At 41.1% G+C, this 144,179-nt stretch overlaps 4 protein-coding genes across 16 annotated transcripts in view; 2 read left to right on the top strand and 2 right to left on the bottom strand.

Annotated features, from left to right (window-relative positions):
• The window catches only part of CFAP99 (cilia and flagella associated protein 99), a 33,411-nt gene extending 25,300 nt beyond the window's left edge, over window positions 1-8,111 (top strand). The window contains exon 17 of the mRNA XM_070751270.1: window positions 8,034-8,111. The gene's annotated coding sequence lies outside the window, so the exon portion shown is untranslated. The remainder of the gene's footprint in view (window positions 1-8,033) is intronic.
• Window positions 1-33,376, bottom strand: part of ZFAND4 (zinc finger AN1-type containing 4) — a 33,989-nt gene extending 613 nt beyond the window's left edge. The window contains exons 1-11 of one of the 12 annotated variants that reach the window (XR_011559063.1): window positions 33,087-33,376; window positions 29,115-29,308; window positions 27,982-28,057; window positions 27,404-27,471; window positions 24,536-24,722; window positions 21,132-21,279; window positions 19,312-20,448; window positions 8,847-9,957; window positions 8,083-8,134; window positions 2,772-2,886; window positions 1-138 (exon numbers count right to left, since the gene is read on the bottom strand). The exon at window positions 1-138 is cut by the window's left edge and continues 613 nt beyond it. Coding sequence is in view for 11 of the 12 variants with exons in the window: in XM_070751259.1 (XP_070607360.1) it covers window positions 3-138; window positions 2,772-2,889; window positions 8,083-8,134; window positions 19,312-20,448; window positions 21,132-21,279; window positions 24,536-24,722; window positions 27,404-27,471; window positions 27,982-28,057; window positions 29,115-29,298 (2,106 nt within the window). In the remaining variant the exon portion in view is untranslated. Of the gene's footprint in view, window positions 139-2,771; window positions 2,890-8,082; window positions 8,135-8,846; window positions 9,958-14,745; window positions 15,906-19,256; window positions 20,449-21,131; window positions 21,280-24,535; window positions 24,723-27,403; window positions 27,472-27,981; window positions 28,058-29,114; window positions 29,309-33,086 lie in introns of those variants that run through there. The other 11 variants (XM_070751260.1, XM_070751258.1, XM_070751262.1 and 8 more) reach the window with 11 other exon arrangements.
• Window positions 33,377-35,708: 2,332 nt separating this feature from the next.
• LOC139166958 (WASH complex subunit 2-like) lies at window positions 35,709-85,131 on the bottom strand. 2 transcript variants are annotated; one of them, XM_070751255.1, is made up of 29 exons: window positions 84,821-85,131; window positions 82,970-83,134; window positions 79,999-80,064; window positions 79,428-79,598; window positions 78,723-78,816; window positions 77,309-77,385; window positions 77,036-77,080; window positions 74,790-74,885; window positions 74,189-74,270; window positions 72,962-73,018; window positions 71,611-71,717; window positions 69,436-69,502; window positions 67,235-67,291; window positions 65,229-65,387; window positions 64,779-64,858; window positions 63,063-63,155; window positions 60,231-60,338; window positions 58,602-58,682; window positions 54,818-54,972; window positions 51,814-51,946; window positions 49,367-49,498; window positions 49,098-49,214; window positions 48,017-48,124; window positions 46,457-46,558; window positions 44,764-44,886; window positions 41,971-42,162; window positions 40,436-41,014; window positions 38,759-38,927; window positions 35,709-37,248 (listed from the first exon to the last, which is right to left on the bottom strand). In XM_070751255.1, the coding sequence occupies exons 1-29, from the start codon at window positions 84,992-84,994 to the stop codon at window positions 37,112-37,114; spliced, it is 3,726 nt and encodes a 1,241-aa protein (XP_070607356.1). In that variant the 5' UTR covers window positions 84,995-85,131; the 3' UTR covers window positions 35,709-37,111. The 2 variants fall into 2 exon arrangements, with proteins under 2 accessions (XP_070607356.1, XP_070607357.1); XM_070751256.1 differs by having other exon boundaries at window positions 69,436-69,499; window positions 84,821-85,081.
• A 67-nt stretch (window positions 85,132-85,198) lies between these two features.
• On the top strand, window positions 85,199-99,259 carry MSMB (microseminoprotein beta). The gene is made up of 4 exons (XM_070751253.1): window positions 85,199-85,238; window positions 95,179-95,266; window positions 96,818-96,920; window positions 99,130-99,259. The coding sequence occupies exons 1-4, from the start codon at window positions 85,233-85,235 to the stop codon at window positions 99,257-99,259; spliced, it is 327 nt and encodes a 108-aa protein (XP_070607354.1). The 5' UTR covers window positions 85,199-85,232.
• The last annotated feature ends 44,920 nt before the right edge of the window (window positions 99,260-144,179 follow it).

The raw sequence follows: 144,179 nt of genomic DNA, 5'->3' as shown, positions 1-144,179 counted from the left end.
GCTTAGATTTTGGGAAGCTTTGGTGCACTGACAACAGGATTGGAGTCCTGCAAGAATCTCCTTCCTGCATTCTTGTAGTCATAAGTACAGGTATGAGTCTCTGCATAGCGATGAGTTGCACAGAAGTTGTTTCCACATCTGAAGAAAAGAACAAAGTGTTAGGAAATATCAAGACAAAAACTAAAACAAGACTCTTCAAAAAGACTTCAAAAACAAGACAATAAAAAGGAGCAATTCAAACTATGAGTATGGATGTAAGAAAGTACGTAAGGATACAATTATAAACTGGTGTGGGCTGCAAATTTTTAAACAGCTGGTTCTCTGCCCTAACAACTGGCTGAATGGGCGTGGCCAACTCAATGTCACTTATATTGGGAGGCACTTTGCTTCACCTGCCCTCTCATGACCGTGGGGATGCTGCAATGGTTGTAAGTGTGAAAAACAGTCATAAGTCACCCATTTCAGTGCTCTTGTAACTTTGAATGGTCACTAAATGAACTTAAGCTCATCTTCATTTAAGAGGACTTTGTTATCCTGGAAATACTTCCATCAACTGGAGCAAGAAGCACCAGGTTAAGGGAGGTATTTTATGAATAAAGATCATGAATATTTATTCACAATTTTTAACTTCCCCACTGAAGATCAAAAATGATCTCTAGCTGAATTTTTGTTTGTGAAATATAGTATAGTCTGGGGGACAGAAGGAAAAGGGGGGACATGATCGAAACATTTAAATATGTTAAAGGGTTAAATAAGGTCCAGGAGGGAAGTGTTTTTAATAGGAAAGTGAACACAAGAAGAAGGGGGACACTTGTTTAAAAATTGGAATCTATTGAAATTTTCATTAAGAGAGGTTTAAATCTGGATTCATTCTGTAATAAATTAGAATGAGTGAAATTGAATTTTTAATTGTCTAGAAGAGTAGTTAACATGAAAGAATGAATATCTATCCATCCATCTAGTTATTTATTATTTCTCAATCATCCATCTCCCTACTCACAAAATGGGGCAAAACTGATATTTTACTGTACGTAGGGATCCTAAAGGCAAAATTCGATATCAGGAACACAAATCTAATACAGTGATACCTCATCTTACAAACGCCTCGTCATACAAACTTTTCAAGATACAAACCCGGGGTTTAAGATTTTTTTGCCTCTTCTTACAAACTATTTTCACCTTACAAACCCACCGCCGCCGCTGGGATGCCCTGCCTCCAGACTTCCGTTGCCAGCGAAGCGCCCGTTTTTGAGCTGCTGGTATTACCCTGAGGCTCCCCTCCATGAGAAACCCATCTCCGGACTTCTGTGTTTTTGTGATGCTGCAGGGGAATCCCAGCAGGGGAATCGCAATAGTGCAAAAAACGGGTGCTTTGCTGGCAACGGAAGTCCGGAGGTGGGGTTTCCCAGCGAGAGGAGCCTCAGTGAAATCGCAGCATCGCAAAAACACAGATGTCCGGAGGTGGGGTTTCCTATGGAGGGGAGCCTCATGGGAATCCCAGCAGCGGGAAAACGGGCGCTTCGGCTGGCAAAAGGGGTGAATTTTGGGCTTGCACGCATTAATCGCTTTTCCATTGATTCCTATGGGAAACATTGTTTCATCTTACAAATTTTTCACCTTAAGAACCTTGTCCCGGAACCAATTAAGTTTGTAAGACAAGGTATCACTGTAATGTTAGTGTGGTGTTCCAATTAAGGATTAGGAGCAGAAAACCCCAGATTCTTCTCCTTCTGTAGGCATAGAACAGCGGTGGGCTACTAGCTGGAGCGCTAAATTGGGATCGCTGCGGCAGCTCATGAGTGCTTGTGGGGCCAGCACAATTTTGCTTCTGCACCTGTGGAGGTAACAAAATCATGCATGGATTTTGTGTTTCTGTGAGGTTTTTTTGCTTCTGCACATGCCGAAACATGGACACACCTGCGGCTCCATGAGTGATTTTGCTACCTCCACAGTGAATACAATAACCCCTCAATTATAATCCAAATACTGCTAAATTTAAGGTCACCATATTTACAAAAAGACAATGAAAGAGAATGATGGAGAAGAAACCTGCTTCTGTTAATTTTTAATTAGGCAAGCAAATTTTACAGATTGTGTTTCTCTTATTTTAGAATCTACTGGCTGAAAAGTGAAAGATTGGTCTTGGCAGTATTATTGGTCTTGGCATTGGTTGCCGATCAGTTTCCGGTCACAATTCAAAGTGTTGGTTATGACCTATAAAGCCCTTCATGGCACCGGACCAGAATATCTCCGGGACCGCCTTCTGCCGCACGAATCCCAGCGACCAGTTAGGTCCCACAGAGTTGGCCTTCTCCGGGTCCCGTCAACTAAACAATGTCGTTTGGCGGGACCCAGGGGAAGAGCCTTCTCTGTGGCGGCCCCGACCCTTTGGAACCAACTCCCCCCAGATATCAGAGTTGCCCCCACCCTCCTAGCCTTTCGTAAGCTCCTTAAAACCCACCTCTGTCGTCAGGCATAGGGGAATTGACATTTTCCCTCCCCCTAGGCTTATAAAATGTATGTATGGTATGCTAGTATGTATGGTTGGTTTCTAAACTGGGGTATTTTTAAATTAACTTAAATATTAGATTTGTTTATATTGTATTATTGCTGTGAGCCGCCCCGAGTCTGCGGAGAGGGGCGGCATACAAATCTGATTAAATAAATAAATAAATAAATTTATTTCAATACTTTTTCAGCATTTATCCCAACTAATTTCTTTGCTTCACTTGAATAATGGTAAATAGTTTTAGGATGCAAATTCAACCTACCTACATTCATAGCTAGTTGCTAATCCAGTTTTCTTTCCACATAGGAAGCAATGTTTTGCAATTTTCTTTTTATGCTGAATAGAACAATTCACAGGTGGAAGATGAGTTGTATCACCTGCTTTCAAAAAAGTAAAATATTCACAATTATTTTGTATATTTGGTATGAAATAAATGGTACAAGGGAAAAACAGCTGCCAAGAAACATTTGTTTTTTAAAAAAAACAAAACAAAACATGGCATGTTACTGATTTTTTTCAATCAGTAGTAAATGCTTAATTTACGTTTTTTAAAACAAGTTAATGTAGTATATCAGGGATGTCAAACTCGATTTCATTGAGGGCCGCATCAGGATTGTGTCTGACCTTGGGGGGCCGGAGTGGGCGTGGCTAGCTTGACATCACTCATGTCAAGAGCACCTATGGTGGTCCAAGTGCTTTGCCAGTGAAAATGGGCTCCTGAGCTCTGTTTTCAGATGCCAATGCCTCCTGCCATCCTCTATCAGTGAAAATGGAGACACCGTGGGCTGTTCCTTCAGTTTCTAGGGCAGCCCTGTAGGCCAGATCTAAGCAACCCACGGGCCAGGTCTGCCCCCCAGGTCTTGAGTTTGACACCCCTAGAGTATATTAAACAACTGTAAAGTTATATTGCACATCTGTTGGAACCATACCTGTTAATTTAAACCTGTTCATTTAAAAAGCTGGCTAAATTATTGTACTGATAATTCTTCTACGTCAATATGGATAATAGTACTGTACAGTGCGAATTTGCTTATTTAAAACCATCAACATTCAGACTGGCTAGTAAATCGATTGAATAATGTTTGATTTTTTTATGAGAGTGAAACAATGGCATTATCTGGCAGTGTTATCTATTTTTGTGTGCTGCTTGTGATTTTTGAGAAAATTATACTTGAGTTTACAAAGGCTATAAAGCATCAAAAGGTTACTTGTTCAGCTTCATTCAGTTTCTTCTGAATTAAGTAATAAAAAAGAATTAGATGGAAATGGAATGTTTCCATTCATAAAGACAAGATACAGATAGAGATGGTGATAAAAACTGCTTCTTGCTTAGGATTTGTTAAATATGTAATCTTGACCTGGCATATAGTGTAATATTATAAAAGTAAAATTTATGCTTTAAGCATTCTAAGAACAAAAAATAGGACAGGGGTTGTTGGAACCTACTATGTGAAACAAAGTTTACTGAATGTCTTATTTTGAGGAGACACAGAGTGAACAAAGCTTGTTTAAAGGCCCCACATGGAACTTTTCTGTTTTACTCAATGGAAAGGTGAAAGAATAAAAGTTGGCATGTTAAATAAGTTCATAGAAATATTTGATAGACAATGAACCGCAATGATACTCTATGGTATAGAAACTCCTCTTCATTTTTTTTATTTTTTATTTATTTATTCTTTGTCCAATATACAATACATATGAAAGAGAATAGACATTAAGTAATATATATAAAGATAGAAAGTAAGAAAGAAGAGAAGTAGAAGGGAAGGAGAGAGTATATATGATATATAAGATAAGGAAAGACAATAGGACAGGGGACGATAGGCACATCAGTGCACTTATGTACGCCCCTTACTGGCCTCTTAGGAACCTGGAGAGGTCAATCGTGGAGAGTTTAAGGGAGAAATGTTGGGGGCTGGGGGCTGACACCACTGAATCCGGCAATGAGTTCCACGCTTCGACAACTCGATTGTTAAAGTCATATTTTTTACAGTCAAGTTTGAATCTGTTGCGTGCTCTTGTGTTGTTGCTGTTGAAGCTGAAGTAGTCGTTGACCGGAAGGACGTTGCAGCGTATGATCTTGTGGGCAATACTTAAATCGTGTTTTAGGCGCCGCAGTTCTAAGCTTTCAAGACCCAGGATAGTTAGTCTATTTTCGTAGGGTATTCTGTTTCGAGTGGAGGAGTGAAGGGCTCTTCTGGTGAAATATCTTTGGACGTTTTCGAGAGTGTTGATGTCTGAGATGAGGTGTGGGTTCCAGACAGATGAGCTGTATTTGAGAATGGGTCTGGTATAGGTTTTGTAGGCTCTGGTGAGTAGTGTGAGATTGGCAGAGCAGAAGCTACGTAGGATCAGGTTAACAACTCTGGAAGCCTTTTTGGCGATATTGTACTTACAGCTTCTTTGTAGAGGCAACTTTTACTGTCTGTTGCTCTCTTCTCGATTCTGGCTTTGTATCAGTGGTGAAATCTAAAAAAATTCCCTCCTGGTTTTGTGGCCGTGGCTTGGTGGTCATGTGACCTGGTGGTCATGGCCAACTCAATGGCACTCACGTCGAGGGGTGCCTCCCCTGGCCCCTCCCCTCCCCGCTATTCCTTGTCATACTCAATCTCAACATATCTATAATTCTGTAAAATGTTGTTCACCATTGTTCGACTTTATTATATACATATTATACATGTAATTTCATGGACCACTGACACCTTTCCCAGGCCTTCCACTCAGATCCAAAATCTGGCTTAACGTTTAATGTTACCAGCTTGAAGGATGCCCAGATTTGTAGCAATCTTCATCCAGCATCTTGATGTGAAGTCCACAAAGAATCTCAATTTTTCAGTTTTTACTGATATTTTCAATGTTTGATAACCATGACTGACTTGTTCAGTATTTTTGACTGATGAATCCAATTTAATGTCAAGCAGTACTTATGATGCTAAGTCTTCGTGAAAAATGCATCTCTCCCTATTAAGCTTTCCCAGTCAGCTATTATGTCTTCCATTGTGCCACTAATCTTTAAACTTTTTAAAATATTTCTACTGACCCGTTATTTCTAGCTACTTGATTATTCAATCATGTGGCAAGGATGTCAAACGCTTTCTTGTAATCAACCTAAATTACATTAAAGTTGGTCTTCCTGCTCTTGAGGTTTTCCAAAACCATTCAGTCAATTAAGAGCTAATCTGGAAAGGGTTTATTTTCAGAATAATAGAGTTAGAAAGTACTTTGGAGGTCTTCTAGCCCAACCTCCTGAATAAGCAAAAGACCCTATATCAGTGATGGCGAACCTATTGCACGGGTGCCACAGTTGGCACGTGGAGTCATATCTGTTGGCATGTGAGATGTTGCCCTAGCTCAGTTCCAACAGGCATGTGTATGCCATCCTTCATTCATTTTTTCATTTTATTGAATTTGTATGCCGCCCCTCTCCGTAGACTCGGGGCGGCTAACAACAGTGGTAAAAACAACATGTGACAATCCAATACTAAAGAAGCTAAAAACCCTTATTTTAAAACCAATTATACATACAAACGTACCATACATAAATTGTGGAAGCCTAGGGGGAAAGAATATCTTAATTCCCCCATGCCTGACGACAGAGGTGGGTTTTAAGAAGCTTGCGAAAGGCAAGAAGGGTGGGGGCTATTCTAATCTCTGGGGGGAGTTGGTTCCAGAGGGCCGGGGCCGCCACAGAGAAGGCTCTTCCCCTGGGTCCCGCCAAACGACATTGTTTAGTTGACGGGACATTTTCCAGGTGACTTTTGGCTTGCACAGAGCTTTGGGAGGGTGTTTTTGGCTTCCAGAGTTCTCTTGGGGGATGGGAGAGGGCATTTTTACCCTCCCCTGGCTCCAGGGAAGTCTTTGGAGCCTGGGGAGGGTGAAACACAAGCCTACTGGGCCCACCAAAAGTTGGGAAACAGGCCATTTCTGGCCTCCAGAAGGCAGGGGAAGATTTTTTTGGCCTCCCCAAACATTGAATTATGGGTGTGGACACTCGTGCAGGTGCGATAGTGCGTGCACATGCTCTTTTGGCACTCGAGGAAAAAAAGGTTCACCATCACTACCCTATATCATTCCTACCAGTGGCTATCCAGTATCTTTTTGTGTGAAGACAGATGCAAATAATGGATTAAGCAGCTCTGCTTTCTTTCTACTGCCCGTTACTTCCTTGCCATTTCTCTCATTAGTACACTAACATTATTCTGTTATTTTTGTATTATTTTAGATGCTCAAATATTCTTTGTTTCAATTCCTTCTCTTTTCTAAGAGGGCTTTATTCTTTCTGAGTAGGCAGAGGAAAGGATGCCTTGTTTGGGAATGAAAACAATTCAACAGTTGTGCTGGCTTTTTCCATTGCTGTCTTCCCTAGATTTGCCTCTATATACTCAGCTACTTTTGGCAAGAATTTCATTTCTTTGTCCTGTGTAGACTTTGCAGTTCTTCCAATTCTGGTTCTATGAATATTTCATATTATAAATCAACCTGGTCTGATAGTTTCTGTTCTGTAATTTTTGGGTGGGTTTCACCCGGAACTGGTGCTTCTTTGCAGATATTTTTGTTGTATTTGATTTATAGTAATAGATCATTATTGCCTTGCTTTTAGGCTTTGTATATTTGTGACAGGCAAGCCACTTTTCTAACAGCTGCTGGCCCTGATTCCTCAATCAATAGTTTTGAGTCTTATAGCCTCATTTATCACCAAATGTCCAAACACCTAATGTGGTGTTTGTTGGCCTGGGTGACGAGTGATCTGGAATGAGTATCGGTACACTTATATTATATTGTACACTGCTCAAAAAATAAAGGGAACACTTAAACAACACAATACACTTAAACGACACAATATAACTCCAATTAAAACAAACTTCTGTGAAATCAAACTGTCCACTTAGAAAGCAACACTGATTGATAATCAATTTCATATGCTGTTGTACACATTTAGCTTTATACAGAACAAAGTATTCAAAGAATATTTCATTCAGATCTAGGATGTGTTCTTTGAGTGTTCCCTTTAGTTTTTTTGAGCTGTATATATTACATTGTATATTGTTTATGGAGAGAGACACTTCATCTCGCTCCTCTGATGAGATCTACTCAATATGGTTGAACCTCTGATATATGTCTCATCTTTTTCCTCAAAGCGTCTCACCTCTCTCACACACACCTTCTCTTCTCCTGGCCTCCCTGCACTTGCATGCACTTTGTGCCTCTATGAAGATAACGGGACTGCCTGGATTGTCTTGTTAAGTGATGCGATCACATGACACCGAACACATTGCTTAATAATGGCAATACTGAGCTTAATTGCAATTGTAACTCAGGGATATCTATAGTCTGTCTTACACTGGCAAGTTATGAAGGCTGTTTTTCACACTGAATAATAGGTATTGAAAGCCATGCATCTGCACTTGATGCATAGCAGCAGTAACTGAAGGAGCCTCTACACTTGCACATATCTGACATTTGATAAATCTATGATTTACAGAAAAGTCTTATACAATTCTCTTTTCTGTGTTTATTTAAATAGGAAAGCACTATAAATGGCAATTTCTGAAGATTCCAGATTCGTTACTCACCCATTCTTTTTCCTGACGCCATAATATTTCCATTCAATCCAACTCCAGGAGACTAAAATATAAAGGGTGGAAAGAATGATGAATATGAACACAAGCAATGGATAAATGAATCAAAATCTCTTAAATAAGTTTCTTCTACAAATCTGAGTCTTAAATTATGCGTTGGAAACAACTGAATTGTAATAGTAGAGAAAGAAAAAGAAATGCAAATGTATTATGTGCACAACTTAATAAAGTTCATTATATAACATGTACTGTATAATTGTATAATACTAAAATGGAGCATACAATTGGCTAGGAGATCACACACTTTTAGCATAGCATGAAGGATTTTTAAAAATCCAATTAAACATCAGCATTAAATGAATTTGACTAACACTTATATCTCACTTGTTCTTTTCACAAGTCAAGCTGCCTTCTACCATGGTAGCTCAGCACTTATCATTAATTGGTTCTAGGAGGTGCATGAATACCAAAAGCGATTTGTAAAATTATTTTTGTATAATCATGATAATTTCTGCTAAGCAATTCATTATTTTCAGTCAATCTGTTCCAGAGTTTTGTCCATTATTAGCTGCAGTTATCCAGATCCTTTTTTCCCCTTTCTTGGATATTTGCCTTTCTTTGGTTCTCCAGCACCTTTACCCAACTGCTATGATTTGCCAAAGATGTGAAAGGTTGTCAGAAAGGAATCTTCAGAAATTCTTAGATGTAATTTATCTGGTATTGATGTCTCAAGTTCCTTTGATAATCTCCTTACTTACCTTGGATTGCCACTTCCTCCTTAATTGGTCTTCTTAGGTTCATTTGAACAGTTTTCCCTTTAGAAAGAAGATCGAAGCAAAGTAGTCGTTGAGAAGCTCTGCCATCTCATCACTTGTTACCATCTTATTCTTATGCTTATTCTTCCATTTTCTTAAGCACTTTCCATTGTTTCCTAGTTTATGCCTATTTTTTCTTCAGAGGATTCATATGAGACTGTACAATTCTACACCCAAAATCATAGAATCATAAGAATGGAAAAAACCTTGGAGGCCTCCTATTCCAACCCCTTGCCCAAGACAGAAGTCCTTATTCCATGCTGGAAAACTGATTATTCAAACATTTTTCTTGTGAAAAATGTTTGAATAAGCATTTTTTCATTTCATTTCCCAGATTTTCATGTATGTGTACCTTCATTCAGATCTTTTACAGTTTTCTCTTGTTCTTCCAACAATTCTTGCTATTTTATTCATTCCATCTTTCATAATCATGACCAGACAGGCCCACAGATATTACTTTGACATTAGTCAATCAAGGTTTTCATTTGAATCTACTCTAAGCCAAAAGAACTTTTATTACTATGAGTTCTTTAATCAATATTTACCATATTAAAAATTAATACTTTTGTATTTACTCTCACAGTTGTTTGATGGGATTTTATTATTGTATTATTTTTTTAACATAGGCTGGCAAATAATTTCAATTTTGTGGATCACCAGGGAACCTCAGACCACATTTTGCTATAGTGAATGGAGTTGTCTCTTATTATTACTCTCTGGTATAGAATGGAATTGACAAACAATGCAAAGAGAAATCAGCTTGATTAAAACATTTTTAAAGCCAAATAAGAGGAAAGCTTGACTATCATCCATAGTTCTCCAACTTCCTTGTAATAGAATGTGAAACTGTTCAGCATGATCACAATCTGGTAAGTATGCCACAGCTTAAATCCAGAAACCATGTTCATTGCATTCTTTGCAAGCTAAGATCACCGACTGCGGCCCTCCAGAACTCCGTTTTCACTAGCAGAGGCACCGTGGGCCGGTCCTTCACTGTTTCCAGGGTGGCCCCGCAGGCCAGATATAAGTACCCTGTGGCTTGAGTTTGTCACCCCTGACATATACAAAAAAATATGAGCATCTTCAGGCAGTGGCATTATACCAAGAGGTTTTTATGTGAACTAAAAAGAGTAATAATACATAGTTACAGTTCTGCATGTAAAATTTTGTATGTACTTCTTCATAGACAGCTAAGAGATGATGCATATATTGTCAGTATCATATATTTTTCATGGAACTATATTGGAAGTCAATTTATGATTGCTTGTTCAGTAATCATTCCAAATTATGATGCTGAAGGGAGTTATACCTTCCTGAAATTATGGCTGTTGCAGCACCCCCACAGTTTCATGATCAAAATTACAACCACCTTACTCTCTGGTAAACCCACCTTTGCCGTCAGGCATGGGGGAACTGAAACATCTCCCCCTGGGCATGTTTAATGTATATATGGTATACTTGTGTGTATGTCTGTTAGTATATGGGGTCTTTCTTAAATCTTTAAATATTTTAAATTGTCAGATTATTTATGATTTGTTTCCACGTGTTGTGAGCCACCCCGAGTCTTCGGAGAGGGGCGGCATACAAATCTAAGTAATAAATAAATAATAAATAATAAAATAATAATAAATAATGGAATTGACAAACAATGCAAAGGGAAATCAGCTTGATTAAAACATTTTTAAAGCCAAATAAGAGGAAAGCTTGACTATCATCCATAGTTCTCCAACTTCCTTCAGAGGTGCTGCAACTCCTCACACCTGCATATCTCTCACCCAATCTAGGCATTTAAAAGAAGCTTCAGTGGCACAAGGCAAAACATACAAACATACACACACACACACACACAAAAGAGCCAAGCTCCAGAACTCTCCATAATGCGACACAAAGCAGCTACTCTGCAGGAAGTTACCCTACAGACTTTCACATATAAACACACAAGAACCCTCAAACATCTGGGAAACTCCACCCCAGCACAGATGCATGCAATCTACCATGTCAATTGACCTTCACCACTTTCTTCATCTCACTGTTTCCTGAGACATGTCCAGCCTGGCCCTTTCCGGAAAAGAAGAAAAATAATTGAGGAAGGCAGCTACTCATTTGCAATGTCTTAAAATGTCTCTTTCTTCTGCTCCCAAGTGGGGTGGAATACCAGGGATAGTTTCAAGCATTTTAGCTTGGCCCTCAGAAAATGGAGGAAAGGGCTCTTAAAGAAACATTTATTTTATTAAATATACTGCTCAAAAAAAAAAATAAAGGGAACACTCAAATAGCACATCCTAGATCTCAATGAATATTCTTGTTGAATACTTTGTTCTGAACAAAGTTGAATGTGCACAATAGCATGTGAAATTGTCAATCAGTGCAGCTTCCTAAGTGGACAGTTAGATTTCACAGAAGTTTGATTTCCTTGGAGTTATATTGTTTAAGTGTTCCCTTAATTTTTTTGAGCAGTGTATATAGCACATATTATTTTAGCATTTATTTTTCTTGTTCACAAAGAGCTACCCTGGGTGCACCTTCTGAATAGTGAGACAAAGGACGTGGTAAGGTCAACTGGCATGGTATTGTGTGCATGGCAGCTAGGGAGGCTTGGCTGGGTCTTTACACTACTGTGTGTTTTTGGAGCATGGGTGGACAATTCACTTTCCCAAAGGGCCATGTGAGAAAGTGGGACAGTTGTAGAGGGCCACCACAGTCCTGTGCGGCTTTGCCCCTGGCACTGTGCTTTGCTGACACCGGCCCATTCCCCTCCCCTGCCCCTGCTGATACCCATCCGCCGCCACCACATTACAATCTGATCCTCACGGGGCTTCCCTTGAGAATAAAGAAAAACATCAGCTGCAGAATGTCACAGTACCGTACTGTGCGATATGCAATTCTCTTAGTTGAGATACATTTGGCACCCTCTGAATTTCAATCTTATCAATTGCGACAGTTCATTCTCATCTATCATTTATATCACTGTTCCCCAACCTTGGCAACTTCTAGGTTTGTGGGCTTCAATTCCTAGAATTTTCATTAGTGCCCATGCAGTTGGTGGAATTCTGGGATTTGAAGTCCACACACCTATAAACTGACAGGATTAGAAAACAGTGGCTTATACAGTTCGGGTTTTGTAGAGATTTCCTGTACTTTCTTATTCCTCACCATTTTTTTTTGAGATGATACAATGAACATACACAGGAAAGACTTGATTTCCAACAGAGATGTTTTTATTATTTAAATACTATTTTTTAAATAAATGTGTAATTGATTGTATGAATCTATGATGTTGACATTGTCTCTACCCACCATTAACCTATCAATAATTTTTATGGTAGTCCTATAATTCAGGTCTCCAACTTTTCTGGTGGAGGCAAGTGAGAGGGGAGAGTCTGGATGAGTGGTGAGTGTATATATTCTGGTTTCAGGCTGATTCAGATAATAATTGGAATAAATGATTGCCAAATGCTTGTATTTGTAAAAACACAGCAGCTTCTTTATTTTTCCTTCATCTTCCAGTAATACATATGCTCTGACGCAATGCTTTTCTTTCTCAACTCCCTCCTTAGCAGATAAGCAAATTATCTCAGTAGTAACATCAAAACATTCCACAGGTCATTCTAAAATTTATGAGCTAATCAGCGTTAGCAAGGAGCCATAAAAACAGGTTATAAATCACACGATTCTTTGCTTACTTTCTGGAGCGTGTCAGGGACACCTCCATCTTGATATGACAAGATTGAACGGAATCAGCTTCTTCTTCCGTTCACACCTGGATGTGAGGTAATTGATTAACTAGTTTCTCACCTCCTAATATCTCCTTCCTGTCACTTTTTTCTAATCGCTTACCCACCTCCAGTCCTCCCCATTTAATCCTGAATCCATCTCTATGTCATTAGCCTCCTTCTCTCCTTCATTAACATTCCTTTCTGTCTGTAAATCAGGCAAATCTGCCAATTCTAAATCGCTCCCCCTTTCGGAATCCGAGCATTCCTCAGGCTGAAAGGGAGTATACACAACAGTACACATCTCCATTTGCGCAAGCGCTGTATATGCACACTCGTCACTCACACAAATGGAACTTTGTGTTTGTGCACTTGCTTGCTGTTCATGCAACAGAGCTGCGCACGCATGTGCCATCTGCCTGTCACTTCCGTGGCCCAGTTCTGAATGGGCCACAGCGTGGGGGTTGTGGACTCCTAGTCTATTCCTATAAACCAGTGTTTCTCAATTATTTTCTGGTATGCCCCCACTAGGAAGAAGTAAACATTTCGTGTACCCCCCAACTCTCCGCCAGAATGATTGTTTGCAATAGTCAGCACATTTTCATGGAAAAAACTCAAATGGCTTATCAGTGTGATTGGGATGTAATGTGTTTAAGTGACACCTTAATCTATTTGGCTTCCTGTTGTCCACTGCCAACATTTTTAGACACAATAAACATACCGGTCTTTCCCCGTCTCTCACTGTAGTCACAGTGAAGCCCAAGCCCTACATATACTTTGTCATATTTCCTCATCTTAGTTTTCGGAAGACTTACGTTTGTCTCATTATCATTGTCTCTCTCCTCCTTTCATGGTGTCTCTTAGGGGTTTGTTATATGCACTTCATATCTCCTACTCTCTGCTGTGTGTTATTGTTCGGTGCAAAAAAACCTTACTACCTGCTGTAAAAAAAAAAAGCATGTTCCCTGGGGTCATGGGCCCCCTCTGGCACTGCTCTGTGCCCCCCACAGGGGGCCCGCCCCACCATTTGAGAAACACTGCTATAAACACTTCTATCCACTATTATTATTTATTCTAAGATTCATTTGAGTACCTTCTCCTTCTGCTTCCCTTTCTTTTCCCAGCATCCTTCACAATCTCTAGCTGATTCAGCCCAAACGTTTGGGAATGAGAGAGCAGAATCTTTTCAGGTCCAATTCAAATAACTTTTGGTCAACCTTCTTTTGGACAGGCACTATTGGATAGTCTTTTATTGCCTGTTGGTACCACTGCGCCCCGTCACTTTCCAGGGCTTTCTGGAATTGTCAAGAGGTTTACTGCTTCAGACAGTGTCTGACTGCTGCTGCAGAAGCCAATCTTGTTGATTTGTGACTGGCTGTTGCTGATTTGGTACTTCCATTGCTGTCAAGGTGCAGCTGCTCCTTGTATTGCTGGCTTGAATAGACTGGCTTAACTGCCATGGCTGCTACTGGTTGAAGGGGGCTGTGGATACTCTCCCTGGCTTTTCTGCCCCTTCCCTCTCCAACTGTCACTCTTTCCTGGACTTTCATGTCTCATCTGCAGTCATGCCACTGCTTATCTTTTCTCCAATTCACATATCCTCCGTTTCATCACACAACATAACTACAAGAATGATACTGTCGTTTTATCAGTGGCGGTGCTGCAAGCCATAATAAAAGAAAAAGGTAGGAAATGATGCAGGAATGCATTTTCTGCATGGTGTTTCTTCCTGCCTTGTGGCTTTTCATTGTAATTTTAAAAAATTGCCCTGCAAAATCAGTAATGTAAACTTAATTGACCTCTTGCACTTACCTTACTGACAATCAGGATTATTTTATTGTGGAATTATCCTTAATGTTGTTGGATTTGAATTATGAGTAATCTGAATTCTCGATTTTTAATGAGGAAGCCATTATTAACTCCCATTGAAATTCTATTTGTACAATTTGTATGTTGGCACATGAAAACAACCTTTCTACTTTATTGTATCTTAGAAATTGTTCTATCTGTGCTCTTTTTGTCTAATGCATTTTTGGGAGAAAATAGGGCAGAAGACGATCCCCTTTCTCACAACATACTAGTTCCTTCTTTTCACATGAGGGGAAGTCACATGAATCTTGCAGGTTTGGTTTTTTTTACAGATTTTGTGCCCATGGATGAATAGCGAAGGCAAATGCTAAGACTGGTAGTCCTCGACTTGCTGAGTTCACTGAGTGACCGTCTGAAGTTACAACGGAACTGAAAAAGTGACTTATGACTATGACTGTTGCAGTGATTTACATTCAGATGCTTGACTCACATTTATGACAGTTGCAGTGTCCCAGGGTCATGGGCTCTCCTTTTGCAAACCTTCTGACAAGCAAAGTCAATGGGGAAGCCAGATTCATTTAACAACCGTATTACTAATTTAACAACCGCAAAGATTGACTTAACAAATGTGGCAAGAAAAGTCGTAAAATGGGATAAAATTCATTTAACAAATTTCTTACTTAACAACATAACTTTTGGGCTCAGTTCTGGTCCTAAATTGAGGACTAACTAGTTATTCTGGCTTGAGGACCTCTCTGCTCTCTTGCATGTGATCACTAATTACATAAATAGAAAATATATGAATAGGTTCTGTAAAAGGATTCTTCCATTCAAGTCTAAGGTCAGATTGTTTATCTTCTCCCTCAAGCTGTAAAAGAGCATTATCTGGAAATTGTTACTGCATGACATCTGAAAAATGTCTATTTATCTTATAACTGAGAAGTAAATGACTTCAACCTCAGTGAAACATGTTTGTGAAACATGAGTGTGACTAATGTTCAGAACATATACATTGGCTAAATATAGGATAAATATACAAAACATATTATCAACATGTTGAAATATAAAACTCAGTTAATGTGAATATGGGCAAAACCTTTGAATATAAAGCACTTTGAAATAGAGTGTTCCCATACAAAAAGTCTAAAATTGGCTGTCTCAAATAAGTTTGAAAATGTACTACGATTCTTCTAAGGGAAGGAATATTTATATAGTAACTTCACAGTAAACTACAATCTTTACTACAAAGCCAGACATAATTTACAAATCTGTCTGTAAAACTAAAACGTGACTAAAGGTGGCTAAGAAAAATGGCCTTTGTTTTTTAAAAAATAACACATCCAACAATGGAACATTTATTGAATGGTAAATTTTAAATTTTGAAAGCCAACTCAAGCTTATTTAAATAATATTGATATGTACTGAGATTTACCAATTTGCCAGTTTTGATTCTTGACCAATAAATAGGGAATAAACCCTGCTACAGTGATCCCTCGAGTTTCGCGATCTCGATCTTCGCGAAAACGCTATATCGCGATTTTTCAGCAATTGTTACCATCTCGATCTTCGCGAACACTATATCGCGATTTTCCCCAACCGATCAGGTCACTCTCTTCCTTCCTTTCTCATCTTTCTTTCTCTTTCTCTATGTTGCTTCTTCCTATCTCACACTCTCTTCCTCCCTCTCTCATCTCTTTCTTTCCTTCTCTCTCTTTCTCTCCCCCTCTTGCTCTCGAGCGGCCGCCTAGCAGCTGATCTGCTCGGCAGCGCAGCAGCAGCGAGGAGCCGAAGATCTTCGGCTCCTCGCTGGTGCTGCGCTGCCGAGCAGATCAGCTGCTAGGCGGCCGAAGGAACGTTCCCTGGGTCTTCCCCGCCGCCTCGGATCCTCGCTGATGCCCGCCCGCCGTTTGCCGCTCGCCCCGTTCGGCGGCCGCACGTCCCGTTCGCCCGCCGCTCGCCTCATTCGCCCGCCGCTCCCCTCGTTCGCCCCCCACTCCCCTCGTTCGCCCCGCCGCTCCCCTCGTTCGCCCCCCCACTCCCCTCGTTCGCCCGCCGCTCGCCTCGTTCGCCCGCCGCTATCGAACTTGCTATCGAGCCTGCTAATGAAATCCAACCCGCAGCAGCCCTTTCCCTCTCCAGGCTGCGGGAGGGGTCCGGAGAACAATGCCTGGCGCCGCGCTCCCGGCTGGGCTTTTTTCCCCCATTTCCCCTCGGGTGGAATTTCAGACCCTCCGCCGGTTGGATTTCATTAGCAGGCTCGATAGCAAGTTCTTCCTCCCTTTAGAAAGCCCCGCAGCCTCCTCCGACCGGCGAGGCCGCCAGCGAGGACCCGCAAAGCCGCCGCCGCCGCAGCGAGGCCAAGCCGCCCGCTCCCACGGCACGGGCTCCCAACACAGCGCCGCTCAGCCCGCCCTCGGCGATGCCTCCGCGGATCTGCAAGCCCAGCCGAGCGACGCCTCTGGTCTGGGCGAAGGCAGTGGGCAGGCCCCGCCGCAGCAGTCCCCGCGGGCACCGCGCGCCAAGGGCCGGCCAGGCCGCCGGCCAACAAAGGGGCTCCCTCGCCTCCCTCGGGCAGGTTTACAAAGGCAGCGCGGCAACTTGGAGCACGGCACGCCCCGCAGCCCTCGCCTCGCCCGCCCCCGCCTGGCGCTCCGGCTACCCCCGGCTGAGGAAGAACCGAGTAGCCCCCGCCCTCCCCCGCCCGGCTCCCTTCAGCCCCCCGGGGCCAAGCGGGCGGGGGGCGGGCGGGACTTTGCCTGTCTCCGCCGCCCGCATCGCCCCTCCGGCGGGCCGGCCTCCCCCGCCCGCCTCTGCTGCAGCCGCCGCCGCCTCCCCGACTGGCACAAAAGGGCCCCGCCCGCCCCGCCCCGAAGCTTACCTTGCGAGTTTTTGGCTGCGGGGGGAGAAGTAGGACTTTCCTAACTCCCTCCCCCCGGTCGCCGTTTGCTGCTCGCCCGTTCACCTGCCCGCCATCAGGACCGCCGCGCACTAACTTGATGACGGCCAAGCCGTCCCAGATCGTGGGGAGGGGAGCTCTTCTCCAGCCAGGGGACGGCGAGGCCCTCCCAATGCCCCGCGCTTGGAGCCGGAGTGAGGCCACTTCCGCCTCCAGATGAAGGAATCTCCTCAAACTCAAAGCCTGTATCCTGCCGCCCGGTTTACCCAGGACACGAGCGGCGAAGTGACTTGGAGAAATGGAAAGTCCAAACCGCCCGGTTTCAGTGGGGTTTCCCCGTTGCCCAGGGTTTCCTTCGCCCGAACGGAGGTGGCTGTGGCTCACTTCGCCGCTCGTGTCCTGGGTAAACCGGGCGGCAGGATACAGGCTTTGAGTTTGAGGAGATTCCTTCATCCGGAGGCGGAAGTGGCCTCACTCCGGCTCCAAGCGTGGGGCATTGGGAGGGCCTCGCCGTCCCCTGGCTGGAGAAGAGCTCCCCTCCCCACGATCTGGGACGGCTTGGCCGTCATCAAGTTAGTGCGCGGCGGTCCTGATGGCGGGCAGGTGAACGGGCGAGCAGCAAACGGCGACCGGGGGGAGGGAGTTAGGAAAGTCCTACTTCTCCCCCCGCAGCCAAAAACTCGCAAGGTAAGCTTCGGGGCGGGGCGGGCGGGGCCCTTTTGTGCCAGTCGGGGAGGCGGCGGCGGCTGCAGCAGAGGCGGGCGGGGGGGGGGCCGGCCCGCCGGAGGGGCGATGCGGGCGGCGGAGACAGGCGAAGTCCCGCCCGCCCCCCGCCCGCTTGGCCCCGGGGGGCTGAAGGGAGCCGGGCGGGGGAGGGCGGGGGCTACTCGATTCTTCCTCAGCCGGGGGTAGCCGGAGCGCCGGCCAGGCGGGGGGCGGGCGAGGCGAGGGCTGCGGGGCGTGCTGGGCTCCAAGTTGCCGCGCTGCCTTTGTAAACCTGCCCGAGGGAGGCGAGGGAGCCCCTTTGTTGGCCGGCGGCCTGGCCGGCCCTTGGCGCGCGGTGCCCGCGGGGACTGCTGCGGCGGGGCCTGCCCACTGCCTTCGCCCAGACCAGAGGCGTCGCTCGGCTGGGCTTGCAGATCCGCGGAGGCATCGCCGAGGGCGGGCTGTGCGGCGCTGTGTTGGGAGCCCGTGCCGTGGGAGCGGGCGGCTTGGCCTCGCTGCGGCGGCGGCGGCTTTGCGGGTCCTCGCTGGCGGCCTCGCCGGGCGGAGGAGGCTGCGGGGCTTTCTAAAGGGAGGAAGAACTTGCTATCGAGCCTGCTAATGAAATCCAACCGGCGGAGGGTCTGAAATTCCACCCGAGGGGAAATGGGGGAAAAAAGCCCAGCCGGGAGCGCGGCGCCAGGCATTGTTCTCCGGACCCCTCCCGCAGCCTGGAGAGGGAAAGGGCCGCTGCGGGTTGGATTTCATTAGCAGGCTCGATAGCAAGTTCGATAGCGGCGGGCGAACGGGGCGAGCGGTGGGCGAACGGGACGAGCGGCAAACGGCGGGCGGGCATCAGCGAGGATCCGAGGCGGCGGGGAAGACCCAGGGAACGTTCCTTCAGCCGCCCAACAGCTGATCTGCTCGGTAGCGCGGCAGCAGCGAGGAGCCGAAGATGAGGTTTCCCCGTTGCCCAGGCAAAGGGGAAACCCCATCTTCGGCTCCTCGCTGCTGCCGCGCTACCGAGCAGATCAGCTGTTGGGCGGCTGAAGGAACCTTCCCTTGGTCTTCCCCACCGCCCACACGCAAACTTCACCATCTGCGCATGTGCGGCCATGAAAAAATGGCCGCACATGCGCAGATGGTGTTTTTACTTCCGCACCGCTATATCGCGACAAATCGAGTTTCGCGAGGGGTCTTGGAACGGAACCCTCGCGAAACTCGAGGGATCACTGTACAAGTATAAATGTCACCTTTGTAAAAAAATAAATAAAGTATGAGTACTTACTAAAAAATATCCAGGTATGTCATTGGGAGGAGAAGCCGTTCTAAAACTTTCTTCTTGAAAATGTTGAAAGTTGGTAGCTAATGAAATACCAGAAGTCCGAAACCTGCTTGTGCCACAGGAATTTGGTAAGCCATCTCTATTTGTGCTTCGGGTAAATGAGCTCAGCAAACTTATGTTATTTACAGAAACAACAGGGTCTTTGGAAGCCTTAACTGCTACTTCTGTATTATCTCTTGCCTCCACTTTAGAATGGGGATCAGGCCTTTTGCTAGGTAAATCTAAACCAATGCCATGAAACCTAGACGTTCTTGAATAAGAGGAATCTGCTAAGCTGTGCACCTCCAACGACTGTAGAATATTTGGAGAAATAGTGGGCCTCAAGCCTGATTCTTCAAAATATTTGGAGTGAGTTTGAGATTTCTGAGGACTGTATTGTGCCATCTGTGATGGACAATGAAGAGGCGACAGGCGTGTTTTCTTCAGACTAAACTCATGAGAGTTAAAAATACTATTATCTGCTGTTGCAAATGTCAAAGTTTTTGCAAGGGGTTTGTTTTGATGCTCCTGCGGTAACTGAAGCGTGGTATTCCCTTCTTCTGATCCAGATATTTTGCTGTAGGAGTCATTGCAAGTTGCTTCAGGTATCAAGGCAAGAGTCTCTTTGTTTGGTAGAACATTTTTTTCTGCAGTATACAGATTTACATTGGTGAGATCTGGATACAAGAAAGGACATCTTTCATTGGGTGATTTACCATTTGCAGCATTTTTTTCCAGATTTGCAAGTGCAGTTGTCACTTGAGGAACTGCATTGTTTTCAGAAAGTTTTGTCTCTCCCTTTTCCACAGTTGATGCTTTGGAAGACAGCGCCATGCTGTTAATTAAATGGGATGGTGGAATACTCTCCCATTTGTCATTTTCTTTAAGAAAGTTTCTAGTAACGGACGACACTTTTTTATCAGTATGTGCTAGGGATGAAAAGGCATTTGGAGATATTCCTGAGCTATGTAAATTTTCAGGAGGCAGACAGGATTGCCCAATATGAGGAAGTGCTCGTAGAAAATTGTGATGAACAGCTGCAAGCGAGCCACTAGATGGATGAAGGACCACCGGAGAATGGGGGTTCACTTTGATCTTAGGCTGTGGGGGAAAAAATGGAAAAGTGGTTAGTTTTAACTATAACGCAACTACAGGAGAACCCCAATGTATTTTTCTTCACCATTTTTGCACTGTAGCATTAATTCTCTTTTGCATTTCGATTTGAAGAATTTCACATTACTTAAATATTATTCAATATCCAGACTCAAAAAACAATTTGCTTTCCTTTCAATAGTAATTCTAGTCAGTATTCTCTAATAAGAACAGGGTTTTTCAAATTTTCTCAGCCTGTTAAAATCTATTTTGTAAAAAAATGGATCAAAAGGCAGACTTCTATTGATAGAAAATAGACTGATTTCAAGTGAACTATTTTTTGTCCTTGGCTTCTTGTGCAAATGGTTCTATAGATCAGTTGGAAAAACTTTGGATTGAAATGATGAAAATATCACAATATTTAGTATTCCTTGGGCTAAAAACGACAGCTGATGATAGGTTAAAAATGATAGCCTCTTGACACATTGTAATTTCATGACACATTCATGTTTTTTTAACTTAAAAGTACATTATTGGTAACATATGGCACATGGATTGTGTACAGCTTACATAAATTAATTTTGGATATTATACTGTATATTGAGTAATACGTTAAGGAACAAGTTATTTAAAGAGGTTTTTAATATATCTTTACTGATATCTAGAGATGATCTTATATTTTATGACTTTACCTTTTTATTAAGATTCATGTTTTCCATCTTTGCCTTTAGCAGCTTCATTTTATTCATTGTAATGGAATTCTCAATAATCTGTTGCCCAGAAGGAGATATTTCTGTATCTTCATCATCATCAGCATACAAATTATAAACAGAACCACCACTGGGGCAAGAAGAAAATTCAGATGTGGTCTAGTACCATACATATTAACACTGTAAGTCAGAATTATAAAAATATAGCAAAAGAGTTTCTAAAACAAAACAGTGATATTTTTATATTTCAAAAACTTTTGTTTTATATCAAACATCTTTTGGATCTAATTTCTACTTAAGAACTGTCCTTGTATAAAAATTAAAAGAAACATTGTAATAGTTTAAGGAAAATAAAATGACCAGAAATTAAAGAGTGGCCGTTCTAGAATGTGGATACAAGAGATTAACAAGGATAAATGGATATACAACTAAAGCCCAATTATTAAAGATTTTGAACTGTGTCTTAAAAAATCAGAGAAGGCATAAGAAATTTGGATGGGAAATTTTTTTGGAACTTGAAAATTGAATTTGACTTAATATAACAACAATAATTATAACACAGAGAAATTAACCAGGAAAGGCAGAGCTGGAGGGCGGAGATGCCATCTGGTGGTCAGTTGAAGATTTTTATGAATACCTGCCCAGCTGCTGTCCTTGAAAGATTTGAAAGCTAGAAAGCGGAGGATTTTCAAAAATAGATTCAAATTTGTTACTCTTTGGAAGAAAATATCTGTACTGTACTAGATAAGAATGAACCTGAACAGATATTAAAAACAAGGACAGAAGGATTCGGACTTTTAACTATCAACAAGAAAATTAATAAACTATAAAAGGCTGTGGAACACATTTTGTTGGCAGCTGAATAGATTGTGAAAACCTAGTGACTGGTGACTTGAGGCTTGGAGACAAGTGATTAGTAAGGACTGGTGTGACACCTCTGAATGATTTGAAATTTGACTGACTGCCAAAATAAAAGATTTTTCTATCTTTGATATGGGATTTGTGATTCTAAAGTTATGGAGGGAATTGACCAGGAAGAGATTATTGAACTTCTTAATGATCTCAGAATATCTTTTGGAATTGAAGTACAGTCATACCTCGTCTTACGAACCTAATTGGTTCCAGGGGGAGGTTCGTAAGACGAAAGGTTCGTAAGACGAAACATTGTTTCCCATAGGAAACAATGTAAAGTCAATTAATCCGTGCAACAACAAAAAAAACCCGCAAAAAAACCGCTGCCGCCTGGCTGTGACCTTTTAAAACAGCCGCGCGGCTTCCCAGCCGTCTCCCGAAGCCGAACGCCAAACCCAAACTTCCGCGTTTGGCGCTCGGAGGCTGCTGGAAAGCCCCGCCGCCCGGCTGTCACCTTTTAAAACAGCCGCGCGGCTTCCCAGCAGTCTCCAAACGGTTCAGAAAAAATTTGCCTCTTCTTACGAACTTTTTTCGTGTTACGAACGCCAAACCCGAACTTCCAGGTTTGGCGTTCGGAGGCTGCTGGGAAGCCGCGTGGCTGTTTTAAAAGGTGACAGCCGGCGGCGGGGCTTCCCAGCAGCCTCCGAACGCCAAACCCGGAAGTTCGGGTTTGGCGTTCGTAACACGAAAAAAGTTCGTAAGAAGAGGCAAATTTTTTCTGAACCCCGGGTTCGAATCTTGAGTTGTTCGTAAGACGAGGGGTTCGTATCTTGAGGTACCACTGTACGTGAGGAAGGAAAAAAAAGAAAAAATGGAGATGATAACCAAAAAAAAGAAGACTAATGAAAATGATGATGAAGAGGGAAAGAATATTGATAATGAAATATTGATTAATAATTATGTTGATGAATTTATTGATACTTATAATGATTCCACTGGGGTTTACAGGGATAAGAGAAAATGGTATTAAAAAGGATCATGTTCAGATGAATGATGATGAGTTTGAGAAGCATAAAGTTATAAAAGGATTGGAAAAAACTAGATTTATACAGAAAATGGATTTAAGAAAAAGTGTGTGGGGAAAGAGAAGTTTTTGCTATAAAGGTAAAAGAAAGAATGGGAAGAAAATAGGGGAAATGGGGATGGAGGCGATATGAATATAAAAAGGAAGTTTTTGAGAAATTAAAAGGAAATGGATGAGGGATGTTGGAATGTTATAGAAAGATCTTTTCCTTTTTAAATTCTTTCTTCTTCTCTGTATTATATTATACTTGAGTTAATTAATTGTGATAAGAATGCTAATTGTTTAGAATTTGATATATAATCAATTTAGTTATTTTTATTAAGAATGAAGAGTTTTTGTCTTGTTTATATAGGTTGATATTATACATCAGAAGGATAAATTGATAATGGTGATAGGCTAATTTTCTGAATGAATAGCTAATTACCAGTTTTAAAGGTGAAATCTAAAAGTAGACAAAATGGAAATAGTTTAAATGAAAAAACCTATGATTGTTTACTATACTATATAAGAGATCGGTTTGGATGTATTTGGAAAATTTATTATGTTGAGACTTGAGGAATTAAATGACTTGCAATAATGTCGATAAAATAATGAAGATTAATACAAGAAGCATTATGATAGTTTAAGAAAATTATACAAATGAATATTGCTTTCTATGGGGCATTTGGTTATGATAAAATGGGAGGGGCATTTATTTATTTATTTATTGGATTTATATGCTGTCCCTCTCTGATACATAAGAGTATTAAAAATACTCTTATTAAATAAGTATTTAGTATTTAGTCAATACAAATATATTAAAAATCAACCAGAACCAGATATTGTTATCACACAATTGGAATTAAACAATTTTTGAGAATACATGTTCACCGGCAAATAAAAAACATTTTTATTCCTACGGGCTTTCAGACTTTAAGATAAGATTAAGCAAGAGATTGTTCTCATTCTAACAATGCTAATTGGAACCAGCTGAATTGCCAGTTCAAACATTTGCAGAACAGGTGGTTATTAAACAAGGGCCACAAATATTCTTTTTATATTTATATGCTTTATTGTTTGAATTATTATTTTATTTTATAATTCCACATTGTACTTTTCTTCTATTTCAACTATATTTCTTAATGTCAGCCAATCTGAGCATTATTTAATAAATACCATGCCCTCTTCTAAATTTAATACACCAGCAAATGTCTTAAATTTCACACTGTCCAATAGATTTTCTGCCCTCATGTACTTAATCGCTCATTTATCATAGCAACATTTTTATTCTTTATTATGTACCTTGTTTTTTCAGTTCATATTATGTTTTTATGACTATTTTTAATAGGTAAACATATAATGGCTCTGGAAGCTCTTCCAGGAGCAGAATGCATTGGAACCTGACTTAAATGCAAGTGTGCTTATATTTTTCAATAACATTTGAATATCCTTAACCTTAAAAATAACATACCTTAAAGATTCAGATAACGGTGTTAAAGTTCCATCTCCCCTGTCCACAACTCGAAAAAAATTCAGCTGGTCTCCTTCCTGGTAGACCAAGAACGTAACATGTTTACTGGATGGAACCTTATCCCAGACATCATCTCGACAGGGCCCAATGTATTCTGCTATTTCTTTAATTGGGTCTTCCAAAGGAACTACCAAGAAAAGAAACATGAAGAAAAAAGATTTTCATCTGAATGCTGGCATGAAGGACATGTTTACAGAAACTCTTGTTTCTAATGAACCAAATAAAGCATTATGCAACCTTATTAAATAAATCAGATTTAGTCACAAAACCCTATTTTAAAATAGAAATAAAACTGGCTTTAGGTTGTTGAATATCAACAACCATTTCTACTGCTTTACAAAACTTAAAGTTTTATTTTTATATTCGGAAGATCATTAACATCAAAAGCATCATGGGGCAGATAAAATCTTAGGTACAGACCAACCACATTAATACCCTTTAATTTATAATTTAATTTTATTAGATTTGTATGCCGCCCCTCTCCGAGGACTCGGAGCGGCTAACAACAGAATGCAATATCACAAATCCAATATGTTAAAAAAGCCCATAAAAAGCCCATTATTAAAACCATACAACTCAGTCATACCATACATAAATCTACAATAGCCTAGGAGTAACTCAGTTACCCCATGCCTAACGACATAGGTGGGTTTTGAATAGCTTACGAAAGGGGTCTAATGCCACAGAGGTCGCAACGGCGCAATCCGATCAAGAGCCTCCAACGCAGCCTTGTTCCAGGCCACGGCAAGAGATTCTGCCGAACAGTGAGCAAGTGAATCTGGTAGAACCCCAAGCGCCCCCTGAAAACCCTCTGGATCCATTAGAAGTCTGGGTCGGAACCACCTAGTCGGTTCCGCCTCCCTGCGGGGAAGGATTGGAGCCAAGAATTCAAGCCGCAGCAGAAAATGGTCTGACCATGACAAGGCACGACATCTAAGCCCCTTAGTCTCAGACCATTACTCATGTCAGGTGTATGCCCCCCCCCTCATGAGTTGGACCCTGAACTACTTTAGTCAGGTCCATGGCTGTCATGGTGGCCATGAACTCCTGCGCTAACCCAGAGGAGCCGCCGAGTGATGGCAGATTGAAGTCCCCCAAGACAATAAGTCCAGGAAACTCCACCGCCAACCCGGCCACCTCCTCGAGCAGCACAGGAAGGGCTGTTGACACGCAGTTGGGAGGCAGGTACGTGAGCAACAAGCCCACCTGAACCCCTAAGTCCAACTTCACCAAGAGGGACTCACAACCTGCAATCGTGGGAGCAACGAGTCTGCGCAGGCAAAAAGTCTCCTTGCCTATAATAGCCACTCCACCCCCCTTCCCTGGGGTCGCGGCTGATGCCATACCTGAAACGCGGCTGGGCAAATTTCAGAGAGGAACTCCTCGTTCCAGGCACAGCCAGGTTTCAGTCACACATACCAGGTCGGCCTCCTCCTCCAGGATCAAATCCTGGATGAGGAGAGCTTTATTTACCACCAACCTGGCATTGAGTAGCAGCAGCTTGAGCCCAGAGTCCAGATTACACTCGTTACCAGTACCCTGGGTTGAACTCATGGGGCCGGAACAAGGAATCGCTTTCAGGGAGCGATCTCTTCTTCCCCTAGAACGGCCTGCCCCACGACTCCCGCCATATCTGCCTCTCGCCAGCAAGACTGAAATATTCCGGCCCTCGGCCTCCCCAGTGATAGACCCCCCCCAGTCCCTCCTGCCTCTCCATCGTCAGGTGTGCTAAATTTATCATTCATACTATGTTCATTTATCTCATGCATACCCTCCCACCCACTCCACTCCTGCATACCCTCCCACCCACTCCACTCATTCATTTCATACATACCATCCCACCCGTCCCAATTATCCATAATTAAAAAACTCCAATAACTTAGCTAAAATTAATTGCTAAAATATTAAATATTAAAATAAAAATAAAAACCCATTAATAATTAATACTGATAAAAACCAATTACTCTAAAATTAGTACTAAAAATATAAGCATTAATTATTAAAAATATTAAGAATATAGGAGATAGATTAAAAATTCATTAATCAAACAAGTCAGGAACAAGTAGCACCAAGTTCTCAAAGATGAGCTCTAGGAATAGGCATATAAATTCTGTCCTCCAGACTCTTTGAGGCTGGCTTCCATGTCTCTCTCTTTGCCTCAGCCACCGATCTCGGCTCCTCCATCTCCACGGTACCACCCGGCTCTCGATGTTCGCCCCGGCCTCCTTCTGATATTTCTGTTGTTGTCGGGCGACAACTTCAATTCTCCAGTCCTTCAACAGCACTACATACACAGCCACCACATGACCTCTGCAAGCCTCGTCACAAAGCCAACGGCCTCCATGATATTTTTCTCGGCCTCCTCCTCCACGACAACGGCTTCTTCCTTCTCCCTCCATAAGCCTCGTCATAGCTCGCCGGCCCCCACGACGTTTTTCTCGGCTTCCTCCTTTGCTACAGTGGCTGGCCTAGTTTCTTTACGTAGGTCCTCCACCCGACAAACCCCCGATGCAAAGCGCTCCCACCATACTGTGTTCGGCGTCCTGGGTCTATCCGAGGGGTGGGGGGCAGCTGTCCTGGGCATTGGTCTTCTCTCGCCCTCTTTCATCTCTAAATTTCTAGGTTCCAGTTCTTCAGTTCTCCTCTATGTGATTCACTGCTGAGTGGTGAACAAGTAGAGCAAATCTACTGGCTTGGATTAAAACTCACTATAGTCTTGATGTTTCACCATCGTCTGGTAGAGCTACAGCTTCCACCTGCCTTCTCGCTGCCCCACTGGAACAAAGATTAAATATAAAAAAAGCCTACCTCTTTTTGTATTAATAGGACCACCACGCATTGCTAAGATCAGCTTCAAAGTACATCCTTCTGAAATGCTGAAAACAATCAGACATATTTTGTAAGTTTTTCTTCTAGAAAGAGTGCAGAGAAAAGATTATTAGGAGTCTGGAGGCTAAAACATATAATGAATGGTTGCAGGAACTTGGTATGTCTAATCTAACAAAGAGAAGGACTAGCAGTCCAGTATTTGATATTTGACATGGTACTCCTTCCAATATTTGAGAAGCTGTCACAAAGAAGTACCTGAAGGCAAGAGAAGATGTTAACTGATGGAAACTTATTAAAGGGAGATCCAACCTAGATCTAAGGAGAAATTTCCCATTAGTAGAACAATTAATAATTGGAATGGTTTGCCTCCAGAAATTGTGGCTGCTCCATCACTGGATGTTTTTAAGAAGAGAGTGGACAACCACTTGTTCAGAGTGGTATAGGGTCTCCTGCTTGGGCAGGGGATTGGATTAGAACACCTCCAAGGTCGCTTCAACTCTCTTACTATAGTCAAGAAATATTCAAAAACACTTGAATAATCACATTTGAATACTCACTGGTAATCATTCAAAGAATAGTCATCCTCCAACTCCACATTATTCCAGATTAAATGCTGCTGAGATACAGGGATACCTTGAAATATTAGTAAAATTGAATGGATAGATTTACTTTACAAAGCTATGACTAAAATTACTAAAAGTTGTTCATTTGCATATCTGAAATTAACATTCTAAATGAAAAATATGATTTTAATTTATATCATGCAAAACATTCCTGAAAGTGATCCACTGCAAGTACATTTCTGAGGCAGCTATTTGAAGAAGAAAAGTACAGATGGACTTCGCTTATCAACTGCGATCAGTTATAATGATGCTTAAAATATAACTTTGCAACAAGGTGCTCACTCAGGACCTTTCCAGCATATTTAAATCACCTATTTGCCATTAGTTAGTACATATACTAAGCTTGATCTGTTTTTTTTCCCTCCACCCTTCACAGAACAGAGAGAAACAGATCATAAGATAGTAAGCAAATATATAATCAAGTACATACTGAAATGAATGTGCTAGTCTGGCTGTTTGCCTAGTATGCTCAGGACTGGGAGTTGTGAACATGCTGGTGCTAGAACATTCCTTTGGATCTGTATTTACTACCATGTGCCTGCTTATACTATTATAATCCCTTTGTTTCCAATGAATCTAAATGCAAACATTAATTTCCTTTTTGCTAATTATCCCAATGAGCATCTAAAAAGGTGGGAGAAAAGGAAAAATGGAGATAAAATCTTAAGGACATTTGTGGTTGCACAATTTCCTTTAGCGACTGCATCACTTAGCGACCAAGTTGCTGGTCTCAATTGTAATCATTAAATGAGGACTGCCCCTGTTTGCTAAAGATATTCTACACAGAACAGTCATTCATCATGCTTACCTCATATTGTTGATTGACAAATGTTATTATAATTTGAGCTTTTATAAAAATACAAATATTTTTGCATTTGTACTGATATTTTGATCCAAGCAATTATATATCTGTTACACCACCATAGAAATTTATGTTCAGATCAATATAAATAAAACATTTTATGTTCAAATTTTTGACCAGACATTTAATTATGTTGGTATTCCCTCTAAAATATCTGAACTTTCAAATTTTAAAACTTAATCCTGATGTAAAAAGGAACATGTACCTTCCAGTCTCTGGATTTTAGCTTTCACAGAAATAACTGTTTCGAAAGGAGACACTCGCAATTCAAAGCATGTTCCTGTTAAAGTTTCAATGAAGAGCTCCATGGTCTCATAGAAAGTAAGTTTGCAATGACATGATCCAACATTATCCTCATTGAAGAAAGGAGGTTCCTTCTTGCTGGCCATTCTAGTGTTCCTTGTGAAAAAAATCAGTTGGACATTATATCTCAATTTTAACTCAAGTCAGCTCTAAACAGGGAAAAATGCTTTTGTTCATGTTTCTAGATTCAGACTGATACAAGATCTGTTATCATAACATTTAAGAAATAAAATTAACATCTATTAAAGTATCCTTTAGTAACTGTACTAAAGCAAGAAAACAAATTTCATTCTATTTTTTTTCACCCAGAAGTACATATTTAAAGGCAAAAATATAAATACCTGTAAATAAATGACTTATTTCTCTGTATTATTAATTTATTATAACAGAAAGAGTACACTAAATTTTAAAATTCAGAGCATTTGTCTATGGAGATTCAATAATCCAGGTCATGGTTGTATGAAAGGTGCTTTCCAAAAGGCTATTGGACTTCTTAGGTTTTTTTTCCTTGAAAACATTTTACTTCTCATCTGAGAAGCTTCTTCAGTTTTGGCTGAATGATGGGGAAAGGAAGGATTTATATTTCTTATATTTATATTCTGATTCAGAGCAATTCTTTGAATGAAAATAAGTCTCACTGAAGATAGTTAAGATTTTTCTTACAAAAAAAGACCACTTTGATGCAAATAAGTAGATGGAAATCTACATTATACTAATGATTGAGGAAACAGAGAATCAACTGAGATCAATTTTGTAAAAGATATCTTAAAAAACATTTTCTATCCCCAAATTTCTACATGTGTGAAGAACTGAGAAATTTGTAAGATTAGAATATTGCTCCTGGGAAAAGCATTTCCATTAATGTCAACAACCAATTCCCGAGAACAAAAATAATAAATATCAAGTGTGCTATAATCCTTTACAACTGATAATTCTACAACCACAGAAGATATAAAACTATTATTGTGAATCCTCTAATACAGGGGTCCCCAACCACCGGGCCGCGGACCAGTACCGGGCCGCGGGGCATGTTGCACCGGTCCGTGGAGTCAGCAGCTGCCGGCCCTCATGCCGCCACCCCCTCCCTCCAGCGCTTCGCCTCCCGCTGGGCAAGAGGCCTCGGGAGGCAGGTTCTGCCGGCCACAGGACGATGGATGAGACAGAAGGGTGGGAAGGACCGAGAGGCTCAAGCCTCTTTTGGCTTCTGCCGTGGGGCGCTTTTGCGTTTTTGGCTGGGGGGAGGCAGGAGGGCCAGCCTGACCCCCTCTCTCCAGCGCTTAGCTCCCGCTGGGCAAGAGGGCTTGGGAGGCAGGTTCTGCCGGCCACAGGACGATGGATGGGACAGAGGGGCGGGAAGGACCGAGAGGCTCAAGCCTCTTTTGGCTTCTGCCGCGGGGTGCTTTTGCGTTTTTGGCTGGGGGGAGGCAGGAGGGCCAGCCTGACCCCCTCTCTCCAGCGCTTAGCTCCCGCTGGGCAAGAGGGCTTGGGAGGCAGGTTCTGCCGGCCACAGGACGATGGCGGGAAAGAGGGGCGGGGAGGACCAGCACCCCCATGCTTAATCCCGCCCCCAACCACGCCCCTTTCCGCCCCCACTGGGCCATAGAAAAATTGTCTTGCTGAAACTGGTCCCTGGTGGAAAAAACGTTGGGGACCACTGCTCTAATATTACAAATGGAAGATGTTTGTGCTCCTGCCAGCTATGTACTCAGAATATTCTACCTATCCTGAATGGCCCACGTTGTTTCCTGTCTGTTTTTGCAAAAGCTCTTATTGCAAAATAAGATTCAGAACCGCATTAAAATATTTGAAAGACAGCCAGAATTCAATTACTGAGCTACAATTTTGCCTATTTTGGTCTTGTTGATCCATCCCATGCTATGCACTCTGGAAAGTGACTTCACAAACTATCTAGTAGTAGAAAACTGTTATTGTTTTCATAAAATCAAAGAAATTGATAAGTTCTTGTGATATTTCTGTCTTAAGTTTAATAATATGTTTCCAGCTTTTTGGGGTGGATTATGACAATCTATTGTGTCAAAATGATTCTTGCCCTCCACTATGCATAGTCATGCAGATGTATAACTCTGTGCATTACCCAAAGTTACTTATGTCCTTTATTTCCAATAATCACTACAGGTTGTCCCGACTTATGACCACAATAGAGCCCAGGTATTTCTATTGTTAAGTGATTTTTGCCCCATTGTACTACCTTTTTTGCCACAGTTGTTAAGTGAAACACTGCAGTTGATATGTTAGTAACCTGGTTGTTAAGTGAAGTTTCCCCCCTTTGACTTCGCTGGCCAGGCGGTCAACAAAGATGATTAGATTATGTGATTACGGGAATGCTGCAAAAGTCGTAAGTGGGACAAATGGTCATAAGTCACTTTTTTTCAAACTCAGTTGTAACTTTGAATGGTCGCTAAATGAACTGTTGTTAAGTCAAGGACTTCCTGTATATTAACCTTGTGTACTACCAAAAGTTACTTATCTTCTTTATCTCTAATCATCACTACTGTATATGTCCCATACTGTATATCATCTTATTCCTAAGAGGTTTGTAAGGGGCATGCATAAGTGCACCAACATCGAGATCGGGCCATAAAGGATATGTATGGTTTTATTGTGGGTTTAAAATTGTTTTAAAATTGTTCCCCAAGTCTACAGAGAGACAAATCCAATAAATTATTATTATTATTATTTAGATACAACTTTTCGACTGCAGGAAATACGACTTTAGTAATCACGTAATTGATGCATGGAACTCGCTACCAGACTCTGTAGTATCATCAGCTAACTCCCAAAACTTTACCCTTAGACTATCCACTGTTGCCCTCTCCCGATTCCTAAGAGGCCATTAAGGTCCCTTCCGTCCCATCCTAATGTTTCTCTTTTACTAGTATCATGTACTGTATATAAATATTATATCTTTGTTTACCACCAATACGTACATGACAAAACAAACAAACAAATAAAATAAATATTTTAATATTAATATTGTATGCATTATTTTTATTAGTTGTGAGCCGCTCAGAGTCCTTAGGGAGTTGGGCGGCATACAAATTGAACTAATAAACAAATTGACCTAATAAACACGCCTACTGTCCCTGCCTATTTTCTCATTTATCTGTACTTTGCTTATGTTTACGTTTATATCTATACCTGATACCTTGTACATCTTTTGACAAATAAATAAATTAAAATTAAAATAAATTCCACACTGGAAAATAAAATAAGCTCCGGTGTTTGGGTGTACACACATCCTATTCAGCAAAAGAACCGGGCCTATTTCTTATTCAACTCCACTCTCTCACCTACGATTATAGATACTGTAATAGACTAATAAATAAGAGACTTTTTGGTAGAGCCCCCAATGATTATTTAACCCAGGTGCCAACTCCATTTGGAGAAAAAAGGCCAAGCCGGCAACTCGTGTTTTCTCCACAGGATCGGAGAAATCCAAAACTTGCTTAGTTGCGCCCCTTTTTGCGTCCTTATTACGGTCAGGGCGGGGGGAAAAGCCGCCGAAACCCAGGAAACTAACAAACAGGGCGATAGAAACAAAAAGCCTCAAGATGGAAGCGCCGAAGGGAACGAACTGTCCTTTCAACAGGGCTGGGCTGGTTTTGTCAGCAAGCCCTTCGTGGGGAGCCTCTGGATTCCCAGCTCGCCCCGAAGGGAAGAAAGCGGCTTTCCTAGTCCAATTCCCCAGGCTTAAGGAAGATAACAAGGCCGCATTTCGGAGCCTCCACTGAAGTTTTAATGGCTATCGGGACACCGGAGAGGGGGAAAGAGGAGAAACGGGCGGCCACGCCTGCTTCCCTCCCCCCTCCCCGCCCCAAAGAAGCGGCCAGGTGTGGAGACCCGTCCACCTCACCTGCCGTTTCCCGCCACGCAGGGCCCCCGCGGGAGGGGCCGACGCGTCTCCTTCCCGCTTTCAGGGAGCTGCCGAGGCAGCCACGGAGCGGAGAAGACGATGGCGAGCGGAAGACATTCAGCCCCACGGGAGGGCCCGTTCCCTCCGCCCGGCGGCGAAGGGGCGGCGCCTTAACCCGTCCTCCCCGCCCTTTGTGACGCGATAAACGGGCGAGTCCCGTTGCTTAGAGACCGCGGGGCTCCGAGCCTTGGCGTGGCTCGGAAAGTGGCGGGAAGGGTTGGTTCTGAGGTGGGAAGAGGAGGGTGTGTGTGTGTTAGTCGCCTCAGCTGAGGTAACGCTTCAGCGGGGAAATTGCGATATCAGAATGCTGTGCCTTCCCTCATACCTTCCTTCCTTTCTCCCCTCCCTTTCTTTCTCTTTCTTTCTTTTTCTTCTCCCCCTTCCCTTCCTTCCTTTCTCCTCCCTTTCCCTTTCTTTCTCCCTTATCCTCCCCTCCGTTTGTTTGTTTATTTATCCTCTTTCTTTCTCTCTCTCTTTCCTTCTTTCTCCATTCCCCTTCCTTCCTTTCTTTTCTTTCTTGTATGTATGTATGTTTTATTTATATTTTATTTATTTATCAAACACGTATAGGATAGTAGTACTTTGTACAAACTACTAACTAAAAAGTAACGATAAAAGGGGACAATAGGATAGTAGGAAAGGGACGGTAAGCACACTGGTGTGCTCATGCACCCCCCCCCTTACAGACCTCTTAGAAACTGATGATGGGTTGCTTGAGTGATGGATTAGCCAAGACCTGCATCATCAAGCAAGGGATGCTAGAATGGAATAAAGCACTAATTGTAGGATCAATAAATGTATGCAAAGTTAGCTGAACTTTCATCAGGGGAAATTCCTAGGTCTGCATCTTGACATGTCACAATAAGATGAGGTCTACCTATAATAGAATGCTTAAGTTGAAAATGTGTGTTGAAATTATTTTCTCCATGGGTTTCCACATTAAGCATTGCAAACAGCGTGCAAGATAATGTAAGCAGGCTGTAAAAAAAAAATCTAATATGTATCATGACATATTACCAAAGTGATGTTAAATTGGATACTTTACAAATTTTAAAATAATTGTGTATGAGTTCCAAATAGTTGGATGATACTCATGTGAATGTTACATATAAAGTATTAAATTATTAGGTAAAATTATACCTAATAGGCTAATTATCATCTAATCTCATTAATATTTAAACAAAGATCTTATTGGCAGTGCTAGCAAGCAGATTACAGCAAGTGATATTTTATTAAGAGTAACCAAATGGAACTTTTAAGAAATAACCAAATGGAAGTTTTAAGAAATAGGCAGGTACCAGAATAATATTAATTACAGATTTAATAGACCTGGATAAAAATGAAAGCCTATTTGTAATGCTATTGTTAGATGCTGAAAAAGCTTTTTGCAAAATATACCCAGTACATGTTTTCTATACAGTAAAGGTTTGGATTTTTAAATTTATAAAATGAACAGGTATGATTAGCACACATTTAAAATAAAGCTTAATGGTATGCTTTCTGCTGCTTTTTCTTATTTAGAGGAAATAAACAAGGATGCCACTTATATTCTTGCTTTTTAATATTTGCATGGAATCCTTGACTTGTACTTATAGACAACAGGGAGATTTACAGAATTGTATGTAATTTATTCAAACTAATTGATTTAATTTTGGAATTGATGGTATTCAGTGAAAATTTGGCTATAAATTCAGTTAAGGAATATAAATTCCATTATTTCTACCAGATCTATTAAATATGTAGGTGTATGCATACTGAAAAAGATAAGATTTCTCTTCATATACAGATATAATAGGAATAATTTCACCTTTGAGGAAACCAGAGTCCTCAAAATGAATAATATTCCCATATTAATTTATATTCTGAGAGGGATTCCTCTTCAAATGGGAAATATTTTCACAAAATAAATAGTTTAGAAAATCCCATAGCTTTTTAAATCCAAAAAATGCAGCTACCAATTAATTAGATATATGGGTGGGTGGATGGATGGATAGATGATAATGTATGTTTGGTTGGACAGATCTAAATATAATCAGAACATCAGAACTTTCTGTCCAGAAGAGTGTAGTGTTAAGAACAGCTAACTTACTGTTCAGAACACTCAAACTCTCAGGCTTCTTGTGGAAAACCTGAGATTGCTTGAGTGAGAACATCATATGAAGGTAAAGCAGTGTAAAACGTTTGGCTATGGAAGCAACTGCACCCTTCCCCAAGCCTTGACTCATGGGATAATAGCATGATGCAGCCTTCTTGAGTGAAAACGGTGACACCAGGGCTCAAGTGGAAAGCCAGAGCTCCACTTCATGCCAGCCTTCATGCTTTTAGTCCAGCCCTTTAAACCACTGGTAACATTTCCCAATGTCTATCACCTCAGCTATCTGTCAATGATACATCCTATGCAGGGTCTTGTCTTGCCATGGCATCTCTGCTAAATATCAGCAGTTCATTTTTGGTGCTTTCTTACATCCGTACTCCTGGATGTTCTGGGTTTCTTTTAGGACAGTAACTATGACAACCAAACCCCACCTGACCTCATTGAATCAAAGAGTGTCATACAATATCTTTCATTTATTAATTTTATTTTATACTGTTCTTCCTCCCAAGGGAAGGGTTTAAGGAATGAAAGTTAAATGCTACATTTTGGGGATTTAGGATTGCACATAGACGGACCCAGCTTGTTAGATTTCTACAACTGCAAGAACTTCAGATGTAAGCCAGTGTAACAATTCTGTCATTGCAGGCTTTTATGTGTTATTCATCCAGTCAATTCAATGAGAAATCAGCCTTTTCCTTCAAAGAGCTATTTGAATACATATACCGGTACCTTGCTTTTTGGACAAAATAGTGGAGAAAATGCATAGTGCTTGACATAAAACAGTATCCAGTAATTGGTGTAATCAATACATTCAATGCAAAATGTGCATTTTTGCCTGGTATTGCCTGATGGTGATATAACATTAAGGTAAACAGATTCAACAAGAATGGAATTCGGATATAATGCAAAATCAGTGATTACTCTTATGCAATCTCTTACATCTAAAATCAGACATAATTTTCAGGCTAAAATTACCAGAAATTGCTAAGAAGGGTATATGTGCAGGAAGGGAAAGAAAAATAGCAAACATTTAAAGTATATATGATATAAATAACTCAAGCCAGGTTAGAGACAGTTTTATATTATACATACTGATAGATAAGCCAAGAATGTTGAGTAATACAATGCACATTAAAAAATTGGGTTCAGCTCATCCACAAACTGGCTTATCTGAGAGTGTATACAGTATTATTTTTTAAAGTACATGTATTTCTCATATATACTTGCATGTAAATCCATCCAGACAGGCAGACCTTAATTTTCTTTTTACCAAAACACCATGATATACATATACATGACAGCTTATTCACTGATGGAATCTTTTTTAACTAAAATTTGGTTAAAAAAAATATAATGTTACCTTATTGAAAAAAAGACTTACCTGAAAGTATACAGTATATGATAGTGGAAAACTCCATTCCATCTAACCCCATCCTTTCCAGCAAAATGAAATAATTTTTTATCAGTAACCAAGGATATACCCAAAAGGAGAATTCAGATTCTCATAATCATGAACTATAATTACAAACTTAATTCCGGAAAGTGAATTTGCATACACTATAGATCAGAAAATATTGATTTTGTAAATGCCACTTATCGACATTAAATGTTCTGCAATTTTGATTTATATTCTCTCTATATATATATACTGTATATTACATCATTAGTAACAAGCTGATTAGGACAATTATTGTTTGCTCAAATAGCTTTTATAACATTTTAAAAAAATGCCACGTGGAATAAAATAGATAAGTGAATGAGTCCAGGAATATTCTGTTTTGTCACATTGTGCATTTGATTAGAAAATAAAGGAATTAGCATTCAGTGACAAATTGAAAAGAAATTGTTCAGCAAATAAAATGTCTCTTTATTAGTGCTCTTTAAATGCATTGAGAGGGTCATCAAAAGTGCTTGCTGTTCTAACTTCACTCTTACTTCCTGAGCCCGGCTGAAAAGTGGTCTTTTTTGTTGATGTCTTAGATTGAGTAGCAGGGGAGAAGATGTCATCTAGAGAGAGGAGAAAACCGTTAATCTGAACTTGTTCATGACCAGAACTGTTTCATAGACATTTTTTTTTAGAAAATGATGAGTTATATATAATATTTATATTATATAATATCAATATTTATATATAATATGTTACATATAAGGAGTACAGGGAAGGATGTTGATAAAAAGTCTGCTAGATCCTAGGCACATTCTTAGCAAAGACATCAATAATGCATTCCTCACAACATGTGGTAGGTCTGAAATAAGAGAAACGGGAAATCCTAGTGTTGATTGAATTGAAAGGACTCAAACAAGGGTGCAGGAGACTCAAAAGCCTTGAATGGATTGAGTGGAGTCCCTTCGAAATAGTGCCCCCAATTTTAATTTCTAATGTACAGAAAAATGCAACTATAAAATCTGTTAAGAGTATCATACTACTGTATCTATGTATGTATGTATGTTGACTTAAAATCAAATCTAGTACAGTATTTGTCCTAATGTGTTTTCTGATAAGTGTAACCTCTACCACACCAAGTTAGAAGCTAGCTATACCAAGAAAGACAATGTGCCATAGATTCTTACCATGGCTGCCTTTTGAATAAACTAAAAATGCTTTAACAAACTGCTACAATCTCAATAATTATACTCCCCATTGGATAGAATATGAATTTTCCAAAATGTGAATTTCAAAGACACTATGGAATCTAGTTTGAACCAATATTATTAACAGAGCAAGCTCCGTTAGGTTCCTGAAGCACACATGTTTTTCCACCTCTTTCTAGGCACACCATATTTTTTGGAGTTTTTTGGAGGAAAATATAGGGGAAAATCTTCCTACCAGGTATTCATCTGGCTAGCGTCCTTAGTCTGGCCAGCTTCAGCACATTATTTTACCCCCTGGTTAGGGCTTTAAAAAAAATCTTATTTGGAGAGAGTAACAATGAAAGAACTTACAAGATGGTAAGAGCTGGGAACATTGTTAGCACTTCTTGGGGCTGGAAAGAAACTTATTCTGAGCAAGTAAAGCAATGAAAAAAAGCCTGCAAAGACTTAGGGCTGGAAAAACATTCTTCGCATACAGTAACAATGAAAAAGCCTCCAAGGTAAAAGCAGGGAAGATCCTTAACCCTAGTTAGACTGGGAAAAAAAGCTTCAGAAAAAAAAGCTACATTCAGAGTATAAGACACTCAAATTTTTAGTCTCTTTTAGGGAGGAAAAGAGTGCATCTTATACTCCAAAAAATACGGTATGCCATGCTCTTCCTTCATGGATGATAATCTCTTCCTATTGAGGCTCAACATTTCTAATAAAAAATAGAATCACGATCCTTCTGTGTATCTAAAGAAATATATTAAATATTCTGAAATTCCCCAATCCTACCAACCAAGGGAGTGCCCTTAGCCTAGTGGTAGGCTTTTTTTTTTTTTAAATTAGCAAAATTATTAGCAAATTCTTTCTCAACTTATTTCTATAGATATACTGGTCAGTGAATGCAGATCTTTGTACAAATATTAGGGATTTCTTTTACCTGTGTCCTCATCAAATATAGATACAGCTTCCATTTTCTTTCTGGTACTCTTTTCCTTTGATTTTACAGCAAGATCAGCAAAGATATCAACATCATCATCAAACAAATTAACTTCCACCTCTTTTGCTTTGTCTGGCAGTTTAACAGTTTCTACTGCAAATATATCATCCTTGAAGAAAGAAAAGGATTGCGGAATATAAAAATGATATTTGAAGGCATGTACTTTTTTTCTGGTTAGTACTTGTAAAATAAAATACAAGTAGCTCTCCTTTTCTGCAACTTAAGCTTCCGAAACCAGCTCTGCTTAAGCCGCTAGTTCTATGTGGTTGTAAATCTGAATATGAATTACCGGTATTCTAATTTTAAACTTGGAAAGTATGGTTCCATAAAATGATTCCATTCATTTAATTCACTGAATTTAATTCCTCACCCAACAAACACATCATTTAAAATTAAAACTAACTAATAGTTTGGAAAGAGAAGAAATAGAACAACATCAAAGAAAAAGCAAGAAGTGTAAGGAATGAAAACAAATCAAGGGAAAATTAAAAAAAGGGAAAAGATATAATGAAGGGGCTCCCAATATTATTCACAGCAGTTATAAGTATAAATAATTTTTAACTTCCCTTTTGAAAATTACATATTACTCTTCTTTTTATAATTTATCCTATTTAATCATCAAAAACATAAATCATAATTTCATTTTTATGTATAAAGTCCATAACAGGCTCCTAGTCTTCAATAAGGCTTGATTTCTCATGAGAGAAGAGCAGGTATATCTGACTATTAGCTGGGACAGCTAACATGATTGTCCATGTCTTGCTTTGGGTAAGGTTTTAAGTCTCCAGCCTTAAGGCATACTGTAGCATGCCCCCTTAAGATACCCTCTCTGAAACCAACTCTGATCATCTCTAATCTTTCCTTTTTAGGAAACAATATTGAATATTATTTCCTAAAACATGTCCCAGTGACTGATTAGGTTGCACAGAGTCGGACTCCTCAGGGTCCCATCGGCCAAACAATGCTGGCTGGAGGGACCATGGGGGAGAGCCTTCTCTGTTGCGGCCCCGGTCCTCTGGAACCAACTCCCCCCAGAGATTCATACCAACCACACTCTTCTTGCCTTTCGAAAAATGCTTAAAACACATTTATGTTGGCAGGCCTGGGGCCGTTGAGCGATGGTTCTCCACTCCGGCCATTAGTATGCATGAGCAATGACGGTGTGCTGTTTTATTGGATTAGATTTTTTACTTGTTCTTAGTTATGTGTTGCGGTATTTAAAATTTTTATTATGTTTTTACAGTTGTAAGCTGCCCTGAGTCCACAAGGAGAAAGGGGGGCACTATAAATTCAATCAATCAATCAATCAATCAATCAATCAATCAATCAATCAATCAATCAATCAATCAATCAATATGTGATTAGAAGAAGCAGATTCAGGACAGTTCTAGGCACTGTTTGGAGGTTTTAAAAAAAAAAATGATTTAACATGACTGGAGATGTCATCAAAAATGCTAATGGAATTAAAAATTCCAAATCTATTCCATTTTTTCCTTATTTACTTATTCATTTAAGCAAATTGCATTCATGCTAAGTTGTTTCACTTGAATACCTTGTGTCGGAAAGAACAAAGTCAAAAGATTCCAGGTTTGAAGAGAAAAATTCTTTCAAAATTACCTCGAAAATGTCCTTGATTGGGAAATTTTGAGGTAACTGAGATGGGAGCTCCGGTTCTTTTCTCTTCGCAGTTTTCTTACTAGTGATGAAGATATCCTGTTCTTCTTCCGGGAAAGGGACTGGACTTAATTTCTTTAATGTCTTTTTAGAATGGAAGCGGTCATCACAACTTGTACCCCCTTGTGCAGAAGGAAACAGCTCCTCGCTTTTGGCATCCTGGCTTACAATGCCCTTAGCTTCCTGTGTTGCTTTAGAGTTGCTATCCTTGCTGAAAAGTTTGTTGGACTCAAAGAGATCATCCACCTCGGAATGGGCTGTTGATTTTAAAAGAGGACTATCTTTTGACTCGTTGGGTTGGTTGCTGCTGTGGGTTGATGGAACCAGACAAGCTTTTTCAGTATTTATCTTTCTATGCAGTTCGCTATTGTATAATAGAGTGGGCGGCCCAGAGTTTCCTTTTGTGATAGGCAGAGATGGATTCTCTGCAGTGTTTATTTCATTTTTGTCAAGTTCTTCGATAGCTAATCGCCTGGCAGTTCTGGTTGGTGGCCTCCGATTCCCACCCACTTTGATTCTTTCCTGTAATTTGAGTTGATAAGAATGCAAAGTAAGAAACAGTACAAATTGGCAAGCAGTAAGAGCAGGCAAAGCCACATCTTTAAAAGAAACGCTACTACAGTGGTACCTTTACCTAAGAATGCCTCTACTTACAAACTTTTCTAGATAAGAACCGGGTGTTCAAGATTTTTTTGCCTCTTCTCAAGAACCATTTTCCACTTACATACCCGAGCCTCTGAAACTGTAACCGGAAAAGGCAGGGAGAAGCCTCCGTGGGGCCTCTCTAGGAATCTCCTTGGAGGAAACAGTGCCGGGAAAGGCAGGGAGAAGCCTCCGTGGGGCCTCTCTAGGAATCTCCTGGGAGGAAACAGGGCCTCTACCCTCCCTGTAGTTTCCCCCAATCGCACGCATTATTTGCTTTTACATTGATTCCTATGGGAAAAATTGCTTCTTGTTACAAACTTTTCTACTTAAGAATCTGGTCACAGATTGAATTAAGTTCGTAAGTAGAGGTACCACTGTATTTTGAAATTGGCATTCATCAACCTTGAGGCCAAAAAGGAAGGAATCCATCTAAATGAGTTTATACATCAGAATGTGACAATGGAAGATGGACCTTGAGTGAAGTACTTTTTTTCACAATTTCTCCTTTTGATTTCAGGTACTTTTGAAATGAAATGTCTTTTCAAATTATATTCTTTTTAAAAAAAACATTTCTTTATTAAGGTGAGTAGGCTAACCTAATAATTCCTTCTGCTCCGCTCACTATTCAATTTAAATTAACCACACCAAGTTGAATATAATATTTCTTCCCTTTTCCTGTGAAAATGTGGAAAAGAAAATGCTTATACATTTATTTCATTCACTACCTTTTTTTTCTACATCAGTAAATACTTTGATACCATCTGGCAACTAAAATAAGTCCTATGTAGTTCATTAAAACAATCTTCTTTATAAAGACTTCATTATCAAATTACCTTGTTGACGTTGTGCAGTGTGTTGGCTTCCATAGGTTTGTCAAAACTAACTCCCATCTCTGTAGCATTTCTTGTGGAAGCTACTTTGCTATGCTTTGTGTCATCCGGTAAGTGAGATGGTCCCTTTAAAGGTGGTTTCACAGTAGTCGTTTTCTTGTATAGTTTATCTTTTGGGTTAATTTCCAATTCTCCCTTACAAAGTAAAATCAAATTTATTATTTGTGGCAGCAGGTTAAGCAAATATGCATTTGGGGGAAAAGATTCAAGAGGGATCAGTAAAAATGGAAGCGACAATGCAAAATGACCTTAAAAGTAAATAAGTACAGAAAGCATGACTTGCCGCAGTGCTTTCTACTCTTACAGGATCATTTTTGTTTTATCTAGAAATCTGTTTCTAGAGTGTATTGAGAAATCTCCGAAACACAGAGACAGAAAGAGAGAGACAGTAAAAGGTCAGGCACATGGGTCCTCAAGGTATGGCCTGAAGCCATTAATCCAACCCGTACAGGACCACGAGGCTGCCTCACCCACATCACCCCACCCATTATCCTTTGGACAAGCGAAGGACTTACCCTCATGAGCCCCGTGGGTTGCAGCTGAAAGGTAAGGCCAACAATTCCTTGCCTTTCATAAGTTGCTTAAAACCCACCTCTGCCGCCAGGCTTGGGGAAACTGAGATACACTTTCCCCCTAGGCCTTTAAAATTTTATGCATGGTATGTCTGTATGTATGATTGGTGTTTATATAATGGGTTTTAACTGTTTTTAGTATTGGATTATACTGTTTTGTTACTGTTGTTAGCCGCCCCGAGTCTGCGGAGAGAGGCGGCAATCAAATCAAATCAAATCAAATCAAATCAAATCAAATCAAATCAAATCAAATCAAATCAAATCAAATCAAATCAAATCAAATCATAAAACAAACAAACAAACAAACAAACAAACAAACAAAGAAACAATTTTGGCCTGCAGAGATATTCTGGATGTGGGGGAGGTAAAAAATGGGGCTCACAGACACCCTAAGAGGCCAAAAAACGGGTGAAAACGGCCTGTTTTTCACCTCCCTCACCTCCAGAGGATAGACAAAGAGAGGGAGGCAGAAAGAAAGGGACAGAGGGAGAGAGAGAAAGAGAGAGATTTCTCATGTTCCTTGAGGTTGAGAAGAATTGCTTCAAAACTGAGCTTTCTGAAGTGGACCACTAGACTCCTAAACAACTGAACAAAATGATCTAGCAAAAAGAAAAGTCAACCAAGAGAGCAACATACAAACAAAAGCAAATAAAACACCCCCAGGAGCAAAACCAATGAAAATTTCATTTGTGCGTGTTGTTCAATGGGCTGTTAAATTGGCCACGCTCACCCAGTCACATGACCACCTAGCCATGCCCACCCAGCTGGTCCAGCCCCCCCCCCCAACAGTCTGAGAGACCTGGAACTGGCCACCTGTTTAAAAAGTTTGAGGACCCCTGTTCAAGAAGAAAGGAAAGATAAAATGCACCTAAAAGAATGTATAAACTCAGGGCAAAAATCTCATTTGAGTGAGCATATCTCTTTGAAAAAGGAAACTTTCAGAAATGCTATATTGTAGGTTGCTGCTGTGAAATGGTATACAGTGTTCCCTCGATTTTCGCGGGTTGGAACTTCGCGAATAGCCTATACCACGGTTTTTCAAAAAATATTAATTAAAAAATACTTCCCGGGTTTTTTCTATACCATGGTTTTTCCCGCCCGATGACATCATACATGCCCAAACTAATAATTTTTGCAAATAAATAACAAAAAATAATAATTATTGTTAATAAATTATTATGTTTATAAATATCAGGATCACTAAGTGTCTTATTCAATGGTGAGTACCAGTAATAATGGTGAGTAAATTGTTGTTAAGGGAATGGGAAATGGTAATTTAGGGATTTAAAGGGTTAAGGGATGGCTTGTGATACTGTCCATAGCTAAAAATGGTGTATTTACTTCCGCATCTCTACTTCGCGGAAATTCGACTTTCGCGGGCGGTCTCGGAACGCATCTCCCGCGAAAATCGAGGGAACACTGTATATCATAGTACAGTGGTTATGGCAGTTATTTTCTGCCATAACCACTGCTATGCATATTGCATTTGGCACACTGCCTGGTATTGCATTTACAATCTTTTACTTGCAGAAATGTTTACCTTGCCAGCTTCAGTGAAATCTTACATATAGAAATGTTGTTGTGACGGGTTCATGTACAATCCGTCTGTATTCATTCTGACTGCGTGCAAATAGTGATCCCACGACTGTGGGATACTGAGATGGTCATAAATGTCAGGATTGGTTGCAAAGTTGTTGGTTTGCCCACCCAAGTATTCCAACTTTGAACAGTTGCGGTACAAGAGAGCTGGTAAGTGAGATCTATCTATTTTAGTGATAGTTAACCTTTTCGGCACCATGTGCCAAAATTGGAGTGTGCGCGGCGGAGCGCTAGAACCTAGAAGAGAGCAGCTGGCTGGCGCACATACACACGACAGAACCCAGAAGAACAGCTGGTGATGGCGGGCGTGCCCGCAGAGAAGGCTATAGATATAGGGAGGTATAATGAATGGAATTGGTATAAACTTACTATTGGTTTACATTTCTACTCCAATCTGCATTGTGAAATGGGAACAGTACAACTGGCGTGATTGTGTGTATGTGATTCCATCTGAGGACATTTACCCTTTTTACTAATGGTTATGGAACATCCAAATGCCTTTCCTTGTTAAGATATGTAAGTTTCATATATTCTAACCCGGAATTCAAAATTGTAGTTTACAAACCTCAGTGGCCTGCATTTTTGATTCTCCTTGTTTGTCGTGTTGATTATTCTGCAGAAGTTTACTATCTTTTTCCAAGAATAAAACAGGGCTGTCTTTCTTTATTATCTTTTTCTTTTCCGGGACCTTCCCAAAAATAAAATTAAAGTAAACAAATTTTAAAAAGCAAGGTTTTGCTTTATGTTAGTTATGAAAGCAGTTGCAAGTTCGTTAACATTAAAAACTGAAATATGTATCTAGCTCTAAAAACAAGATTTATAACAACAAAAACAAAATTGTGCATTCTCTTATAATAACTTAAAACCAACTTATTTGTTTCAGCATACTGAATTTATCAAGTCTAAACAATAGAAACAATTTTACCAAACAATGGTAAAATCAATACAATTTATTCCAATTATTTGTCAGCTTGCTTAAACTTTTACATGGTTAGAGGTAAAATCATGTCAAATTAAGAAAAAAGGAAACAGAGATATTGATCTACAACTTCATCCCACCACTCAGCTTTTTTGTCTTTTCAAATAATGTTGGACTGTAAAATGAAAAAAAAAAGCCAGTCAGCTTGAAGCCTTTTGATATTATATAAAACAACTATAATTTTTGTTTGCCATATTTAAAGTTGCAACTTTAGATTCTGAAGGAACGTTTTGCAGTACTATTGGATCCTGATACAATACTATTTACATTTTTTTTACACTGCTCTCAACCTCTCTGAGTATGTGTGTGTGTGTACATTTTGAAGTAGCAAAATATTTTACACAAAAAGGAAATACTATAGTGTTACATGGTAAAAGTAGCAAAAAGATCTTTATGGCCATCTCAGAAAGTTCTTCAAAGTAACATGTTGCTTCTGGCAATTATCCTTGAGTATGTATTCATTAGCTTGCTCTTAGGAAGACCTTTCATTGTAAACTGTAGAGTAGCAAATGTTGTGATAGCCAAATGGCATTGGTGCTCTTGAAAGGAGGGCAAAAATGTTTTGTTTCAAGCTTAGATAACTCAGAACTTAGAATAATTTGTATACCTTTATTATCTGGTTTAAACAATTTCAAGCAATTAAAAAAAAGCAACATCTGAGACCTTTTCAAATATTAATTACAACAAAAGAGCAATCATGGGCTTCCCTAGGTATGCCCATGTTACACCAACACTCCGCAGTCTGCATTGGTTGCCGATCAGTTTCCGGTCACAATTCAAAGTGTTGGTTATGACCTATAAAGCCCTTGATGGTATCGGACCAGAATACATCCGGATCCGCCTTCTGCCGCATGAATCCCAGCGACCGGTTAGGTCCCATAGAGTCAGTCTTCTCCGGGTCCCATCAACTAAACAATGTCGTCTGGTGGGACCCAGGGGAAAAGCCTTCTCTGTGACGGCCCCGACCCTCTGGAACCAGCTCCCCCCGGAGATCAGAATTGCCCCCACCCTCCTTGCCTTTCGTACGCTCCTCAAAACCCACCTCTGTCATCAGGCCTGGGGGAACTGAACCCTTTTCCCCCTAGGCCTATACAATTTATACATGGTATGTTTGTGTGTATGTTTGGTTTTAATAAGGGTTTTTAAATTATTTTAAACATTAGATTTGTTACATGCTGTTTATTACTGTTGTTAGCCGCCCCGAGTCTACGGAGAGGGGCGGCATACAAATCTAAGAAACAAACAAACAAACAAACAAACTAACAAACATGTTAAATACCAAGGGCTTTGTGGCAGAATTGCTAAAGAGACCATCATCAGCATTGTCATCAGTCCCAAAAAGCCATTCTCCAGATGATGATTTTGCTTTAGGGCTTGAAATCTGAAATTGAAACAGAAATATACATACGTATCATATAGGATAAATAAATAACTATTTCCTAAATATCTCTGGAGATTCTCAGTCAACCAGGTGATGGTTGTCCCAAAAGTTCTTTTTTTCAAGAGGCAACTGGACTTTCTGGTTTTTATTTTTTATTCTATTTGTTTGTTTGTCAAAAATGTACAAAATAGCAGGTTTGGGTATAAACATAAACAAAGTAAGTGCAGATAAATGAGGACAATAGGACAGGGAAGGTAGGGACACATATGCGCTTATGCACGCCCCTTACAAATGTCTTAGGAATGGCATGAAGTCAACAGCTGACAGTCTAAGATTGACGTTTTTGGGGTTTGGGGAAAAAACCAGAGAGTCGGGTAGTGAATTCCAGGCTTTGATTACTCTGTTGCTGAAGTCATATTTTCTGTAGTTGAGTTTGCAGCAGTTTACATTAAGTTTGTGTATTGTGTGCTGGTGTACTGCTGTGGTTGAAGCTGAAGCTAGTCATTGACAGGTAGGACCTTGTGGAAGATAATTTTATGAACTACATTTAGATCGGCTCGAAGGTGACATAGTTCTAAGCTGTCTAAGATCAAGATTTCAAGTCTGGTGGTGTAAGGTATTCTGTTGTAAGCAGTGGAGTGAAGGTCTCTTCTCATGAAATATTTCTGGACACTCTTGATTGTATTAATGTCCGATATGCAGTGCGGGCTCCATATATTCGAGAATTGGTCTAGCGAATGTTTTGTATGCTCTAGTTAGCAGTGTAATATTGCCATAGAAGAAGCTATGCAAGATTAGATTGACTACTCTTAATGCCTTTTTGGCAATGTTGTTACAGTGGGCTCTGGTACTTAGATAATTAAATATGATTCTTGGATGACAAGACATTTCGCTTCTTTGCTTCTTCCAAGAAGCTTCTTGGATGAGAAATAAAATGTCTTCAAACAAAACCAGAAAATCCAGTTGCCTTTGGGTGGGGGGGAAGCAGCTTTGGGATATTTCCTAAATACTTTTTACTTGTTTCTAACAAATCTCTAATGTTATAGGAAGGTAGTATCAGATGGTGGTTCACAAGCTAAGTTGCCACAATTTAACTTAAGTAAATAAGTAAAGAGATAAAAAAGGCATTTCTTATGCACTTCTTACAATCAGAAGTGAATTCTTCAATTATGAAATGACTTTCTGTGAAAAGAATTATGTCCACTTATCCGCTTTTAAAAAGTTACATGCCTATTTAAAATTTATACTCCCTCTGTTTCTCTGCTGTCTGGGTCATTTAGCAGTGTTTGGAGGTCCATACCTTCCCACACCGTCATAATGTAAAGTCCATTAGCAGATCCTTTATAACACTTTTTAAAGCTTACATTCAATCCATTGAATCAACAGAAATGCTCAACTTTTGCTTGTTATTTAACAATCTGGAAATAAAAATTGAAAACAAAAAATGAAAGCATTTACCACTTTTTTGTTATCAAAAAGGTCAACTTCAGGATCATTGTCTTCCTGCAGTTTACGGCTGAAGAGAAGTTCTTCATCTTGAAACACACCTGTGCTCTTCTCTGAAGGCTGGAAAAAAGCCCATTAAATGGTTTTCAAAACACAACGTCAAAAACTGATGATAAAATGTAACAGTTAGAGCAGATCAGCTATTTGCTGAGGAATTCATCTGTTTGCAAAAATATTCTTATTATTTATTAGATTTGTATGCCGAAGACTCGGAACGGCATACAAATAACCCAGCCCACTCATGTTGTCTGGTGGGCAACAGATTTAGTGCTTATTTAGTGACCCCAGTTAGGACCAGCCGTTCTGTTGTTAAGCGAAGCAGATGCTGAGAATGAAATGGCATGACTACAACTCGACTTTTGTTCTCCCCATTTTCCTACTCTTTGGAATATTCACTCAGGTGCTGAGATAATTAGAGAGAAGGAATTAATGTTTATACTTTCAGTCATTGGAGAGGAAGGGATTATAAGAGAGTAAGCAGGTACACAACGGAGGAGTATATACAGAAAACAATATAACCATACAAGCAGTTGTGTCTGTATTCTCTACTGTTTGCCTGTTAGTGTTTTGTAATCTCTTCCTTTCCAATCTCTCTACTGTGGAAGGAGGGGGAAAGAAGGAAAAAGGAAAGAAGGAAAAAACAAGTCAAGCACAGGAGAAACCAATTAAAGGAATTGCTTCCATTTTTTCTCCCTTGCAGAGTAGAAAATGCTAGGAGAAGAGAAAGTGAGGGAAGTGATCTCTTTAGGCAAACTTTCCTGTGCATGATCTATTTCCTCCTTTCACAGAGTGGAGATACAAGAGAGAAAGGGATTACAGAAGAGTAAGCAAGCACAATGGGAAATATACTGACAGTATGTTGTCAGTTTGGACATATTTTATAGCAAATTGGGATTCTTTGGGGAAAAATGGAGTGATGCCAGTGCTATAACTCCTAAATCTATTCCAGACTAAAAAAAAAATAAGTTGTCCTACAAATTAAGAACAGAGAAAGAAAATTAGATATTTTGAGTACCTCCCCCATGTTACTCACCTTCCCCATTCCAATCTGTTTGTTCTTACTAGAATCCGTAACTTCATTTTTCTCCTCATTCTCAAATAAACTGATTACAGTTCTCATCTTTTTCTTGGCATCTTTCTCCAAAAAGAGCTGGAAGTTCACAGACAGAAGTTATTATTTGGGCCGGTAACAAATGGATTAAGTAGCTTGATTTTATACCACAAATGACTTGGTAATCCAAAGTTAGGAAACCTCAGTCCAATAAAGCACATATATGTATTATATATAAAGTATTTTCTCACTTTTTCCTTCCTTTCTTCCTCCAGTACATTTCCTTCTTCTCCAAGATTATAACCATGATGTGTACCAGATTCTTCCGAAGGTCCTGCCTTCTTTTCTACTAATTTCTTCTGTGATGTTTTCAAGAAATTTTCCTGGTCAAGAAGTAAAAGAAAAGGATTCTACCCCTTTCCCTGGAAAACTGTATTTTTTACAAGTATAAGCACTCGTAGTTTACAATCAATATGATGGATGCCCATATATATCTTGTATTAAAATTAGCTCATGGAATTCATGGAATTCCAATTGGAGGAAACTGCTAATTGTTTAATTCATCTTAATTGTTTAATAATAATAATAATAATAATAATAATAATAATTTATTAGATTTGTATGCCGCCCCTCTCCGAAGACTTGGGGCGGCTCACAACAACGATAAAAACAATATTATAATGGCACAAATCTAAAAACCCTATCATAATTAAAAACCAAACAGCACATACATACCAAACATAAATTATAATAAGCCTGGGGGAAAGATGTCTCAAATCCCCCATGCCTGGCGGTATAGGGGGGTCTTAAGTAGTTTACGGAAGACAAGGAGGGTGGGAGCAGTTCTAATCTCCGGGGGGGGGGAGTTGATTCCAGAGGGCCGGGGCCGCCACAGAGAAGGCTCTTCCCCTAGGGGCCGCCAGATGACATTGTTTAGTCGACGGGACCCAGGGAAGGCCAACTCTGTGGGATCTTATCGGCCGCTGGGATTCGTGCGGTAGCAGGCAGTTCCGGAGGTACTCTGGTCCAATGCCATGACCAACACTTTGAATTGTGACCGGAAACTGATCGACAGCCAATGCAGGCCACGGAGTGTTGTAGATACGTGGGCGAATCTGGGAAGCCCCACGATGGCTTTCGCGGCCGCGTTCTGCACGATCTGGAGTTTCCGAATGCAGTAATCGAACCTCGAGGTGATAAGTGACTGTGAGCAAGGACTCCCTGTCCAAATAGGGCCGCAACTTTAATTTATTTCATCTTAATCCGTTTCACTAGAAAATCCAGTCTTAATTTAACTTCAAAATAGCCAATGTTTTAGATTAAAAAGTTTCTATTATTATTTGTGATTTGTTTTGTTATCCAGATGACAAATAGGAAGCTACGTTATAACTGGGATTTAAATTTAGACGACATAGTAGTGAAAATTACTGTTTCAAAAGATTCCTGTTGTGTTTGTCATCCACCAGATACATCATTTATAATATTTTTTTAAAAGAAATAATTTATTTTAGTAAGAATTTGTGGATAGAACCTGTTGTGGTTAGCTCTGGCCCAGCTCCTGCCCCAAGGACTGTGGATGTGGGGGAGACATCCACATGCTGCAGGCCAGTTTTGCCCCCTGTGGAATCTGCTGATGAAGACTCCTCTGACCAAGAAGACATGAGTGACAGGGAGGAGGAGAGTGTGGCAGACAGCTCAGAAGGAGATCAATTATCTAGCTCCTCCTTGGATTTGGAACAAGAGTTAATGATACAGCCACGCATGCGGAGAGCGATGCATAGGCAGCAACAACTGAGAGATTATTATCAAAAAACATGAGGCCACCTGAGGTTGAGTGGGGCTGTGGTAGTTAGTGAGGCTACTATAAATAGCAGCCTGTGGGTTTGGCCATTGTGGAGGATTATCTGATCGTTGTGTTTCGTGACTGCTTTACTGACTTTGACCTTTGTGTGCTGATTTTTCCCCGCTTTGAAACTAAACCAGAGCAAAGTGTGTTTCACTTTGTGAAAGGATAAGGACTGTGAATTGCCTCACAGCTGCAAACTAAGTATCACAGAACTGATAAGGGACTTGTACAAATTACCAATTTGTTTGGAGATGAGTGCTCTTTGCTATACAAAAAGAGGGCTTCGTTTATTTGCATTTTCAGTATAAAGAACATTGTTTTGAATTTTCAAACGTGTGTGTGGTCTGAAATTGTATCTGTGCATTTTCGGGAGGATTCTACCAGACAGCTCGACAGAACAGAACCAGTTTGGTCAAACGGTTAAGGCACCATATTTGAAAGTGCGCCAGCTGGGTGACTTTGGGTCAGTCACTTTCTCTCAGCCCAACCCACCTCAGGTTATTGCAGTGGGGAAAATAGAAGGAAGTTGTATGGGATAGCTTTGCTTAGTTTTTATTTGTAAAAACTAAATAAAACAGATTCCATCACTTCATTGTACATGTGATTCAAGTAGAATCCCAATCCACAAACTCTCATAATAAATTTAATAAGCTGAGAAATTTCTATAAGACTATAAGACTCTGCTATTCTTAGACTGGACATACAATCTAATATTTCCAGATAACTGACTATTATTAAGAGGAACGGTTCTTCAGAAATGCCACCTTTCCCCCCTCAAACCTTCATTAGATGCATCTAAAAGTCGGTGAATGCTAAGCCTTTAATGTTTACAAAGTCACAATTACTGCTTACTTGATCTGTATGAAGTGTTATTGTTTGGGCATCAGATGATGCTGGTTGTGGGCTGGTTAAGGTTGGTTGAGAGCTGCTGGGCAGGGTGCCATCTTCAAAAAGAACAACGTTTTTCTGAGGTGCTTTTTTACCGCTGAAAGAAAGAAAGAAATTTTGGTCCAAGATAGATCTGTTATTTCCTTGTTATCTTTTTACTACAATGGTATTTTAACAACGTATCTGAGGTTTTGTTAATAGCTGGAATTCTGCAATTATTCCTTCATAATCATTTTCACAAATATTTGATCAGTAAGGTAAAATTAAGAGCTAAAACAGTTAAGTATTATATTGTCTATACTAACTAATTTTAAAATCTCTAACTAACTATAATTTCTGGTTTTTTTAATCTTGTTGTTGACTTCTGGTGATTGCCTAGATTAGTCCCTGAAGCTTTTTTGGACAGGATTTCAGAAGCAGTTTGTCATAATATGTTGTGAGCCGCACCGAGTCCATGGAGAGGGGACGGCATACAAGTCCAATTAATAATAATAATAATAATAATAATAATAATAATAATAATAATAATAATAATAATAACCTTCTTTCTGGAGCCGAGAGTCACCTAGCTGGCTTTGTGCCTAAAGTGAAAATAGAATTTACAGCCTCATTGCTAGCCTAATGTAATAACCACTATACCAAATTTGGCGGGACCCAGGGGAAGAGCCTTCTCTGTGGCGGCCCTGACCCTCTGGAACCAACTCCCCCCAGATATCAGAGTTGCCCCCACCCTCCTTGCCTTTAGTAAGCTCCTTAAAACCCCCCTATGTCGTCAGGCATGGGGGAACTGAGATATTCTCTTCCCCCTAGGCTTATAAAATTTATGCATGGTATGTCTGTATGTATGATTGGTTTCTTAAATTGGGGTTTTTTACATTACTTTTAATATTAGATTTGTTCATATTGTCTTTTTACTGTTGTTAGCCGCCCCGAATCTATGGAGAGGGGCAGCATACAAACCTAATTAATAAAATAATAATTAATAAATAAAAATTGGCTCTCCAATTCCTGATTACAACATGGATATAACCATGGTACTTCTCACTTCATTTGGGTATGTTTTGCTGACTTCCCATGCAGCTTCCAGCCCTAATAAACCCTGGTGGCAACTCTTCTAAGGATTAATCAGATCCAATCCTACCATTATTTGACTAACATAAACTGAGAACATTTTTTTAAGTCACCAAAGATGGAAGGAAGAAGAAAATCTACAATAGCAGACCCAGGAAGGGTTGGTAGAGATGAAAGAATCCCATGTAGCACATGTGCTCAAGGCTACTCTATGGAAACACAGCTATTTGTCTTACAATATTTAAAGAGTTACTTTGTTCCACTCAGATTGCTGTCCTTGACTTACAACAGTTCATTTAGTGACCGTTCAAAGTTACAACAGCACTGAAAAAAGTCACTATGACTATTTTTCACACCAATCATTCTTTTATATATGTACATATAAATATCTATATCTATATCTATCTGTATATCTATATCTAAATAAGGCCGAAATAGATCTATCCTAGTCTCCCTTAATTTTCAAATTCAGCAAAAACATGTGAGATATGTTTTCATAGATTTTTCATGGGTACAGGTATGAAGGTCTTGGCATATTCGGGTTTCTTACCATGTAAATTTCAGAGATTTCTGGTGACGTTTTGAAGAGGTCCCACTCATGATCTTCGGGACTGGTGCTTTTGTCCTTGTGCTAGGGTGAAAACAGCGAGACCTGAGCTGCCTTCCCTCTATAAATACTGGTGGGGTGGGTGTGGAGTGATGGCTGAGCAGCTGCAAGCTGTGTTGAAACTTCCTGGTGAGTCAGTGGGGTAACACCTGGGGTCATTGATGTAATTGATGTATGCTGATTAGTTGATGTTTGTGGATTGGGGGTGATATCCTGAGTAGTTGGAGCTTGCAGGCTACTTAGCTGTTTTGTAATGTGTGTCTGGGGTGTAACAATTTTGGTTTGACTGCGAGTTTGTGGTCTGGTCATGTGCCCCCTCTGACATGCACACAAAACAAACTGACAAACACCATAAACACATGACCAGACCACAAACTCACAGCTAAATCAAAATTGTTACACCCCAGACACACATTACAAAACAGCTAACTAGTCTGCAAGCTTCAACTACTCAGGATATTATCCCCAATCCACAGATATCAACTAATCAGCATACATCAATTACATCAATAACCCCAAGTGTTACCCCACTGACTCACCAGGAAGTTTCAACACAGCTTGCAGCTGCTGAGCGGGCACTCCACACCCACCCACCAGTATTTATAGAGGGAAGGCAGCTCAGGTCTCGCTATGTTCGCCCTAGCACAAGGACAAAAGCACCAGCCTAAAGATGACGAGTGGGACCTCGTCGAAACATCTCCAAAAATGTGAGTTCCAATTATAGTTATAAATAAAGAAGCAGTAGCCATCACAATCTCCGGAGCGTTTAAAAAATTATTTAAAAGTACTAAAAACTAAGCATTCATCAGAGTGTAAGTAGGGAATGATGAAAGCTTAGTAGTTTTTTAGTAGTTTAATAAATTTAAACCATCCGGAGATCGTGATGGCAACTGTTTCTTTAGGACAATTCTCTCTCTATATATGTATAAATATAGATATTTATATGTATGTGTAGATATATACATATTTATATGTATATGTACGCACACACAAACACATATAAAATATAGTATTAACCTTGCTGTTCTGCTCGGGTCAATATGACCCGAAATAAAATTTGAGACTTGTAGATTATTTGTCATGCGGATCTCAAATTTGTGATTAATTAACTTTTCCTCATTTGAGGGGTTCTTACTAGTGTGTGTGGGGTTTTTTGGTCTTCTTTTTTTTTTGCTACACGCTGATTGTTACATTTTGTTACACTTGAAACAGTACAAGTGTATATGCGAACACAACAGCAAGGTTAATAAATAAACATGTCATTTTCCTTCTTGTAGTTAAATCTTTTACCTGTCTTTTGTGGTAACAAGAAAATCATCATCTTCTCCTCCTTCAAATAGGCCTCTTTTAATAACTTGACTGGCCCCAGAAGCAGACTTCACAGGTTCCTTTTTTTTACTTCCTTCAGGAGTAGCTTTGACCTCTTTTTTATTATTCCAATGGTCCTAAAAATATACCAGTTGTTACGTAATTATTATTCAATTCATTATTCAGGTACAGAGGTTCAAATCAAAGTGCATCAATGAATGCAACCAAGATGCCACCAAAATAGTGACATACCAACCTTCAAATAAGCCAATCTCATTGTGTAAACTTCCAGTTTGCCTGTTGGGCTGTTTTTCGCACTCTGGAGCCTCCAGAGGGCGAAATGGCCTTCCCTAAGGCCAAAAATCAGCTGGCCATCATGCGCATGCACGCTGGAGTTGATATAGGGCACTGCCTCGTGTTCCCTCCAGTATGGCTCCACGTGCCATCACAGGTTCGCCATCATTGCCCTAGAACAGTGTTTTTCAACCAGTGTGCCGTGTGCCGCGAAGCTCAGAGAGAAAGAAAGGAAGAGAGAGAGAGAGAGAAAGCAAGAGAGAGAAACAGAAAGAGAACAAGAGAAAGAAAGAAAGAGAGAGAGAAAGAGAACAAGAAAAAGAAAGCAAGAGAGAGAGCAAGAGAGAGAAAGAAAGCAAGAGAGAAAGAGAGGGAGGGAAGGAGAGAGAGAGAAAGACATAGAGGGAGGTAGGGGGGGAGAGAGAAAGAGAGCAAAAAAGAGAGGAAGGAAGAGAAAGAAAAAGAGATGGAGAGAGAGAGAGAAAGAAAGAGGAAGGGAGAGAGAGAATTTTTTTGTCCAAACTTTTTTTAGCCCCCCCCCCGCTCAATGTGCCCCAGGGTTTTGTAAATGTAAAAAATGTGCCGCAGCTCAAAAAAGGTTGAAAATCACTGCCCTAGAAGACTATTCCGAAGTTTTAACTTTTCCAGAATGAAGTGATGAAGGCAGTGATGGACATGCCTCAATATGACTTAATCCCTGGATAGTTAAGTGGATTTGCAGCTGGCTGAAGCGTAGACATCAGAGAGTTATTGTTAATGGCCAGTATTCTGAGCAGAGACAGGTTACAAGCGGTGTGCCACAAGGGTCTGTTCTGGGTCCTATTCTTTTTAATATGTTTGTGAGTGACATAGGGGAAAGTTTGGTAGTGAAGGTTTGCCTATTTGCCGATGACTCTAAAGTGTGCAATAGGGTTGATATTCCTGGAGGCGTCTGTAATATGGTAAATGATTTAGCTTTACTAGATAAATGGTCAAAGCAATGGAAACTGCAGTTTAATGGTTCCAAATGTAAAATAATGCACTTGGGGGAAAGGAATCATCAATCTGAGTATTGTATTGGAAGTTCTGTGTTAGCAAAAACTTCAGAAGAGAAGGATTTAGAGGTAGTGATTTCTGACAGTCTCAAAATGGGTGAGCAGTGTGGTCGGGCAGTAGGAAAAGCAAGTAGGATGCTTGGCTGCATAGCTAGAGGTATAACAAGCAGGAAGAGGGAGATTGTGATCCCGCTATATAGAGCGCTGGTGAGACTACATTTGGAATACTGTGTTCAGTTCTGGGGACCTCACCTACAAAAAGATATTGACAAAATTGAACAGGTCCAAAGACAGGCCACAAGAATGGTGGAAGGTCTTAAGCATAAAACGTATCAGGAAAGACTTAATGAACTCAATCTGTATAGTCTGGAGGACAGAAGGGAAAGGGGGGACATGATTGAAACATTTAAATATGTCAAAGGGTTAAATAAGGTTCAGGAGGGAAGTGTTTTTAATAGGCAAGTGAACACAAGAACAAGGGGACACAATCTGAAGTTAGTTGGGGGAAAGATCAAAAGCAACGTGAGAAAATATTATTTTACTGAAAGAATAGTAGATCCTTGGAACAAATTTCCAGCAGACATGGTTGGTAAATCCACAGTAACTGAATTTAAACATGCCTGGGATAAACAGAGATCCGTCCTAAGATAAAATACAAAAAATAGTATAAGGGCAGACTAGATGGACCATGAGGTCTTTTTCTGCCGTCAGTCTTCTATGTTTCTATGACCATATAATAGCTCTGCCTTGTGAGTTTTCCTGGTTGCAGTGTGCTTTGGGGTGTGATTTTAAGGTGCTGCTTGTTACCTATAAAGCCTTAGAAGCATAAAGCTGGGTTACTTGAAGGATTGCGTGTCTCATGTAGTATCGCTGGCTGATTCAATCAGGAAGGTTTGTATGCCAAGAGTAGCCAAACAATGGTATTTGTTGGGACCGTGGAAGGAGGTTACCTCTGTTGTAGTCCCTTCCTCTGAAATTAGGTTCTTGAGATCTGCGTGGCTTCTTCCTTGCTGGTATTTAGGAGGGCCTTAGAGAATTGATTTCGCATCCAGGCTTTTGGTTATTTTGGATAAATTTCCCGTTGCCTAGTTTTTGCCATCTTTTGTTACTTATTTTTACTGCTAAGTTGCTTTATGTACTGCCCAGAATTTCTTGTAGTCATGTGATATGCAAATTTAAAACAAATTCAACTTCCCGGATTCAAAATCCCTACTGAACACATAAGCTAGATTCTGAAGAATAATGCCACCTATACATGCGTACCAGAGACCCAATGGCCAGGTGGTCGGTGGGAAGTGTACACACATGTGCGGTTGAGCTGAACTAGGGCGAAGGCTTGTGTGCCCCCAGAGAGGGTGCTGCGTGCCACCTGTGGCACCATACCATAGGTTCACCATCATAGTTCTATAGTAAGCAAAATTGGCTTCATAGCAATAGCATAGAAACATAGAAACATAGAAGACTGACGGCAGAAAAAGACCTCATGGTCCATCTAGTCTGCCCTTATACTATTTCCTGTATTTTATCTTACAATGGATATATGTTTATCCCAGGCATGTTTAAATTCAGTTACTGTGGATTTGCCAACCACGTCTGCTGGAAGTTTGTTCCAAGGATCTACTACTCTTTCAGTGAAATAATATTTTCTCACGTTGCTTTTGATCTTTCCCCCAACTAACTTCCGATTGTGTCCCCTTGTTCTTGTGTTCACTTTCCTATTAAAAACACTTCCCTCCTGAACCTTATTTAACCCTTTAACATATTTAAATGTTTCGATCATGTCCCCCCTTTTCCTTCTGTCCTCCAGACTATACAGATTGAGTTCATTAAGTCTTTCCTGATACGTTTTATGCTTAAGACCTTCCACCATTCTTGTAGCCCGTCTTTGGACCCGTTCAATTTTGTCAATATCTTTTTGTAGGTGAGGTCTCCAGAACTGAACACAGTATTCCAAATGTGGTCTCACCAGCGCTCTATATAAGGGGATCACAATCTCCCTCTTCCTGCTTGTTATACCTCTAGCTATGCAGCCAAGCATCCTACTTGCTTTTCCTACTGCCTACTGCTCACCCATTTTGAGACTGTCAGAAATCACTACCCCTAAATCCTTCTCTTCTGAAGTTTTTGCTAACACAGAACTGCCAATGCAATACTCAGATTGCAATAGCATTTAGATTTATATACCACTTCACAGTGCTTTTACAGCCCTCTCTAAGCACTTTACAGAATCAGCATATTGCCCCCAACAATCTGGGTCCTCATTTTACCCACCTCGGAAGAATGGAAAGCTGAGTCTACCTTGAACCGTTGGTGAGATTTGAACTGCTGAACTACAGCTAGCAGTTAGCTGAGGTAGCCTGCAATGCTGCACTCTAACTACTGCGCCACCCGGCTCAAATGTTGCAGACCCATATTTTAATAACCTCTGAACATGGTACCTCTTCGTCACTGCTAAGAAATAAGTTGGCTGTTCTCTCCTGCGAAGATTTTGACAGCTTTGGCACAGATCCAAAGAGGTCCTGCAAAAAACAACAATAATAATTTACTGCAGAAAATAAAAAAAAACAATCTCTACCAGTCTTCATATTTTACAGTAGGGAAAACGGGAATTGAAAACAAACTTCGTGGTTTTAGGACAAACTACAGTAATACCTCGTCTTACGAACTTAATTGGTTCCTGGAGGAGGTTTGTAAGGTGAAAAGTTCATAAGACGAAACAATGTTTCCCATTGGAAACAATGTAAAATGAATTAATGCGTGCGAGAAACCCCCCCCCCCCCGAAAAAATGGCGCTCCGCTGGGCACCGCCACCCAGCTGTCACCTTTTGAAACAGCCGGGGGGCTTCTCGGCAGCCTCCCGAACCCGAACACCAAACCTGAACTTTTGCTGAACTTCCGGGTTCAGTGTTCGGGAGGCCGCCGAGAAGCCCCGCCGCCCGGCTGTTGCCTTTTGAAACTCCATGGGCGGAGCTTTGATGTCATGGAGACGTCGCTCCTGGCTGGCGGAAACATGGATTCCAGGAAGGACGTCTTCGTGACGTCAAAGCTCTGCCCATGGAATTCCCTATTGGGATTCCCCAACTCCGTTTGAGCCTCCCGACCAGCTGACAGCTCCGCGCTCTTTTGCAAAGCTGACAGCCGGGCGGCGGGGCTTCTCAGCGTTCTCCTGAACCCGAACGCCGAACCCGAACTTTTGCCGAACTTCCGGGTTCGGCATTCAGGAGAACGCCGAGAAGCCCCCTGGCTGTTTCAAAAGGCGACAGCTGTGCGGCGGGGCTTCTCGGTGGCCACCCGAACCCCAACTTTTGCCGAACTTCTGGGTTCGGCATTCGGGCGGTGGGTTCGTAAGGCGGAAAAAGTTTGTAAGAAGAGGCAAAAAATTTCCGAACCCTGGGTTCGTATCTCAGAAAGTTCATATGATGATGGGTTCGTACCCCTGTATTTCCATACTGTCTGCCCTGCAATCCTGGATCAGCAATGTCGGAACTACAGCAGATACACTCAGAGGTGGGCTGCTAAGGTGGAACGGTGACGTGTGCTTGCCCCCGTGGCTCTGAGTGGTAGCGGAATCCTGTGCGATTTTGCTACTGCACCTGTGCAGGTAGCAAAATCGCACGTGGAGATGCAGGTGAGCCCGTCTTTTGGTGCGTTTTTTTGCTTCCACGCAAAAAACAATGCTTCAGATGGTTCTAAAGAGAGAAAAACACCTAACTGAAATTACTATTTATATTAAGAGTGTTTTTGGGAAGCTTTGTTTTGGTGGTACAAAATGAGACTGTTGCACACGTTGAGTCTGTATTTTGAATTTCGCATCTCCTTTCTCTCAATCCCTCCTCTAGTGATCTTGACAAGTTTGCTGTTTTTTAACATTAACAATCCACTGCTTGTGAAATAAAATTCAAGAGCGTAGATTACATTAAATCTGTTTTTTTGGTTCTTAAGCAAATTGACTTGTGAAAGCACCTATTAAGTTTCAAAACACAGATGAATAAAAATGGAATGTTCTCAAGTTTTTAAGATACCGTAGCTCCTTTTACTGCCAAATGTTGCTTTCAGGTATTACATACCTCTTCTTCCTCATCTTCAAACAAAGACAATGCAGTTTTTGCCACCGCTTTAGTAGATGATGAAGTTGAATTCTTCACTTCTATAGGCTGATGTGAAGAAAACAAGTCCTGTTGCATAAGAAAGAAAGCCACACGCAGCATTTTTAAAGATATGCATTTACTCATTTGGAGTATTATCTTCACCCTAGTAAAGAAGAGACTCTCTTCTTGCTGTTTATAATTAAACTCTTCTTCTTTCTCTTTATTAGATTTGTATGCTGCCCTTCTCCGAAGACTCGGGGCGGCTCACAACAATAATAAAAACAATATTCCAGCGAAAAACAAATCTAATATTAAAAAGCACATAAAACCCCATCATATGTAAAAAAGCAAACAACATATACATATCCAAACCTAAATATAAAAAAGCCTGGGGGAAAGGTGTCTCAACTCCCCCATGCCTGGCAGTATAGATGGGTCTTCAGTAATTTACGAAAGACAAGGAGTGTGGGGGCAGTTCTAATCTCCGGGGGGAGTTGATTCCAGAGGGCCGGGGCTGCCACAGAGAAGGCTCTTCCCCTGGGGCCCGCCAAACGACATTGTTTGGTCGATGGGACCCGGAGAAGGCCAACTCTGTGGGACCTTATCGGTCGCTGGGATTCGTGCGGTAGCAGGCGGTTCCAGAGGTACTCTGGTCCAATGCCATGCAGGGCTTTAAAGGTCATAACCAACACTTTGAATTGTGACCGGAAACTGATCGGCAGCCAATGCAGGCCACGGAGTGTTGCAGAAACGTGGGTGCATCTAGGAAGCCCCACGATGCCTCTCGTGGCTGCGTTCTGCACGATCGGAAGTTTCCGAACACTTTTCAAAGGTAGCCCCATGTAGAGAGCGTTGCAGTAATCGAACCTCGAGGTGATGAGGGCATGAGCGACTGTGAGCAGTGACTCCCCGTCCAAATAGGACCGCAACTGGTGCACCAGAGCATTCTCTACATTTTTTGAGTGAACTGAATTACAGAATAACAGAGTTGGAAGGGTCTTCTAATCCAACCTCCTTCTCAAGCATTATACCATTCCAGACAAGTGGCTGCCCAGTTTCTTCTGTTGGAGCACCTACAACCTCTGAAGGCAAGCTGTTTCATTGGTTAACTATTTACACTGTTAGGAAATTTCTGCTTACTTCTAGGTTATTTCTCTTCTTCATTAGTTTCCATCCATTGCTTCTTGTCTTGCCTTCTGGTGCTTCTTTGTGGCTCAAATATTGGAATATGGCTACCATGTCACTCCAGTCATTTTTTTCACTAGACTAGACAAAGCTCCTAATCATCTTTGTTGCTCTTTTCTGCACTCTTTCCAGAGTCTTTACATCTTTTTTTACAATATAGTGACCAAAACGGGTTGCCGTATTCTAAGCATGGTCTTTCTAAGGCTTTAAAAAATGGTACTAATACCTCATGGGATCTTGATTCTATCCTTGCTAATACAAGCTAGGGTTGTGTTGGCTGGTTTGGCTGCTGTTGCACACTGTTGGCTTATGTGAAATGACTGTCCACTAGGATTCCAAGATCCCTCTCTGAGTTACTGCTATTGAGCTAATCTGTATCTATACATTTGATATTTCTTAAGTGTAAAACCTTACTTTTCTCTAAATTGAATTTCATTTTGGTAGATAGGGCCCAGAGTTCAAGATCCATCTGTATCTTGAGCCTATCTTCTGGATTGTTGGATATTTCTGCCAGGCTAAGGTTGTTTGTAAATTTGATGAGTTCCCCTTCTATACCCTCATCTAATTCACGAAGATGTTGTGTTGTGATTAGCTCTGGCCCAGCTCCTGCCCCAAGCACTGTGGATGTGGGGGAGACATCCACATGCCGCAGGCCTGTTTTGCTCCCAGTGGAATCTGCTGATGAAGGCTCCTCTGACCAAGAAGGCATGAGTGACAGGGAGGAGGAGAGCGTGGCAGACAGCTCAGAAGGAGATAAATTATCTAGCTCCTCCTTGGATTCGGAACAAGAGTTAATGATACAGCCACACATGCGGAGAGCGATGCATAGGCAGCAACAACTGAGAGATTATTATCAAAGAAAATGAGGCCACCTGTGGTTGGGTGGGGCTGTGGTAATTAGTGAGGCTGCTATAAATAGCAGCCTGTGGGTTTGGCCATTGTGGAGGATTATCTGATCGTTATGTTTCGTGCCTGTCTTGCTGACTTTGACCTTTGTGTGCTGATTTTTCCCTGCTTTGAAACTAAACCAGAGCAAAGTGTGTTTCACTTTGTGAAAGAAGGACTGTGAATTGCCCACAGCTGCAATCTAAGTATCACAGAACTGATAAGGGACTTGTACAAATTACCAGTTTGTTTGGAGATGAGTGCTCTTTGCTATACAAAAAGAGTGCTTCGTTTATTTGCATTTTCGGTATAAAGAACATTGTTTTGAATTTTCAAACGTGTGTGTGTCTGAAATTGTATCTGTGCATTTTCGGGAGGATTGTACCAGAGAGCTCGACAGAACAACGTTGAAGTGTACTGGGCCTAAAATGGAAACTTGTGGTAATCCACTGCTTCCTTCCTTCCATCTAGATGTACAGTAGTTTCATTGGGGACTGTAGATTGAATGAGTCACCTACACAGAGATGCGCGTTGAATTACAACAAAAGCATCCCATTATTAGAAATAATGGAATCTTAGTAATCTGAATTCCGTGGCCAATAATCATAACAATTCATTATACTTGTGGTCTTCATGGATCATGCTAACGTTGCAAAGGAGACCCAGTCATTCCCAGCTACAGCATTTTAATAAGGTGGTATATGCAGTATTTAATTGTCATTGAATGATTTAAAAACTTACTTCAGAATCCTCTTCATCAGAGAATAGGCTTTTCTGACTTGTGATGAAAGGTGATGGAGTTACATTTTTAAACTTCTCAGCAGAATGTTGACTCTGAAAAACACACAATACACATACGTATTCATATATCTGAAAGGTGACAAATGTAAGCAGTCTATTTTTGAAACTACAGTGATCCCTCGATTATCGCGAGGGTTCCGTTCCAAGACCCCTCGCGATAATCGATTTTTTGCGATGTAGGGTTGCGGAAGTAAAAACACCATCTGCGCATGCGCACCATTTTTTTCATGGCCGCGCATGCGCAGATGGTGGAGTTTGCGTGGGCGGCGGGGAAGACCCAGGGAAGGTTCCTTCGGCCACCCAGCAGCTGATCTGCTTGGCAGCGCAGCAGCAGCGAGCAGACGAAGATCGGGGTTTCCCCGCCGCCCACGCAAAGGGGAAACCCCGATTCGGCTCCTCGCTGCGCTGCCGAGCAGATCAGCCGCTGGGCGGCCGAAGGAACCTTCCCTGGGTCTTCCTCACTGATGCCCCCGCTCATCCGCCGCCCGCCAACAAGAGGGGGAGAGATAGAGAAAGAGAGAGAAGGAAAGAAAGAGATGAGAGAGGGAGGAAGAGAGTGTGAGAGAGGAAGAAGCAAGATAGAGAAAGAGAGAGAGAAAGAAAGATGAGAAAGGAAGGAAGAGAGTGACGTCATCGGGTGGAAAAATCGCGATATAGCGTTTCGCGAAGAACGAGATCGCGAAAATCGAGGGATCACTGTACTTCCAATCATTGATTTGCGATCCCCCCCCTGTAAATTTGGTTTCTGATTATCAGGAATTTTCTTCCTTTCAGGCTACTTTCTGGGCCTTTTGTTTTTCCTTTCCTCTGAACTTACAGTTTTGTTTGGGTGCATAGAGTATACATTCCCTTCTTGTGAGGACAAGGAAAACCAAAATGCTCTTTTTTCTTGTGCTTTAGAATTAAGTAAAAGAGCACAACCCCTCTTTAACCACAGGGTAATATGTGAGAGAAAACAAAGGTTTTACCATGAGCTAACTCTTAAACCTGTAGATTATAACTGTGAACTAGAAGTTGAATTATCATAGTTTTGCAAATCATTATCTAATCAGATAATTTATTTACAAATGCTAAACAGTGAAGGGTTGCTCGTCTTCGGCAGTACCGCTACCGAGGCTATTGCGGGTGGGCGCGTATCTGCCATGCGGGCGTGCACCCGTCGGCGCAAGATTTGGCTTCTGCGCTGTATCTCCTTGAGACTCTGCCTCAAGGTCATCCAGCTGGAAAGAGGAGGGCCCCATATATCAAACTGCACTTAGATTGACAGTTAGGAAGACATCTTGCCTGAATCTGATTGGTTACACTGGGGTGAGCAATGAGAGTTGGTTGAGAGAGGGAAAAGGAGAACTTAGGGATTTTGGCGCGCAATTTTCAGTGCTGCCTTTGCATTACTGCAATACACTTGATCTCTAATAAACTATACCTTTCTCAACAAATGGCATCAAGGATCGTTTTTATTTAGAGGTTTAACTTGTGGCAGATCCAAAGCTATCTGCTTTTTACTAACTGCAAAATATTTGGTGGATTTGGAAGCAGAGGGGGTTGAAGTAACTCACAACTCGGTTCACTGGATGTTGAAACTGAAGCGAGTCATTATAAAGTAATCCTCAATGTAGCACTGTTTTTTTAATTTTTTTTTTTGAAAAGAACAATTACATTTTTTGCAACGTTGACATTGTCAGGCTTTTCTTTGAATAGATCCCCATCAACATCAAATAAATCCGCAGAAGGTTTGGCTATTTAAAAATAAGACACAAGAGTTCACTTTAGGATCAGATTTATCACCAACAGAGAAAGTCAACAAAACAGTGATACTGGTAAAAGAATAAATGAATACAAAAATAATTAAGGAGGGATCTCACATCTAATTAAAATAATTTAATGTATACTATATTTTACGGAGTTATTCCATATTAAAGATATAAATTAAATGTAATATGCAATAAAGATTTATTAATGTGACAGGAGACTACAGAAAATAGCTTATATTTCACTATCAAGGACACTGCCACAAATGAAGATACATTGCTAAAATACAAAGATTCTAAGCTCTTTTAATTATGATAAAAGAGAAGAAATTAACATTTTTAAGTTTTAGAAACTTACCTATAACGCCACTCTTCTTATCGGATTCAAAGTTGTCGTCTTCCTCAAACAGACCAGGAGCTTCATATAGCTTGGAAGATTTATCTGTGATTGATTCTGTCAACTTTTTATTATCTTTTTCCAGTGGAACTGAAGGAGGATTAAATACATCTTTTATACCTGTGAAGAGGGTTTAAAAATAGTCATCTGATACTTAGAGATGGAGTTCTACAAATTATTTCGCTTAAAAAACATTTTCAAACTCATTGGAACAAACAACATTTAAGAATTTGTCTTATAAAACATTAGGCATAAAATTCACTGTTCAACTTCCAAATATACCGATACTTCATTTTTTTTATGAATGGACAGTGCCATTTTAACTAGAAGTCATCTTATTCTTTAACAATATTTCTAGGAAGAGGTTTCTAAAGCGAAACAGTTCTGCCAAAAGTAGTAATGGCAAAACTTTAAAATGTATATTCATATATATAGAACTTTTAAATCAAGATTATTTTAATTTCTCTGTTGGCCAGCAGGGAGTATTTAGAGTGACAGAATATGATTATAAATCCAAAAACAAGTACTATTCTTCTACAAGTGTAATGGTTAGAATACAGTACTGCAGGCTAACACTGCCCTCTGCCAGGAGTTCGATTCCGATTAAGTGCTATTGCTAATAGCGTTCAATAGAGGTCTCCAATCAAGTTAATATCTCTAGTTAAGCCATCTTTTGTTTAAACAGAGTTTATTGAAAACAGAACTGGTTTAATTCATACAACATGAAAAACAAAAATAAGAAAACTTCACTTTTAGTATGATGTGTAAAGCTGAATCTACTGTATATAATCGAAAATGCAAATGCCATTTGTTTAGATCAACTAAAGCATAAATGATAGCTTGTTTCTTTAATGAAGCTGATTAAATGGTTTGAAGGTTCCATTCTACAGACATATTTGCGAATTAGGGTAGTTTAAGGTCATAGAAACATAGAAGACTGACGGCAGAAAAAGACCTCATGGTCCCTCTAGTCTGCCCTTATACTATTTTCTGTATTTTATCTTAGGATGGATATATGTTTATCCCAGGCATGTTTAAATTCAGTTACTGTGGATTTATCTACCACGTCTGCTGGAAGTTTGTTCCAAGGATCTACTACTCTTTCAGTAAAATAATATTTTCTCATGTTGCTTTTGATCTTTCCCCCAACTAACTTCAGATTGTGTCCCCTTGTTCTTGTGTTCACTTTCCTATTAAAAACACTTCCCTCCTGGACCTTATTTAACCCTTTAACATATTTAAATGTTTCGATCATGTCCCCCCTTTTCATTCTGTCCTCCAGACTATACAGATTGAGTTCATTAAGTCTTTCCTGATATGTTTTATGCTTAAGACCTTCCACCATTCTTGTAGCCCGTCTTTGGACCCGTTCAATATTGTCAATATCTTTTTGTAGGTGAGGTCTCCAGAACTGAACACAGTATTCCAAATGTGGTCTCACCAGCGCTCTATATAAAGGGATCACAATCTCCCTCTTCCTGCTTGTTATACCTCTAGCTATGCAGCCAAGCATCCTACTTGCTTTTCCTACTGCCCGACCACACTGCTCACCCATTTTGAGACTGTCAGAAATCACTACCCCTAAATCCTTCTCTTCTGAAGTTTTTGCTAACACAGAACTGCCAATGCAATACTCAGATTGAGGATTCCTTTTCCCCAAGTGCATTATTTTACATTTGGAAACATTAAACTGCAGTTTCCATTGCTTTGACCATTTATCTAGTAAAGCTAAATCATTTACCATATTACAGACCCCTTCAGGAATATCAACCCTATTGCACACTTTAGAGTCAACCCTATTGCACACTTTAGAGTCACACTTTAGAGTCGGCAAATAGGCAAACCTTCCCTACCAAACCTTCCCCTATGTCACTCACAAAGAATAGGACCCAGAACAGACCCTTGTGGCAATTAAGTAAAAAGAAAAAAATGCAGATCGTTAGTCAATTTTTTTAAATTATCCATACCTGGAAAGAGAGAAACTGCACCAGGAGGAACCTTCTTTACTGCTTTCAATGATGGTTCTAAAAATGATAGAAAATGCATCAAATTGAAACCATCCTAAACTCAACTTCCTTTTCTGTAACTATGATTAAGCTTAAATATATATATTTGCCTTACTCCTGACTGCTCACGGGCAAAGGGATGGCATCTTACATTGTTACAGGTGTGTGACATTTTATAATATTACAGTTGTAAGATGATGACATCTCACAATGTCTGCTGGGAGTCCTTTTGCCCGAGGACTTTGATGAAGTGGATATGGTGCTATCTAATACAGTGATACCTCATCTTACAAACCCCTCGTCATACAAACTTTTCGAGATACAAACTCAGGGTTTAAGATTTTTTTGCCCCTTCTTCCAAACTATTTTCACCTTACAAACCCAAGCCGCTGCCACTGGGATGCCCCACCTCTGGATTTCTGTTGCCAGCGAAGCGCCCGTTTTTGCGCTGCTGGGATTCCCCTGCAGCATCACAAAAACACGGAAGTCCGGAGGTGGGGTTTCCCATGGAGGGGAGCCTCAGGGGAATCCCAGCAGCGCGAAAACGGACGCTTCGGCTGGCAAAAGGGGTGAGGTTTGGGCTTGCGTGCATTAATTGCTTTTCCATTGATTCTTACAAACTTTTCACCTTACAAACCTCGTCCCGGAACCAATTAAGTTCGTAAGACGAGGTATCACTGTATATTCCTATCAGGTGGAATATAAGGGCTGAAGAAACAATGCACTGTGTACAGCCGAAGTCCCCAACCTGCCCGGTTTGTGGATTGGATGAATCGGTTTGCAGCATGCCAGCCATTGGGCTGCACAAACAAGTGAAGCCCCGCCCACAGTATGCAGGCAGAACACAAAACCACACCCCCTCCAGTGCATGGAAAAACCTTTCTTCACAGAACCGGTCCCCAGTATCCAAAAGGTTGGGGATCATTGATGTAGAGCAGTGATGGTGAACCTATGGCATGTGTGCCAGAGGTGGCACGCAGAGGCATAGCTGAGCGCATGCAAGTTGTTGCCCCATGTCAGCTCCAGAACGCATGTGTGCATTGGCCAGCTGATTTTCGGCATTCTTTTCAGCTGTTTTCGCTCTCCTCGGGCTTCTGAACTTGGTGGCAAAAAACGGTCAAACGGGTGTTCAGAAATGAACTTCCAGTTGGCCCATTTTTCGCAGTCCCTAAGCTTCTGGAGTCTGGGGGTTTCAGTGAAGCCTGTGCGCATTCGCGGAGGAGCAGCGTGGTGGGGGGGTTGTGCGCATGCACGGGGGGAAGGCATAGGTGTGTGTTAGCACACACACCTTTTTGGCCCGTGAGCCAAAAAAGGTTCACCAACACTGGTGAAGAACATATGGAAGATGATGAAGTTACAAAAGCTCTGTTGCTATTTATTTATTTATTTTATTTATTATTTAGATTTGTATGCCGCCCCTCTCCGCGAACTCGGGGCGGCTCACAACAAAAAATATAAACAATCGTACAAATCCAAATAAATTCAATAAATTTAAGTATTTAAAATAGTTTTAAAAAGAACCCCACTATATTAACAAGCACACACACAAACATACCATACATAAATTGTACGTGGCCGGGGGAGGTGTTTCAGTTCCCCCATGCCTGACGACAAAGGTGGGTTTTAAGAGCTTTACGGAAGGCAGGGAGAGTAGGGGCAGTTCTAATCTCCGGGGGGAGTTGGTTCCAGAGGGCCGGGGCCGCCACAGAGAAGGCTCTTCCCCTGGGGCCCGCCAACCGACATTGTTTAGTTGACGGGACCCGGAGAAGGCCCACTCTGTGGGACCTAATCGGTCGCTGGGATTCGTGCGGCAGAAGGCGGTCTCGGAGATATTCTGGTCCGATGCCATGCTAGTACAACAGATGCCAATCAGGTGTGCTGAAGGTAAAGGTTTATGTATATCCCATGAAAATAAACAAGAATCAATTAAAAGCTCTTGGGGGGGTTAAACATATTTTATAGTTACACTTGAAAAACAAAGCTGCATTCTACAATATTCTTTACTTAACATGGGGAAGCTTAAATATATCCTCATCTAGAATTGGATCATGTTTGTATCAGTATACTTGTAAAGGAACTTTAAAAAAGGATTTTTTCCAAATAAACTAGAAATTTTTCTTTTTTTAATCTATTAAAACATTAAGTTTTATAAACATTCTTACGATCATTTATTGGGATTCGCGCTTCTTTTTCCTTTTCCTCTTTTGGCAATTCAGCAAAAAGATCCTTCTGGTTGAAAACAGAACAATATATCTCATAACAGAATGTATTTTAGATTCATAAAACAGAATAATAGATTATAAATACTGCAAAAACCACTAGAAATCATTTTTCAATTTTACATATTAAAAAAATTCAATTTCTGACGGTTAGGCTTACGTGTGCATATAGTAACAGGTACTTAGAGCTCATAACGAAATGTAGTTTTATAACATGAAAAAAGCAGTTAATTTCAGATTTCATCAAACTTTGGTATGAGAGACGTATATAAAATATATGTATAATCTAGACAAAAATTGTGTTCATATGTAATAAAAAGCCAAGATTTTTTTTTAAAGTCATGGTTGTTAAGCAAGTCATAATGGCCTAGTTTGCACAGAAAGAGTTACACAATGTTGCTTATTACTTCCTGCCTTGTGACTTTCATTTTGCACATTCAACATTACAGTAAATTGACTTGCCTAGATCTTGTGGACCTCATTAGCCCTAGGGAATAACAGGCCTGCCCTCTTTAGCTGTTCTGAACCATCATATTTGGTAAAACTGTCTAAGGCAGTGTTTCCCAACCTTGGCAACTTGAAGATATCTGGACTTCAACTCCCAGAATTCCCCAGCTAGCATCCGCTGGCTGGGGAATTCTGGGAGTTGAAGTCCAAATATCTTCAAGTTGCCAAGGTTGGGAAACATGGGTCTAAGGTATAGGCAAAATATTTTCTTTCCACATACCATCCTTTACTCAATTCATACTCCTTCAGTTATGTTACCTGATTTCTGATCAAAGTAATAACCTAGTGAGAATCAAGCTAATTATTTCCTGCTTAACTTTGTTCAGAACAGGATTGTAATGTTCTGCAGCAGGGTTGTCAAACTTGATTTCATTGAGGGCAGGGTTGTGTTTTACCTTGGGGGGGGAGGGCCAGGGGGCGTGGCAAGTTCAACCTTATTCGTATTGGGGGACCCCATGGTGGCCTGAGAGCTCTGCAAGCAAAAATGGGCTCCCAAGCTCTGTTTTTGGCTGCGACAGCTTCCTGCAACTCTCTGCCAGTGAAAACAGACCTTGAGAGAATGATGTGTCCCCCCCCAGCCCCGGAGCTCCGTTTTTGCTGGCAGAGGCACTGAGAGCTGGTCATTTGCTGTTTCCAAGGTGGCCCCATGGGCCAGATGTAAATACCCCGCAGGCCTCATCCGGCCCCTAGGCCTTGAGTTTGACACCCCTGTTCTGAAGCGTAGAAGTCCCAACCAATGGAAACCAAATCTAAAACAAACCCAGACTGTAGTACAATACAGATCGTATTCTTTTGACACATAACATAGAATGCAGAGTTTCCATCAAGTCTTTTTTGCCTAGTTCCAAGGGTGTACAATTATTTAGAAATGAAGTGAAGGGGAAAGGGGCCTTAGAGAGTATGTGTGCTTCACTGAACTCCTCTTCAAAGAAGCCATGTCCCTTTCCAGGCTTATATATTAGCTACACGATTCCAGGAAGATATGTGCCTGAATTAAGTAGGCATCAAAGATGACAAATTAGCCACATTGATTGTGTTTGCATCCTACTACGGAAGTTTAGCCTAGGACAGTGATGGTGAACCTATGGCAGGGGTGCCACAGGTGGTGCATGGAGCCATATCTGCTGGCACGCAAGCAGTTGCCTTAGCTCAGCTCCAATGTGCATGTGTATGCCAGCCAGCTGATTTTTGGCTTGCACAGAGGCTCTGGGATGGGGGATGTTTTTACCCTCCCCCAGCTGCAAGGAAGCTTTTGGAGCCTGGGGAGGGCAAAACACAAGCTTACTGGGCCCACCAGAAGTTGGGAAACAGGCGATTTCCAGCCTCCAGAAGGCCTCCGGGGGGTTGGGAAGCTGTTTTTGCCCTCCCCAGGCATTGATTTATGGGTGTGGGCACTCGCGCATGCGTGGTAGCGTGCAGGCACGCTCTTTCGGCACCCCAGGGAAGAAAGGTTCACCATCACTGTCCTAGAATCTTTTGTGGGGCATGATCCACTTGCCTCTTCATGGAGATACATGCACACCTAGGTTCAAAGTAGCTTCCTGCCTGGCATCCAATTAACTGCATGTCCTTAACCAGTTCCATAAAGAAATATATAAACCATGTATTAACCTCATCGTCATCAAAGAGTCCTGTTCCACCACTGAAGAGTCCATCTTTAGAACCAAATGGTGAGAAATCTTCATCAGTTAGCTTGGGAGGTTTAAAGATATCATCATCTAGAATAAGATAAATATTTTCATCAAAGGAGCTAAAAAGGATATTTATGAAGTTCCCAGATAGTAAAATCTCTAAGAAGTTTTGAAGTTTTCAAAATGATATCAAGATGATTAGGAGAAAAATTTCCCAACTGAAGTTTCCCATTGACTACACCTACCGTGTTTCCCCGAAAATAAGACCATCTTATATTTTTTTGAACCCTAAAATAAGCGCTTAGCCTTGTTGCCATGCACTCAAAAGCCTGATTGGGATTAATATCGGAGATGTCTTATTTTGCAGAAAACAGAGTGCTAACATTTCACAGAAGATTAGAGCAAAGGCCACTGAAGCTGTGTTTGTACAGTCTTCTGGGCCATTTTTTGGGATTCAAAACTCAAATTTCTTTCTATCCAATTAATTGAGAATGTAAGAATGTCAAACTTTTTTTCCCCCCCAGCTTTTAGTAGTGTTTCCATAGCACTTGCAAATGTACTGAAAAGGAGTTTACATCAGAGAAGAGGCTTTAAAGCCAACAAAATAGCTGAAATATATGATAGTAAAAGGCATGTAAGCCTCTCACACTTCTCCCTATGACTTGCCTTGTCCTGGATATAAGTAAAATGAATGCACAATATTTCCAAGGCACAATGCTATTTAACAGTAAGGACAGTCGGAATTTTAGAAAATGGCTGACTCAGGATTGAGATTGATTGATTAATTTGATTTGTATGCTGCCCTTCTCCAAAGACTCATGCATACAAAACAAATCTAATAGTTAAAAACTACAAACTACAAGTCCAGTATATTAAAATCAATCAACCAATTCAATCACAACCTTACATCACATTTAATTGTTCAGGGGGTCTAGATCTAATTGCCCCAGGCCTGGTGACATAAGTGAGTCTTGAGATTGTTACGGAAGGCAAGGAGGGTGGGGGCAGTGTGAATCTCTGGAGGGAGCTGATTCCAGAGGGCCGGGGCTGCCACAGAGAAGGCTCTTCCCCTAGGCCCTGCCAAATGACATTGTCTGGTTGATGGGACCTGGAGAAGGCCAACTCTGTGGGACCTAACTGGCTGCTGGGATTCATGTGGCAGAAGGAAGTATCGTAAGTAATCCTGCATTTATTATTATTTTTAGAACTCAAGGTGGTGAATATACCTAAATCATGCTTCACCTGCCTAAATGAGGTTGCTCTCATGTCTTTCAACTTCTTTTAGGAAATGCAGCTCCTAAAGACAACCCACCCCCACCCCCTCAACTTACCATCTGAGTCATCATTAACATCTTCCTTAATAGGGACTGTAGTCTTATTTTTCGTATCTGTTCGGGAAGAAAATATTTATGATGATTTTTTTCTTCATGACTGCAGTATGAAACACTTAAAAGTGCAATGAACAGAAAATTTGGCATCTGCCTGGATTTTCATTTTTTCCTGTAGTTTTTCCATTGGCTTTGCCTCTTTAATTTTGTTTCTTTGTTTCTCTCTCTCTCTCCCTCCTTCCTTCCTCTTCCCTTCCCATGCCAAACTGCAATTTTATGGCATTTATTTATTTATTTATTTATTTATTTATTTATTTTATTTATTGGATTTGTATGCCACCCCTCTCCATAGACTCGGGGCGGCTAACAACAATGATAAAAACAGCATGTCACAATCCAATCCAATACTAAAATAACTAAAAAACCCTCTTATTATAAAAACCAAACATACAGACAGACATACCATGCGCAAATTGTAAGGCCTAGGGGCAAAGAAGTTTATGAAAGGCGAGGAGGGTGGGGGTAATTCTAATCTCTGGGGGGAGTTGGTTCCAAAGGGTCGGGGCCGCCACAGAGAAGGCTCTTCCCCTGGGTCCCGCCAAACGACATTGTTTAGCTGCATTCATGGCCAGTCGTCTCCCTAGGATTATGGACTATGATCACACACACTATCTGATCTTAAAATAGGCTACAGACTTAGAGCTGCAGAGCAGACCTATTGATTCTACCCAGAAGCATCTTCTTGACCTATTCTGATCACCTCCTTTAAATTAGCCAGAATAACATAACGATTCCAAAATTTGGAATGGATTTATCCCTGGCTAGAGTTAATGCCCTCCCAACAGCTGAAAAGATATACTGAAAGATCCTTTCTGAACAGAGACTGGGTTCATAAGGCACAGTAGTAAGTGAAATGATGCAACATGTTATTTTTTATTGTTATCGTTTTTCAGGTATTCATCAGGACTCACCATTCTTTACTAAATATCTCAATCATTCTCACTTGTTTTATCTTAAGTTGTTATTATCAGATCAATCTGATTTTATTTCTTTCATCAATTGCTAAGTGGTCAATTGCAAACTTCTGGAAAATAGGTTGGGAAAGGTCTTACATATTATCATTTTTTTAAAACTCCAGAATCCAACTAATCTACATTAGGTTTTCTATTTGAAAACCTTTTTCTATCATACCTTAAGCAGGAAAAGGAAAAAAAATGTGGAATTGCTTACATAATTGTTCTTTCTGTTCTTTACTTAGCTCATCCTTTTTGATTCGTGCTGCAAGCTCATCAGTAAACGATGTAGGTCTTTTCTGTTGAGTTCCAAGTAGGGAAGTAGAAATGGGTAAGAGGGAGAAAAAATATACTGTTATATATACTGTTCAAAAAAATAAAGGGAACACTCAAATGACACATCCTAGATCTGAATGAATGAAATATTCTCATTGAATACTTTGTTCTGTATAAAGTTGAATGTGCGCAACAGCATGTGAAATTGATTGTCAATCAGTGTTGCTTCCTAAGTGGACAGTTTGATTTCACAGAAGTTTGATTCACTTGGAGTTATATTGTGTTATTTAAGTGTCCCCTTTATTCCTTTTTTAAAGCAGTGTATAAAAAGTTTATTCATAAATTACTTAAAGGCAGACATATTATAGATTAGGAAATGTTAGAGGGAAAACACAATTTTCAAACTAATAAGAGCACATAGAAGGATCACATGAATGTACTTTTCAGTGCGATAATTAATATTACTAATATGCATCTTACTAATATGCTTCATTAATACTTTCTCATAAAACTGGTGATGCTATTGAGCAGCAATTCCTTACCAATGTTGTAGTTTCTTCTAGGTCACCATCTTCCTCTTCCCCCTTTTCATCGTCACCAAAAAGATCTTCATCTTCATCACTCATTAGTACTCTGCTCTGGAAAAATAAATAATGTATGTTTCACTGCATTTGATAAAGAAATTTCCTACAGTGAAATAGCTCCAGCCAGTTTTTGACTTAATGTCTTCCCTTGTTTGAGAAAGAATACCCAGAACATATTGTTCTGCCTTCTTCCCTTATTGAATGTTTCTGCTTATTATCCTGAAAATCTTCAAGACACAATCAGCAATAATGCTTAGAATCAAGTTCTTACTTCGTCACTAAGCTTCATAGGTTCTCTTTGCTGTTTCTAGTCAAAATGCAAATGATAATTTCAAAGACAGGGAAGTTGCAAAAAACAAATAAAAACTGATAAAACTTGTTGTGGTTAGCTCTGGCCCAGCTCCTGCCCCAAGGACTGTGGATGTGGGGGAGACATCCACATGCTGCAGGCCTGTCCCCCCCCGCTCCTGGAATCTGATGATGAAGGCTCCTCTGACCAAGAAGACATGAGTGACAGGGAGGAGGAGAGTGTGGCAGACAGTTCAGAAGGAGATCAATTATCTAGCTCCTCCTTGGATTCAGAACAAGAGTTAATGATACAGCCATGCATGTGGAGAGTGATGCATAGGCAACAACAACTGAGAGATTATTATCAAAGAAAATGAGGCCACCTGTGCTTGGGTGGGGCTGTGGTCATTTGTGAGACTGCTATAAATAGCAGCCTGTGGGTTTGGCCATTGAGGAGGATTATCTCATTATTGTGTTTCGTGACTGCTTTACTGACTTTGACCTTTGGTGTGCTGATTTTTCCCCGCTTTGAAACTAAACCAGAGCAAAGTGTGTTTCACTTTGTGAAAGAAGAAGGACTGTGAATTGCCTCACAGCTGCAAGCTAAGTATCACAGAACTGATAAGGGACTTGTACAAATTACCAGTTTGTTTGGAGACGAGTGCTCTTTGCTATACCAAAAGAGGGCTTGGTTTAAGTGAATTTTCATTATAAAGAACATTGTTTTGAATTTTCAAACGTGTGTGTGTGTCTGAAATTTGTACCTGTGGATTTTTGGGAGGAGTCTACCAGAGAGCCCAACAGAACAAATACTAATGGAAGGTTGCATGGAGGTAAAAAAATAACTGCAAAATGTATTGAGATAGTAAACATTCCATCTTGAAAAATGATGCTAAAAGAAGTGGACAACTGTTGAAATAACCTCAACAGACCATAATTTTCAATCCGGGTACAGTCTGGAGACAGATAGAGGTGGGGGGAAAGAAATGCACCTTATACTTTTCTCTTCTGTCCAGTATGGAGTATAGGATGATTCTTATACAGTGATACCTCGTCTTACAAACACCTCGTCATACAAACTTTTCGAGATACAAACCCGGGGTTTAAGATTTTTTTGCCTCTTCTTACAAACTATTTTCACTTTACAAACCCACCGCCACAGCTGGGATGCCCCGCCTCCGGACTTCCGTTTCCAGCGAAGCACCCTTTTTTGCACTGCTGGGATTCCCCTGAGGCTTCCCTCCATGGGAAACCCCACCTCTGGACTTCCGTTTTTGTGATGCTGCAGGGGAATCCCAGCAGGGGAATCCCAGCAGCGCAAAAACGGGTGCTTCGCTGGCAACGGAAGTCCGGAGGTGGGGTTTCCCAGCGAGGGGAGCTTCAGTGAAATCGCAGAGGTCCAGAGGTGGGGTTTTGAGGACTTTGGTGTTTTTGCGATGCTGCGATTTCACTGATGCTCCCCTCGCTGGGAAACCCCACCTCCGGACTTCCGTTGCCAGCGAAGCACTCGTATTTGCGATGCTGGGATTCCCCTGTTGGGATTTCCCTTGCAGCATCACAAAAACACAGAAGTCCGAAGGTGGGGTTTCCTATGGAGGGGAACCTCAGGGGAATTCCAGCAGTGCAAAAACGGGCGCTTCGGCTGGCAAAAGGGGTGAATTTTGGGCTTGCACGCATTAATCGCTTTTCCATTGATTCCTATGGGAAACAGTGTTTCGTCTTACAAACTTTTCACCTTAAGAACCTCGTCCCGAAACCAATTAAGTTTGTAAGACAAGGTATCACTGTACTTAAATAAAAGAGGGAAACTTGATTTTGTCAATGGCATCTTATCAAAACATTTTCTCATGCTATGCATTTTCTCAATCAAATGATTACTTGCAAAGAAAAGAAACTTGACAAAATGCATTTCTTACCTGTTTCTGTTCTTCATCACTTATAGTTCCAAATTCTTCCAGTTCCTGAAAAGTAAAAACAATACACATTTAAGAAAAGTGCCACTCAAGTTGACATTATGCTGTCAACCCTCTCTTGAACCTCTTCATCTATGACAAGGATAATAAGTGCTTAATTTAAATTTAATTGAATTTTTTAAAAAAATATTCCCACCAATATAATAAACTGATAAACATCTAAACTTTCCAGTTTCTAAAATTGCTCAAGAGATAAAGAAAAAGAAAATTGCTCACCTCTTCTTCTTCTTCCTCTTCCTCTTCTTCTTTGCCTTCGCTGTCTATCAGGCTTCTGTGGTCACCATCCACCGAACCTTTTGTTCCATAGATGAAAGGAAAAGATAAGATTTGTTGTTTCTTTAACCGGTTATACAGATAAGCCTCAATTTATACTCACAATTGAAACCAACACTTCTGTAGCTCCATTTGCCCCATTTTAAAGCCTCTCTTTGCATAATTGTTAAGTGAACTATTGCTGGTTATTATGCTAATAATGCGGTTCTTAAATGAATCTGGTTTCTCCATCAACTTTGTTTGTCAGGTTATGAAAAGTGAAAACATCATGCCGGGATATGGCAACCTTCATAAATACACGCCAGTTGCAAAGCATCCAACTTTTGATTATGTGACTATGGGAATGCTGCAATGGTTTTTAAGTGCGAAAAACGGTCTTAATTCACTTTTTTCCCAATGCCATTATAACTTAATGAATGGTTGCAAGCCAACGACTACCTATACTTCGAATGCCTTTCTCTGTTTCAGGAATTTGTTTATTTTTAATTACTTGTATTCCACCTTTATTATTCACATCGGTTTACTTTTATTTCTGGAAGTTATAACCCCAACATTCTATGTAGCAATTATGTAAAAAACTGGTAGCTGAATATACTTTTTCTCCATCTTTCTTAATTTTTAAAAAATGTTTTGCATTTCTTTTGAATTATGTTTTTCTGATTTAAAACAAAATTAAAGTGGAAATACAAGTCACAGGCCAAAAGAATGAATTGGATAAGGAATCTTTACTGAACATACAAAAGCCTCAAAGAAGTCTATGCAATAGGACAAAAAAGAACTTGAAAGATCAAATACCACGACAATATATGAATGGATTAAAAGTTAAGATTTTCAGAAGCAAAAGGAATATAAAGTTGAATAATCAGAATTAAAATAAGAAATAGTTTTATGAAATTCTGGAAATCCTTTTTATAGACTTTTTACTGGTGTAGATTAAAAAGTAGAAGGATTTGTTTATAGAAAACAGATGGGCTATGGAAAGAACTATTAATAACTTCTGTAAACATACAGTTTGTTAATCGACTATAGAGGTAAAAAGCTATAAAACCTGTTTATATTTATGATGAAGATTGGAAGTCATTTCTTTATACATTTCTTTTTCTTTACTTCAATCTTTTTTTATATATACAAACATATGTACATACCAGAGATGGGTTTCTCCCAATTCGGACCTAGATTCACAGGAGCTACGCAATGACAGCAACGCAGTTCTCTTAACCTGGACTGCTGGTCTTATAGCCAACAAGCCCAGTGTCTTAACTGATGAGCCAAAGCACCGTCCCTAATCAATAGTAAGTGGCCTATAAGCCCTAACATAAATTAACTTTAAAGATTTATTGTTAATTCTTTCACGTACCTTCACTGGAAGGATCACCAAGTCCAACGTCATCTTGTTCCATAAACAGTTGGGAACCAATTAAGTACGGCAAAGGACGATCAACATAAAGATCCTACAATTTTTTAAAAAATAAAACACTTTTTAAAGATTAAACTTCAAAATATAACAATTTGCACACCTCTTGATGGCTTATTACCAATTCCCGAGACTACCTACCACTTTACAAGTAAAAATTATCGAATCAGGGTTGTTTGACCTCGAAGGGGGGGGGGGGGGATAGGGGGGCATTTCAGGTGGTGTGGCCAGCTCCATGTCACTCATTTCTGGGGCACCTGTGGTGGGCTGGCGCCCCCACCCCAGGCTCTATTTTTGGCTGTGATGGTCTCCTGCCGCATTCTGCCAGTGAAAAGGGCACAGCTCCCCGAGCTCCATTTTTGCTGGCAGAGAGCTACAGGAAGCCGTCGCAGACAAAAAGGAAGCCCATAGGGGCTGTGTGCACCCTCCCTGAGCTTCATTTTCACTGGCAGAGGCATGTCCAGGGGGCCCCCATGGGCCGGATCTAAACACCCCACGGGCTGGATGTGGGCCGTGGGCCTTGAGTTTGATACCCCTGCTTCAGTGTATCAAGATATTGTGATTGGCTGGAGGTCATTAAATAGCTTTTACTACTGAATACGTCAAGCCTGTAAAACCGCAATTACCAGAAATACCAAGACCCATTACCTTTGGCTCCAGTATTAGTTCCAGCCTTTCATTGGATTCTTCTTCAGAGTCTGAATTCCCTGCTTTGATGTCCAATTGTTCAAAGGCACTGTCTAATACCTGCAGCCCAAAATTGATGGCTTCCTGAATCTTGGGAATCAAATCAGCTTCTTTCTGTTCGCGGGTTTTCTCCTACAAAATCAAAATATACCAACCCCGTATTATTTTTACACACAATGGAAGAAGTTATAATTTTAGGTCATCACTGTGAAATTACTTGCAATAAAACTGATTTGCCAGATATGGCGGTGGGGTGATTAACTTTTAGAAAACTCCATAAATCTTAAAGATGTTTCAAAATAAGACGCAGAATCTAATTTCTAACTAATTTATTAAAGATAGGGGAATGAGAATAGAATATAATCCTTGATTTAAAACATTTCTGTGTTGATTTGGGGATTCATTCACAACAATGTAGGACAACATTATGATTAAAGTACGTGCTTCTGCTTATTTGCATTCTTTCCCTTACAGCATTTTAAAGACATTGGATTTTACCCCAAAGGACATTATTTTTATGTATTAAACTTGCCTGTTCTAATTTGTCTCCTCCTTCAGTTTTGGATACGAGTTCATCCATTTCATCATCATAAACTCTCTAAAAATATAAACAAAGTAATTCAAATGAAGATTTGGATACAAGTTCATTGCTTCATCATCAAGTGTTTAGAAACAAGTGATTTCAAGTAATACTTAAAATACAATTACACATATTATTCATGTGCCAGAGAAATAGAAGGAAAGTGACACCCTTCAGTTTTGAGCAAACCCAGCCCAGGTCTGGCCAGATCTGGCAATGATTGTCGGGAGGTCCAACCTGCCACTGGAAGGTGACCAAAGATTACTACTTTGTCTCACTCTCTAGATCAATGTTTCCCAACCTTGGCAACTTGAAGAGATCTGGACTTCAACTCCCAGAATTCCCCAGCCAGCATTCGCTGGCTGGGGAATTCTGGGAGTTGAAGTCCAGATCTCTTCAAGTTGCCAAGGTTGGGAAACATTGATCTAGATTACTGGTTATGGCCTGCTCACTAACCAGATACAACTAATGAGTGTGGGGTAAACTCTTTCCCTAAAACACCAGCTCACTTTGATCATACTTGAAACCAGTAATGGATAATAGACCAAATCAAACTTTTATCAGTCTCTAGCTTATGTCATGCATTGGATGAACGTATTATTCCTGGCTTTTACTATGAGATCCTTAACAACTACTAAGAAATGACAGATGAACAAATGGACGTGGACAAGTTCCTTGTTGTTGTGGTTAGCTCTGGCCCAGCTCCTGCCCCAAGGACTGTGGATGTGGGGGAGACATCCACATGCTGCAGGCCTGTTTTGCCTCCAGTGGAATCTGCTGATGAAGGCTCCTCTGACCAAGAAGACATGAGTGACAGGGAGGAGGAGAGTATGGCAGACAGCTCAGAAGGAGATCAATTATCTATCTCCTCCTTGGATTCAGAACAAGAGTTAATGATACAGCCACGCATGCGGAGAGCGATGCATAGGCAACAACAACTGAGAGATTATTATCAAAGAAAATGAGGCCACCTGTGGTTGGGTGGGGCTGTGGTAATTAGTGAAGCTGCTATAAATAGCAGCCTGTGGGCTTGGCCATTGTGGAGGATTATCTGATCATTGTGTTTGGTGACTGCTTTACTGACTTTGACTTTTTGTGTGCTGATTTCCCCCCGCTTTGAAACTAAACCAGAGGAAAGTGTGTTTCACTTTGTGAAAGAAGGACTGTGAATTGCCTCACAGCTGCAAGCTAAGTATCACAGGATTGATAAGGGACTTGTATAAATTACCAGTTTATTTGGAAACGAGTGCTCTTTGCTATACCAAAAGAGGGCTTAGGTTAAGTGAATTTTTCATTATAAAGAACATTGTTTTGAATTTTCAAATGTGTGTGTGTGTGTGAAATTTGTACCTGTGAATTTTTGGGAGGATTCTACCAGAGAGCCCGACAGAACACTTGTCAGCTTATGTATATCTGAGTTCGAGTGGGATTCATCTGTCATTTCTACTGTGGCTCCTCAAAATCGCTCAATCCCACTGCCATAGTTATCTATTTATGCATACTGAACTATTTTGCTGGACTGTAATACTTCACCAGTAGAGTCAAACCAAGAGGCTCTATGCCAGGGATGGTGAACCTTTTTTGGTTTGTGTGTCAAAAGGGTGTGTGTGCATGTGCTAGCACGAACACACGTGCCCACACTCATTCCCTGCCCCCCATACATGTGCAACACTCCCCCGGCTCCTGAGCATGTGCACAATCTCCCTCGGTCCCTGCCCATGTGTGCAGGCCTCACTGAAGCCTGGGATAGTGAAAAAAAACAGGCAAACAGGCAAACAGGAAGTTCGAAAAAAATGGACTTCCGGTTTGCCCATTGTGCTTTGTTTCGCACTCTGGAGCCTTCAAGGAAACTTCCTGAAGCTCCAGAGTGCGAAAAACAACACAATAGGCAAACCGGAAGTCCATTTTCCAAACTTCCGGTTTGCTCATTCGGTTATTTTTCACACTCAGGGGCTTCAAGTAAGATTCCCTGAAGTCTCCAGAGGGTGAAACGGCCTTCCCCAAGGCCAAAAATCAGGTGGCTTGCATGCGCGTGCGTGTTGGAGGTGACATGTGCTCTCTGATATGGCTCTATGTATTCATAGATATACACATGAAACATGGAGGTGATACTCTGGCCAGTGAGAGACCATTCAGTCCAGAGAGAAGGAAATCAGCAACTTAATTTTTAAACAGAGCCGGTTTGTTTAGTAGTTAAGATGCTAGACTGGAAACCAGGAGTTCTAGTCTTCTCTTAGGCAAGGAAACTGACAGATTATTTTGGGTCAATCCTGTCAGGAAATTGAAAATGATTCCTGTCAGGAAATTGAATTTAACATGGGTCAATGCATGATTTCCGACAGAAAATCTTACAATAACAATGGCTCCACTAATCATAAACAGGTTTGTTTAAACCTTTAGTTTTACACTATTTAAAATTGTATAAAAAGATCGAAACATTTAAATATGTTAAAGGGTTAAATAAGGTTCAGGAGGGAAGTGTTTTTAATAGGCAAATGAACACAAGGACACGGGGGGGGGGCACAATCTGAGGTTAGTTGAGGGAAAGATCAGAAGCAATGTGAGAAAATATTGTTTTACTGAAAGCGTAGTAGATGCTTGGAACAAATGTCCAGCAAACGTGGTTGGTAAATCTATAGTAACTGAATTTAAACATGCCTGGGATAAACATATATCCATCCTAAGATGACATACAGGAAATAGTATAAGGACAGACTAGATGGACCATGAGGTCTTTTTCTGCCGTCAATCTTCTATGTTTCTAAGCTTTGCAATAATTAAAGATACATTGTATGATCAATAACAGAACTATTTTAAATAAACAAATAACACAATGCACTGCAACTTCTTTCAGATCATTTTTCCTCATCAGAGCTGAAATCTGACATCCTCTGTTCATAACACATAGAAGCAACATACTCACATTTTCAATGAACTGCATATTTGAAAGCATGAAGAAACCATTGAAGACATTATGCAGGCGACAATCTATACTTTTAGTTTCATGAATCAGTCTGTCCATCTGCTTCTTTATTTCATGGGTCCTGGAGATTGTTTGCTGGGAGAATTCTTGCAGAAATTGCAAAAGCTGCCAAAAAAATGTGTTTGTACAGAATTTAAGCTGCCCCAAGAGGGGCGGCATACAAATCTAATAAATTATTGTTGTTGTTGTTGTTGTTGTTGTTGTTATTATTATTATTATTATTATTATTATATCACAGTGTGGAAGGAGGGAGAGGGAGAGATGTGGACAAATGGGACTGTAGGACTGCTATATCAAGTTTAAAAAGATATGGAGCATCAAACCTATATACTGTATATTCTAATTTAAGAAGCCTTTGGATGCATTTTCAGAAAGTTATAAGATAAAATGATGATGATGCAATCAACAACTAATAAAGAGGCCCAAAGAAACAATGGATGGAAACTAATCAAGGAGAAAAGCAACCTGGAATTAAGGAGAAGCTTCCTAACAGTGAGAACAATTTACCAGTGGAATATCTTGTCTTCAGAAGTTGTAGGTGCTTCATCACTGGAGGTTTTTAAGAGTCTGGACCAGTATTGGGTTTCTACCTGGTACAGGCCACGCTGTGCACCAGTAATAAAATGGGAACTGTGTGTGCAGCTTCGGGCATCTGGCATGCGGGTGGAAGCAAAATCTCGCAAGGGGTTGCGCACATGTGTGAGATTTCGGTGATTTTTTGCTTTGTGTGCGCGCGGGTCCCTCACAAGATATTGATTCCTGCGCATGCGCAGAAGCAAAATCTCACTGGGACACCTGCGCGGGCATGCCAGACACCTGAAGCTGCGCGCACAGCGCACCAGGAACAGCAGGAGTAGCAACCCCATCTGGTGTGGGCAACTATTTTTGTTGAGAGAATTGGCGCTAGACTTATGGTTGGAGTTCACCACAACATGAGGTACTGTATTAAGGGGTCGCGGCATTAGAAAGGTTGAGAACCACTGGAGGAGGGGCTGTTTGTATTAGAAGGCCTGGAAGGTCCCTCTTATTCCAGAGGTCTTCAAACTTGGTCACTTTTAAGACTTATACACTTCAACTCCTAGAATTCTCCATCCAGCACAACTAAAACTTGGCGACTTTAAAGACCTGTGGACTTCAACTCCCAGAATTCTTTAACCAGCATAGCTAAAACCTGGCAACTTTAAAGACTTGTTGACTTCAACTCCCAGAATTCTCCATCCAGCACAACTAAAACTTGGAGACTTTAAAGACTTGTGGACTTCAACTCCTAGAATTCCCCAACCAGCATAGCTAAAACTTGGCGACTTTAAAGACTTGTGGACTTCAACTCCCAGAATAACTTGGTGACTTTAAAGACTTATGGACTTCAACTCCCAGAATTCTCCAGCAAGCACAGCTAAAACCTGGCGACTTTAAAGACATAGTTGGCTGGAGAATTCTGGGAGTTGAAGTCCACAAGTCTTTAAAGTCGCCAAGTTTGGGGACCACTACTCTGATTCTAATCGATTTACTGATTGATTGAACCGTCCTACAAGAGCGACCGGTAGCCCAAATGAACGGCTCCAGAAGAGGGGAAGGAGGACTCATTTTCCTATGTCGGCAGCGCAAGGGAGCTGTCCGGGGAAATCCGGACATTAAAGGTCGAGCCGGAAACGCTTCCAACCGCCCTGAAAGCAAAGGCGGCGCGACCGTATCTTCCATGCAAGGCGCCCATAGCCTCGGCCCTGGTTCGGGGCTACCCCCCTCCACCCTACTTGTCCCGAACCCAAGCCTGAGCCGCCTGCCCCTTACCCCCGCGTCGGCCGCTAGGGACCAGGTCTGGCTCCCGGAGCGAATCTCTTCTAGGGACCAGGCGCGCTCCCAAAGCAGCAGCGCCGCTGCCGCCGCCTCCTCCTTGGTGGCTCCGGCTCCGGAGGAAGCCTCCGTGTCATCCGAGGCGGAGGAGGACGAGACGGGGGAAGACATCGCGGCTCCGGCAGAGGAAGCGCGCCCCCCGCACCTCTCTCTCTCTTTCTGTCAAAAGCCGCGGCAATGGCGTCCGTCAGCTGACGCTGCCCACGTGATCGGCGCCTCGGAACCCAGCCTTTAAGTGGGCCGCCCCCGACGCCCCGTCAAAGTGGGTTTTCGGTTGGAGCCGCTTCCGCCAGGAGCTTCACTATTGGCGGAAAAGGCGACGGAGGAGGAAAAGAGGGAGGAGGAAAGGATGGGGGTGAGGATAGGATAGATTTGATAGGGATAGGATAGATTGTGATAGGATGGGATGGGATAAGATAGGATAGGATTGGGACAGGTATAAAATAGGATAGGATAGATTGGGATGGGATGGGATAGGATAGATTGGGATTGGGGATAGGATAAAATAGGATAGATTTTAGTTTTTAGAGAATGCATCCCCCTCTTTGATTCAGTCCGTGAGTAATACATAACTACATAAATACATAAGTGGACTAGCCTGCCTTTCGTCCCCTGTCCAATTGTCTCTCCTTATCTCATATATCATATATATTTTCTTCCTTTCATAAATCTTCTCTACTTTTAAATCTTTTCTTTATATATAATACTTCATGTCTATCCTCTTCAATATGTATTGTGTATTGGATAAAATAAATAAATAAATAAAATAAATAAAATAAATAAATAAGATTGAGATTGTGATGGGATAGGATAGGATAGATTGGGATGGGATAGAGTAGGATAGATTGGGATAGGATGGGATAGAGTAGGATAGATTGGGATAGGATGGGATAGAGTAGGATAGATTGGGATAGGATGGGATAGGATAGGATAGATTGGGATGGGATAGAGTAGGATAGATTGGGATAGGATGGGATAGAGTAGGATAGATTGGGATAGGATGGGATAAAATAGGATAGATTGGGATAGGATGGGATAGGATAGGATAGATTGGGTAGGATAAATTGGGATAGCAGGGGATAGGATAGGATAGATTGGGATAGGATGGGATAGTATAAAATAGATTGGGATAGGATGGGATAGCATGTGTCAATGTCAATTATGCAATGTGGGTTCCATACAGACGAGCTGTATTCAAGTATTGGTCTGATGAATGTTTTGTAAGCTCTGGTTAGTAGATCAGTGTTTCTGGAGAAAAAGCTACATAAGATTAGGTTTGTACCTCTTAGTGCTGTTTTAGCAATGTTGTTACAGTGAGCTCTGGCACTTAGGTCATTGTATATGAGTACTCCAAGGCAGGGCCGCCGATAGGCCGGTACTACTGGTACTGGTGTCAGGGGCCCGGCCAAATTGAAAAATGGGGGGGGTTTGGCCCGCCACCGTGTGCCAGCTCCCTGGCACCCGCAGCAGTCATTGTGCCCAGCACCGTTCCCTGTAGGCTGTGCACGCCTGCGTCAGCGCACCCCAAAACACCCCCCGCACGCCCTTTTCCAAGGGCGCACACGAAGCTGTGGCCGCCCCTGCCCCCTAGCCCCCTTGTGCCCCTGGCTACTCGCCGCTGCCCCCCGCTTGCCCGCCCGATCCGCCTCTCTTTCTCCTGCACTGCAAGAGAGGCGGGGCAGGCGTTCTCACAGCGGGGGCCGGCAAAGGCGATTTTCAATGTCGGGTGCGCGGGCCGGCGCGCGCTCTCCCCATCCCCCTGCCAGCCCGCCCGGAACATTCAAAGTAAGAGCGAAGGTTTTTCCGGGCGGGCTGGCAGGGCCTGCGCACCTGACATTGAAAATCACTTTCGCCAGCCTCTAGAGAACGAGAGTGAGAGCAACAGAGCAAGATAGAGAGAAAGTGAGAAAGAGAGAGAGAGAGAAAGAGGGGGGAGAGAAAGAGATAGCAAGAGAGAGAGAATGAGAGGGAGAAAGAGTGAGAGAGAAAGCAAGAGAGAGAGAGAAAAAAAAGAGGGAAAGTGAGAAAAAGAGAGAGCAAGAGGGGGAGAGATAGAGAAAGAGAAAGAAAGAAAGAGAGAGAGAGATGAGAGAGGAAGGAAGAGAGTGAGAGAGAGGAAGAAAGCAAGAGAGAGAAAGAGAAAGAAAGAAAGAAAGAGATGAGAGAGGAAGGAAGAGAGTGAGAGAGAGGAAGAAAGCAAGAGAGAGAAAGAGAGAGAGAGAGAGAGATGAGAGAGGAAGGAAGAGAGTGAGAGAGAGGAAGAAAGCAAGAGAGAGAAAGAGAAAGAAAGAGATGAGAGAGGAAGGAAGAGAGTGAGAGAGAGGAAGAAAGCAAGATAGAGAAAGAGAGAGAGAGAAAGAAAGAAAGAGATGAGAGAGGAAGGAAGAGAGTGAGAGAGAGGAAGAAAGAGAGAGAGAGAGAAGAATGTAAGGAAGAGAGAGAGAGAAATGATAGAAAAAAGGGGAGAAAAAAAGAGAAATGAGAAAATGATTGAGGCAGAGAATGACAGGAAAGAGAGAGAAACAGAGAGATAAGTGATTCTTGATTTAAAGCATATGGTAAAAGCACTTAAATAATAACAGAGAAAAAAACCCAGCCCTCACCTGTTTTTATTAATAGTTTTGCTGGTTGTTTTAGTTTTAATAGTAATGGATTTTGGTTTTTTTAAATTATTAATTTCTTTTAATAAAAAAGAAGGGATTTATTTATTTATTTATTTATTTATTTATTTATTCATTCATTCATTCATTCATTCATTCATTCATTCATTCATTTCTATGCCGCCCAGTCCCAGGTTTTTCCTTATTTCCAGATTGCATTTCTTCTTTGTGATGTTCCGCCTATTGCTTCTTGTACTACGTTCAGGTGGCATGGAGAATAAATAGATGCCATCTGCTCTGTGGCAGCCCTTTAAGGATTGGGAAACTACTATTATATTCCCTCAGTTTTCTATTTGTTGAGCTAAACATACTTGTTCTCTTAGCCCTTGGTCATAGGATTTAGCCTCTAGGCTAGGGGTGTCGAACTCAATTTCATTGAGGGCCACATCAGGGCTGTGTTTGACCTCAGAGGGCCTGGGGAGGGCTTGCCCAGGGTGTGTGGCCATGGTGGCATGGCACGGGATTTGGGGTGCAGTAGTTTTAAAATGGCGGGGTGGGGGCAGACACTTAGGCTGTATGGGGCCCCAAAATTCCTGATGGCGGCCCTGCTCCAAGGTCTTCCAGAGAGCCTCTGGAGGGATGGGGAGGGCGTTTTTACCCTCCTTTGGCTCCAGGAAAGCCTATGGAGCCTGGGGAGGGCAAAACACGAACCTACTAGGCCCACCAGAAGCTGGGAAACAGGCTGTTTCTGACTTCCAGAGGGCATTGTTTTCGCCCTCCCCGGGCATTGAATTGTGGCTGTGGACACTCGTGCATGCTCTTTCAGCACCCGAGGGAAATAAGGTTCGCCATCACTGACCTATGGCATACATGCTAGAAGTTGCCTGCAGAGCCATTTCTCTGGGTACGCGAGCTGTCGCCCATTGCTCTTCCGAGTTCCGGTGCGCTGGCCAGCTGGTTTGCACATGTGTGAGCAACCAGAAACTGAAATAGTTTAAGTTTAAGTTTAATTGGATTTGTATGCCGCCCCTCTCTGAGGACTCAGGGCGGCTCACAGCATATATAGTAGACATAATAATACAATAGATCCAATTAATACAATTACATTTTTTAAAAAAAATCTTTAAAAACATTAATTAACATTCACCCAATAAATTACGCTAAAAACACTTGTTGGTCAGGGAGAATAGTAGCTGCCAAGGGTGCCTGCATACGCTGGAAAGATTATAGGCTGGCCATGTGGCCTTCCAGTTTATAGCACACATGCGCGCATGAACACCAGCTGTCCAGTGCGCATGTGTGTGCTAGAAACAGGAAAATCATCTTCTTGATTTGCACATGCACACTGGGAAGTTGTTCTTTCAGTTTCTCATGTTCCCGCATAAGTGAAGTCCAGCTTGCCAGCGCAACGGAACCCAATCCTTGCAACTACTGATTCAGCAAACCAGATGTAAAATTTACACCCGGTTCGCCCGAACTAGTCCAAACTGGCTGACTATCACACCTGCATCCAGCTAGTAAATTGTTCAGCTCCATCCAGTGGTCCCAACTCTATCCTGAGTAGGGAGGGACTATATTATTATTATTATTATTATTATTATTATTATTATTATTATTATTATTAATTAGATTTGTATGTCGCCCCTCTCCGGAGACTCAGAGTGGCTCACAACAACAAAACAGTACAAATCCAATGATTAAAACAATTTTAAACCCTTAATATGAAAAACAATTGTACATCTCATACAAACCATACGTAAAGCGGAAATGGCCCAGGGGAATCAATTTCCCCATGCCTGATGGCAGAGGTGGGTTTTAAGGAGTTTGCAAAAGGCAAGGAGGGTGGGGGCAATCCTAATCTCCGGGAGGGAGTTGATTCCAGAGGGTCGGGGCCGCCACAGAGAAGGCTCTTCCCCTCGGTCCCACCAGATGACATTGTTTCGTCAATGGGACCCGGAGAAGGCCAACTCTGTGAGACCTAACCGGTCGCTGGGATTCGTGTGGCAGAAGGTGGTCCTGAAGATATTCTGGTCCGATGCCATGCTATAGCAGTGATGGTGAACCTGTGGCATGGGTGCCACAGGTGGCACGTGGAGCCATATCTACTGGCACCCAAGCTGTTGCCCTAGCTCAGCTCCAATGTGTATGTCTGTGCCGGCCAGCTGATTTTTGGCTCGCACAGAGGCTCTGGGAGGGCGTTTTTGGCTTCCAGAGAGCCTCCAGAGGGATGGGGGAGGGTGTTTTTACCCTCCCCAGCTTCAGGGAAGTTGAAACATGAATGAAACACGAGCCTACTGGGCCCACTAGAAGTTGGGAAACAGGCCACTTCCTGTCTCCAGAAGGCCTCTGGGGGGGCGGGCGAGAGAAGCTGTTTTCACCCTCCCGAGGCATTGAATTATGGGTGTGGGCACTCGCGCATGCACAATAGTGTGCACGCATGCTCTTTGGGCACCCAAGGAAAAAAAAGGTTCACCATCACTGAACTATAGGATCTTTAAAAGGGAGGTGCCTTTTAATAGCCAAATGATATGCTGGGTGACAATTAAATACTGTGATAAGACCATTTCATTTATAATTTATTTGGCACTTTCCAAGATAAAAAGGATTCTGGTTTTACAAGAAAGAGAGAGAGAGAGAGACTGGAACATAGACTCTCATTTCTTTTTATAGTTTGCACAAAAAAGTAAAAGTTGATTGGCTTAGGGAAAAAAAACATTTGCCCAGTTACATCATGAAAAGCACATTGCATTTAAAGTTTCCAAAGTAAAATTTTAGCATGGGAAAAGACATCACTAGTCCCATAGAATCAGTTGTGAATAAATACAATTTCAGCTCAGTTGAAACTTCTTAGCATGCACAATTGAAAAAGAAAGCCTTTGTTACTCAGCCTGAGAAAGTTCTTATCTTGCAGCTAGTTACAGCAATAAAGGAAAACTTGGACATTCCATTCTTATAAGGTTATGCTCAAAATGTGAACTAAATTAAAGAAAGTAACCCCATGTTAGTGCATAAAAGTGCAACAGTAATACAAATAGAACAGAACAGAATATAATTCTTTATTGGCCAAGTGTGATTGGACACACAAGGAATTTGTCTTGGTGCATATGCTCTCAGTGTACATAAAAAAAGATACATTTGTCAAGAATCATGTGGTACAACACTTAATGATTGTCATAGGGGTCAAATAAGCAATGAAGAAACAATCAGCATTAATAAAAATCTTAGGATACAAGCAACAAGTTACAGTTCTAAGTGGGAAGAAAAGGATGATACGAATGATCAGAAAAAACTAGTAGAAATAGAAGTGCAGACTTAGTAAAAAGTTGACAGTGTTGAGGGAATTATTTGTTTAGTAGAGTGATGGCGTTCGGGAAAAGACTATTCTTGTGTCTAGTTGTCTTGGTGTGCAGCAGACAGTTCTACCACTGCCTCATCTCCTTTGCTGGCTACTCATATATTCAGGAATTGACTTTGTCCATCAGTTGTTGTTGTTGTTGTTGTTGTTGTTATTATTATTATTATTATTATTATTATGTGCAGCAAGCGAAATCTCATGTGAGGACGCACACGCGAGCACAATGTTGGCAATTTTCGCCGAGTTTTGGTTTCCACACATGCACGGAAGCAAAAATATCAGTGAAATTCGCCAAAGCCTTGCTCGTGCAGACGTTTTTACATTTATTTATTTATTTTATTTATTTAGATTTGTATGCCGCCCCTCTCCGCAGACTCGGGGCGGCTCACAACAAAGTGAAAAACAATTTATAACAAATCTAAATTTCTACTAAAAACATTTTAAAACCCCCATTTTCTAAACACACATACATACACACATACCATTCATAAATTGTATATGCCCGGGAGAGATGTCTCAGTTCCCCCATGCCTGACGACACAGGTGGGTCTTAAGGAGCTTACGAAAGGCAAGGAGAGTAGGGGCAGTTCTAATCTCCGGGGGGAGTTGGTTCCAGAGGGTCGGGGCCGCCACAGAGAAGGCTCTTCCCCTGGGGCCCGCCAACCGACATTGTTTAATTGACGGGACCCGGAGAAGGCCCACTCTGTGGGACCTAATCGGTCGCTGGGATTCGTGCGGCAGCAGGTGGTCTTGGAGATATTCTGGTCCAGTGCCATGAAGGGCTTTAAAGGTCATAACCAACACTTTGAATTGTGACCGGAAGTTGATCGGCAACCAATGCAGACTGCGGAGTGTTGGTGAAACATGGGCATACCTAGGTAGGCCCATGACTGCTCTCGCAGCTGCATTCTGCACGATCTGAAGTTTCCGAACACTTTTCAAAGGTAGCCCCATGTAGAGAGCATGCAATTTCACTGGCGCGCACGCACAGAAGCTGAATCTTGTGCTGATGGGCATGTGCAGGCCTGCAATGGAATTTGGCAACACACTGGGAGTGCCGAAGAGGAGCAAATCGTCAGTGAGCAGAGGACAAGGAGAAGCCATTCAAACAACGAAAAAAATTGCTGAAAATTCCCCCCAAAAGAGATGGTGGCGCACACAGACCGGCACAGACCTAACCGGATCTGTGACACCAAAATTACATCACCAGCAGGTGACTAATGGTTCTGGTGATCTGGTCTGAACAAGGAGGAACCTACCTCTGAGGGAACCCCTAGATGCCTACATGAAAATATTCAGATCCATTAAACACCTGAGGTGGTCTTCTGTTCTTTCCTTGGAGGTTCTGTATCTGTTCCAGGAAACCACCACTGAATCCAGTCTATTTTTAATTGATGAGCTTTAGAATCATTGATCTAGAAACAAAGCACTTTATTGCGGTGACTATTTCCCTCCCAAAAATGAATTATTTTTATTTTATTTATTTTATTTATTCATTTGTCCAATGCACAATACATATAGAAGAGAATAGACATGAAGTAATATATATAAAGATAATATGTAAAAATAGAGAAGATATATGAAAGGAAGAAAATATATATGATATATGAGATAAAGGAAAGACAATTGGACAGGGGACGAAAGGCACACTAGTGCACTTATGCACGCCCCTTACTGACCTCTTAGGAACCTGGAGAGGTCAATCGTGGAGAGTCTAAGGGAGAAATGTTGGGGGTTAGGGGTTGACACTATTGAGTTCCGGTAATGAGTTCCACGCTTTGACAACTCGATTGTTAAAGTCATATTTTTTACAGTCAAGTCTTGAGCAGTTAATATTAAGTTTGAATCTGTTGCGTGCTCTTGTGTTGCGTGCTCTTGTGTTGTTGCGGTTGTTACACATGAAACAATTGAGGCCTTGCCTGGGATCATTTGGCATTCATTCCCCATGACCTATTTTCCCTTGTAGCAGGTCAGTGAAACAAACCTATTTTCCCTTGTAGCAGGTCAGTGAAACAAAACAACATTGTCACGTATGTCCTCTTTGTACATAATGCTTTGATGGATGGATGGCATACGGACCCCCCATTTAGCTCAAAGTAGAATGACCGCTGCAGTAATCTGGACTTTATAAAGGAACGCCAGTGATCGATTCTCAGAATCAATCGGCCAAGCCTTTAATTCCAGAAATTGTGTCAAAAGCCCCTCCTTGAGTGTTGTCAAGGACAAATGAATAAATTTGTCAGTTGTCAAACTCTGCTCACGCACCAAGACATACATAATGCATACATTTGCATCCACCTATAAATTTGCAGAACAGAGCCTGCCTGCAAATTCTCAGAGCAACCTATGAAAGGTAGATGATTCCATTATGGTAAGTGCTTCTAGGATTCTTTTGTTTTCTGCTGCTACCCCATGAATAGCCTGGTTGAATAATATTTACTGTATTTTTCGGAGTATAAAAAGGACGCACCTTAGTTTTTGGGGAGGAAAATAAGGGGAGAAAAAATCTGCCTACCATATATTCATCTGGTTAGCGTCCTTAGTCTGGTCAGCATTATTTTATCCCCTGATTAGGGCTTAAGAAAACCCTAATTCGGAGAGAGTAACAATGAAAGAGCCTGCTAAGGCTGGAGGGTGGGGAGAAATCCTAAAGGAAGGGTTGTGGACAATAGTTCTCAATTTATTTGAATGTTCTTGCAAGAAATGTGCAATACCTAATGTTCAAATGCAACTACAGTGGTTCCACTACTTAAGAATTTAATTCGTTCCGTGACCAGGTTCTTAACCAACTGGAACCAATTCTCCCCGGAGATTAGAATTGCCCCCACCCTCCCTACTCAAGACTCATTTATACTGCCAGGCATGGGGGAGTTGAGATATTCCTTCCCCCTAGGCCATTACAAGTTATGCATGGTATGTCTGTGTGTATGTTTGGTTTTATAATAGGGGTTTTTAGTTGTTTTATTATTGGATTGTCACATGCTGTTTTTATCATTGTTGTTAGCCGCCCCGAGTCCATGGAGAGGGGCGGCATACAAATCCAATAAATTATTATTATTATTATTATTATTATTATTATTAGAATAGAATAGAATAGAATAGAATAGAATAGAATTTTTATTGGCCAAGTGTGATTGGACACACAAGGAATTTATCTTGGTGCATATGCTCTCAGTGTACATAAAAAAGATACATTTGTCAAGAATCATGTGGTACAACACTTAATGATTGTCATAGGGGTCAAATAAGCAATGAAGAAGCAATATTAATAAAAATCTTAGGATACAAGCGACAAGTTACAGTCATACAGTCAACATGGGAGGAAATGGGTGATAGGAATGATGAGAAAAACTAGTAGAATAGAAGTGCAGATTTAGTAGAAAGTCTGACAGTGTTGAGGGAATTATTTGTTTAGTAGAGTGATGGCGTTCGGAAAAAAAACTGTTCTTGTGTCTAGTTGTCTTGGTGTGCAGTGCTCTGTAGCGACGTTTTGAGGGTAGGAGTTGAAACAATTTGTGTCCAGGATGTGAGGGGTCAGTAAATATTTTCCCCGCCCTCTTTTTGACTCGTGCAGTATACAGGTCCTCAATAGAAGGCATGAAATAAAAGCTCGGAATTTGGGTGGGAGGGGGAGGAGGAAGAACAGGAGGAGGAGAGTCGGTGCCTAAGGAAGAAGGTGAGGTGAAGGGAATCAAAAAATCCAAACCTTTAAGGCTTTTTTTAAAAAAGAGGGACTCTGAGGCAGTGAGGAGGAGTACACGCCTCCAATACACCCGGCGTGAGGCTGCCTCCCATACACGGCCTGCTGCTACTGCTACCTGTTGCCTCTTCCTTCCCATGCTGAAGGGCTCCCCTCTCATCTTGCTCGCTTACTTTGTAGCCGGCGCCTTTGCTTCACTGTGGTGACTCCTCATCTGCCCAGAGCGAAGGGAGTGTTTTTCTCTGGCTGCTGGCAGGGGTTTATTCCCTCTCCAAGCGCCCAGAGAAAGGAAAATGCTTCATTCGTTCTGGACTGCCAAAGCCACCTTAAGCACCACCAAAAGGCTCCTCTGGCAGCCCAGATGGCTGGGATTAAAAGGCGAATAGCAGGAAACTGGCTGGGCCTTTGTGCCACTTTCAAATTTCCTGGGAAATTTTTCCTGGCTCGGGTTCTTAAGTAGAAAATGGTTCTTAAGTAGAGGCAAAAAAATCTTGAACACCCGGTTCTTATCTAGAAAAGTTCTTAAGTAGAGGCGTTCTTAAGTAGGGGTACCACTGAACTAGCTTAACAGGTTTTGCCTCTGTTAATTACCCACTAAATTTAACTTTTATTGCTTTCCTGATGTTTTGCTTTTTTACAGAGGCATATTCTGGGTTTCCTTCTGATCCTCACTCTTTTAAGAAACCTATGTGATGCTCAGTGTTCTGTGAAACCAGTGGGTAAAAAGGGTAAGAATTTTGTTTTGCATTCAAATGAAAAGAAAACCCGAAATGCTAAAGGCATGAATGCTGCTGCGATGGGTGCCCAAGATTTGTGCATGATGGGTACCCAAGATTGTTGAGTTTTGAATTTTTTGGCTGAATAAGAATGGGTATGGCACCACTGCATTGATTGATGTTTGCTCTCTGGAGTATGGCGATAAGCCCAAGTTTCATCTCCTGTCACTATACAGTTGAGGAAAGCCTCACCTTCAATCTCAAAACAGTCAAAAAAATCTCGGGCAGCATTGACTCTGTTGATTTTGTGCGCTTCAGTAAGCATCTTGGGCCCCCATCACAGCAGCGTTTGTGCCCTTAGCATTCAGGTAATGTATTACCACACACACTTTGCACTTGGAGGGAAATAGAATGAGGACGTTCATCTCTAACCTTCATCACAACTCCAGTCGATGATCTACTGACCACTGGCACTGCTTGTTCTCTTCCACTGGCTTGCCGCTACACGATAGTACAGTGTTCCCTCGATTTTCGCGGGTTCGAACTTCGCAAGACGTCTATACCACGGTTTTTCAAAAATATTAATTAAAAAATACTTCGTGGTTTTCCCCCCCTATACCACGTTTTTTCTCGCCCGATGATGTCATATGTCAGTGCCAAACTTTCGTCTGCCTTTATAAAACATTTTTTAAAATAAACTTTAATAAATAAACATGGTGAGTAATAATCTAAATGGTTGCTAAGAGAATGGGAAATTCTAATTTAGGGGTTTAAAGTGTTAAGGGAAGGCTTGGGATACTGTTCATAGCCAAAAATAGTGTATTTACTCCCGCATCTCTACTTCGCGGAAATTCGACTTTCGCGGGCGGTCTTGGAACGCATCCCCCGCGAAAATCGAGGGAACACTGTAATACCAACTTCCCCTATGAACATTCCCCACAAGAGCTACGTGTCTTGTAACCTTACTTTCTGGATAACCCTCGTATTACTTTGACCGTCACATCTATAATAAATGTATGCATTTGGTTAATGAGACTGACTTGCGACAACTGATGGGACAAGAGGACAAGATCAGATGATATATGGCGAGTAGAATCCGAGACCAAGCTACAAGAAACAAATTGGAATCACTTTATAATATGTAACTAGATATTTTGCTTTTGAGTTAAAATGGTTTATACAAGAAAGACCCCTATTTGGTGGTAGGGTATGAATGTTTGTCTGGTGGTGGGCAAAATTCACAAAACACTTGTTTTATGTTGTGAGTCTTATATTGTAATTAAAACTAATTAAAAAAATGATTTGAAAAAATATATAATTAATGTGAGTAAATTTAACGTGTGGTAGAAAATTCTATTTGGAGCTTCCAGAATTCCCCAGCGCAGTTGTAAAGTTTGTGTTAAAGGAAATTTGCATCCGTGCTGATTACATGATAAGAGAACATGAAAAAAGGCTTGGCCACTTTATGGAAAAATGGTCTGCTCAAATTCACTGAAAATTTGCTGGGATGGTATCCAGAAATTCAGAATTAGTTTTACATTGTTTGCATTGTGCATCTTGCAGGCTGCTTTCAGAATGGGAAGTGGTACCGTGCGCCTGCTGTTTGGAAAACGAACAACTGCCAAAGATGTGAATGTAAACCCAAAGAATTAATATGCTGCAGCCTGTAAGTTCAAGCCTTAAACACGCTCGGATTTGTTGAATGGTTGTGTTTATATACTTAGATGACTGTAAACGTCTTCTGAAGTTGTTATATTTTGAATGTCCATTCACATCACTCAAAAGACATTAATTTTGTGTGGAACTTTCAACTCTACATACATAGATACTGTATATCAGGGGTGGGCAATTAATTTTGCCATGGGGCCGCATGAGAAATTGGGATGGTTTCAGAGGGCCGGATTAATATAATTAACGCAGTTCTACCCAATACTGTATATTATTGGGTAGAACTGAATTAATTATAATTATAAATTATAATTATATATTATGTTATGTTATGTTATGTTATATTATACTATATTATATTGTTATATCTTATATATTATATTATAATTATAAATTAATTGCCCACTCCTTCCTTCCTTCCTTCCTTCCTTCCTTCCTTCCTTCCTTCCTTCCTTCCTTCCTTCCTTCCTCCCTTTCTCCCTTCCTCCCTTCCTCCCTCCATTTCTCCTTCCTTCCTTCCTTCCTTTCTCCCTTCCTCCCTTCCTCCCTCCATTTCTCCTTCCTTCCTTCCTTCCTTCCTTCCTTCCTTCCTCCCTTTCTCCCTTCCTCCCTTCCTCCCTCCATTTCTCCTTCCTTCCTTCCTTCCTTCCTTCCAACCTCCATGGTCTGTCTGTCTGTCTGTCTGTCTGTCTGTCTGTCTGTCTGTCTGTCTGTCTGTCTGTCTGTCTATCTATCTATCTATCTATCTATCTATCTATCTATCTATCTATCTATCTATCTATCTATCTATCTATCGTTCGTCCATTTTTGTAGCCCTCCCCTGGAAATAGGTATGCATACATACATACATACATACATACATACATACATACATACATACATACATACATATTTCCAGTGAAGGGCTACCAAAATGTTTACTACCACATTGTGACCGTAGCTTATGCAGGATGCCCTGCATTTTCTTTCAACATTTTTCAGTGCAAATTGGGTGTTCTGGGGTGGAGCTCCATTTTTGCTACCCCACTGTGTTTCCCCCGGACAGTAGCCAACCCCTGCCTATTTCTATATTTCCATGAGAATGGTTACCAAATCCTGGTAATGCAAGATCCAGACTGGCACAAAAACCTACGCAGGCATGGTATCTAGTCAAGGTGCTCGTAGGATAGAATTGACTTTCTCAAATACACGAAGCACACATTATTTGCTTTTACATTGATTCCTTTGGGAAAAATTGCTTCTTCTTACAAACCTGGTCCCGGAATGAATTAACGTCGCAAGTAGAGGTACCACTGTACTGGCTACCTCTTCCCCAAATGCCCTCTGAAAGAGAACTGTCTCTGCCATTTATCTAAATGTACACTGAGAACATATGTATCATCCTGGTGTGTACAATCACACTTGGCCAATAAAAAAAATCTATTCTATTCTAAAGAACATAATAATTGGCTGCCGATCAGTTTCCAATCACAATTCAAAGTGTTGGATATGACCTTTAAAGCCCTACATGGCATTGGACCAGAGTACCTCCGGAACCGCCTGCTACCGCACGAATCCCAGCGACCGATAAGGTCCCACAGAGTTGGCCTTCTCCGGGTCCCGTCGACTAAACAATGTGGCCTTCTCTGTGATGTCCCCGGCCCTCTGGAATCAAGTCCCCCCGGAGATTAGAACTGCCCCCACCCTCCTTGTCTTTCGTAAACTACTCAAGACCCATCTATACCGCCAGGCATGGGGGAGTTGAGACACCTTTCCCCCAGGCTCTTTATACTTTATGTTTGGCATGTATGTGTTGTTTGGTTTTTAAATATGATAGGGTTTTATATGCTTCTTTTTTAATATTAGATTTGTTTCGCTATAATATTGTTTTTTATTATTGTTGTGAGCCGCTCCGAGTCTTCGGAGAGGGGTGGCATACAAATCTAATAAATTATGATGATGATGATGATGATGATGATGATGATGATGATGATGATGATGATACATCTAATTGCGGGGCAATGCTGTCCTAGAAAGAGAATATCATACTCAAAGTGCCGGTTCCTCTGATAGTTTTCAATCTGAGCACTTGAGCAGCATAAGTGTTTAGTACTAACAGTTGATCTATCTTGCTAGTTCATTGGAGTCTTAGATGATTTCTTTAATGTACTGGTAATTTTAATATCCTTTTTGCAACATGGCCTGAATATCTTGTCTTCATTATTTAGAGTCTTCAGACCTATCAACTATGATAAGGAGAAATGCATTGCTATGTTTCACCGTCAAAGTTGCTCCATCCGTGTGGTGAGGAAGAATGATCCTTCAAAAAGTTGCCACGTTTTTGCTGGGGTTGGTTAAAAGTTTGTACTCCAAGATGGTTTTTTTTTTTGGAAATCTGGTACATGTTTCTTTCTTCCATTCCTGGTTTTGATCTCAAATATTCCATCTCTGTTACTAAACAAAATTTATTTCCAACAATTTTGTAGTTCTGAAGATGACCGAGTTTAAGACTGAAAAAATGTTCTTCCAGTCACACAACACAATACATGTTTAATGGATTCTTACTATATGAATACATTGTATTAATTACATTAATGAAAGTTGTCTTCATAAAACTGTTAGAACAGACCCAGTATTTAAGATTCCTACTACAAAAATGTATATGTTGTGAGCCGCTCCGAGTTGTTGTGAGTCGCTCCAAGTCCTCGGAGGGAGGTGGCATACAAATCAAATAAATTATTAATTATTATTATTATATTTTGGAAAAATTGCCTAAATTTAATTCAACTTTAAACTGAATTTTAAAGTATATATGTTAAGAGGAAGTTAAAAAAAGATTTATTCAAATATTTTGATTTTAGAAACGTTTTAAAAGAAAACTTAGTGTTTTAAAATGGATGAAAAAATGTTTTTTCCCTTTGAGGTTAAAGAATCTGAAAGAATACAGTGAATATTGTTAATATAAATGGTGATAATTTATAAAGATTATCAAGGGCAAATAACAGCAAGGAAGATAAAGCAGAAATGGTTAAGCTGATTGTTCTATTCAAAGAGGAGAATGTATTTATGTTTTTTGTGCTTGTGATTAAAAAATGAAACTTTGACTTTGGTTATGTTGATTAGATAGATTTGTTATTATAGAAATGGCTAGTTATATACTAATGTGTAAAAGTAAAAAAATGAGGCTGCATTCTACCATGCTAAAAGGAGTCGGAAGATAATGCCTTTTTCTTTCTTCCCTTGGACCTCATATTTTCTTTCCCCCCTTTCTTTTTTATTCCTTTAATTTCCTATTTCCTGTTTTTCTGGTTCGCTTGTGCCTTCTTCTTGTTCCACTAATCATTGCTAGCATCATTGATGTCAACGTTCCAAGTAATGCACCCATGGAAAGCAGAACTCAGAGGCAGGCTGATTCCTCAAAGAACAGTTTATTGGATACATCATATTGGCACAACTGGTGAAAGCCGATTCTGAAATGGCGAGTATTCTGAGCAGAGACAGGTTACAAGCGGTGTGCCACAAGGGTCTGTTCTGGGTCCTATTCTTTTTAATATGTTTGCGAGTGACATAGGGGAAGGTTTGGTAGGGAAGGTTTGCCTATTTGCCGATGACTCTAAAGTGTGCAATAGGGTTGATATTCCTGGAGGCGTCTGTAATATGGTAAATGGTTTAGCTTTACTAGATAAATGGTCAAAGCTATGGAAACTGCAGTTTAATGTTTCCAAATGTAAAATAATGCACTTGGGGAAAAGGAATTCTCAATCTGAGTATTGTATTGGCAGTTCTGTGTTAGCAAAATCTTCAGAAGAGAAGGATTTAGGGGTAGTGATTTCTGACAATCTCAAAATGGGTGAACAGTGCAGTCAGGCGGTAGGAAAAGCAAGTAGGATGCTTGGCTGCATAGCTAGAGGTATAACAAGCAGGAAGAGGGAGATTATGATCCCGCTATATAGAGTGCTGGTGAGACCACATTTGGAATACTGTGTTCAGTTCTGGAGACCTCACCTACAAAAAGATATTGACAAAATTGAACGGGTCCAAAGACGGGCTACAAGAATGGTGGAAGGTCTTAAGCATAAAACGTATCAGGAAAGACTTAATGAACTCAATCTGTATAGTCTGGAGGACAGAAGGAAAAGGGGGGACATGATCGAAACATTTAAACATGTTAAAGGGTTAAATAAGGTCCGGGAGGGAAGTGTTTTTAATATGAAAGTGAACACAAGAACAAGGGTTCACAATTTGAAGTTAGTTGGGGGAAAGATCGAAAGCAACATGAGAAAATATTATTTTACTGAAAGAGTAGTAGATCCTTGGAACAAACTTCCAGCAGACGTGGTAGATAAATCCACAGTAACTGAATTTAAACATGCCTGGGATAAACATATATCTATCCTAAGATAAAATACAGAAAATAGTATAGGGGCAGACTAGATGGACCATGAGGTCTTTTTCTGCTGTCAGACTTCTATGTTTCTATGTTTCTATGTTCTTACAACTTTCACCTAATTAAAAAGTAACACTTTCCCCTTTTCCCCAAGTCACTGGTCACGCTATCAAATCCCGTTGTTGCTTAGCTACTTCATTCCTCCCCTGGCCAGCCACCTGTCACAGTGTCCTTGGTTCCCACAGAACAACTTTTTTGTTTTGGCTATTTTTTGGCTAGCTATTTTTGCCTCTCCCTATTCCTTCTTCTGCTTTGTGGCAACCCTGAAGCCTCTAAAATGGCTTAGCCAAGTTCAGGGTTTGACCATTGACGTCTCCAATGAATTTGCACTCATGACACGTCTAGTTGTGATTTTGATCGAGTCATCTACATGTGGGAAATTAATCCAAAACATCTTCAGTTTGTTGTTACGTTTCAAGCTAGAATAACTTCCTGAAATACGGAGTGCAATTGATTTCTTTATCTTATGCCCAAGTTGGCATTACTTAAAAGGACATCAAAGAACAATGCACATGTGCTTTCTTTGCATCTTAGGATTCATCTGGATTTATTTTCATTTCCTGCATTGAGCACATGGATAAGTAGAAATAAATCCAGCTCATTATTTATTACTGCACTCTCCCAGCCCTTAGGCAACAGGCTGTTTTAATGGACTTAAAGATGCTCCTATAGAGGATCTTGTGGGCTTTTGATTAAAAAGGTGTAAACCGGGTTACTTGATGCTCATCTTCCAAAATGCAGTTAGCCTTCTGGATCAGAGCATTTCCCTATCTTGGTTCATCTCTAAAACATTAATCAGCACTAATGCCATGAGGGTCACCAGTTATACTATCGTTTATAATGTCATAAATTTTCATAGGTTTTATGAGTTCTGTGAGGATTACTACATACCCGACTGTGATCATAGACCAGATCCTCTTAAAAAACAGCTGCCTATATATGTTACAGATGTTCACCTGGTTTGCAGCATCCACAAAGCAAGTCAGATCAGGCAAGATAAATGGCCACATCAGCATGATTAAAACCCTTACCCTTGGCATATGTGTGAAATATCAACAAATGCAAAAAGGAACAATTGTGATGATGGTGATCATACCACCACCATCTGTGTTGATACCTCTCCCTTGCAATACACTGTTCCCTCAATTTTCGTGGGGGATGTGTTCCGAGACCACCCACGAAACTCGAATTTCCGCGAAGTAGAGATGCGGAAGTAAAAACACCATTTTTGGCTATGAACAGTATCACAAGCCTTCCCTTAACACTTTAAACCCCTAAATTACCATTTCCCATTCCCTTAAGAACCATTTACTCACCATTATTACTGCTACTCACCATTGAATAAGACGCTTAGTGATCCTGATATTTATAAACATAATTATTAACAATAATTCTTTTTTTTGTTATTTATTTGTAAAAAAATTATTAGTTTGGTGATGACATATGACGTCATCAGGCAGGAAAAACCGTGGTATAGAAAAAAAACCCACGAAGTATTTTTTAATTAATATTTTTTGAAAAACCGTGGTATAGGCTATTCGCGAAGTTCGAACCCGCGAAAATCGAGGGAACACTGTAATCCTTTTTCTGGAAGAGGTTGGCTTAGATTGGACCCTTTTTTGTTAGTATGAGCAATGCTTCTTACTACAAACAGCAGCGACTACAAAAATGCAGGGCTGAATTTCGTGTGGGTGTGCATTTGTGTACACTCATGCTGTAAAATTTAAATCTTGAGTTTTTTTCTTTTGCCCCCTTGTAAAAGCACTGCTTGTAATCCATTTCTCATCCTGGTTGGTTGTCTGCACTGGGCCTATGGTTTACAAAATGGTCCAGTCGGCAGTGAAGGGCTGCCCGTCACCGGCGCTCCCAGTGCGCTCCGGGTGACGGGCATGGGCACAAGTGTGTCAGGCATATGCAAGGGTGCTGGCGTGAGATTCGGCTTCTGTGCAAGTGCATGTCAAGATTATAAATCATCAATCACAGCCCGCGTGAGCTGCAACAGATGTAATCCGGAGGTCGATGGATGAAATAACATAAAAGCTTTAAAACGAAGTTACTTTTATTAATAGAAAAACAATAAATGAGTTTTGCCTGATCACAGGCTTTCATGCATGTCTACATGGCTAGAAAGTTAAAAGCGAGATGGGGATTTTCCTCCTTCCTCATCAGGAGGAGAGGAAGTGACTAGACAGGACTTACATCGTAATGGGCGGAGCTAAATTAACATACATAGAGTTAACTATTTTATTGCTGAATGTCTCTGAATGTCTCTGGGACTGGCAATACACAGCGTGACAGTGCAGGAAGTAAAATCTTGTGTGAAGATGTTCACGTGCATGAGATTTTGCTGATTTGGGGCAATTTCTTTGCTTCTGCACATGCATCACATCAAGGGTTTGGGTTAGAGTTAGGGTTACAATGAGTGGTCTCTCCTCACTTCAAAGAGATACAATTTCCCTATCTATTTACTATTCCTGAACATCCAAAATATACTCTTTATATCTATGTATATATTCCATATGTGAACATACATATTACACACCAGCACAAAAAAATATACATTATCTACTACAGTGGTACCCCTACTTAAGAACGCCTCTACTTAAGAACTTTTCTAGATAAGAACTTGGTGTTCAAGATTTTTTTGCCTCTACTTAAGAACCATTTTCTAATTAAGAACCCAAGCCCAGAAAAACTTCCTAGGAAGTTTGAGAGGAGCACAAAGGCCTGGCCAGTTTCCTGCCATTCCCCCTTTAATCCCAGCCATCTGGGCTGCCAGAGGAGCCTTTTGGTGGTGCTTAAAAAGGAGGCTTTGGCAGTCCAGAGCAAATGAAGCATTTTCCTTTCTCTGGGTGTTTGGAGAGGGAATAAACCTCTGCCAGCGCCCAGAGAAAAGAAACGCTCCCTTTGCTCTGGACAGCCGAGGAGTCACCACAGCAAAGGAAAGGCGCCGGCTACAAAGCGAGCGAGCGAGAGGAGAGGGCAGCCCTTCAGCATGGGAAGGAAGAGGCAGCAGGCAGCAGCAGCAGCAGCCAGTGTATGGGAGGAGGTGTATTGGAGAAAGCCTCGTGCCGGGTGTATGGGAGGCACATGCTCCTCCTTGCCGTCTCAGAGTCCCTCTTTTTTTTTTTAAAGCCTTAAAGTTTTGGATTTTTTTGATTCCCCTCACCTCACTTTCTTCTTTCGGCAGCAACTGTCCTCCTCCTCTTCTTCCTCCTCCTTCTCCCACCCAAATTCCGAGCTTTTATTTCTTTCCTAATGGGTTTGAATGCATTATTTGCTTTTTACATTGATTCCTATGGGAAAAATTGCTTCTACTTAAGAACGTTTCTACTTGAGAACCTGATCACAGAATGAATTAAGTTCTTAAGTAGAGGTACCACTGTATATCCACTGTATACAAACTGTATGTGTATGTACACACACAAACGCACACAGAGCTCTTCTAAAATTATACATATTCAACCTCATTTACTGTGATAGGAAAAACATACCCAGAGCCCAGAAGGGGGGGGGAAGGGGGGGGGAATCAAAAATTTTCTACCAGTTTCTGAATACCTGACCAAAATTTTTCTACCGGTTCTGCGTACCTGACTGTGCCCATAGGAGTCCATCACTGCTTTCTTTCTTTCTTTCTTTCTTTCTTTCTTTCTTTCTTTCTTTCTTTCTTTCTTTCTTTCTTTCTTTCTTTCTTTCTTTCTTTATCTATCTATCTATCTATCTATCTATCTATCTATCTATCTATCTATCTATTTATTAGATTTGTATGCCGCCCCTCTCCGTAGACTCAGGGCGGCTAACAACAATAATAAAAAACAGCATATAACAAATCTAATATTTAAAATAACTAAAAACCCTTATTAAAAACAAAGCATACACACAAACATACCATGCATAAATTGTATAGGCCTAGGGCGAAAGGAATATCTCAATTCCCCCATGCCTGACGACAGAGGTGGGTTTTAAGGAGCTTACGAAATGCGAGGAGGGTGGGGGCAATTCTGATCTCTGGGGGGAGCTGGTTCCAGAGGGCCGGGGCCGCCACAGAAAAGGCTCTTCCCCTGGGTCCCACCCAAATGACATTGTTTAGTTGACGGGACCCGGAGAAGGTGGTCGCTGGGATTCGTGAGGCAGAAGGCGGTCCCGGAGGTATTCTGGTCCGATGCCATGAAGGGCATGTGATCCATTCGTCGCAGTTTTTGGCTCCGCTAAGCATACAAGTCTATCTAATTGCTGTTCATGCCCTGATATTACCCTTGGCCCAGAGGAAAAATTGATCCTGACAGATCCCAAAAGCCTGTCCAGATTTTAATATCACAAAAATTGCATGAATCATAACAAATCAAGCACCATTTCTGTGTTCCTTTATGTACTCCAGTCAGTCCAGGGTGCCTCCAATTTCTTCGGACCAATCAAAACATATCACTATTGTAGCAGACAAAACTAACAAACAATAAGCCTGCACATACGAACATACGTAATAGTGACATAGGGGCATTGAACTCTGCAGAAGTTTATTTCCAAATAAATGTCTGCGTTTGTACTGCTTAAGTGCAAAATAAACACAGAGCTTCAAAATGTAGCATCAACAGATAAACAAAGTGCAATGCATCAGCCCAGAATCATTTTAAAGAAATGGGATCACTTGGAATGCTGGTTTGTTCTTGAACGAGCAGTTGGGCTCCAATACAATCAGGCATGCAGAACCGGGCTCTGGGTATGTTTTTCCTATCACATAAAATGAGTTTGAATGTGTATGCTATACAAGGTCCATCCATTATAAATATGTCCTCTAGGTTGCGCTGTGACTACATATTTTGGCAGATAGAGCCATGTAACTCATCCAGATTCTGTTCCCGAGGAACAACCTGTGAAGGATTGTGGAGAGGCTAATGGGAGAAACTGCAGTGAGTAAGTAACAAGTCTATGAAAAAAAAAGAGGGAAGTGTTTTTAAGAGGAAAGTGAACACAAGAACAAGGGGACACAATCTGAAGTTAGTTGGGGGAAAGATCAAAAGCAACGTGAGAAAATATTATTTCACTGAAAGAGTAGTAGATCCTTGGAACAAACTTCCAGCAGACGTGGTTAGTAAATCCACAATAACTGAATTTAAACATGCCTGGGATACACATATATCCATTGTAAGACACAATACAGGAAATAGTACAAGGGCAGACTAGATGGACCATGAGGTCTTTTTCTGCCATCAATCTTCTATGTTTCTATGTTTCTAAGAACCAAGTGAGACATGATAGCAGTGTTCCAGTATCTCAGAGGCTGCCACAAAGAAGACGGAGTCAACCTATCCTCCAAAGCACCTGAGGGTAGAACAAGAAGCAATGGGTGGAAACTAAACAAGAAAACAAGCAACTTAGAACTAAGGAGAAATTTCCTGATAGTTAGAACAATTAATTAGTGGAACAGCTTGCCTCTAGAAGCTGTGAATGCTCCAACAGTGGAAGTTTTAAAGAAAATGTAGGATAACCATTTGTCCACATCGGCAAAAAGAATCCAAACCTCATATACGAACTGAATAAACAAACTCTCACAGTCAAACCACACTCAGTAAAAGACCTTGGAATACTAATATCAAATGACCTAGGTGCTAAAGCCCACTGCAACAATATTGCCAAAAAGGCCTCTAGAGTTGTTAACCTGATCCTACGTAGTTTCTGCTCTGGCAATCTCACACTACTCACAAGAGCCTACAAAACTTTTGCCAGACCCACCCTTGACTACTGCTCATCTGTCTGGAACCCATACCACATCTCAGACATTAACACCCTTGAAAACGTCCAAAGATATTTCACCAGAAGAGCCCTTCATTCCTCCACTCGAAGCAGAATATCCTACGAAAATAGACTAACAATCCTGGGTCTAGAAAGCCTAGAACTACAGCACCTAAAACACGGTTTAAGTATTGCCCACAAGATCATATGCTGCAACATCCTACCGGTCAATGACTACTTCAGCTTCAACCGCAACAACACAAGAGCACGCAACAGATTCAAACTTAATATGAACCGCTCCAAACTTGACTGTAAAAAATATGACTTTAACAATTGAGTTGTCGAAGCGTGGAACTCATTACCGGACTCAATAGTGTCAATAGGGACCTGGAGAAGGCCAACTCTGTGGGACCTTATCGGTCGCTGGGATTCGTGCAGTAGCAGGCGGTCACATCCCCAGACATGCCATGCATGGAACGACCCAGAATATGAGGCAGATAGGTAGGTGTGCTGGTTGAACCGAAATGTCTCAGTAACTATTATTATAGGATACTGGCTTATATGCGTGGGGCAAATCACCAATGTGGATTATACATAGTAATATGTTGTACTAATCATTATTATAGAATATTGGCTTATATGCATGGGGCAAATTACTAATGTGCACATCAGTAGCAGCAGTAATAGGAATCCGCCCATGTATATAAGCTTTTCCTTTTGCATTCTGCAAAATCATATTTCAAGACAGAAAAATAGCTGGAGCGTGAATCCATCCTGTACATCTAATGTATTATGTTTATAATCAATTCCCCCCCCCTATAGTAAAATAAACTGCTCAAAAAAATAAATAAAAAGAACACTTAAACAACACAATATAACTCCAAGTAAATCAAACTTCTGTGAAATCAAACTGTCCACTTAGGAAGCAACACTGACTGACAATCAATTTCACATACTGTTGTGCACATTCAACTTTGTACAGAACAAATTTTCAATGAGAATATTTCATTCATTCAGATCTAGGGTGTGTCATTTGAGTGTTCCCTTTATTTTTTTGAGCAGTATATTTTATACAGTACGTTGGACCAAGCTCTGGTTTCTTCTTTCATAAAGGCAGCTAGCTATGTGCTCTATTTGAAGTTCTTCATGAGTCAATGAACTGAGTCAAAATAGAAATGCTTAAAAAGATAACCCTTGGGTTTTGACCTAGCAGGTTTCCTGGCCATGGTCTCACTTATATTTTTAAAACACTGAATTGGCTGGCCTATTGTATTGTTTTCTAACGTCAAGAAGGAACATTTATCAGAGGAAGAGGAACCAAACCCAATCTTACCCACAGTTTCAGCCTGGGAACCAGAATTTGAAGTTAAATATAACTCCAGCTGTACCTTAGAGCAGTGGTTCCCAAACTTTTTCAGTCCTGGAACGCTTTAGAATTTCCCACCCACTTCTGTGGAACCCTAAATATTTTCCCCGCCCTCTTTTTGACTTGTGCTGTGTACGGGTCCTCAATGGAAGGCAGGTTGGCAGCAATTGTTTTTTCTGCAGTTCTGATTCTCCTCTGAAGTCTGTGTCCGTCCTGTTGGGTTGCAGCACCAAACCAGACAGTAATTAGCTTTGATTCTCAGCTTCAGCCCGGACCTTTATCTCTTAGCCAATTTTAACGGGGAAAGCTGCCAAACGCCTGGCTTTGCTTGTATAAATCCTGCTTTTCATATAAAAGTGTTTGATTTGAAATCTCAGTGTGTGGTTTGTCCCTTAGTTCTGATCCGAGTAGGCCTGAGCAGAACACCCTGCCCTGCCTGTTCCCCTTCCTTTCTTCCCTGTATTTTTTTCCTGGTTTCTGTTGCTGTTTCCATTTTCTTTTATTATACAGTGATACCTTGTCTTACAAACTTAATTGGTTCCAGGACGAGGTTCTTAAGGTGAAAAGTTTGTAAGACGAAACAATGTTTCCCATAGGAATCAATGGAAAAGCGATTAATGCGTGCAGGCCCAAAATTCACCCCTTTTGCCAGCTGAAGCGCCCGTTTTTGCGCTGCTGGGATTCCCCTGAGGCTCCCCTCCATGGGAAACCCCGCCTCTGGACTTCCTTTGCCAGCGAAACACCCCTTTTTGTGCTGCTGAATTCCCCTGCTGGGATTCTCCTGCAGCATCACAAAAACACGGAAGTCCGGAGGTGGGGTTTCCCATGGAGGGGAGCCTCAGGGGAATCCCAGCAGTGCAAAAACGGGCACTTTGCTGGCAACGGAAGTCCAGAGGTGGGGCATCCCAGTGGCGGCGGTGGGTTTGTAAGGTGAAAATAGTTTGTAAGAAGAGGAAAAAAATCTTAAACCCCAGGTATGTATCTCAAAAAGTTTGTATGACGAGGCGTTTGTAAGATGAGGTATCACTGTATTATGTAAACCACCAAAAGTCATCTGAAGTTAGGCAGCCTTTAAACTTAATTCAATAATAAATCTATATTGATCAAAGCAGTGATGGACTCCTACAGGTACGGTCAGGTACGCAGAACCAGTAGAAAATTTTTGAATTTTTTTCCTTTTCCCCCCTTCTGGGCTCTGGGTATTTTTTTCCTATCACAGTAAATGAGATTGAATGTGTATAATTTTAGAACAGCTGTGCGTGCACCTGTGTGTTTACATTCACATACAGTTTATATAGTAGATAATGTATGTTTTTGTGTGCATGCGTGTAATATAATAAAAATAAAAATAATAATTTATTAGACTTGTATGCCGCCCCTCTCCGAAGACTCGGAGCGGCTCACAACAAAATACAAAGCACAAATCTAATATTAAAAAAACAATTATAAAAATCCATTATAAAACAGTCATACCATCCAATTAAACTATACATAAAATGAAACAGCAAAGGTCAGTTATGTCCCCCAAGCCTGGAGGCATAGCTGGGTTTTCAGTAATTTGCGAAAGGCAAGGAGGGTAGGGGCAGTCCTAATCTTCAGGGGGAGTTGATTCCAGAGGGCCGGGGCCACCACAGAGAAGGCTCTTCTCCTGGGGCCCGCCAGACGACATTGCTTTGTTGACTGGACCCGGAGAAGGCCAACTCTGTGGGACCTGATCGGTCGCTGGGATTCGTGCGGCAGAAGGCGGTCCCGAAGGTATTCTGAACATACATGGCATACATACCTAGAATTAAATAGTATATTTTGGATGTTCAGTAATAGTAAGCAGATAGGGAAATTGTATCTCTTTGAAGCAAAGAGAGGCCAGGCACCCTAATCCTAATCCAAACCCTTAACGTGAGTGACGTCAAGTTGGCCACCTTTAAGCCAGTCACATGACCTTTAAGCCACCCCCTAGTCACATGATCGTCGAACCACTCCCACTTGGTCACATGGCCGGCAATCCACCGCCACAAAATAAGCCACGCCCACAATGTGGTAGTAAAATTTTTGGCAGCCCTTCACTGGATCAAAGTCTACACAAATATTTGCCAGCAGACGAGCAAAGAAAAGCTGCAATGATAAATTTGACATATTTATTCTTCCTGCAGTCAATACAAAGCTCTAAAAGCTGCAAGGGAATTTGGAAGAATGTTGTCATATTTGTATTGTATTTCTTGCATTTCTTCACAGCAAATGCATGACTAGAGATGTGCTTTGCCTACAGGCTCACCTACAAGCCACCTACTCAAGTCATTCAAGCACCTGCACAGGGTCGTATATAAACAGAATGAAATTTGTTTCTGCTCTAATAGCAGAAACATCTGGGAATGCAGCTTTGAAACTGTTCATACCTGTTTTCCTAGAGTGCTACTTGAGAATAGTTGGGGATTCAGCATTGCTTTGTTAGCACATGCATGGTAAGGGGAGAAGATTAAAGTTTGTTTACCTTTCTGAATGAAAGCTAAGGAGGAGCTTTTAAAGGAAACAGCTGTAGAAGCTTAGATAATAAAGTTGCCCATTGCGTCAGATAAAGCACCTCTATCCAGTTAGGTCCCACAGAGTTGGTCTTCTCCGGGTCCCGTCGACTAAACAATGTCATCTGGCGGGACCCAGGGGAAGAGCCTTCTCTATGGTGGCTCCGACCCTCTGGAATCAGCTCCCTCCAGAGATTAGAACTGCCCCCACCCTCCTTGCCTTTCGTAAACTCCTTAAAACCCTCCTCTGTCATCAAGCGTGGGGGAACTGAGACATCTCCCCCTGCCTATGTAGTTTTTGTGCATGATATGACTGTATGTATGTTTTTATATATTGCTTTTTAGACTTTTAAATGTACTATTGTTATTTTAGATTCTAACTATTAGATTTGTCATTATATATTGTTTTTATCACTGTTGTGAGCCGCCCCGAGTCTACGGAGAGGGGCGGCATACAAATCTAATAAATGATAATAATAATAATAATAATAATAATAATAATAATAATAATAAGTCCTAGGTGCTTGGGAAGCGCCCGACTGGTGATGAAATACGAAATCCAGCATAATGATCTCGTTTGCTGTGTTGTACTGACATAATAATAATAATAATAATAATAATAATAATAATAATAATAATAATAATAATCCTCTGCATTTACTGAGCTAAGAAAAGAAGCACTTTCCACAAGGGATTTTCATTCTTCAACAGGTGAAACGGACTACAGTATTTCAATTGCAGCTGTTTCCTTTATTTTGTGTGGGTTTTTTTTTCCTCATTTGTGTCCTTTCTAATTCCTATGAAAGTCAGAGATGGTGAATTAATTCATGATCTGGAAACATTTACTCCCAATTTTATGAATGCATACCTGTGAAAAAGCAAAAGGAAATAAGGTTTTTAGGTGTTACTTGGGGCCAATCTTATTGTTGGGCTGAATGAGTTTCTTGCCTCAGTGTTGAGACAGGATCTGAAAGACAGTGGGGCAGGCCACTAGACTAAGGTGACCCAATTTTAATATTGGTAAATCGGGAAACCATTGACTGGGCGTGTGTGTTTTGTTGATTAAAAATTTGGTCTATATGGGCGTTAGACCTATGCTGCCCCGCTCCCTTTGTGGGCTCTCATCCCCCCCTCCCTGCCGCTCCCACTCGGGCTACCTATGCCCAGCAGTCGGCCATGAGACCAATCTCCACACCCCTGACCTGCGCCTCTGCCACCCTCGTTTCTTTCTCATTGGCTGTCCCCACCCTCTGCACCTGCCATTGGCTGCTTGGACCCAGACCCAGCCCGCCCTTTTCTTTGCTCTGCCTGCTGTGCACGATGCTGTTGGCCAGCGTGCCCGCCCATCCAAAGTAGCATCAGTGCAGAATGGAGAAAGTGGGGGGAAATAGATGAGGGGGCTTTGTCGCCAAACGCCTCTTTCACACCTTCTCCCACCCACCTTTGGGCCTGGTTTAAGCCCCGCCTTTCGCTATTGGTGTTGGGAGAGTACATGAGGTGCACTCATTCCACTGGGGCTGAGGAGGGCAGAAGGAAGCTCCTGATTGGCTGCAGCTCGCATCAAACCAACCCCCACCCCAGGCTCTCAGTCCTGCCTCTTTCCAAAAATTGGGACTTTTTAAAAATGCCACAGGACGCAGGACAAATTGTTAGAAATCGGGACTGTCCTGTCAAAAGCGGGACGTATGGTCATGTTATACTAGAAAGACAGACTTGCAACAATTTCCCCAAACTTGGTCCTCTCTTTGTTACAAAAGCTTGTGTTTATTTATTTATTTGTTTGCTTATTGCATTTGTTGCTGCCCATGGTATCATACCAGAGGGCAAGAGTTTGCAGCAATTTCTCAAGACTTAGCTCTCTCTTTGCTAAAATAAACCCCCACGTTTTTGTTTGTTTCTATCTATCTATCTATCTATCTATCTATCTATCTATCTATCTATCTATCTACCATCTATCTATCTATCTATCTATCTATCTATCTATCTATCTATCTATCTATCATCTATCTATCTATCTATCTATCTATCTATCTATCTATCTATCTATCTAACTATCTAACTATCTAACTATCTATCTATCTATCTATCATCTATCTATCTATCTATCTATCTATCTATCTATCTATCATCTATCTATCTATCTATCATCTATCTATCTATCTATCTATCTATCTATCATCTATCTATCTATCTATCTATCTATCTATCTATCTATCTATCTATCTATCATCTATCCATCTATCCTTCTATCCTTCTATCATCTATCTATCATCTATCTATCTATCTATCTATCTATCTATCTATCATCTATCTATCATCTATCTATCCATCCATCCATCCCTACCTACCTACCTACCTACCTACCTACCTACCTACCTATCTATCTATCTATCTATCTATCTATCTATCTATCTATCATCCATCCATCATCTATCTATCTATCATCCATCCATCATCTATCTATCTATCTATCTATCTATCTATCTATCTATCTATCTATCTATCTATCTATCATATTGATCATTATTCAAAGCATTGAACAGCACAGGAGGAGACTTGTGATAATCCATTTAATACTATGCTCCAAGTTGATATTGAGCCAGTTATGCATACTTTCAGGTTCTGTCACTCAGCCACTTAAGCACCTGTGCCATAGTTGAATCATATTCTACCCTTTTAAAAAATTAATAATTAGAGACTTTGTCATATATTTTCTTGAAATAATTCTTTCATGGGTGACAAGGTTTTATTCTTGCCATTCAAGCCAGGTTTAATTGTCTTTGAATAGGTCTGACTTCAATAAATCCCTTAAATCAATAGGTGTTTCTTTGAGAATGTAAGATCCCATGTAAAGATCCCATGTAAAACTATTAGAAGCATATTGTCAGAATGGACATCTTCAGCTTTAGCCTAGCTTTGCTAGATGCCGGCCTGCTAGAATTGCGGGAAAGGGCGAAACTGAAACTACCCATTGGGCTGTCCCACTACATCAGTCAGCGCATGGGAGGGGAAACACAATAGCTGACCATCTAACCTGCCAATGCAGGAACGGTTAGCAAAACAAGTGTTTTGAATGTAACTGGACAATAGAGAGATAACAGGAGGGAGGAACAGGAAAAAGGAAAATTAACTAGGGAGCCTTTGTGTAGACTTCAGTTCTGGCTTTGCTGTACTGAAACTTCTTGGACTTTAATGTGATGCCTCGTCTTACAAACGCCTCATCATACAAACTTTTCGAGATACAAACCTGGGGTTTAAGATTTTTTTGCCTCTTCTTACAAACTATTTTCACCTTACAAACCCACCGCCGCTGCTGGGATGCCCTGCCTCTGGACTTCCGTTGCCAGAGAAGCACCCGTTTTTGTGCTGCTGGGATTCCCCTGAGGCTCACCTCCATGGGAAACCCCATCTCCGGACTTCCGTGTTTTCGTGATGCTGCAGGGGAATCCCAGTAGTGCAAAAACGGGTGCTTTGCTGGCAACGGAAGTCCGGAGGTGGGGTTTCCCAGCGAGAGGAGCCTCAGTGAAATCGCAGCATTGCAAAAACACAGAAGTCCGGAGGTGGGATTTCCCATGGTGGGGAGCCTCAGGGGAATCCCAGCAGCACAAAAACGGGCGCTTCGGCTGGCAAAAGGGGTAAATTTTGGGCTTGCACGCATTAATCGCTTTTCCATTGATTCCTATGGGAAACATTGTTTCGTCTTAAAAACTTTTCACCTTAAGAACCTCGTCCCGGAACCAATTAAGTTTGTAAGACAAGGTATCACTGTATATCTTTTGCACAAATGGGGTCAAAGGGTTTTTTTTTTCCTCTAAGCAATCAAAGTGTGATACATATTTTGATATAGGAGAATTTTCAGCTGTCGTTTGTGAGGGACTCAACTGAGAAAATGTTTGGGGCAATTTATTTATTTTTATTTATTTATTTTTATTTATTTATTTTGTCCAATACACAGTGAGGGTTTTAGTGGGTATATATCTATATACACATAGTAAAATACATGATGAAGGTTATAGAGGAGATACTCATAGTAAAATATATCTAAGAAATAATAGAAAAGAAGATAGTATAGTAATAGAACATATCAATGAAAGAATAGAAGAAGAGATATAGGAATAGAAGAAAGGTATAGGAGATATAGGAGAGCAATAGGACAGGGGACGGAAGGCACTCTAGTGCACTTGTACTCGCCCCTTACTGACCTCTTAGGAATCTGGATAGGTCAACTGTAGATAATCTAAGAGTAAAGTGTTGGTGGTTTGGGGATGACACTATGGAGTCCGGTAATGAGTTCCACGCTTCGACAACTCGGTTACTGAAGTCATATTTTTTACAGTCAAGTTTGGAGAGGTTAATATTAAGCTTAAATCTGTTGTGTGCTCTTGTGTTGTTGTGGTTGAAGCTGAAGTAGTCGCCGACAGGCAGGACGTTGCAGCATATGATCTTGTGGGCAATACTTAGATCTTGTTTAAGGCATCTTAGTTCTAAACTTTCTAGGCCCAATAAATTATTCTTCAGGATATATTTGATTTCAAACTCTTGTTAGCTGCCACCTGTTTTGATAGTCTCCTTTAAATTACTTGCTGTATTCGATCAGAAATAATATCAAATAAACTTCAAGAATATATTAGTAGAAGATCAATTCTGTATTAGTAGTTATCATCTCTGCTTTTGAATTAAATACATACATTGGGAGGGAGGAAGAATCATTGTAGTGATAATTTACAAGCAGTTAAAGAATTTTTAATATTTGTAAAATTAACGGTGGTAGATTGCAATAATCATCTAGATAGAGAAAGTTGGTCCTCATTGTACAGGATGGTTTTTTTTACTGGTACATCCAAACTACATTTGAGAATTAATGCTCTGAACTCATATTAAGAATGAAACATTTTGTTAGACTACAACTATAAATCTATGTCCCGCCAACTCAAATTAACCTTAGAAAGTAAATTTAGGATCATGAAATATCACTAAATACAATGAACAAAGTTTGACATCTTTGACCTTAGAGTAGATTGGTTATAATTCTTCCTCGAGAAGAGATAGTTACATTCCCAAGAAAAATAGAAGAGCTTTCCTGAAGGGGACATTGTATCATCACACGAGACGTGGTCAGTCTTGACTACTGACAAAGAATTCTTTCAGATCGCTAATTGAATAACCTAAAGCCATGATTGATACTTTTTTGATTTTTACAAATATTGAGAATTATGATATGGTTTATGTTTCACGAGGGTTGTCCAGAAGGTAATGCACCAAAATAATTTTCTCAAGTAATAGTACGAATGTGAAACTTTAGATATACATTATTTGAATAGCAATGGAAACTGCAGTTTAATGTTTCCAAATGTAAAATAATGCACTTGGGGAAAAGGAATTCTCAATCTGAGTATTGTACTGGCAGTTCTGTGTTAGCAAAAACTTCAGAAGAGAAGCATTTAGGGGTAGTGATTTCTGACAGTCTTAAAATGGGTGAGCAGTGTGGTCGGGCGGTAGGAAAAGCAAGTAGGATGCTTGGCTGCATAGCTAGAGGTATAACAAGCAGGAAGAGGGAGATTGTGATCCCGCTATATGGAGCTCTGGTGAGACCACATTTGGAATACTGTGTTCAGTTCTGGAGACCTCACCTACAAAAAGATATTGAAAAAATGAATGGGTCCAAAGACGGGTTACAAGACGTATCAGGAAAGACTTAATGAACTCAATCTGTATAGTCTGGAGGACAGAAGGAAAAGGGGGGACATGATCGAAACATTTAAATATGTTAAAGGGTTAAATAAGGTCCAGGAGGGAAGTGTTTTTAATAGGAAAGTGAACACAAGAACAAGGGGACACAATCTGAAGTTAGTTGGGCGAAAGATCAAAAGCAACATGAGAAAATATTATTTTAATGAAAGAGTAGTAGATTCTTGGAACAAACTTCCAGCAGACGTGGTTGGTAAATCCACAGTAACTGAATTTAAACATGCCTGGGATAAACATACAGTACAGTGATGCCTCGTCTTACAAACGCCTCGTCATACAAACTTTTCAAGATACAAACCCGGGGTTTAAGATTTTTTTGCCTCTTCTTACAAACTATTTTCATCTTACAAACCCACTGCCGCCACTGGAATGCCCCGTCTCAGGACTTCTCTTGCCAGCGAAGCACCCATTTTTGCGCTGCTGGGATTTCCCTGAGGCTCCCCTCCATGGGAAACCCCACCTCTGGACTTCCATGTTTTTGTGATGCTTCAGGGGCATCCCAGCAGTGCAATAACGGGCGCTTCGCTGGCAACAGAAGTCCGGAGGTGGGGTTTCCCAGTGAGGGGAGCCTCAGTGAAATCGCAGCATCGCAAAAACACAGAGGTCCAGAGGTGGGGTTTCAAGGACTTCGGTGTTTTTGCGATGCTGCGATTTCACCGATGCTCCCTTCGCTGGGAAACCCCACCACCGGATTTCCATTGCCAGTGAAGCGCTCGTTTTTGCGATGCTGGGATTCCCCTGCAGCATTGCAAAAACACAGAAGTACAGAGGTGGGGTTTCCCATGGAGGGGAGCCTCAGGGGAATCCCAGCAGCGCAAAAACGGGCGCTTCGGCTGGCAAAAGGGGTGAGTTTTGGGCTTGCACGCATTAATCACTTTTCCATTGATTCCTATGGGAAACATTGTTTCGTCTTACAAACTTTTCACCTTAAGAACCTCGTCCCGGAACCAATTAAGTTTGTAAGACAAGGTATCACTGTATATCCATCCTAAGATAAAATACAACAAATAGTATAAGGGCAGACTAGATGGACCATGAGGTCTTTTTCTGCCATCAGTCTTCTATGTTTCTATGAATAGTCAGGAGTGTATGTGTAAATTTTGTGTTTCTTCAGACAGATAGCGTAGCTGCAGCAGTGTTTCAAAATGGCGTCTGTAAGTGATGTATGTTACAAGCAGCGTGTCGTCATTGAATTTCTCACTGTGGAGAAAGAAACTGTTGGGAACATTCACAAACATTTGTGTATAGTTTATGGAGAATCTGCAGTCGACAGAAGTACGGTTAGTCTGTGGACACATTAGAAGAGAGTTTGGTGATTCGCACAGTGCAGAAATGGATTGGTGACCAGAACAAGGAGTGGTTCCGACAGGGCATACACGTCCTTGTGTCTCGCTGGACGAAGGCCATAGATCATGCAGAATGCAGCTGCGAGAGTAATCATGGGCTTTCCCAAAAATGCCCATATAACACCAACACTCCGCTGTCTGCATTGGTTGCCGATCAGTTTCCGGTCACAATTCAAAGTGTTGGTCATCACCTATAAAGCCCTTCATGGCACCGGACCAGGGTATCTACGAGACCTCCTTCTGCCGCACGAATCCCAGTGACCGGTTAGGTCCCACAGAGTGGGCCTTCTCTGGGTCCTGTCAACAAAACAATGTCGTTTGGTGGAGCCCAGGAGAAAAGCCTTCTCTGTGGCGGCTCCGGCCCTCTGGAACCAACTCCCCCTGGAGATTAGAATTGCCCCCACCCTCCTCGCCTTTTGTAAGCTCCTTAAAACCCACCTCTGCCGTCAGGCATGGGGGGACTGAGATATTCTTTCCCCTTAGGCCTTTACAATTCATGCATGGTATGTTTGTATGTATGTATGTTTGGTTTTACAATAAGGGTTTTTTAGTTGTTTTAGTATTGGATTTACATGCTGTTTTTTAATTAATGTTGTTAGCTGCCCCGAGTCTACGGAGAGGGGCGGCATACAAATCCAATCAATCAATCAATCAATCAATCAATCAATCAATCAAACAGGACAGAGATTACGTGGAAAAATAGAGAGTGTAGAAGAAACTCTATTCTTTCTTGTGTCTAAGTTTTATTGTGTTCAATAAATAATTGTTGAAGAAAAAAATGTGGTGCGTTACTTTCTGGCGACCCTCATAAATCGCTCAACTGCAAATAAAAGATGAAGATCCTGAAGACATCATGATGCTATTGTAAAGATCATTTGAAACAGTATTTGGAAAGCTTGGCATTCAAAATAAATTCCAGCAATTTATGGGATTTACTCCTAAGAGCTGGAACAGTAATAAGTTGGATGGAGTAAGTGCTAGATTGGCAGACATTTCAGATGTTCCTGGCTGATGCTGTCAAGGCAAGAATTGGGGGTGATTTGTCTTTTTTCATTATACTGTATGTTCCCACCAAGGGTGGGCTCTGGATCATTTTGCTACCAGTTCACTCAGAGTTGTGCATCCATGCGCATTCCTGTAGCAATAAAAAAATAGCTTCTGCATTTGTGCAGGAGCAAAAATTAGCCTCTATGCACGTGCAGAAGCAAAATTTAAGATGGCAGTGCCCAGCAGACAGCAACAGAACCAGCTCCACGACATCACGGTCACTCATGCCCTTATCACCTCGAGGTTCAACTACTGCAATGCTCTCTACATGGGGCTACCTTTGAAGAATGTTCGGAAAGTTCAACTCACCCAAAATGCAGCCGCAAGAGCAGTCTTGGGCCTTCTAAGAAATGCCCATATCTCACCATCACTCCGCGGACTGTATTGGTTACCAATCTGTTTCCGGACACAATTCAAAGTGTTGGTTATGACCTATAAAGTCCTATATGGCATAGGACCAGACATGGGAGAAAGTATGGATTACAAATTGGAAAATGACGAAATCAGTATCTTTAAAAGAAAACCAAATTAAGATATTTTATAGGTGGCATCTCCCACCAAATAGAATTGCCAAAATGTTTCCAATGTTGGAAATGTAAAAAGGAAATAGGTTCCTACTACCATCAATGGTGGACCTGCAATAAAGTTAAGACATATTGGAAAATGATAGAAAAAATGTTAAAAGAGATTACATTACAAGAGATAGAAAAACCCCCAGAACTCTATTTGTTAGGCATAACTAAGCAGAAATATATATAAAAAAATATATTTTATTTAATTGTACATATTTTAACAGCGGCCAGGATAGTTTATACACAAAATTGGAAGGGGGAAAGTATCCCCAAAAAAGAAGATGTAGTTAAAAAAAATTTAGATTGTGCAGAGATGGATATGATGACAAGAAGGTTGAATGACCAAGAAGAATCTGAATTTTATATTATTTGGAACAAAGTCTACAAGTGGATAGATAAAAATAAAAATTAAATGATAAGAGAAATGTATGAATATACTAAAATGACTTTAGAATTTTTCTCTCTTTATTAACTTAATTTAATGTTTATTAGAATAGATAAACAAAATTTTTCTTTTCATCTAGATTAATATGTTGACTTAATGAATTAAGAATATATTCTTTTTCTGTATTAAAATTAACTTCTAAGAAGAGAGGGGCTATTGTAACCCCTACTATATGTTTAAATGTTTGTATGTCTGTGTGTTTTTTTAATGAAAAGATCAATAAAGTTTATTAAAAAAAATAAAATAAACCAGACTATCTCCGAGACCGCCTTCTGCCGCACGAATCCCAGCGACCGGTGAGGTCCCACAGAGTTGGTCTCCTTAGGGTCCCATCGACCAAACAATGTCGGCTGGTGGGACCTAGGGGAAGAGCCTTCTCTGTGGGGGCCCCAGCCCTCTGGAATCAGCTCCCTCTGGAGATTCGCACTGCCCCCACCCTCCTTGCCTTCCGGAAGAGTTTAAAAACTCATCTTTGCCACCAGGCGTGGGGTTCTTTAGATCTTCCCCCCTGACCAATGAATGCTTTAGTTTGATTGTTGAATGAATGAATGATATTGATGGTTTTTTTATTAGAATTGTAAAGACTGTTTTTTAATTTATTAATTGGATTTCTATTATTGTTTCTTGTTTTTCTGTACAGGCTGTGAGCCGCCCCGAGTCCTTGGAGAGGGGTGGCATACAAATCCCATAAAATAAAATAAATAAATAAATCATGACTGAGTTAATTGTTTGACAAATACATTAAATATATAAATAAATAAATAAGTTTTAGGTAGGAACTCACCCCTGGTTCCCACAGGTTTCAATAGGAGGACATAGTTCTAATCTAAAACTGAAAACACAGAACCTGTTAATAGATAACTTACTGAGTTAAAACTTTTAATCAGCTGGGTTTCCTGTCTGATATATTATCATAGCACTGGTTGGTCACTTTGCTTTTCTTCCTGGTTTTAGACAATGCAACACACCCAGTTGTGCACTGCAACACACCCAATTGTTTCCTGTAATTACCGGTAACTGGATCCCATACATGTTTCCTATTTGGATTTTTAAAAAATTAACAGCTCCTTCAGATAGCGGGAAGAATGAATAGTCTGAATACACAACTCCTGGGGGTGGGGAGGAGGGAATGAAATCAGTGAATAAGATTAACACAGAGGCTTCAAGCTTCAGCCAATTACTATTTATTTATTTATTTATTTATTATTTGGATTTGTATGCCGCCCCTCTCCGAAGACTCGGGGCGGCTCACAACAAGTGAAAAACAATCCAATACAATCCAATTAATTAAAATATTATAAGTTTAAGAAAATCCCCTGTACTAACATACACACATACAGACATACCATATATAACTTCAACGTGCCCAGGGGAAGATGGGTTGAATCGATGTTTAGTGGTTGTATCTACCCCTGTGATGATCGCATTCGATTCAATACAACCGCAGGCACAGGAGAAAATTGTTAAATCAGAGGCTGGAGGCCGAGGAAGAGGGTAACAGCTCTTTATTCAATAATCAGGAACATTAAAAGTGACCAGCTCGCAGGCAGGTAGTGACTTAAAGACAAGCGGCCGAAACCGCACCTTATATACTTTGTTACCAGTGCTGGGGATTGGTGACAATGTTTCAAGGCTTCGCGCTGGGGCTTCCTATTGGTTGCACCCGGAGGTTCCTTATTGGTCGCGCCTTGGTTTCCCATTGGTTGTGCTTGCGGGCTTCTCATTAGTCGCGCCTGCTCCAATCAGCGATCACATTTATTTTAACAACTTGCAAACATAACACAAATGAATCATAATTTTGATTTAGAAGGAAAATGATCATAGCCTGCTATTCTACCATCTCCCCAGACTTAGCTTTTAAGCTGGGCTTGTAAACGTCTTTACATTTATTTGGAAAAGGCTACATCTTCAATGAAAACTTTTCATCAGACTGTTATGAAATCTGTCAGTATCACAGAACTGATAAGGGACTTGTACAAATTACCAGTTTGTTTGGAGACGAGTGCTCTTGGCTATACCAAAAGAGGGCTTGGTTTAAGTGAATTTTCATTATAAAGAACATTGTTTTGAATTTTCAAACGTGTGTGTGTGTCTGAAATTTGTACCTGTGAATTTTGGGGAGGAGTCTACCAGAGAGCCCGACAGAACACACGGAAGCAAAAAAAATTGCCAAAATCTCATGTGGCGCCCCTCATAAGATTTTGTGTCCTGCACATGTTCAGAAACAAAATCATTATGGGATGCGCACCCATGAACACAGGACTTCTGAAGCTGGGCACATAGCTCAATTTTTACTATTAGTGCGGCATCCTTGACCGTTCCAGTAGGAACACACTATTGGTGTCAACGGTTATAAAGCTGTCCCAAAAGTGGTTTTTCAAGAGGCAACTGGATTTTCTTACTTTTTCTTTGAAGTTGTTTCGCTTCTCATCCAAGAAGTTTCTTCAACTCTAACAGGAGAGAGAGGAATGGAAGGATGGTCATTTGCATCGAGTAATGGGTAGCCAGATTTTTTACTGCCACACTGTGGGTGTGGCTTATTTTGCTGGTGTGGATTAATAGTCATGTGACTGTGTAGGAGTGGCTTGCCGGGCATGTGACCAGGTGGGAGTGGCCTGAATGATTATCATAGTTCAAGTGAACTGTTCAGTCCTCGACTTACAACCTTACCAGTGTCGCTCGCTGGGGTGACAATTTGCTTCACGTTTCCCGCGCTCTCCTTCCTGGGTCGCCCTGCCCACCTCAGACTGGGTTGCTAGGCAAACGGGTGCTGCCAGAAGCATAAATGCTGCCAGCACCACTTCCACCCATTCTTCTGCTTGCACCTCAGGCAGGAGGTGGCCGCGTGAGGCTGGAGAGGAGCTGGGCAGGAGAGAGGGAAGCTCGTCCGAGGCCAGCAAGGAGGAAAGAGGAAAAAAGCAAGGAACGCAGACGCAGCAGCAGCAGGGAAAAAAAGGAGAGCCGAACCAAGACCAATAATCTAGGAAGTGACAGCTGCCAATCAGCGCACACATCTTCATTTCCACCCCTCCTGCCTGCTACCCACCCCTGTTTGCATCCCTTTAGAGAGTCATTGATGCCCTTGGAGATTTATCTCTATCTTCAGGGTCACCTGAGTGCTGCTCCTGATTCCTGTAGTCTGCAAAATGTATAAAGGTGATGTAGGCCAGATTTTGCAAGCATTAAACAAGATGACTTAGGGTTTGTTTGTTTTTTAATATATATTTATTCATTTTTTTCATTTTATTTTTAAAGTACATAGTCATATTTACAGATGAATCTACATCGTATATACATTCCTATCGACATTGTCTTCTAATTACTTTTAGATTTCTTGATATTTTATTTCGATGTTTCTTTTGAGTTCCTTTTTTTCATCCATTGGTACCATTTTGTCCAGGTTTCATAATAGTCCGATTCTTTTCGATTATTAAGTTCCATTGTCAATCTGTCCATCTCTGCACAGTCGTATATTTTCTTGATGATCTCATTGTCTTCAGGTATTTGCGGATTTTTTCCAGTTCTGTGCAAATACAATCCTTGCAGTTGTTGCAATATGCAAGCTTAGATATTTTACATTTTTAGAATAGTTACCTCTCATTATGCCCAGTAGAAAAAACTCTGGCATATATTCTATTTTTGTATTTGTTATTTGACACAACCAATTATTTATTTTTTTCCAATATTTTCTTGTCTCTGGACATAACCACCATAGATGAAAGAAGGTGCCTTGAGTGTTTTTACATTTCCAACACATTGGACTCTAATTTTTCTGCATTTTAGCTAGTCTTTTGGGTGGAAGATGCCAACGGTTTGCATTTTATATTGGTTTTATTGGTTTATCACTGTCTTCAGGGTCACCTGAGTGCTGCTCCTGATTCCTGTAGTCTGCAATTTTTTTTCCTCTGGAAAAATGTATAAACGTGATGTAGGCCAGATTTTGCAAGCATTAAACAAGATGACTTAGGTTTTTATCCTGTATATAAATATCACTGCTGCCAGCTTCATCTTCAACAATCTCTCAAGCACTTTAACCTCATTAACCCAGAATTTTCCATGCTGGTTGGGAAATTCTGGAAGCTGAAGTCCACACATTGTAAAGTTGCCAAGTTTAAAAAAACACAGCTCTAACACATCACTTGGGACCCATTTGGAAGCATTACTAGACTTAAACAAATTTAGGAGATGGAGCTCTTTAAAAGAACCGGACGATTAGAAACAAATAAACAAAGAGAATTTGCCTTTTAGGATCCATTTCAGTAGTGGGTCCTAAAATCCTTTACTACTGATTCGTGTGCACATGCACAACACTTCTGCACATGTGCAGAAGCGTCGCCGGCAAGTGGGTGGAGCCTCTCACCGCCAATAGTACCAATTCTTAGAACTGCAGTGAACCGGAAAAATCTACCCCTGATCCATTTCCCCTTTTAAGTTTAATACGAGACAAAAAGAAACAAGAATTATCAAAAGTAGCTGGTATAGAAGTTTTCTATTCCTGCCTGTCGGCGACTACTTCAGATTCAACCACAACAACACAAGAGCACACAACAGATTCAAACTTAACATTAACCGCTCCAAACTTGACTGTAAAAAATATGACTTCAGTAACCGAGTTGTCGAAGCGTGGAACTCATTACTGGACTCCATAGTGTCATCCCCTAACTCCCAACACTTTACCCTTAGATTATCTACGGTTGACCTATCCAGATTCCTAAGAGGTCAGTAAGGGGCGAGTACAAGTGCACTAGAGTGCCTCCCGTCCCCTGTCCTATTGCTCTCCTATATCTCCTATACCTTTCTTCTATTCCTATATCTCTTCTTCTATTCTTTCATTGATATGTTCTATTACTATACCTTCTTTTCTATTATTTCTTAGATATATTTTACTATGAATATCTCCTCTATAACCTTCATCATGCATTTTACTATGTGTATATAGATATATACCCACTAAAACCTTCATTGTGTATTGGACAAAATAAATAAATAAAATAAAATAAATTTGGGGGCAAAAGGAATTATAGTAGACCTGTCTTTTAACTATCACTTTTTATCATTGTTATTGCTCCATAACTTTGTATTCATTTCTGTTTCGTCGTGATCACTTCAATTGTTTAACCTCATGTTGTCAACACATTATGCTTATTAAACTTAGGACTTTTCCTTACCACTTAATTGAAATGCTCTCTGCCTATCCTTGAATGAGCATAAAACTAAGCCAGCATAAAATTTCCTGAAGCCATCATTCCCACCTTGCCTCACTGTAGTTCCCTGGCTACTCTCCAATCTAATAAGAAACACAATCTAGAACAGGGTTCTCCCACCCTGGCAACTTTAAGACTTGTGGACTTCAACTCCCAGAATTCCTCAGCCAGCTAATGATGTGCGGTAGCTGGGCGGAGCATCCTGGACAGCTGGGCGGAGGCTCATATGGCTGCTGCTATCGATTCGGTGAACTGGGTTGAACTGGAAGCAACTCACTGCTTTTGGAGACCCCTGATTTAGAAGATATAACATACCATATATTTTGGAGTATAAGACGCAACCCCCCCCCCCTAAAAGAGATTGGAAATGTTGGTGTGTCTTATACACTTAATACAGCCATTTTTGGCCTCCTGAAGCTTCACCCCACATCCTATTTTTGCAAAAAATGGGCCCATTTTTTTGCAAAAATGGGGTATGCAGAGTTTGGGAGGCCTGCAGAGTGCTCATGGGGGTTGGGAGAAGGCAGAAAGACCCCCATTTTGTGCAAAAATGGGCCTTTTGTTGCAAAAAGAGGGGTGTTTTTGCCTTCCTCTAGCTTCCAGGAGCATTCTGCAGGCTTCTCAAACCTTCTGCGTGAAAAACAGATCTATTTTTGTGAAAAACAGGGTGGGCAGAAGATTTGGGAGGCCTAAAGAATGCTCCTGGGGGCTGAGGGAAGGTAAAGATATCCCTGTTTTGTTTTTTGTTTTTATTATTATTATTATTATTATTATTATTATTATTATTATTATTATTTATTGGATTTGTATGCCGCCTCTCTCCGCAGACTCGGGGCGGCTAACAACAGCAGTAAAACAGTACCACAAAATCCAATACTAAAAAACAGTTAAAAACCCATTATATAAAAACCAATCATACATACAAACATACCATACATAAAATTGTGAAGGCCTAGGGGGAAAGTGTATCTTAGTATCTTAGGCGGCAGAGGTGGGTTTTAAGCAGCTTACGAAAGGCAAGGAGGGTGGGGGCAATTCTAATCTCTGGGGGGAGTTGGTTCCAGAGGGTCGGGGTCGCCACAGGGAAGGCTCTTCCTCTGGGTCCCGCCAAGCGACATTATTTGGTTGACGGGACCCGGAGAAGACCCATTCTGTGGGACCTAACAGGTCGCTGGGATTCGTGCGGCAGAAGGCGGTCCCTGAGATATTCTGGCCCGGTGCAAAGAACAGGCCCACTTTGGCCAAAAACAGGGTGCTGAGAGGGTTTAGGAGGTTTGCAGGGTGCTTATGGGGTCTGGGGAGGACAATCCCCCCTTTTTTTCTTACCTCTTTGAAATCTTGCTGCATGTTATACACCGGTGTGTCCTATAATCCGAAAAATATGGTATTTACTCTTGGACAGTGTTAGAATGACGAGGAACATGCTACTTTGACACTAATACTTAAGATTGTCTTGTGGCAAAAACAAGATGAAGTACACATCAGAGAGACACAGTAGAAGATATATATATATATTTCCAGACATATTTGGGCTATTAAGTGTTTGGAAAGTGGAACAGGGAAGGGGAAAAAGCACTCCTCTGCTTTTCAGCTTTATCTGTGCAGTCAAACTTATATATATAAAAAAAGATTTTGTAATGCATTTTCCAAAACAAAATTCTAGCCCTTTCATTCCAAGACACGATTAAGGAATTGATTTATAATCCCATTCCCTGGCTTAGCAGTGCTGTCTAATATTGACAAATGCTTGTTTCATCTCGTAATAGATCAGAGCTGGGGGAATTGGTGATTCTCCATCCAAATTCAGGTGACAGATATGTGGTAAGAACTAAACCGAGAAAATATAAGACAATTAGTACTTTCAGCATCATACAAGATGTGTCTTTGAATGTACTTGAACAGCTGCAGCCTGTCTGAGTTTTTGACAGCCTTCTGACCTCATAAATTATGAAGCAGGGGTCTGTGATCTAGAGGTCACTTGCTGAATTTTGTCTCATGACCTCCAAACAGCCAGATGTCTTGTCCTCTTGTAGGAAATAAGTAAAATTGGACTTTGTTCTGAGAACAACACTCAGTTAAATATCCCAGTCATGGGACAGGCTGTCCTGAAAGGATAGGATCAGTGATGTCAAGGAGATACAGGGCTTTTTATTGTCATTATTACTGAGGTTAATTTTCTACCAGAAATGGAATAAGGAGAACGGGTTGATAAAATGGCCTGCATTGTCCAGATAACTGAGAACATTTCCAGTCAAAGTGTATAAGGAAATGTGTAATGCCTATCATTGTTCATTCAAAAGCATTATTGGCAATATAGATTAAGCCAGGGGTGGGCTACTGCCCGGACGGGGGGGGACACGCAGTGGGGTAGTGAAAATGGACCTCCAGCCCGTTTGGCAGACAGCCCGGGAGGAGATCAATCATCTGTATCATCCCTGGATTCTGAACAAGAATTAATGACACATCCACGCATGCGTAGAGTGATGCATAGGAGACAACAACGGAAGGATTATTACAAGAGAAAATGAGGCCACCTGTGGTTGGGTAGGGCTGCTGTAATTAGTGCTACAGATAAAAGTGCAGCCTGGTGTTTTAGCCTCATGGCAGTTTATCTGATTCATTGTTTCGTCAAGATCGTGGTTTTTGCTGTTCAGGATTGTGTGTGTGGACTCTCTGGACTTTAGAATTGGACTCAATTTCCCAGATTGGGTGAGCAATTGGACTGCATTTCAGCTGTGCCTTGTGTGTACCAAAAAACCCCTTTGACATTTAAAAAGGGAGCTGTTTCTGTTTTTCTGTTTATAAAAGCTTTTGGGTTTTCCTTTTATCGTGTGGTGTGTTTTTTTTAAAAAAAAAAATTTAAAAATAGAATTTATTAATTTCCAGTCTCTTTTGCAAAAACAATAATACAATAAAACTCTCTTATTGTAATTATTGTATTAAGATAGTTTTATAGTGCAATGATCTCAGTTGGTAGTTTTCCCCCAAACTTAATTGTCAATAATTATTTCTCAAACGGGTATTATTGGTAATATTTTTTTCTTAAAGGGGTATTATCGATAAGTGTGTATTTGATGACATCTAAAGTATGTTCAACTCTCTTCGAAGTAATCTTTAAAAATAAGTTCTTGCTTACACTAGTTTTGTCTTATCTATGTGTTTGTTTTTAAAATGGGTGTGCTTCTTTTCAAATCTAGTATATTTCAGATATTCTAGACCAGGGATGGTGAACCTTTTTTTCCTCAGGTGTCAAAAGAGCTTGCGTGTGCACGCTATCGCACATGAGTGAGTGGCTACACCCATAATTTAATGCCTAGGGAGGACAAAAACAGCTATCCCCACCTCCCGGAGGCCCTCTGGAGGCCAGAAATGGCCTGTTTCCCAACCTCTGGTGGGCTCAGTAGGCTCATGTTTCTCCCTCCCCAGGCTCCAATGGCTTTCTTGGAGCCAGGGGAGGATAAAAACTAAAGTGACCAGATGTTTGCACTGGTAAAGAGGGACACCATCAACATGTTTTGGAAGACAACATGGATGCTTTCATTTTGGCTGTTGTAATCTTCCCAGGATTTGGTGGAAGCAGTTCATCACACATCTCATAACAGTACAGATTTGTCTAACACCATGTAGCTCAAATTGGATCAGAGCTACTCCATTGGGAAAAACACCTGTGTAATTTCTGAAAATGAATATTCCATTTCCCCCCATCCCATCTCCAATTCTATATTTTATTAATATTGGTGCTATATGCAAGAAATGTGGTATTGTTGGTATTTGTTTTGTGTATTCTTGCTGCCTTGAAATACAATAGAAAATATTGGGCTATTAGAGACACTATATATATTGCTTCGAATCCTTAATGTAGTAAAAAAAAACCAAATAAATAAAAAAATACATTATGAAACAATAAGGTTTATAGAATGAAACTAAACAAATAGATTGATATAACTCATGTTGATCTTTAAAGCAATCTCATTAAAAATAAGATCTAAATAATACTTTATAATGTATGGAAGACTTTTAGCTTAATACCATATAACATTTCCAAATTTGTACATAAGACAGTCCTTTGGAGACATGATAGTACAATGGTTAGAATGCAGTATTGCAAACTAATTCTATTGACTGCTGATTGCCAGCAGTTCGGCGATCACCGGCTCAAAGTTCGATCCTCACCAGCTCAAAGTTGACTCAGTCTTCCATTCTTCCGAGGTCGGTAAAACAAGAACCCAGTTGTTGGAGGCAATAATGCTGACTCTGTAAACTGCTTACAGGGGGCTGTAAAGCACTGTGAAGTAGTATATAAATTTAAGGGCTATTGGTTTTTGAAGTAAATTTTGTAATCAAAGGAAGAACACAACCCATGCAAAATTAAATACTTATTTATTCAAGACACATTAAATGTAAAGGTGCCTTTAATGCATCACTATAAATGAAAGACACTGTGTATTATTTATTATCAATATGTCACAAAAAAGCAAACGAGCCTTTTGTATACTGCAGAATTCTTCAGACTAGATGAAACACAAAGCAATCCACTCAGTGAGACTTAAGTTGTATAAATTCACTGAGCCTGGATTCAGTTCAAACGTTTTTGTCTTTCACTGCTAGTTAACTTGGCAGATTTTGTAAATGTTTACTCCTAACTATTTTCTTGAAAAAAGAACTAACTTAAAATGTACACCCTGAAAGTAATGACAGCAGTTAAGTTTCTTCTGCACAATTAGATAGGAATGAATCCCATTAAACTCAGAGAAATTCCAAGGAACCATTTGTAAGACTATGCAAAAAGAACAGAATATCGCTTTTGCCACTAGATAAAGCACAGTTAAATATATTAACAAATAGAACAGAATAGAATAGAACAGAATAGAATAGAATAATAGAGTTGGAAGGGACCTTGGAGGTCCTCTAGTCCAACCCCCTGCTTAGGCAGGAAACCCTACACCACTTCAGACAAATGTTATCCAATCTCTTCTTTAAAACATTTACAACTTCTGGAGGCAAGCTGTCCCACTGATTAATTGTTCAAACTGTCAGGAAATTTTTCCTTAGTTTTAAGTTGCTTCTCTCATTGAATAGTTTCCACCCATTGCTCCTGCTCCTACCTTCAGGTGCTTTGAAGAATATTTATTTATTTATTTATTGTTACAGTTGAAAGGGACCATGAATGCCATCAAGTCTAACCCCCTGCCCAAGCAGGAACCCTATAGCACGCCAGTCAAGTGGCAGTTCAATCTTCTCTTAAAAATGTCCAGAGTGTTGGAGTTCACAACTTCCGCTGGTAGGTTGTTCCATTGGTTGATCGCTCTGACTGTCAGGAAGTTCCTCCTTATCTCCATGTTGAATCTCTCCTTGATCAGCTTCCAGCCGTTGTACCTCGTCCGGCCCTCTGGTGCCGTGGAGAATAAAGTGATCCCCTCCTCTCTGTGACATTCCCTCGTATACTTGTAGACTGCTATCATGTCCGCTCTGGCCCTCCTTTTAGGCTATCCATGCCCAGTTCCCTCAGTCTCTCTTCGTAAGTCTTGGTTTCCAGTCCCTTAATCATCTTGGTTGCTCTTTTTTGCACCTTCTCCAGAGTTTCAATGTTTCTTTTAAAGTGTGGTGACCAGAACTGAATAGCCTGGCTATCTCTTCTTTGTGGCAACCCCTGAGATATTGTATACTGCTATCATGTCACCCCTGGTTCTTCTTTTCACCCAACTAAACATGCCCAGTTCTAGCAACCATTCTTTATATGTTTTAGCCTCCAGTCCCCTAATCATTTAAGACCAAATAATAAAAACACTCAGAAATCATTTGCAAAAAATGCAATTGAACAACCTCATTGAAATGTTAAGAAACTTGTTTTGTCAAAAAAGAATGAAATAAAATGTCTATAACAGTACCTCCATAGATTTTTCATAGTTTTAAAAATGTTAAAAAAAAAAAAAAAGCTATCTACATTTTTATCTTAAGTTCTGAAGCTCACTACCATAGGAACAAAGTCAACTTTTTGAATCTGACAAACTTTGATATCGGAACAGACAAGGTGACACAAATATCTTCCCTATAAACCTGCAAGTGGAGACATTGTCATGCTGGTTTCTCTCTTTCACACACCAATCATATAGAGCAGTCGTGGGTTGCCATTTCCACTGCTACTGGTGCGCTGAGCGTGCAGCTTCAGGTCTCTGGTGTGCGTGCATGTCCCAGCGAGATTTTGCTTCTGTGCATGCGCAGGAAACAAAATCTCGCGAGAAGATGTGTGTGTGCACGAGATTTTGGAAAAACTGGTAAAATTTCATGCATGCGCACATCCCCTCGCAAGATTTTGCTTCCTGCACATGCACAGAAGTAAAATCTCTCTGGGACGCATGTGCGTGAACACCAGATACCCGAAGGGGGTTGAACCTGATGACCTTCGAGGTCCCTTCCATTCTACGATTCTACGATTCTACGATTCTACGATTCTACGATTCTACGATTCTACGATTCTACGATTCTACGATTCTACGATTCTACGATTCTACGATTCTACGATTCTACGATTCTACGATTCTACGATTCTACGAAGCTGTGCGCATATCTCCAGTTTTACTACCGGTACGGCGTCCACATCCACACCTGAAAGAACATGTTACTGATATAAAGAAAACTAGGCAGACATGAGTTCCTGGCAGTTATATATAAGCAGTAATGGGCAGCCAAAATTTTTACTGCTACACTGTGGGTGTGGCTTATTTTGTGGGTGTAGCTTACTGGCCAAGTGACTGGGTAGGAGTGGCTTGCTGGCTACGTGACCAGGTGGGAGTGGCTTGAATGATCATCATCTTTCAAGTGAACTGTTAAGTCCTCGACTTACAATCTTACCAGTGTCGCTCGCTGGGGCGACAATTTGCTTCGTGTTTCCCACGCTCTCCTTCCTGGGTCACTTCCCCCACCTCAGGCTGGGTAGCTAGGCGAACAGGTGCTGCCAGAAGCATAAATGCTCCCAGCACCACTTCCACCCATGCCTTCTGCTTGCACCTCAGGCGGGAGGAGGCCACGTGAGGCTGGAGGGGAGCCAGGCAGGAGAGAGGGAAGCTCGTCCAAGGCCAGGAAGGAGGAAAGAGGGAAAAAGCAAGGAGCGCAGATGCAGCAGCAGGGGAAAAAAGGAGAGCTGAGCCAAAACCAGTAATCCAGGAAGTGAAAGCCGCCAATCAGCTGGAGCTGTGCACGCATCCTCATTTCCGCTGATGGAACTGTGTTCCACCCTGTCCTGCCTGCTGCCCACCCCTGTATATAACCATTAGCGTAAAGTGACCAGATTTTTACATTGTTAAAGAGGGACACCATTGATGGGGGGGGGCTGGAGGGGCCCGGGGGGGGGGGGGCTTGATTAAAAATTGGAGCAAAAGAATTTCTCTTTTTCTCTCTCTCTTCCTCCCTCCATTTCTATCTATTTCTCTCCCCCCCTCTTTCTTTCTTTCTCCCTTCCTTCCTCTCTTTCTTTCTCTCTCTTTCTCCCTCCGTCCCTCTTTCTCTCTCTCCCTTCCTTCCTCTCTTTCTTTCTCTCTCTTTCTCTGTCCCTCTTTCTTTCTCTCTTTTCTTTCCTCTCTCTTTCTTTCCTCTCTCTTTTTTTCCATGAAGCAGCATATAAATCTAAATGCTATTGCTATAAAAGAAAGAAAGAAAGAAAAAGAAAGAAAGAAAGAAAAAGAAAGAAAGAAAGAAAGAAAGAAAAATTATTATTAATAATAATAATACTTTATTAGACTTGTATGCCAGCCCTCTCTGGAGACTCGGGGCAGCATACAAGTCTAATAAATTATTATTATTCAAAAAAGAAAGTGGAAGGAAAGAAGGAAAGAGAGAGAGAAAGGGAGGGAGGAAGGGAGGAAGGGGGAGAGAGAGGAAGGGAAGAAGGGAGGGAGGAAGGAAGGAGAGAGGAAGGAGGGGTCCCTGCAGTGCCTGAGCGGCTGCAGCTTCTGCCGGGTGGCGGCATGCCTTCCCTGCCTTCCTGGTCTAGCCCGCCTGGTCAAGACATTTTGGAAAGCAGGCGGGACACGGGAGAAATAATTCAAAACCGGGACTGTCCCGCCAAAAGCGGGACATCTGATCACTTTACATTAGCGGGAATTTCCCCCCACTCGCCGAATCAATAGCAATGGCCGGCTCTCTTGGCGGCACCATAAGTGGTGCCATCTTGTTTTTCTGCTCATGTGCAGAAGCTGTTTTTTGGTTTTGTCACTGGGCATGGCCGTGCAGTGCGCACCACGCCCATGCCTACGCAGCGTGGTAGAAAATGAACCAGCAGTGAGGTAGGTTAGAACCTACCCTTGTATCTAGGTTTCAGGTCTTCTCCCCCCCTTGCCCCCGGATTCCTGAGGCTTGATCCTTTATGTATTATTGAACGTCAGCCTGAAAAATAAGGAAGATTAGTAGCAGCTTTGAACCATGCACGTCAGGGAGCTGATTCCATCACCAAATAGGGGTTTCTCGGTTGTCATTTCTCGCTCTGTAAGGCAAAGGCCATTGTCTGGGTTTTTGCTTTACATTACTCTGTTTACATGACTTCACTGGTATGGAAAAGTTTTTGAAGCAGATGTACTTTTCAGCTGTGGCCTCTCTGCTTTTCATAGCCATTTATGTGGAAACTAAAGATAAATATGCTTAGCGGAACGAAGCTGTGATCCATATAATAGAGCTTTTTTGGAAAAGGTCAGACAGCAATGAAAAGGGCTTGATTGCATTTTATTGTACAGATTATTAACTTGGGCTCGTTCCCTAGTCAATGTTCAGCAGCAGCCATTTTAATTGAAGGTTAATTCTTTTTAAAATTTTTATTAAGTTTATTTGACAATCCAACATACAAACAACATTAAGTTTAGTTTAGTTTAGTTTAATCAGATTTGTATGCCGCCCCTCTCCACAAACTCGGGGCGGCTCACAGCAATAACAATACAATGTAAAACAAATCTAATATTTAAGTTAATTTAAAAAACACCACAAATTAAACATTTACATTTCCCTATATGCATAAAGATTAATCTTTTACAATTCTATTTTCCATACATTATATTGTATATAATGTATATTGAATCCCAGCGACCAGTTAGGTCCCACAGAGTGGGTCTTCTCCGGGTCCCGTCAACCAAACAATGTCGCTTGGCTGGACCCAAAGGAAGAGCCTTCTCTGTGGTGGCCCTGACCCTCTGGAACCAACTCCCCCCAGAGATTAGAATTGCCCCCACCCTCCTTGCCTTTCGTAAGCTGCTTAAAACCCACCTCTGCCGCCAGGCATGGGGGAACTAAGATACACTTTCCCCTAGGCCTTCACAATTTTATGTATGGTATGTTTGTATGTATGATTGGTTTTTATATAATGGGTTTTTAACTGCTTTTTTAGTATTGGATTTTGTTGTACTGTTTTACTGCTGTTGTTAGCCGCCCCGAGTCTACGGAGAGGGGCAGCATACAAATCCAATAAATAATAATAATAATAATAATAATAATAATAATAATAATAATAATAATATTCCTTTACTCCTAGTTTCCCTTCCCCCCCCGATCCAGTTGTACAATTTCTCCCACACTCTGTAGTAGTTCTTATTTTGTTGATTTTATATTTCATACGTTAATTGACTTAAGTTGGCGCAGTCTAACATTTTTTTAATCACCATCTCTTCATTTGGAGTCTTTTCTTGCTTCCAGATTTGTGTGAATGCCAATCTTGCTGATGTAAGTACTATGTGTTATTAAATAATAGACGAAACCAGAAATGTATTTATTAGGAATAATTAGAGGCCAACACAGTAAAGAAAAACTAATTTAATGTTAATTCTTGATTATGCACCCAGACAGCATTTTGGACACCTCAAAATTAATGCCCTTCCAACAAAACCCTCTTACACATATTGGTTCATCTAATTTCGTAGCATGCATAACGAAATCACTAACTGTTGGAGAAGGTCTGCAGTTGCTGGTCATTAACTTAACTGGCCATTGGGCATACTCAGTGATGGACATACTCAGTCATTGGACATACTCAGGGATGGGCTGCCAAAATTTTTACGGCCACACTGTGGGCATGGCTTATTTTGTGGGTGTGGCTTAATGGTCATGTGACCGGATAGGAGTGGCTTGCTGGCCATGGGACCAGGTGGGAGTGGCTTGATGATCATGTGATGGGCACGGTGGATTAAAGATCACGTGGCTGGGTGGGAGTGGCTTAGTTCACATTGTTCTCCATTTACAATGATTCATTAAACTTTCTTAATAGAATAGAATAGAATAGAATTTTTATTGGCCAAGTGTGATTGGACACACAAGGAATTTGTCTTGGTGCATATGCTCTCAGCGTACATAAAATAAAATATACATTTGTCAAGAATCATGTGGTACAACACTTAATGATTGTCATAGGGGTCAAATAAACAATGAAGAAGCAATATTAATAAAAATCTTAGGATATAAGCTACAAGTTACAGTCATACAGTCAACATGGGAGGAAATGGGTGATAGGAATGATGAGAAAAACTAGTAGAATAGAAGTGCAGATTTAGTAGAAAGTCTGAAAGTGTTGAGGGAATTATTTGTTTAGTAGAGTGATGGCGTTCGGGAAAAAACTGTTCTTGTGTCTAGTTGTCTTGGTGTGCAGTGCTCTGTAGCGACGTTTTGAGGGTAGGAGTTGAAACAATTTGTGTCCAGGATGTGAGGGGTCAGTAAATATTTTACCCGCCCTCTTTTTGACTTGTGCAGTATACAGGTCCTCAATGGAAGGCAGGTTGGCAGCAATTGTTTTTTCTGCAGTTCTGATTGTCCTCTGAAGTCTGTGACGGTCCTGTTGGGTTGCAGCACCAAACCAGACAGTTATAGAGGTGCAGATGACAGACTCAAGGACTCTCTTCATATTAGCCGATTCATCCAGAATTACTGGTTTATTTCAGCCCTGCCACAACCACACCAGTGGAACAAGCTCTCAAATATGCCCCACACTTTGATCTAACCTTTCAAATGAGTAGTTTATGGTCATGTTTTCCATCATCCTTAGGCTTCTTTATGCAAGCTAAAATCAATGCATTCAAAACTTTTCTCTAAGGTATCAAACTATGTCAAATTCTTTACAAAACTTTTTTAAAAATTGTATGCTTGATTCTTTTAAAAAGAGCTCCATTTTTTTCTACCCCCACTGCATTCACCCTCCCATGGGGGCATCAGCCCACCTCTGGACATACTGCAGCTGGCATTCAATCAGCATTCACACATCATGCTTTACATGTTAATTATTATTGCTATTGCTATTGCTATTGTTATTGTTATTTTTTAGATTTGTATGCCGCCCCTCTCTGAAGACTCGGAGCGGCTCACAACAACAAAATACAGTGCAAATCCAATGATTAAAAACAATTTAAAACCCTTAATATAAAAACAGTCATATATCCCAGACAAACCATACATAAAACGGAAACGGCCCAGGGGAATCAATTTCCCCATGCCTGATGGCAGAGGTGGGTTTTAAGGAGTTTGCGAAAGGCAGCGAGGGTGGGGGCAATTCTAATTTCCAGGGGGAGTTGATTCCAGAGGGTCAGGGCCGCCACAAAGAAGGCTCTTCCCGTGGGTCCCGCCAGACAACATTGTTTCGTCGATGGGACACGGAGAAGGCCAACTCTGTGGGACCTAACCGGTTGTTGGGATTCGTGCGGCAGAAGGCGATTAAGCTATGCTTAACCATGGTATACAGTGATCCCTCGAGTTTCGCGATCTCAATCTTCGCGAAACGCTATATCGCGATTTAAAAAAAAATATTAATTAAAAAAAACCCACTTCCGGGTTTGGCTTCGGGAGTCAGCTGGGAAGCGGCGCGGCTGTTTTAAAAGGTCGCAGCCGGCCTGGGGGGGCTTCCCAGCACCCCCCCCGAACACCCAACCTGGGTCTTCCCGGCCGCCCACGCAAAGGGGAAACCCCGGCTCCTCGCTGATGCTCGCCGCTCGCCCGCCTGCCAGCAAGAGGGGGAAGACCCAGGGAAGGTTCCTTCGGCCTCCCAGCAGCTGATCTGCTCGGTAGCGCAGCAGCAGCGAGGAGCCGAATCGGGGTTTCCCCTTTGCGTGGGCGGCGGGGAACGCAAACTCCAACATCTACGCATGCGCGGCCATAGAAAAAAGGGCGCGCATGCGCAGATGGTGTTTTTACTTCCGCAACCCTACATCGCGAAAAATCGATTATCGCGAGGGGTCTTGGAACGGAACCCTCGCGATAATAGAGGGATCACTGTAATAGAATTAAACAGTCTAGTAAAGAGCATCTGGCTGGATTGGAACAACATTAAAACATGTCAGTGAGTGAAAGCCTAAAAAACTTCATTGGCCTAGTTCACACACACATATAGACTCATAAAATGTTTGTTTCACATGCCATGCAACGCATGCATTGTGATTTTTAAAGTCAACTTCATACATGTAAAGATTGAGGTGAACACCCAGGCAACTGCATCCAACAAGCATGGTTAAGTATACTGGTATAGTCGAAAGGTGGGCTCCTCCTGGTTTGGACTGGTTCTTTAGAACTGGTAGCGGGAATTTCTCACTGCTCGACGAACCAGGAGCGATAGCTGGCTGGCCACGCACTTGAACTGGCTCTATTGGTGGCGCCTATGGCACCACCATCTTGGTTTTTGCTGCTGTCCGTGCAAAATAATACGGAAGGCAATGGCCAGCTGCTTCCATGTTATTCCTACAACACGCAATCAACTGGAGTTAAGCTTGAGCTGAGCAGTCTGTATATAAATGACAAAGCATTGTGTAGCTAGTGGAAGTGATGAGAGCAATAAGAGCAAGCAAGGGAGCAACATTTGGCGAAGAAGGTACAGTGGTATCTCTACCTAAGAACGCCTCTACTTACAAACTTTTCTGGATAAGAACCAGGTGTTCAAGATTATTTTGCCTTTTCTCAAGAACCATTTTCCACTTACAAACCCGAGCCTCCGAAAGTGCAACTTGAAAAGGCAGGGAGAAGCCTCCTTGGGGCCTCTCTAGGAATCTCCTGGGAGGAAACAGGGCTGGAAAAGGCAGGGAGAAACCTCCGTGGGGCCTCTCTAGGAATCTCCTGGGAGGGAACAGGGCCAGAAAAGGCAGGAAGAAGCCTCCGTGGGGCCTCTCTAGGAATCTCCTGGGAGGAAACAGGGCCGGAAAAGGTGGGAAGAAGCCTCTGTGGAGCCTCTCTAGGAATCTCCTGGGAGGGAACAGGGGCAGAAAAGGCAGGAAGAAGCCTCCGTGGGGCCTCTCTAGGAATCTCCTGGGAGGGAACAGGGCCAGAAAAGCCTCCTTGGGAATCTCCTGGGAGGAAACAGGGCTTCCACCCTCCCTGTGGTTTCCCCAATTGCACACATTATTTACTTTTACAATGATTCCTGTGGGAAAAATTGCTTCTTCTTACAAACTTTTCTACTTAAGAACTTGGTCACAGAACAAATGAAGTTCATAAGTAGAGGTACCACTGTATTCTGATTAATGGTGACAAAAACATGTCACCTGCTGGTCCTGGAGAGAGTCTGATGCACCCAGGCGCCAAAAAGAGCACAACTGTTCCCTAGGCAACTTCTGGTTCACCCCTAAGAACTTCCAAGAACCTCTCCTGTCCAGGCTTGAATTCCACCTCCAGGAGCAATTGGAACAATGGGGGACTGTTTGCATTCTCCCCTCCCTGCAAGCCCTCTCTTTAAGTCACTTGACAACTCAGAACAAGTCATCTTTAGTCCCAGAAAGTCAGGAAGAGTAACAAAATTGATGGGACTATACATAAGATGCCGTTTGTCAAATGCTTGACTGCTTTGAAAAAAAGGCGCTTAGGGCAATAAAGCATCCCTATGTTATCCTTCACTATGGCTGGGATTGTATTCAGTTCAAGCTGGGTAGGTTGAAGTCTGACTACCATGTCAATTCAGCCTTGGGGCTGTTTCATGACATTCCTTTGCCTGTCTCCTTCCAATCGTTTATGGGAAAGATTGGGGAAAAGTCTTCTTTCTGGCCACACAAACAGGGCTGAGATTTATTGCTTTAAGCAAGCCACAGCGTGTGCTTTGTTCTTTCCTTGCACATCTCCCAATACATCCAAGAGCAGTCAAAAGGAATCACAATTTCCCCCTTTAATGGCATCATCTAAATCAGTAATTTTCAACCTTTTTTGAGCCGCGGCACATTTTTTACATTTACAAAACCATAGGGCACATTGGGGGGGGGGGGGGGCGCTAAAAAAAGTTTGGACAAAAAAAAATCTCTCTCTTCCTCCCTTTCACTCTATTTCTCTCTCCCTCTCTCTCTCCCTTCCTCTTTTTTCTCTCTTCCTTCTTTCCTCTTTTTTGCTCTTTCTCTCTCCCTCCCTCCCTCCCTCTGTCTTTCTCTTTCCCACCTTCCCTCCCTCTCTCTCTCTTTCTTTCTTGCTCTCTCTCTTTCTTTCTCTCTTGTTCTCTTTCTCTCTTTCTTTCTTTCTTGCTCTCTCTCTTGCTTTCTTTCTCTCTTGTTCTCTTTCTCTGTCTTGCTTGCTTTCTCTCTTGTTCTCTTTCTCTCTTGCTCTTTCTTTCTCTCCTTCTCTTTCTTTCTTCCTCTTGTTTTCTTTCTCTCTGAGCTTCGCGGCACACCTGACCATGTCTCGCGGCACACTAGTGTGCCACGGCACACTGGTTGAAAAACACTGATCTAAATGACAAGAATATAGAAACATAGAAACATAGAAGATTGACGGCAGAAAAAGACCTCGTGGTCCATCTAGTCTGCCCTTGTACTATTTCCTGTATTTTATCTTAGGATGGATATAAACTTATGTTTATCCCAGGCATGTTTAAATTCAGTTATTGTGGATTTACCAACCACGTCTGCTGGAGGTTTGTTCCAAGCATCTACTACTCTTTCAGTAAAATCCTATTTTCTCACGCTGCTTCTGATCTTGCCCCAAACTAACCTTAGATTGTGCCCCCTTGTTCTTGTCTTCACTTTCCTATTAAAAACAGTTCCCTCCTGAAACTTATTTAACCCTTTAATATATTGAAACGTTTCGATCATGTCCCCGCTTTCCCTCCTGTCCTCTAGACCAGTGTTTTTCAACCAGTGTTGAAAAGATTTACAGAGAATAATTAGAACTGCCCAGAATATCATTGGGCTCCAGTTATCAGTCCTGGATGATATCTTCACATCTCATTGTTTTAGAAAGGTGCACAACATTCTCAGAGACTCTTCTCATCCTGCTTACAAACTTTTTGGACTGCTGCCTTTTGGTTCCAAAGGACCGGGGCCGCCACAGAGAAGGCTCTTCCCCTGGGTCCTGCCAAATGACATTGTTTAGTTGACGGGACCCAGAGAAGGCCCACTCTGTGGGACCTAACTGGTCGCTGGGATTCGTGCAGTAGAAGGCGGTCCTGTAGATAATCTGGTCCGGTGCCATGAAGGGCTTTATAGGTCATAACCAACACTTTGAATTGTGACCGGAAACTGATCGGCAACCAATGCAGACTGGTGTAACATGGGCATATTTGGGGAAGCCCATGACTGCTCTCGCAGCTGCATTCTGTACGATCTGAAGTTTCCGAACACTTTTCAAAGGTAGCCCCATGTATGTTGAGATTGGTCTTTGGCATCATAAGAATTTTGTTGCATTGGTATACTGTGTATATAATGACAATAAAGTATTTATTTATTTAAATCAAGAGGAGACAATCTGCTGTCATTTCTGCTGTCTTGGCATTATCCTGGTTTGTGATTGTGTCTTTCCTAATCATCAATGTGACTGGTTTGCAACTCAGGCTTTCCTGTGAGAAAAAGCAAAAACTTTTAAAACTTATCAATCAGGGTACTGCAGAAGAATGAGAAATCGGACTTGGGAACCCTGCCGATTAGGATTACCCTGGCTGATCACCCCCCGCCCCAGCTTTCCTCTCTTACATCATTTGGAATCTCTAAAGGTAAAACAATGGAAGAGAGATATGAGAAGGCACCAGAACTGAAGCAGTCTCGGAAAGGAAGGAGGTAGAGTCTAACACGATAAGGCATCTGACTCGGTACAGTAGAATAAGAGAACTCAAATGTGACTGGACTCTTACTTAAGCAAAAGAGGAGGGGAGCAAATGACAAGTATTTATTTATTTATTTATTCATTCATTCATTCATTCATTCATTCATTCATTCATTCATTCATCCAATACACAAATACATAGGAAGAAAAATAGACATGTAATAATATATATGGGTAAAAGTGAACTTAGAGGAGAGGATATATGAAAGAAAGAAAATATATATGATAAGTGAGAGAAAGGAAAGACAATTGGACAGGGGATGAAAGGCACACCAGTGCACTTATGTACGCCCCTTACTGGCCTCTTAGGAACCTGGAGAGGTCAATCGTGGAGAGTCTAAGGGAGAAATGTTAGGGGTTAGGGGTTGACACAATTGAGTCCTGTAATGAGTTCCATGCTTCGATAACTCGATTGTTGAAATCATATTTTTTACAGTCAAGTTTGGAGCGGTTCGTATTAAGTTTGAATCTGTTGCGTGCTCTTGTGTTGTTGCGGCTGAAGCTGAAGTAGTCATTGACCAGTAGGACGTTGCAGCATATGATCTTGTGGGCAATCCTCAAATTGTGTTTTAGGCGCCGTAGTTCTAGGCTTTCTAGGCCCAGGATTGTTAGTCTATTTTCGTAGGATATTCTGATTCGAGTGGAGGAGTGAAGGGCTCTTCTGGTGAAATATCTTTGGATATTTTCAAGGGTGTTGATGTCTGTGATGTGGTAAGGGTTCCAGACAGATGAGCAATAGTCTAGGATGGGTCTGGCAAAAGTTTTGTAGGCTCTTATGAGTAGTGTGAGATTGCCTGAGCAGAAGCTGCGTAGGATCAGGATAACAACTCTAGAAGCTTTTTTGGCGATATTGTTGCAGTGAGCTTTAGCACTTAGGTCATTCGATATTAGTGCACAGAAACTAGCAAAAAAAAAAAAGCAACAAGAATCCAATTCAGCATCCCTGATTATTTTGCAGATTCTGCCAGGAGGATAAAAGGGTGGGGTGGGTGATAAGTTTGAAAGGAACTCAGGAAACCTGAATGGAGACGACTAACACACTGAAAGAGAAATGGCTGTGGTGGGTGGAGGTTGGCTAGGGACCAAAAGAAAGAAGGATTGGTTATGTTTTCAAATGCTCACAAAACATACAGGTGGTCATGTCTACCAGAATCAACTGGCCTTACTTCCAAGATAATGGGTAACACAAAGTGTTAGAAACATAGAAACATAGAAGATTGATGGCAGAAAAAGATGTCATGGTCCATCTAGTCTGCCCTTATACTATTTCCTGTATTTTATCTTAGGATGGATATATACTAACAATCTAATGTATAGACTAACAATCCTGGGTGTAGAAAGCCTAGAACTACGGCGCCTAAAACACGATTTGAGTATTGCCCACAAGATCATATGCTACAACGTCCTACCGGTCAATGACTACTTCAGCTTCAACCGCAGCAACACAAGAGCCCGCAACAGATTCAAACTTAATACAAACCGCTCCAAACTTGACTGTAAAAAATATGATTTCAACAATCGAGTTATCGAAGCGTGGAACTCATTGCCGGACTCAATAGTGTCAACCCCTAACCCCCAACATTTCTCCCTTAGACTATCCACGATTGACCTCTCCAGGTTCCTAAGGGGCGTGCATAAGTGCACTGGTGTGCCTTTCGACCCCTGTCCAATTGTCTTTTTTTTCTCTCACTTATCATATATATTTTCTTCCTTTCAGATGTCCTCTCCTCTAAGTTCACTTTTACCCTTATATATATTATTACATGTCTATTTTTCTTCCTTTGTATTTGTGTATTGGACAAACGAATAAATAAAATAAAAAATAAAATATGTTTATCCCAGTTATGTTTAATTCAGTTGCTGTGGATTTACCAACCACGTCTGCTGGAAGTTTGTTCCAAGGATCTACTACTCTTTCAATAAAATAATATTTTCTCACATTGCTTCTGATCTTTCCCCCAACTAACCTCAGATTGTGCCCCCTTATTCTTGTGTTCACTTTCCTATTAAAAACACTTACCTCCTGAACCTTATTTAATCCTTTAGCATATTTAAATGTTTCGATCATGTCCTCCCTTTCCCTTCTGTCCTCCAGACTATACAGATTGAGTTGTTAGAGTTTACTTTCATATTTGATATTTCGGTGGAAGAGTATTGTGTTATCCCGAACACCATCACTTTTTTTTCCTGAATGCCATCACTCTGCTAATCAAATAATTCCCTCTCCACTGTTAAACTAATTACTAAGTCTGCACTACTATTAATCTTCTTATTGTTCCCATCACCCATCTCCTCCCACATATGGCTGTATGACTGCTACTATATTGCTTGTATCCTTACAATTTATATGGACTGCTTCCTAGTATGATTTGATTGCTTATTTCTACCCGGAGTATCAATAAGTGTTGTACCTTATGATGTTTGATGAATGCATCTTGTCTTTTTATGTACCTTGAGAGCATATGCACCAAAGACAATTCCTTCTGTATCCAATCACACTTGGCCAATAAAAAATCAATTGAATTCAACTCAACTCAACCCAACCCAACCCAACCCAACCCAGCCCAGCCCAGCCCAGCCCAGCCCAGCCCAGCCCAACCCAGCCCAGCCCAGCCCAGCCCAGCCCAGCCCAGCCCAGCCCAGCCCAGCCCAGCCCAGCCCAGCCCAGCCCTGCTCAACTCAACTCAACTCAACTCAACTCAACTCAATTCAATTCAATTCAATTCAATTTAATTCAACCGTCTCCTGCCACATACCTCCCAAAGACCAATAAGATACACAGAGTTGGCCTTCTCCAGATTCTGTCGACTAAGCAATGTAGGTTGGCAGGACCG

This window comes from Erythrolamprus reginae, chromosome 4 (assembly GCF_031021105.1).
Source record: "Erythrolamprus reginae isolate rEryReg1 chromosome 4, rEryReg1.hap1, whole genome shotgun sequence".
Classification (NCBI taxonomy): domain Eukaryota; kingdom Metazoa; phylum Chordata; class Lepidosauria; order Squamata; family Dipsadidae; genus Erythrolamprus; species Erythrolamprus reginae.
This window is presented reverse-complemented; position numbering and strand designations above follow the sequence as displayed.

Excerpts from the sequence above, each read along its gene's own strand:
- MSMB (XM_070751253.1), top strand. Across the intron at positions 95,267-96,817 it reads GAAACCAGTGGGTAAAAAGG|GCTGCTTTCAGAATGGGAAG; the intron begins GTAAGAATTTTG and ends TGCATCTTGCAG. Across the intron at positions 96,921-99,129 it reads GAATTAATATGCTGCAGCCT|AGTCTTCAGACCTATCAACT; the intron begins GTAAGTTCAAGC and ends TTCATTATTTAG.
- LOC139166958 (XM_070751255.1), bottom strand. The coding sequence starts at position 84,994 with ATGTCTTCCCCCGTCTCGTCCTCCTCCGCCTCGGATGACACGGAGGCT. Across the intron at positions 51,947-54,817 it reads CTTGTTACCACAAAAGACAG|CGGTAAAAAAGCACCTCAGA; the intron begins GTAAAAGATTTA and ends TCTTTCTTTCAG. Across the intron at positions 46,559-48,016 it reads TTTTTGATAACAAAAAAGTG|ATTTCAAGCCCTAAAGCAAA; the intron begins GTAAATGCTTTC and ends TTTCAATTTCAG.